At 50.9% G+C, this 119991-nt stretch overlaps 4 protein-coding genes across 7 annotated transcripts; 1 reads left to right on the top strand and 3 right to left on the bottom strand.

Annotated features, from left to right (window-relative positions):
* Positions 1–18739: 18739 nt before the first annotated feature.
* NHLH1 (nescient helix-loop-helix 1) lies at positions 18740–28435 on the bottom strand. 2 transcript variants are annotated; one of them, XM_073323212.1, is made up of 3 exons: positions 28205–28435; positions 25284–25413; positions 18740–23349 (listed from the first exon to the last, which is right to left on the bottom strand). In XM_073323212.1, the coding sequence occupies exon 3, from the start codon at positions 22832–22834 to the stop codon at positions 22424–22426; it is 411 nt and encodes a 136-aa protein (XP_073179313.1). In that variant the 5' UTR covers positions 22835–23349; positions 25284–25413; positions 28205–28435; the 3' UTR covers positions 18740–22423. The 2 variants fall into 2 exon arrangements, with proteins under 2 accessions (XP_073179313.1, XP_073179314.1); XM_073323213.1 differs by lacking the exon at positions 25284–25413.
* A 17444-nt stretch (positions 28436–45879) lies between these two features.
* On the bottom strand, positions 45880–69843 carry NCSTN (nicastrin). 3 transcript variants are annotated; one of them, XM_073322494.1, is made up of 18 exons: positions 69679–69843; positions 67696–67734; positions 67321–67425; positions 64757–64880; positions 63729–63847; positions 62450–62595; positions 61089–61239; positions 59872–59981; positions 58176–58328; positions 55971–56075; positions 55637–55714; positions 54530–54699; positions 52362–52464; positions 52021–52116; positions 50720–50807; positions 50429–50583; positions 49347–49559; positions 45880–46617 (listed from the first exon to the last, which is right to left on the bottom strand). In XM_073322494.1, the coding sequence occupies exons 1-18, from the start codon at positions 69776–69778 to the stop codon at positions 46495–46497; spliced, it is 2178 nt and encodes a 725-aa protein (XP_073178595.1). In that variant the 5' UTR covers positions 69779–69843; the 3' UTR covers positions 45880–46494. The 3 variants fall into 3 exon arrangements, with proteins under 3 accessions (XP_073178595.1, XP_073178594.1, XP_073178593.1); XM_073322493.1 differs by lacking the exon at positions 67696–67734 and having other exon boundaries at positions 59872–59978; XM_073322492.1 differs by lacking the exon at positions 67696–67734 and having other exon boundaries at positions 69679–69842.
* A 79-nt stretch (positions 69844–69922) lies between these two features.
* Positions 69923–102584, top strand: COPA (COPI coat complex subunit alpha). The gene is made up of 33 exons (XM_073323416.1): positions 69923–70077; positions 70976–71089; positions 71613–71686; positions 72065–72145; positions 72990–73066; positions 74251–74360; positions 79285–79394; positions 80209–80308; positions 80994–81129; positions 83125–83207; positions 84551–84701; positions 85245–85311; positions 85690–85765; positions 87849–87931; positions 89036–89175; positions 90340–90425; positions 90707–90845; positions 91752–91914; positions 92016–92162; positions 93038–93227; positions 93485–93580; positions 94467–94555; positions 94793–94916; positions 96448–96537; positions 96634–96743; positions 97443–97520; positions 97761–97829; positions 98377–98513; positions 99218–99404; positions 99510–99620; positions 100019–100180; positions 100535–100729; positions 101924–102584. The coding sequence occupies exons 1-33, from the start codon at positions 70038–70040 to the stop codon at positions 101981–101983; spliced, it is 3675 nt and encodes a 1224-aa protein (XP_073179517.1). The 5' UTR covers positions 69923–70037; the 3' UTR covers positions 101984–102584.
* A 2243-nt stretch (positions 102585–104827) lies between these two features.
* S100A11 (S100 calcium binding protein A11) lies at positions 104828–108882 on the bottom strand. Its single transcript, XM_073323417.1, has 3 exons — positions 108749–108882; positions 105670–105825; positions 104828–105149 (listed from the first exon to the last, which is right to left on the bottom strand). Exons 1-3 carry the CDS (start codon positions 108749–108751, stop codon positions 104976–104978), a joined length of 333 nt encoding a protein of 110 aa, XP_073179518.1. The 5' UTR covers positions 108752–108882; the 3' UTR covers positions 104828–104975.
* Positions 108883–119991: the final 11109 nt, after the last annotated feature.

Here is a 119991-nt window from a genome sequence, read left to right as displayed (position 1 = left end):
GGGGGATGAAATGGTTGCGCGCGACTTTTCTGTGATTTTCTCGCAAGCCGGGGGGGGAGCGAGATGGGGATTCCTAACCTGGCGCAGGCCCTGGGCGCTGGTGTATCTGGCCTGCTGCTTGGTTCAGTCCCTTGGGGGTTGGAGGCGAAGGGAGAAGATGGGGGTAAAGCCGCAGAGAGAGAGAGAGAGAGAGAGACCCCCCCCCACACACACAGGCTGAACATAAGGACCGGTCGCAGAAAATAAGGGCCCCGATCCTGCAAATATTTCGTCTGGCTGGGTGACTTGGGCGCACCACTCACGGCTTCGGTCCTGCAAACGGAGCCATGGTGACCGACCCCGTGGGGTGGTGCTGGGCTAGTTTGCAGATTCGGGGCTCGCTGGATTCATCAGGGGCTTCGGCTGGACCATTCATTTCCGTTTGGCAGGGTCAAGGCCAATGCTGCAAACCCTTCCCCCCCACAGGGAGCAGCCTTGGCCCAAGCAACTAGTTCCATTAGTCCGGGCTCGGGTGCACCCGTCCCCGAACTTTGGGTCATCCTTTGCAGCAGGGAGTGAGGGCCAAAGTGGGGGTAGACGCCCCCAGATCAGAGGGGTTGCATTCCACAGCCGCTGTGCGCTGGTGTAAATGAGTAGGCAAAAAACCAGGGCAGCTGTGAATCCCATGCTGACCTAAGAGCCAGATTTACACACGGTGCTTAGCACCCTGCAACTCCCCTAGTTCTCAATGCGGGTCAAATGGCCACTGGCATGGCACTGGGATGGCAAATGGGGGATTCTCTGTAGTTCTCAATGGGGGGGAAGTGGCCATTGTTTTCCATCAGGGGATTATCCATAGTTCTCAGTGGGGGCAATGGCCATTGATATCAATGGGGGGATTCTCCATAGTTCTCAGTGGGGGGCAATGGCCCTTGTTCTCAATGTGGGGATTCTCCATTGTTCTCAATGGGGGTTTTTTTAGGGGTTTTTTTTCATTTTCATTGGAACTGCCCACAGAAAGGTGTGGCTGGTTGGTTGGTTGTTTTTTGTTTTTTTTTTTGTTTTGTTTTTTTTGGGGGGGAGGGTATTGTAAACATGAAAGCTGAACATTTTACAGTTCTCTAAAACAAACCAATTTTTTAACCGAAAACCTGAATTTCTGACCGATGGCATCTGGCCAGACAGGCCCCCCGGTCTCAGTGGGGGTCTCTTGGTGCCACTGTGCTACTTACCGCAATAATAAACCAGTCAGTTATGTTACACCCATTTCCTCCCGACACCCTCCACTGGGTAACTGCCCAGGAAAGCTGGAGGGATTACGCTTGTTCTCTTTCTCACGCCTTCCTCATGGCTCCTCTTGTGCAGGCTGCACTGCCCGCAGCGAGTGCCAAGTGGGCACAAACACCCCCGCATCAGAGGGGTCGCCTTCCACAGCCACTTCACACCCATATAAATGACTGGGCAAAAGCTCCAGCAGTGTGGCCGTTGATAACATTTAGCGCATGTCATCGGTAGCTCTCACAGCACTGTACAAAGGAGGGCTGTAACGTTCTCTCCACTTTACAAGTGGGGAAACTGAGGCACGGAGGGAGGTGAAGTGACTTGCCCAAGGTCTCCAGTTAGCCAATGGCAGTGCTGGGAAGAAAACCCAGCTCTCCTGAGCCGCGCCCTAACCACTAGGCCCCATCACCTCTTTATGCTTTTGTTGTTGTTGTTACTGAGGCTCCCATGTTCACGCCCAGCCAAAAGGCGATGTGTGGGGTTGTTACATTCGGAAGATTCCCCCCCCCCTTCACACATGTTCCATTATTTTTATAGAGACAAAAATTATGCTTAGTCTGAGACCCCACCACCTCAAACCGCAGAGGCCGTCGGATGAAAACCGATTGTGATCCGTACTCGGCTGAATGTAAAGGCATTGCTAGAAGCTCCAAGTTCCTATTACTTATCCCCTGAACGATACATACGCTCTCCTCCCTCACCACTCCCCGCGGGCACCCGAACTGACAAACTGCAGCGAGTCCTAAGGAGATTAGCAGAAATGATGAAAGGTTGGAGAAATGAGCGCTCCAAGGAGGAGACACAGGAGATCTAGAACGGCGGGGGTGGGAGGGGGGGAAGACACATTTGCTGTCGATAAACTCGTAACAAAATCTTAGGTGGTGGCTGTCCCTTACAGTTATTTACTTGAGAGGACAGCTGGGGGGAATTAGGTTGCATCTCAAGGAAACTTTTATTTTAGTCATGAAAAAAAACACGGCAACAGTGCAAAGGAATTTCGGAATAAATTCTCTGGGCTGATGGTAGGCACCAGCCTCCACCCCAGTGGGATGCGGAAGGACATCAGCACATAGCTTGAGGGGAGCTGATAATTACGCCAGACCCAGACCCTACCCTCTCCCTGCAGGGGGTGCTGTGATGCGCAGGATGTGAGCATTGGCTGTGGAGGGGAGCGACACCAGTCCTGGTCTCTTCCAGCAGGGGCCGCTGTGGGAGCAAGGCAGGAGCCCAAGCTGTGGAGGGGGGGGAGCTCCCAGATACTCCAGTTCCAGCCTCTCCCAGCAGGGGGTGCTGTGGGAAGCAGGGTAGTAGTGCGGGCTGGGAGGGGAGCTCCCAGACACTCCAGGTCCAGTCTCTCCCGGCCGGGTGTTGCCCTCAGCTTTTCCATCCTTGCTCACCTGCTGCCGTTATGGGCCCTGCTAATGCACTTTAGACATGGAGTTAATAGATTGAGGCCAGCGTCGCAGGACTGAGACAGACAGATGTGTAGGTAACAAAGATGAACAGAGGGGAGTGTAAGATAGATAGATAGAGGGGGTGTATGGGGATAGATAGATTAGATAATGCATTAGAGCATCTGGATGGACAGAAGATATATGTAATATACATGTGTATATGTCTATAGGCATAGGGAGAAAGCTGGCAAAATTACAGGCCCTAGCTAGGCAGGGGACCGTCATAGGGAAGATGGGGGTATGGGTTAGAGGGCTAGATAGGGGTGTTTAGGTGACTGATAGGCCCACAGACGCAGCGGTGTGCTAGGCTCTGGATAGGTGGATACACACGGTGCCTGGGTGTTCTGGCATATACCCTACAGAGGTCCCCCTACTCCTCCCATCTCTCTCTCCCCAGCTGGATATTAAAGGAGGTGGGGGCGGGGAGATCACAGGAATCAGCCGTGGGAAAAGCCCATTAAATCATCCTGCTCTGGCCACATGTCCCTGCCCGATACCAGCCACCGCTCCAGCCCAGCCCGTGGGGCCAGCTTCCCCATCCCCGGCATACTGGTTGCCCACCATGCCACACTAGGACGCATTTGTCAGCCCGTCGAAAGACATTTGGGACCCTGGTACATCGCGTTCGTGGGGCCCCACCCCCTCACATTTCACTTTAGTTACACAGACGTTACCAACGTTTGGGGGGCCCTGGGCTCGGAGCCTGGGTACAATTGTCCCCCGCTTCCCCCCCCTCAGTCCTGCACACAGGGCCCGGAGGTGGCTGGCTTTGTTCCCTGCAGCTGCCCCCCCAGCAGCCAGGCGCTTCAGAGCAGGGGACCAGCAGCATTGGGTCCCAGGGAGGGGGCTGCCTAGAAGAACCCCCTGATCCCGCTTGGAGGATCAGTGGGGAGACTGGGCAGCACAAAGCCCCTGTCCAGCCCCTCACCCCATCCATCCATCAGCCTCAATCACAAGCTACAACCTCCACCTTCCAGGCCACTTTTATTCAATGGGACAGGCCCGAGGGGGGGCGGAGCTCGTCTTCCCCCACCCCCACCGACCAATCCCCAAGTGAGCCTGGCTCGGCCTCACGCCATTGGTGGGTTTTAAATGGATTGGTTTCTCTTAAAGGGGAGGAGGAGGAGATGTGGAGGGGAGGGATGGGGAAGGGGAAGGCGTGAGAAGGGGGAGAAAAGAAGGAGGGAGGGAGGGAGGAGGAAGCTCAGGAAGGGTGGGGGCAGGGGAGGGCGAGGCAGACAGAAGGGACGGACAGATGGGGAGTGGGTGGAAGGGGCAGATTGTGTCAGCAGCCCAGCCCCCCTTATAAATGGAGCACGGGGCGGGGGCTTCTCAGCCTGGGCACAGAGTCCGGGGCGGATGGGGCTGGGCTTGCAGAACAAATGAGGAGATGCCACAGGCTTCCCCCCTCCTCCCCAGGTGCCTCCTGTCCAACCCCATCCATATCCATTGCCCTGTGTCATTTGTTTCAGACAGTCCTTGATACAAAGAGTGCACAGTGTAACAGACAAGGCAGGATCACTATCCCCAGCTGGGGGAAACTGAGGCACAGAGAGACAGCGAGCTGGGAGCAGAGTCACAAGAAAGCTCAGTGTGTTGGGTGGGCATAGCGCCTTGGAGGATTGGGCCCTGGCTACCCAACGGCCCTTTGGAGATTGTCTGGGGAGCCGGACGTGGCTTCCCACAACCAGCTGCCCTGTCCCATCCGCTCACTCGGGAGGCAGAGGTGATTAATGGGCCTGTCAGGAGAACTTCCAGCCAGCTGGGATCCTCAGCAGCAGCTCCGCCATCTGGGAAGGGCTCGTTGTTCCGCCCCGTGATTTTAGACAGATCCCCCCCACATCTCCCAGCAGCATGGACCCCCCAGAGTCGGGGAGTGCTCCTGCAGGCAGCTGGGCCAAACTCTATCCCCAGGGCATGGGCTCAGCCCCTTCTCCTGAGCAGGGGCAAGGAGCAGGCCGCTGTGCAGGGACACGGGGAGACTTATATGTCCTGTTCCTCCATCTCCCAGGGACGGAGCGCCAAGGATGAGCTCCTGCCTTCGCTTGTTCCTGGGCCCTTGGGCTGGGTGCTGTCAGGGCCACCCTGCTAGTTTCCCCTCAAACTGGTGTGTTGACCCTGACGTCTCCAGCTTTTCTCCTTCCCCCTACTGCTTCATCTCCTCTATACATGCAGGGAAACGAGGCACAGAGCGGGGACGAGAGGTCACACAGGGAACTTGCTGCAGAGTAGGGAAAAGAACCCAGGATCCTGCTCACAGTCCCCTGACCGAACCCTTCCCTCAAACAGCCAAGGCTGGAGCCCATGAATCCTGCTCTAAACCACTAGACCTCACAACTTCCCAGAGCTGGGAGCAGAACCCAGGAATCCCCCCACTCCCTGTTCCAACCCCACGCCCCTCGCAGAGCTGCAAATCTTTCCTCCATTCACAGCTCCTCTCTCTTCTCCAATCAGTCATTAAAAAAACCCCACATTGATTTTCAAAAATGACTTGGGGCAGGGGGGAGGAAAACGTGAAACTTACAAAGGTCTCAGGGACACATGCTGAAAAACACTATGGAGAAACAACATCCAAAAATTGACAGTTTGGGGGGAGAAAATGTTTGATTTTGAGCAAAGGCCCTTTTTAAAAAGACAGCATACTACTAATGCTGCAGCAGAGCCTCGGAGTTACGGACACCTTAGAGCGGAGGCTGGTCCAAACTCTGAAATGGTCCAAACTCTGAACAAAACGGTCTGGTGGTTTTTTATTTTTTCCAAACATTTACAACCGAACAGTGACTGAATACAGCTTTGAAACTTTCCTGTGCAGAAGAAAAGTGCTCCTTTTAATCACCTTAATTTAAATGAAACAAGCACAGAAACCGTTTCCTCACCTTGTCAAATCTTTTTTTTTTTTTAACTCTCCCTTTTTAAAATAAGTAGTTTACCACAGCACTGTGCGGTATTTGCTTTCTTTTTGTCTCTGCTGTATTCAGTCACTGTTCGGTTGTAAATGTTTGGAAAAATGTTTGGTCAGTTCGTAGTTCTGAGGTTCTACGATACTTTCCGTCAATCAGTTTCTACCGGCTCCAGTGAGTGGTCATCTCACATCACCACCTTGAATTCAGCCCAAGTGGCTAACAAGCCCTGGCTCTTCGGTAGTTCTTTCCACCCATACAGCTCAACGCGCTTTGCCGAGGAGCTTGGGTGTCATTATCCCCATTTTACAGATGGGGAAACTGAGGCACAAAGCAGTGACGTGCCTTGTCCCAGGTGATTCAGCAGGCTGGGACTAGAACCTAGATCGCCTGAGCCCTCGGTCTACCCACTAGGCCATACTGCTTCCCAAAAGAGATGTGGTGGCCTTTGCCACATGAAACAGCTGGTGGCTCCCAGCCCGGCTCCTGTGTCTGAGCAGAGAGGGGGCAAGTCTTGGCTGAGGCCCAGATCCTCACAGGTATTTAGGCCCATGGAAATTAGGGGCCTAAGGAACTTTGAGGGTCCGAGTTACTAATGGGGGGGGCGTCTCTCCAGGGCCAGGTGGGAGCATGGTCAGAGGCCTGGGCTGCTGCCCTGGTTTTGCGGATGGAGACTGGATTCCAGCCGCCAGCCTGGCCCATCCTGCCCCGGCCCCATCAAACTCTCCCGCCGGCTCCCCCCAGGGCAGCAGAGATCAGTGGGGCCAGCGGGGTGGGAATCCCTCTCAGAAGAGCAAGCTCAGTCCCAGGGTTGCAGCTCAGGTTAGAAACAGCAGCAATGGCTGAGCCCTGCCCAGCTTTGCAGAGCCATAGTACTGGCGACTGGTTCCCCCTTGTGGCCGAGAAGGAGAATTGTTATTAGGGCAGATGCACCGGCGTGGGAGTTTATCCAGGCTGGCCAGAATCTGTCACTTCAGCCTGTCTCGGTGGGAGCAGCCCGTTAGCACGGCTGCCCGGTTTCCCAGAAAGCTCCTGATAGCGGAAGGATGCAGGAGATCTGGATTCAGTTCCTAGCTCTGTGACAGACTCCCCCTGGGAATCATTTAACGTCCCTTTGCTTCTCTTCCCAGCCATGGGATCGTGGAAGCCCCTTCGTCTATTTAGAGAGTAAGCTTGCTGGCGCAGGGACCGTGTCTTATATGTCTGTGCAGCACCCAGTGCAAAGGGGCCGTGATCTGTACTGAGGGCTCTGGGCTCTGCCATGCTAGAAATAATCATAATTTAAATTGGTGGATCCCTGAAGGAGCTTTCGGTGGCCAAAGGGCAGTCAGGCTCCGACTGGAATCGGAAACAGAGGGTCTGAGCCAGGAATTGAACTATGAACTCCCCCCACCCAGTACTGAAATTCAAAGGGATCGGGAATAGAATTTTTTGACAAACTGTTTTTTGCCCCCCCCCCCCCAAAAAAATGTCAATTCAGCCACACCAAACTCTTTGCAAAACAGGGTCTGTTTTGATGAATCTCCTGCCTGGAAGTTTTTGGGGGAAAAAAGTTTAGAAATTGTTGAAAGGTCCCGTTTTGTCGTTTGGGGAACGAAAAGCTTTGGCTTTTCGAGTCAAAATGACTTTTTGTTTTGAAATTTTAGTAAATTTAGACTTAAAAAAACCGTCAACACTGAAATGAGATGTTTTGAAATGATCCAAATGAGACGTTTCAATTGCCCAGACGGGAACAATTTTTGGTTGGCAGTTTGCGGAAATCTGAAGATTTGACTTTTTTTGTCCCAGTTTGGGATGGGGAAAAATTCTGAAATCTCAAACCTTTTTCATGGTCTGGGAAACTCTTTCCTGCCCAGCCCAGGGCATCGGGCACCTTCAGCAGAGAAGAGCTAAGTCCCATGTGCTTCGATCTCCAAGCTATGGATCCTCTAGTCTGACCCCGAGGGTTCCTGCCATGGAGGATTAATTCTTCCCTACTGTGCGCGTGACGCTATAGAGCCCCGTGGCTACAGACGTGGCTGAACTAACGTATTGCTATTTAGACCAGGGGTCTCCACTTGGGGCAGGGGGCAGGTTTCCTGGGGTCCTGATCACCCCGCTTAGCTGTGCGGCATTTGTAAAGAAAGAGGGATTGGGGGGTTATTTTGCAGACCATGCCCTCTGCCCCTGTGACCTCACATGCATGGTGGACAGAAGGGGTGCCATGAAAAGAGATGCTTGGACTAAGCTCCGGCTTACATGGGATGGGGTCACGACATTTAGGCTCAATGTAGAGTCTCTATCACATTCCTTGGGGAGCTGATCCAATGGTTAATTACCCTCCCTGAAGCGGTACGCCTTGGGGGTCCTTTTCACCTTGTGCTCCCCATGATGGCTCCTAACCATCTGTTGGTCGTAATCTTGTTGTAAGTTCCTTGAGGCAGAGCCCATCTCTATATTTGTACAGCACCTAGCACAGTGTATATAAGACATCAGTGGGGCAAGGCCAGGGGGCTCGGGACTCCTGGGTTCTTTCCCTGGCTCTGCCGCTGCCCTGCTGTGTGATCCTGGGCAAGTCTCTGTGCAGCTGTCAAAATGACGGTAGGCTGAGCGACCCTCGGAAAATGCTTTGGCCTCAAGGGCTGAGAGAGATGGTGAACGGTGTCCTATTTGTCCTATCTCGGGGACTCTCCTTCTGCCCCTCCACCCCCATGAACAGGATACAGTTCTGCGGGGACCTAAAATCCTATTTTCGACGTCTCTGACTCAAGGAATATTTCCAACACACCTCTGAACAATATACTAACCCACAGAGAGCTTCCTACCAAGACTACAAAAAGAAGGATTCTAGGTGGACTCCTCCTCAAGGTCAAAACAACAGACTGGTCTTCTACATAGAGTGCTTCCGCCGATGTGCACGGACTGAAATTGTGGAAAAGCAGCATCACTTGCCCCATAACCTCAGCCGTGCAGAACACAATGCCATCCACAGCCTCAGAAACAACTCCGACATCATAATCAAAAAGGCTGACAAAGGAGGTGCTGTTGTCATCATGAATAGGTCGGAATATGAACAAGAGGCTGCTCGGCAGCTCTCCAACACCACTTTCTACAAGCCATTACCCTCTGATCCCACTGAGGGTTACCAAAAGAAACTACAGCATTTGCTCAAGAAACTCCCTGAAAAAGCACAAGAACAAATCCGCACAGACACACCCCTGGAACCCCGACCTGGGGTATTCTATCTACTCCCCAAGATCCATAAACCTGGAAATCCTGGGCGTCCCATCATCTCAGGCATTGGCACCCTGACAGCAGGATTGTCTGGCTATGTAGACTCCCTCCTCAGGCCCTACGCTACCAGCACTCCCAGCTACCTTCGAGACACCACTGACTTCCTGAGGAAACTACAATCCATCGGTGATCTTCCTGAAAACACCATCCTGGCCACTATGGATGTAGAAGCCCTCCACACCAAAATTCCACACAAAGATGGAGTACAAGCCGTCAAGAACACTATCCCCGATAATGTCACGGCTGACCTGGTGGCTGAACTTTGTGACTTTGTGCTTACCCATAACTATTTCACATTTGGGGACAATGTATACCTTCAGATCAGCGGCACTGCTATGGGTACCCGCATGGCCCCACTGCATGCCAACATTTTTATGGCTGACTTAGAACAACGCTTCCTCAGCTCTCATCCCCTAACGCCCCTACTCTACTTGCGCTATATTGATGACATCTTCATCATCTGGACCCATGGAAAAGAAGCCCTTGAGGAATTCCACCATGATTTCAACAATTTCCATCCCACCATCAACCTCAGCCTGGACCAGTCCACACAAGAGATCCACTTCCTGGACACTACAGTGCTAATAAGCGATGGTCACATAAACACCACCCTATACCGGAAACCTACTGACCGCTATACTTACCTACATGCCTCCAGCTTTCACCCTGACCACACCACACGATCCATTGTCTACAGCCAAGCTCTACAATACAACTGCATTTGCTCCAACCCCTCAGACAGAGACGACACCTACAAGATCTCTATCAAGCATTCTTACAACTACAATACCCACCTGGGAAAGTGAAGAAACAGATTGACAGAGCCAGAAGAGTTCCCAGAAGTCACCTACTACAGGACAGGCCCAACAAAGAAAATAACAGAACGCCACTAGCCATCACCTTCAGCCCCCAACTAAAACCCCTCCAACGCATCATCAAGGATCTACAACCTACCCTGAGGGGCGACCCATCACTCTCACAGATCTTGGGAGACAGGCCAGTCCTTGCTTACAGACAGCCCCCCAACCTGAAGCAAATATTCACCAGCAACCACACACCACATCACAGAACCACTAACCCAGGAACCTATCCTTGCAACAAAGCCCGTTGCCAACTGTGCCCACATATCTATTCAGGGGACACCATCACAGGGCCTAATAACATCAGCCACACTATCAGAGGCTCGTTCACCTGCACATCCACCAATGTGATATATGCCATCATGTGCCAGCAATGCCCCTCTGCCATGTACATTGGTCAAACTGGACAGTCTCTACGTAAAAGAATAAATGGACACAAATCAGACATCAAGAATTATAACATTCGAAAACCAGTCGGAGAACACTTCAGTCTCTCTGGTCACTCGATTACAGACCTAAAAGTTGCAATTCTTCAACAAAAAAAACTTCAGAAACAGACTCCAACCAGAGACTGTTGCATTGGAATTAATTTGCAAACTGGATACAATTAACTTAGGCTTGACTAGAGACTGGGAGTGGATGGGTCATTACACAAAGTAAAACTATTTCCCCATGTTTATTCCCCCCACCCCCCCACTGTTCCTCAGACGTTCTTGTCAACTGCTGGAAATGGCCCACCTTGATTATCACTACAAACGGTTCCCCCCCACACCCTCCTGCTGGTAACAGCTCACCTTAAGTGCTCACTCTGGTTACAGTGTGTATGGTCACACCCATTGTTTCATGTTCTCTATGTATATACATCTCCCCACTGTATTTTCCACTGCATGCATCCGATGAAGTGAGCTGTAGCTCACGAAAGCTTATGCTCAAATAAATTGGTTAGTCTCTAAGGTGCCACAAGTCCTCCTGTTCTTTTTGGTGTTGTTAGAGTCCCCGAAAGGCCTGGCGCTGAACAGAGAACGAGAGAGACGGTGTCTGGTCTGCGAGCCCAGCAGAGGGCACTGCAGACTCAGAGCAGAGAGTCGGCCCCCCAGGGAGTACTAGCCACACCTGCTAACCAAGTCACAGCAGAGGTCCATAGGGATGCAGCAGGGGCTGCTGAGACTCAAGCCAGGGCTGTCAGAAACAGGGAAGATGGGGCGGGGGGGGGGGATGTGCTTTGGGCTAGACTGGAGGAGAGGTCCCCTTCCTCCCCCAAAAAACAAATAGATGAGGTAAGGTCAGATCCTGCTCAAATTGATGCCCCATTGGCCTCGATGGGGCATGCAGGGGCGTGTGTCAGCAGAGAATCAGTGTGTGTGTGTAATTCCAGCGTGTGTGTGTGAGTGTGAGTCAGTTGCCATCTCCAGCTAATCCTTCCCGCTCCCCCGCGGGACGGAGGCAGGGAGATGTGCAGACAATGCCGCTCGATGAAGGCATTTGATTTTCACCAGAATTTCCCCTGAAAGTGTATTGTCTTCAAAAAAGTCTTTTTTTTTCATATAAAGAAACCATCTGTTTTTAGTAAAAAACAAAACAAAAAACAACTGGCTTATAGCAAAACCCCGTTCTGTTTCTGAAAATAAAAAAATAAGGGACATAAATGTTCTTGTTTTTTGGGTTTTAGTATAAAAAAAATGCACCCCAAAACCCCTCTGCAAATTTGGTGGGCAAACTTGCATTTTTCTGCAGAACTCTTCTTTGGGGAGAAAAGTCATTTTGCATAAAACTCACTTTTCACTACAAAACTCTCAGCCAGCTCTCGGCAGGAGGGGCCCGGCTCAGCCCTCCCTCATTACCCAGCTGCATTAACCAACATGCACAATCCTTGCCACAAGGGAGCCCAATCTTGGACTAGCTCCTCCTGGGCTGGGGGCATGGGGGGACAGCGGAGCATGGCAGCGGGCGAGGGGACTATACCGAGGAAGACACTGATCATGCTCCCCTCCCACCACCAAGATGGGAAGAGGCACTTTTGCTGCCCACCCTGGCTCTCCTGATTCAGCACAAAGACAAATCTGCTCCGTGCTGGCCCCAGATCCTGGACAGAGTCCCTGGTTGCAGGGAAACTGAGGCAGAGCTTCAGGGTGAAGAGCATGGTCCTGGATGCTTAGTAAGACCCCCCCCCCCCCCGACTGTTGCCATGCAGCAGCCCACGGCCCATGTCAGGCGATAAGCGCTGGGGAGATCATAAAGTGGATGTCCTTGGAAGCGGCACACAAAATGCCAAACCTCCATCCCCAGGGCACAGCCCACTGCACCCAGAGCCCACTGTGGGAGGGTGGAGGAGACGGGGTTCCTCTCTGAGCTCCCATTCCCTCTCCCCGGTCCTGTCTGTGCTGGGTGGGAACCTGGTCGATTTGCACCTTTCATTCTCAGCTGGGGTGGGGGGGCCCAGATCCCGACGGCACTGCGACTGGCTGGGAGCAAACAATCCTGGGCATGCACCCGGCTTCTCCTGGGGAGGCTGCACATTCACATGCCTGGTGTTCTGAGCCCCCGCACGGGGGGCCAGAGCCTCCTCTAGGTGCGGCGGAGGGATACGGAGGGGGAGAAAGCACGAGGCTGTCCCCTCGTCTCAGGCTGTGATGTGCCGACCGGCAAGCCAACACACAGATGCGCACGCTGTTGCAAACACATATGTGTGGGGACACGTGCATGGATGCACGATAGACCTGCAAGCGCACAGACAGACAGACAGACAGACACACTTCAGAATGCTTATGGACGAGGGCTGGGCAGGAGTTTGTCCAGCAAATTGCCAGCCAGGAATGCTGCTTTGTCAAACCCAAGACTTTGCAAACACTGAAAAGTGTCCGTTTGGTCTCTCGTTTCCTTCGGTCCAGGATGGAATTTCTGGTCAAAATGAGAGGGAGAGAGCCCTCTCCCCTCCCCTGCTCCTGTTCAACGTCGACGAGTCAAGAGCCTAGTGATCAGGGCACGCTCCTGGGACATCATCAGGTTCCAGTCCCTGCTCTGGCTACTCGGACTCTCCTGTTGGAGGTTGTCCTACCACCACCTACCTGGTCTGCTGTTGCCTCGGTTTCCCTTTCTTGGGCTTGCCAGTAACTTCACCATAGGTTTTCACGGGTTGTGTTACGGCCCTTCTTGGATGCTGGGTTTATTAACCAAGCTCACTAGGAAACCCCAGAACTTCCTCCTAGCTGACAGCTGCACCCCCAGCCCTGCGCCTGGGGGAGTCTCTCTGTATAGGGCAGCTCTCGCATCCTTCCAGCTCCGTTGAGCCTCTGCCCACTCCCTGTCCAGCAGCAACTCCTAACACATCTTCCTGTGCTCTCCACAGGCCCCTGCTTTATCTTCACCCCAGAGGCCTGATTTTAGCCAGGTGTCCAGCCTGCTCTGGGACTTTGCTCATTGTCTCCACCTGGGGAGGTGAGCTAAGTGGGTCACAGGTGGGGCCGGGCCCATCGCTCCCTAAAAGGCTAGTCCCCCTGTGCCAGAGCTGTTCCCCTTCATGTAAATAATGAAATATTCAGTGGGTCAGCGAAAGAATGAGAGACTCCGTAGCCCCGCGGTTTTCAAGCACTCGCCTGGGGGAGACCCAGGTTTGAGTCCCGGCTTGGAACAGAGACTTGAGCCTGTGTTTCCACATCCTGGCTGATGGCACGACTCACAGCGCTGCCAGCTGCCCTGGGGTGCTCTTGCTTTCATGCTTTTCCCCAGAAAATGCCAAGAGGTCTCCGCTCTCCGCTCTGGTCTGGACCAACATGAAAACAAACATCAAACACTCAGTGGTTTTCATGAAGCGGAATTCTGGTTTTCCAGCCAGCCCTCAGCCAGACACAGAAATATGTGTATGTACACACCCTCCTGCAGACATCCACACACACAGAAGTACCCTCCCCTCCTGTATATATATGCAAGTCCAGCCATGCTCTCACGGATCCACAAGCCATAGGACAAGAGTGTGTGGACTGCAGGGAAAATCCTGTGTGTGATCTGAAAAGGCGGCAACATCTCCCCTCTCTCCAGCATTGTAGGATGCAGCCCAGAGGACCCCTGTTAAAGATTCTGCCCCGAGGATCCACACTGCGGTGTGCAAACGGTGTGAGCTAATGGGTACTGCAGGGGACTCGGTGTCAGGAGCTCTGGGTTTTGCCAGTGACCTACAGGGTGATTTTTGCATCAGTCATTTCCGCCTCCCAGCCCTGGTCCACCTTGTCTCTTTGGGGCAGGGACTGTTTCTCACTATGTGTATGTACAGCACCTAGTACAATGGGGATCTGATCTCAGCGGAGGCCTTGGGTGCTATTGTAATCTGGATAATAACAGCACAGGGCAATCCCGGTTTATGGACAGAATTACCAGCAGATTTTCATCCCATGTCTGAATAGTGGAGAGCCCAGAATTGACCTGCCTTTTGGATGGTGGAAAACCAAGAGGGGAGCTGACTTTTGGAAGGAGTTGAATTTGTCTGGTGTGCTTTATATACTGTGAAATGAGCTGGCATCAGGCAATTCTTAGGTACCACAGTGACGGGTGCTAGAGACAACCTTCGAGTACACACAAGAGACACTGTCGGTGGGAGGAGAGATGCTACCCAGTCAATGGTGGACTGTGCTTTTGAGTGGCTGGACCCCAAAATCTTTTTATTTACTTATTAATTATTACCATTATTATTATTTTCTCTGGAGTCTGGACCTTGACTATACTGTGACCAAGAAATTTTGACCTTGACAAAAAGTAATTGGCTACTCCTGTGCTAGACTGACATACTAGAGCGGGGAGGAAGGAGAGAGACTGTGGATGGACACATAGATAAAAACCAGACAGGTTATAACAGATAGGTAATAACCTTACAGGTCAGATAGATACATACGTAGATAACCATTTTAAAGATCAGACAGACAGACAGCCCCTTATGATATTAGATAGATAGATGGGGTGTATAGGTATAGATAGAGAGATAGAGAGATAGATAGGTAGATAGAGCGGGTGTCTGGGGTTAGATAGATAGATAGATAGATAGATAGATAGATAGATAGATAGAGCGGATGTCTGGGGATAGATAGATAGATAGATAGATAGATAGATAGATAGATAGATTAGATAGAGGGGGTGTATGTAGATAGATAGATAATCCCCGTCTGATATTAGACAGACAGACAGATAATCCTCTTGTGGTGACAGAGAGATGGACAGATTCCCCCCCTTATGATAGTCGAGCAAGAGAAATTGATTTGAGCCCAGTGCAAAACTTTCTAATACACTGAAAAGTGAACAAGAAGCAAAATTGTCTTTTTTTTCGCATTGGCAAACGAACACTTAAGTGAGGGCCATTGCCCCAGTCTGTGGGAGGAGACATCAAGGCCAGAGCCAGGGTCTAAATTAGCATGAAGTGTTTCCATTGTGCGCTGCACAATGCGGACCATATGTCAGGGACTTGGCTGGCAGGGCGGGTAACAAAGGGCACCACAGCCGGTTGGGAAATAGCGACAGAATGTTCACACTTTTGTAACGTGATTAATCTGTCGGTTCTCACGTCGGGCTGCCCCGGGAAAGGGCCTGTTCTCTCCTGCGCAGCCCGGGAGGAGACAGCATCCACCGCCCCTTGCCCCAGTTAATTGAGAGGCCTTGGGACGGAGAGACAGAGTTTACGTCCGGGGCAGGCTCCCAGGGAAAGGCTGGAGGCAGATCGGAGAACCTAGCTTGAGTCTGTGCCAGGATGAGGGAGGTCCGGAGTCGGAGCCAGCATTGGAACACAGGCCCAGAAAGGGGAAGTGACGCGCCCCAGGTCCCGTGGAGTCAGAGTAGGAATAAAACTCTCATTAGACCCCACTCCCCTCCTAGACCTGATGACAGAACCCAGGAGTCCTGATGCCAAGCCCCCAGCTCTAACTATTAGGCCTCACTCTCCTCCCCCCCAAACCAGGAACGGAACCCAGGAGTCCTGATGCCAAGCGCCCCAGCTCTAACTATTAGGCCTCACTCTCGTCCCCCCAAACCAGGAACGGAACCCAGGAGTCCTGATGCCAAGCGCCCCAACTCTAACGATTAGGCCTCACTCTCCTCCCCCCCCAAACCAGGAATGGAACCCAGGAGTCCTGATGCCAAGCCCCCAGCTCTAACTATTAGGCCTCACTCTCCTCCCCCCCAAACCAGGAACGGAACCCAGGAGTCCTGATGCCAAGCCTTATACTCTAACCATAGACCCCTGCGTGGGCTGGAGCTGATGCTGATGAGGGATATGGCCGCACTTGCCCCGAGGGTACATCTACCCTGCCGCGGGCAGTGAGCCTCTGAGCCCGGGCGGCGGCAGGGCTCGTGTGAGTGCACTGAGAAGAGCTCTGTGGACACTGCGGCACTGCCAGAAGCTTGGGCTAGTCACTGAGTTCAAGCCCACCTTACCCCCCGCCTCCCTGACCCTCCGCTGATGCTGCCATAGCCCCTTGGTTATTTTTCACATGCTAGCACAAGCCCCCCTAACCCAAAGCTGTGCCCCTGAGCTGGGAGACAGACGCTGAGAGGCTGCACACAACCCAGATCTGCTAGCTGCCTTTTTTTCCCTTTCCCTTCATTAATGCATGGCCAAGCTTGGCCTGTGTCCAATCTCTGCCCCGGGGACCTGGCTGTAACCCTTGGGCAATCGCAGGCTTATGGAGGTATAGGGGAGGTCTTGCCAGGACAGAGCCGTCACCGTCTCTCTGTGTTTCCCTCCCCCCACCAAGCTTTTTATTTCCCCTTTAATGTATCCCGCGGAGCCGAGGCCAATCGATTACGTAAAGAAATTTGGAGCAAGTCAACGAACAGCTGCAACTTGTCCCGCGGGGACCCGTCCGTCAGAGGACAGGGACGAAGGGCGAGGAGCAGCACGCTCTCTTCCCCGCTTTCACCAGAGGGGCCCAGAGGGACGGAGGTGGGCGTTTGTGACCCTGGAGCCCCTCGGTACTAGCTGGCAGAGGCCCACCCCATTGTAACGCCTCTCAGGCCTGACACACTCATCACCCCCAACACACTGCTGCCATAACAGGTACCTAAAAAGTGTCATGTAAGGTGTCATATGCAAACTGGTGATGCGCTGGTCCCAAAAACCACTGCATGACGTGTGTGCGGGTTGTGTACCAAGAGATATAGATGTCTGCTGCAGATGTGTTCTTAAGGGTGTATTTGAGGCAGTGCATAAGCCCAGCCTGCCCTAGACAAAGGAATGTGTATTTACCTGCTTGACTGCCTTGATTACAGGCAGAGAACAATGAAAGTACATTTATATATAAGGTAAACAAAGCCATCAAGCTAACAAGCGAAGACGATCACAACCGGGGGTGGAATCTGCACTGCAGGAAGATTTCCTGGCTCTTGAGGCAGAGACGATGGACTCTGGGTAATACAAGGGGAGCAAAAAGGCATTTTCATGATAATCACTTAGGGGACAGAGGGGACAGCACCCTCTGAGTCGGGGAAAGTTGTATCCCCGAGTCTGGAAGGTTTTATGGGGCAGTTGCATGTGATTTGGGGGATCACTTTGGCTCAGATTCCCCCTCCCCCGTTGCTTCCATTCCTGCAGCTGTCACGGTGCCCCAGACTGGGAGGGGATCTTTCTTTGCTGCTGAGCAGCTCTGGGGTACGGAAGGACTGATCCACAGGGCTCTCAGTCGCTTTGCTCAACATGCCCTTCCTCTTCCTCTTCTGCCTCCTGCTTCCCAAAGTAGCTGGTCCCTGCTCTGAGCGTGCAGTGTGGAGCCTCCAAGGGGAAGCACCGGGGCTGGGGGCGGTGTTGGCGATATAAGGGGTCGTGGAGGGGCCACTACATGCCTCATCTCACTCCCCTGGAGGGGCGGGTTCCCCCTTCCCTCTCCCACTGGTTGGACCTTTCCTTGTGTCTGTTCCAACGAATTCTTTTAAAGCCTTGAGCTCACTGGGGTTGTTCGGGTTCAAAGGCCCCCGGGAGATTCTAGAGCTGCTGCAGTGCCGGGCAGGGGTGGGAGTCAGACGTGGAGGGAGACGGGGGTGCCGGGTTTTTTGAGTGTGTCTGTCCCTGCCCTGCCCTCCCCACTCCCAGTTCAGGGTCTCCCTGACGCTCCTGAGCTGTCCCAGTTTCTGAACCGTGGGGAAGGAAGAGCATGTGGGGCAGAGGGTGAGAATGGGCTGGCCCCATGACCCGTCTAGCCCGCTCCCACCGGTGCTTCAGGGCCTGGTGCTGATACGCCCTCCCTTCCCCTTTGTCTCCCACTTTGGGGGAGGTGATTTTGTCGTATAGGAACATAGGTTTGCTGCACCCAATCAGACCATCGGTCCAGCAGCACACCCACCCATGGGACTCAACACAGGACAGAGGAAGGCTGGTCCAGTTGTTAGGATGCTAGCCTTGGTCTTCGGAGACCTGGCTCCAGTTCCCGGCTCTGCTGCGGACTCCCTGTGTAACCCTGGGCCAATCACTTAGCTTCTTTCTCGGTGCCTCGGTTTCCCCATCTGTACAATGCCCAGATGCTACAGTGATGGGGGGAGGGGCAGAGAAGTACCATAAACAGGTGATGCTTCAGAGGGAGACAAAATTCCCACAATTATGGTAGAAATAGGCCTGCAACAGAACCCCAGAAACCCTCTGTGAGCCCTCCAGTTCCGATCCAGGTTCAAGGTGTGGGCCCATCTCGACTCATGATGCACCTGGACCCTGTGTGAGCCGGCGTCTTGCCACGTTGGATCAGCGCCCTCTGCCAGTTGTGTGTAGCAGGAGGAAAATCCATGCCCCCTGCTGTGATCATTTCATGTGAATCTCGGAGCATGAGATTCGATTACCTGCCAGTCTTAACAGGCGTAGCTGCAACCGGCCATTACTGCTCGCAAAATGACCCAGCTGCAAAAGGAAAGAGAAGACGGCGATACTAAGAAAGAAAGAAAGAAAGAAAGAAAGAAAGAAAGAAAGAAAGAAAGAAAGAAAGAAAGAAAGAAAGAGGGAAGAGTCTTTTTTCCAAAGCCGAGATCTCTCTTTTTCTGTGGCACAGTTTAATTCCATTCCCCATCTCTCCGACTTTCTTAGGCAATAATAAATAATAAATCATCACACATTCTAAACAGCCAAGACACACACACACACACAAGGGCATGTTATTTACAAAGGATTATTTTCCCCTCCACAGTTGTTTTTCACTTCTTTTTTTTTTTTAAAAGTGCACAAACCCACAAATAAATAGCAACATTTATCAATAAATTAATTCAATAAATAGCCTTGTGGCACAGAGACGTGACTGATGAGTGAAGGAGGTGGCGGGTCAGCCCTGCTCTCCCCGTCCATCCGCTTCCCCTGCTGAACTGCGTGTGGATGGGAAATCCGTCCCTGTCTTCACTGTTCATAATGCCCTGCCATCCAGGGATCTCAAAGCACATGGCGGACGTTCGCTGACGAGTTTGCATGAGGCCGAGGTAGGTAGCATTCTCCCTGTTTATACAAAGCGGGAAACTGAGGCAGAGAGGAGGGAAGTGGCTCACCCCAGTGAATCAGCGGCAGAGCTGGGAACAGAGCCCAAAAGACCTGATTAGAACAGTGTGTTGGGAAAAAAACCCTCTTTTCATCAGTTTTGTCCACTGAATTTCATCTGAACCCTCAAATGGAACTGGAAAGGTTCAGCTATAGTGACTGTGGTGAAATGCCTAGAGAGACAGATAGACATAAGATCATAGACAGATAGACACAGAGCGGGAGGGTGGATATGTAGATAAAAAGATATGTATTGTGATAGATGGATAGAGATGGGTGTGTCTGAGGATAGACAGACAGATAGATTAGATGGAGGAGTATGGAGATAGATGATAGATAGACAGATCGATAGATAGATGGGTGTGTATGGAGACAGATAGATGTGTATGGCGATTGACGATAAATAGATGTTCTGTCCCTGTAGACCCGTAGCCACAGGAATGATCCCACTGAAGCCAATATATCGGTGGATTTTTGCAGGCTCAGACCCATAAAGTTCATGCTTGTTTACTCGTCAGCGCCAGCTCTTTTCGATTGGCGGCAGGCCCCGGGTTTTGTTTACAGTTCGCTCATGCAGCGATCGGATTGGTCAAACACCATTTCTCTTTGCTTCTAACGTCTACCAATCAGATTCTCTTTCTCCGACAATAACCGAGGCTTGGCTTTGCCATTGGAAAGGGGGGACGGATTTGCTCAGCTGGGCGGCTGGGGTTGGGTCCTAGGGAAGTGCAGGGCACCGCCTGACCCCCAGGGCTGGGGCCAGGACTCCCAGGAGGGGACTAGAGAGAGATCCTGCTCTGTGCAACAGCTTCAGTGGGGGGCTGGAATCCCCCACTGACTGCGGATGCCTTCACTTGGCCTGCTTCTCTGCTCCTGATTTACAACAGGGAGCATGAGAAGACAAGCAGCCCCATAGGTCAACGGCTTGGGTTGAGCTCGTCACAGCTGCCTGTGGGGTTTGGTCACCCAGTTCCCATTCATTTAGCCCCGTGGTTGTCATTTGCACCAGTGCAAACTGGGAGCACAGATCCCTCTAAGGTGGAGCTGCCCCAGCGCAAACCCATCGCAGATCATAGTTTACACTAGGGAGGCCCTGGATAAACTGCACTGGTGAAAACTGTGCTCTGTTGGGGTAAATTGTGTCTCACGAAGGGGTTAAAACTAGTGACTGGAATCCCAGTGGAGGCGAGGCCTGACACCTGCTTTGAAAGGGGGTTAATGACAACACAAGGTGCATGACAAACGAGAGTCAGAGTCGAGGCCTGAAGCCCTAAGAGAGGTGTGAATTAACTACTCCCATTCACTGCAACAGGATGTTCACTCTGGAGGCTAATGATGGCAATGTAGAGGTCAGCCTTACTTATTCACTGTGCACTGATCATTACAGCAGACAAATCCAGTTGTCTGAGATTGTTGGTGTAGTTTGGAATTGTATCTGGAGCTTGAGTAGAGAGTCACCACATTTTCCCCAGTTTGACCCCTCTTACTAGGGGCATCTATTTTGGGAAACATGAAACAGCCTTAGGGACCAGAGCCTGCTGCCATCAAACACTCACTGGGCTTGATTGCCTGTTGTCCACCTTGTCCAGTCACTTATACCCGTGCAAAGCAGGTGCAAAACACTCCTGAGTCAGGATGGGCACCATTCACACTCACTTTGCACCAGTATAAACAACAGCAGGACGATGGAGATTGGAGCCTATTAACTGCAATGGGAGCAAACTCTGACCTTTGGGATGCTGAAGTGGGAACTGTATTGGGAGATTGAGATCCGGTCTTTGTGGTAGTTGGAGAAGGGATGGGGTCATGACAGAGGACAAGGTTTATGCCTTCCATTTTTGCCGCATGTTTGGTATTTCTTTTCAGGGCAGGAAAAGCCGGGAGTCCTGCGGCTGTGCAAGGAATGCCAGAGCTCACAGGGGGTCAAGCTCCCTTCCTTGTCTGCCTAGATCTGGGGGGTGCCGGGGGCGTCAGCTCAGGTGGCGTGGCAGCCCCTCGAGACAGGGCCTTTTGGGAGCCCAGTATATGGTGCCAGCTGGGAGAAACGCAGCCAACAGAAAAAAGGCCTGAAATGTTCCTGCTGTTGGCACTTCACCAATCCAGGCCATGCCTCAGGTAGAAGAAAGAGCAGAGAGACACATGGGCTAGATCCCAGGGCTGTTGGTGCTGCTGTGGCTTGGATGTCCAGCTCGGGGTTCCAGTAAGAGATGGAGCAGACAGATGGATGGAGGGGTGGACAGACATGGGCTCGGAGCCTCAAGATGTCCCGGATGTGATTCAGGTAGCAGCTAGACAGATAGATGGATGTAGGCTTGGTGGCTCAGATGACCAATAGGAGATGTAGCAGAAACATTGACAGATACGTAGGCTCGGTGGCTCAGACTCCAGCAAGTAGTCAGGTAGGATATATGGTAAATGCATGGACAGACAGACAGAGATGGGCTTGGTGGCTCACACGTCTGACAGGATATGGAGAGAAATACGGACAGACAGATGGACAATCATTGGCTCAGACATCCAGCACGTGGTTCAGGTAGGAGATGCAGCAGACAGATGGACGTAGGCTCAGTGGCTCAGACGTCCAGCATGTGGTTCAGGTAGATGTAGCAGACAGATGGATGTGGGCTTGGTGGCTCAGACGTCCAGCAAGTGGTTCAGGTAGGAGATGTAGCAGAAAGATGGACAGATGAATGTGGGCTCTGTGGCTCAGACATCTAGCACGTGGGTCAGGTGGGAGATGTAGCAGAGAGACGGGGGCTCAGCGGCTCTGATGTCCAGCACGTGGGTCAGGTGGGAGATGTAGCAGACAGACGGACAGAGAGACGGGGGCTCAGTGGCTCTGATGTCCAGCACGTGGGTCAGGTCGGAGATGTAGCAGACAGACGGACAGAGGGACAGGGGCTCAGCGGCTCTGATGTCCAGCATGTGGGTCAGGTGGGAGATGTAGCAGACAGACAGACAGAGGGACGGGGGCTCGGCGGCTCAGACGTCCAGCACGCAGGTCAGGTCGGAGATGTAGCAGACAGACGGACAGAGGGACGGGGGCTCAGCGGCTCAGACGTCCAGCATGTGGGTCAGGTCGGAGATGTAGCAGACAGACGGACAGAGGGACGGGGGCTCGGCGGCTCAGACGTCCAGCACGCAGGTCAGGTCAGAGATGTAGCAGACAGACGGACAGACGGACGTGGGCTCGGTGGCTCAGACGTCCAGCACGTGGTTCAGGTAGGAAATGTAGCAGATGGCCAGCCTGAGGATCTCAATCTTGGAGAGCTTCTTGTCAGGGGGCAGGGTGGGCAGCAGCTTGCGCAGCTCAGCGAAGGCCATGTTGAAAGCCTCGACGCGGATGCGCTCCCGCGTGGCGTGGGCTGTCCGATACTTAGCCGTGGCACGCCGCCGCCGCCGCCGCTCCTCTCGGCTCAGGTGCTGCAGGTCCTTTTTCAGAGCCTCGCCCGGCTCAGCTAGCCGGGACTGGGCACACAAGCCGATGCCGCCGGCCTCCTCCACTCCGGCCCCACGGCCACCGCCCCCACCACAGTCGCTAAAGACTGACTCTGTCTCTGAGTGAGACGGGGGCACGTCGATTTCCGTCTGGTCTGAATTGAGCATCATCTTTTCAAAGGATGGATGGATAGATAGACAGATGGGTGTGTATCGGGATAGATAGATAGAGGGGGTGTCTGGAGATAGATAGATAGATAGATAGATAGATAGATAGATAGATAGATAGATAGATAGATAGATAGATAGAGGGGATGTCTGGAGATAGATAGATAGATAGATAGATAGATAGATAGATAGATAGATAGATAGATAGATAGATAGATTTCCAAAATAAAATTGCTCTGCTTCTAATATTTTGTTCTCTGGTTCACATGATCATCATCAAAAAAAAAAAAAACCTTCCAAGGAAATTTCAAAGCTGATTCCTCTCTCCAGGGAATTAGTCACACGACCAACAATCTTCCAAATAAATAATTTAAATAAATTTCCAATAAATATATAAATTAAATAAATAAATCTCTCCTCTATGTGCGCGAGTCGATTGCAGGGCCTGTCTTCGGCACGCTGTGCAACGTGGTTTTCCTTCTTCAGATGTTAGTCTCTACAAATGCTTCCAAAGTGCTCTGGAAAACAGAAACAAAAGAGTTCTCACTAACTTTCTGCTCCCACTTAACAAAGAGAAAGAAAGCAAGCAAGAAAGAAAGTAAGTTTAATTCTTCTGTCCCTTTAGGACCAGCAAACAGTTCCAGTCACAAGCCAGCAAAGCATTCTTTCCCAGTGCAGAAAACGGACACAGCTCAACCCAGCAATGGCTGCCAGCAATGTGGGTGGGGGGCAGGGACTCAGGGGCTGCAGCAGCCCGTGGCTGCAGGGAAAGGCCCAGAGGGGGAGCCTGTGGAGAGGCTGTGGGACTAGATGGAAGCCGTTTCTCCTGGCTCTCTGGAGAGATGACAGGTGGTGGATTGGAGCGAGCGGGGAAAAGACAGACTGCGGGGGTGGGGGGGGGCTTATTGTATATTAAATGAGCCCGTATGTCATGGATTCTGGCACCCCAGACATATGGAACCCAACACAGCTGCTTTGCTTGACGTGTCCAAATGGAAGTTGGCTCCCTGCTCCCCCCGGGACTCTGCATGCAGGCCAGGAACACTGGCTCTCTGTCTCCCCCCCCTCCGCTGCCTTCACAGCCGTGCTCTGCAGAGCCCCGGTCGCACACAGATGCTTCCAAAGCAGGGACTGTGGGTCTGGGGAAAGGGCAGGCCGGGCCTGACCCACCCCCTCCCAACCAGGCTGAGACAGAACCGGGCAAGGGGCAGAGCCGGAGGGGAAAGGGAAACAAAGTTTGGAGTGAGTGGAATGAAGAGGGGTTAGAAAGAAAGAGCTAGAGAGAGCTGTCACTGCTAGCGGAAACTGTACACTGGATAGACAGATAGATAGATAGAGGGGGTGTCTGGGGATAGATAGATAGATAGATAGATGTGTATAAAATATTATTCTTGTATAACATCTTTTGCACATGGCAAGATGCTTTCAAATTCTAACAAGCCATATGATTATAAGAAACTGAAACGAATGGGTGAATAAACAGAATGGATAAACAGAGGCAATGAAATGAAAGAAATATTCTGAGTCAGACTTTAAAAGACTGACATGTACAGACACAGCCTCATGAATGTGTAGAAATGCACCCGGAGAAAGACATTTGCAAACACACACAGGGAAACTCACAGGTATATACACAGAAATTTGTACACACAAAAATACACTCCGAAAATCACACACAGAGAAATTAACCCACACAAAACCCACAACATATGTACACAGTAATTCACCTACACGCTCACACACACACACACAGCATCACGCACATGAGAAACACAGACGCAATAATTCATCCAAACAGGCATGTGCACACAACACACACACAAATTCATATACACAAAACCACACACATATACACACACAGTAATTCGCCCACACACGTGTGCACACACAGAGAGAGAAATACATATACAGAGCCAAACTCACACAAATGTACACAGAGACGCACACAGAGACACACACACTTACACTGCAATCTGGGGAACACCTGTCAAATATGTTACCTAGAAATCTTGTACCAAATAAAATAAAAATCCAGAAAGCAAATTATTTCATTCATCCTGCACATTTTAATTAAAAACAAATTAAAAGTTATTCTAGCGAAGGTCGAGGGTTCGGGGAGCAAAGATGGAACCATTTTCGGGTGGAACTGCTTTCGGGCACTGCTTGTAGCTGGATCCAATGCCCCCTTCTCCCTCAAAGCTCTGAGCTTTGCACCCTGAAGTGTGTGTGATGGGGGAGGAGCTGGGGGACCCTGATCTGGGAGGAAGGGGAAACAGGGAGCACACAGAACCCCTGCAATGGTGGGAGATTGGGGAGCGTTGCTGGGACTCTCTAGAATAGAGGGGGCCAGGAGAAGGACACCCAGAGAGCTTGTGGGGTCGGGCTGGAGAGAAGCAGGGATCCCCTGGGTTGTGCAATGAGCTACAAACTGTGCAATCCACTCGTAACTTACCCTCCTTATGGCAAGGCCCAGAAGCTTCCGTTCAGGTGTCAATCAAGAAGGCCCCAATCCAGCTGAGCGCGTCGGCATGTGTTTAAATTCTGTGTGTGTCTGTCCCATCACCAGTGTGCGCTGTGCCTGTCTAATTCAACACCCAAAAAACCCCTCTCAATTTGACTTCTCCAAAGTTAAGTGAGTATCCATTCTGTTTTCTCTTCCATTTCCCTACCTCCCCTTCTCTCTCTCTCCGCTGCTCTCCCATTCCTGTTTTCTCAAGGATGTTCCCACAGAACTAGCATCCCCGATCTCCCACTTCTAAGCCCGAGAGGGGAGACCAGAACCCCTCCCTCCCCACTTGGCCTTGGAAGCAGTGTGTTGGGAGAGTGAGTAATAGCTAGGGAAGGGCTGTGTGCAGCAGGGGCAGCCGGGAGCTGCTTTTCCTTCCCGAGCGCTTGGGCACACATGGAGCGAGACATGGTCCCTGCCCCAAAGAGTTCACATTCCTGGCTCACAATTGCTGTCCATGGAGAGCTGCAGCATCACCAAGCCACGGGAGCAGGTAGGGTTCCCCGGATGGCTGTGCTTACATCCCTGGACAGCAGTACCGAGCTTAGAGGGAGCTGGTGCTTCACTCTTCTGCCTCGGGCAAGGGCTGTGTTCCTTGCAGCCAGGTCTCTGCAGCCCCTGAGAGCAGCTGCCTGGCTTTGGTGGACTCATGCTGGATTGGCGCCCGTAACACTTGTCTGTCAAACCTACGTCCCTTTCTAACCATGCCCCGCGCTCCCCGGGACCGTGGACTTTGATGCCCTGGGACTGCCCCACCGCTCGCTTAGGCCAGTTGGACACCAGCATCAGTGTGCTGAAGACAGCGGGCGGGATTGTCTGTCGCCCTGTGCCTCGCACCCTGTGCAAAGCAGGGGGGCCCAGCGCTTGCTCTGAGCTGGTGTGAGTGACTGCACAAGGTGCACGGTGATGGTGAAGTGAGGCTGCAGTGAAGCCTGGCTCTGTTGCTCCTGCACAGGGGTGAATGGGTGAGGACACAAATATGGGGGGTTCATTTGCTGTGGGGCAAGTGGGGCTTTTGCCCCCTCCCCAGACTGTCCATAGGTCTAGATGCTCCACTGTTCTACCCCCCCGATGTTGCAGGATATAATATAACCACATACAACGTTCCATACGCTGACACACCTCCCTCCCCTTCCACAATTTAATGGTTTGACGACGTCCCTGACGCAGGCCTTGCTTTAAACACCCAGCCCCAGCCCCAAACCCAGGGGAGGCGATTAATGAAAAAGGAGTGGCCAATAGGATCTGGGGTGGGGGCAGGGTACGCCACCTCCACCTCCCTGACCCCACCCCAGAATAATCACCAGCCACATTTCCAGGAGCGCTGGCCCTGTCCTCACTTGCCAACCCTCTGCATGGAACCCGCGAGATGGGAATCAAGTTGACCGGGCCAGGTTCTGAGTGAGTGTAAATTGCCATAGCGCCATCCAAGTCAGTGGAATTACACCCAATTACACCAGCCAAGGGTCTGGCCCTTTGTTATTATAGTGAGATGACTAGCAAGACAGGCCTCTGGGTGTGAACGCCAGGCAGGGACAATGATTTATACCCCTGGGGCTCAACGCAGGAGCCTTAATCAAGTCCTGACTCACGGGACTCCCAGGATTGCTCGCATGAGTACAGGTTGCAGAATTGGGTCTAAACAGCTTCCTTTCCCTACTGCCTGCTTGTCTGAGCTACTCCATCCTGCAAGCCCCTGATGCTTTACGCCGGTGACTTTCCCTCTTGGGAGATTTTCACTTCTCTCTGCAATAAACGCAAACTGAGTGTTCCGGTCGATTTAGCTGCTGCAAAAGCCTGGGTTGAGAACCCCTCGCCCTGGGAAGTGGGGCAGGAGCCAGCTGTCACATTCAATGACCATTAAAATCTAAAACAAAATTCTGACCAAAGAACCTTTTTTCCCCTTTCCAGAATCTCCCTGCGTGGCCCTTTCCCTGCCTCCGAGTGCAGTGTCACCGAATGCAGCCCGTGACTGCTTGTGACAGGCACCACGACCCTGGACAGCCAAAGCTGTGTATCTGGACTCAGGACCCCCTCCCCCCGCCAGCCTAGGAGTATGGGGTGTTTGGATCTAAGGTTTCTTTTGTAGAGCCCTCACAACACCCAAAAAACCCCTCTCGACTTCTCCAAAGTTAAGTGAGTGTGTGTGTGCCAAAGGTTATATCAAAGGGCTAACAGAGGGTGGGTGGGGAAATTCTCTGTCTTGAATATTGTCCTTCTAAATTTATATGGAATGATCTATCTATCCCCCATACACCCATCTATCTATCTATCTATCTATCTATCTATCTATCTATCTATCTATCTATCTATCTATCTATCTATCTATCTATCTATCTATCCCCAGACACCCCTTCTATCTATCTATCTATCTATCTATCTATCTATCTATCTATCTATCTATCTATCTATCTATCTATCTATCCCCAGACACCCCTTCTATCTATCTATCTATCTATCTATCTATCTATCTATCTATCTATCTATCTATCTATCTATCTATCTATCTATCTATCTATCCCCAGACACCCCTTCTATCTATCTATCTATCTATCTATCTATCTATCTATCTATCTATCTATCTATCTATCTATCTATCTATCTATCTATCCCCAGACACCCCTTCTATCTATCTATCTATCTATCTATCTATCTATCTATCTATCTATCTATCTATCTATCTATCTATCCCCAGACACCCCTTCTATCTATCTATCTATCTATCTATCTATCTATCTATCTATCTATCTATCTATCTATCTATCACCATAGTATGTCACCACCTGGTACCTCAGCAATGAATCTGATCGCAATCTATCAGTGTATCTCTAATGCCCACCTCACCCCGTCTCAAGCAATTGCCTTACCCCTAACCGGACGACATCCTCAATCTCTGAAGTTCCTCTGGCTTTTCTCTGCTTGCAGGACGAAGCCCGAATAATCCCAGCCCTGAGGATCTGGTTGGCTCGTTCGTTCATTGACGGGGAAGAAAGTTTCCCCTCTGCGTGCTCAGACTCCTGCACTGATGGATGGGCCCGGGGAGGGGAGTGATCCTGTCATTGGGGCCCAGACATGCGGAGGTGCAAACGGGCTGCTACACATTTATATGGACATACCTTGAAGCATGCGGCCCATACACTATATATACACACACCCAAGCTAGCATGCTGCCTCCCACCCCAGGCTTCCTATTGGCCACTCCAGTGCTCCCCCTCATAAATATTAAAAGAAGCAGAGGGGATCCCATTGGCTGGGAGGGAAGTTAAAGCCCCCCTGGGAGGGGAGGTGGGGTTGGATGTGGTCCTGCAGGGAAGAAGGAGGTAGTGGGGTGGGGAGGGAGAAGGAGACATCTGTTCACCATGCATATTTCATAAAGGAGAAATAGAGAGACTGGGGTGGGGGGAGTGTGACAGGGGGAGAGGGAGAGAGAAACAAACAGAGACCTCTCCTCTGCATGGGGGTGGGCCAGAGGGGACAGTGCTTGGAACAGAAACTGAACGGATAATGCTGCGTTCACAGAGACTGGCCACCCGGCAGAACCTGGCCTGAGGATTCACTCCGACAGACAGTCGGTGTGAAGTACTGAGCGGGCCTTTGTGCATATGTGTGCGTGTACGTTTACGCGTGTGTGTTTGTGCATATGCTTGTGTGTGTGTGCCTGAGTTGGTGTGTGCGCATGTGAGTTTGTACGTTGTGTTTTTTTGTGCGAGGGTGTGCGGGTGTGTAAGGCAGGCAAGCACAGGATGTTGATGTGCCTCACACACAACTCAAGGCTCCCATTAGCATCAGTGGAGGATTGATTTTAAAGCACGTGTATAGATTTTGAAAGTTTGATGGGGTAAGAAAGCCAGCCAGCCAGCCAGCCAGCCGTTCCTAACATACAAATATCCATACGACATGTTCACAAGTGCTTTAACAACACACTAGAATCTTTTGGGTGGTTAGATTAAGCCGCGTCCTCCCTGCCAGGCGGCCTGTCCTCTCCTCTTTCAGATCCCCCCTTTAAAATCTCATTTTAAATCCTTCCTACTTTGCTCTCAATACCAATAGTCTCTCCACAAACTCCCTTCCCTGGACTATCTACCTAACTAGCCCTGTATCATCTATCTAATCTATCTATCTATCTAGCCCCATACACACCCATCATCCATCTATCTATCTTGCAGCTCCCCAGTTTGCTGACTGGGAACATCCCTCCTTTCCCAGTCCCATCTCTTATTCCCCCTTCTTCCCCATTAGTGTCTGGGGTTTCCTTTCTACCCCCGCCCTCCTTTCCAGTCCCCACTCAGTGCACCCCAGGGGCTGGTTTCTCCTTGCTGCGGTGTCAGGAGGTGCCCAGGTGATGGGCACACACACCTGGGCAAGCTCCAGTCCGGGGCCCCGTCTTAGCAGATGGTCTCGGGGTTTGCAGGGAGAGGAGGGGAGGGCAGGGGAGGGATCAGGTGGTGGCGAGGAGCTTGCATCACCATTGCTATGGCACTGATTAAAAAACAATATCTGCCTAATGAGCTCGTGGCAACAGCACCTTGAAATTAACCCTCACATAGATACATGTGTGCACATCACCCCCCACCCATGCCCAGCTCTCTCTCTTTCACACACTCATGCGCTTACACAAACACATCGCCCCCTGTAACCATCACATACACACAAACATCACACCCATAAACATCACAGAGCTGTAGCTCACGAAAGCTCATGCTCAAATAAATTGGTTAGTTTCTAAGGTGCCACAAGTCCTCCTGTTCTTTTTGTAAATATCACAGACGCTCAACACCACCACACACTACACGCATGACACACCCAGTGCTTAAGTTGTGCCAGGGCTTGCCAGGGCTGAGCCCGGCACCTCTAGGCTCGGCAGTTCATAGCCCTGGCACCTCTGGGATTGCTGCATCTGTTATGAATGTAAAAAAATTGTTTGAGCCCGGCACCTCTTTTCTTACAAATTAAGCCCTGTCATCACCCCCGCAGGTCCATCACACACACACACAAACACTCTTCTCATGACCCACACCCACACCACATGCCCATCACACCCACACACACTCTCTGCCTGCTGCTGCCCGCACTCCCCTCTCCCCATGACTGATGGGCCACATACATATTTATTTATTTCTCTCTCTGCACTCCCTGCCCCTCCTGTTTGTGTCTCTCTTCCACCCCCAGGGGCCAGCGCCTCTCTCCCTGCCAGGATGCCAGCCGGGCCCTACCTATCTCTGCAGCTGATGGTGGGATGGTCTCTGGGCATCTTGCCCAGGCCCTGGGAGGAGGGGACGCAGGCAGCTAGCCTGGGATCTCACGCCTGCTCTGTTCTCGGCTTCCTGATAGCCCCAGGTCAGTGTCAGGGTCTCTCTACTTTGTGTTCTCTTTGGTGACTGCTTCCTCCAGGCCTTAGACAAACGTCCTGTGTAGCCGAGACCCAGTGGCCCGCCCCGAATTCTCACCGCCCAGAGCAAGGCACCCTGGGCTACCTAGCCACCCTGGGCTACCTACCCACACTGCACTGCGTTGCCACCCATGCAACGTCGCATCTCACCGTCGCACCTCAAAAGATACAAAGCCAGCTGCCTCAGAGGAGACCCTCCTAAGTTCTCAGGCAGCCTTTTGCTTACTTTGCCTCACTGTAAATCTCAACCATTATTGATGGAAATATTTTTCCGCCGGTTCGGGCGCGCGGGGCGAAATTGACGTTCACTGACAATTCCCCGATCAAAATCGGAGCCTTCCACGCCTGTTTCTACACCACTCTGCCCCAGGGCAGTGCAGATCACCGCTCCCATGGGCCGCCGGCTTGTTCAGTGCCATGGTTCTGGTACCAGTGAGCTGGGTGAGTTTGGTGCTGGGGTTTGTCACGGGGCAGTAGGCCCCTGTGAGTAGAACCGGGCCCATCCCGTCTGGAGCAGAACCGGTGAATCCAATTCCGCCACTTAAAGGGGCTGGGCTACACTTTGGCCTGTAGGCTGCTAGTGGCCAGGGAGGGGGAATTGATTGGGACAGGCTGTTCCTGCGGGGTGTGAGGTGGGAAGCCCCAGTGGTGGGTCCCCCTGGAGCAAGCGGCCAGCTGCCCAGGGCCATAGCCTAGAGAACTGGTCAGAACTGGGAAGCGGCCAGACGCCCTTCAGGGCCCGGAGATGAAACCAGAACGTTAGGACTGGGTTAAAAGATTGTGTTGCTGTTTGTTGACTTGCTTCTTTATGAAAATAAAGCTGCTTGCGAGAGATGGGGTGTGGCCGTGTGTATTTTGGAGCTGGGGAGAAGCTCCATGACGGGGTTTAAGCAGTGGCCTGGGACTCCGGAGAGCTGTGTTCAGGCCTTAGCTCTGCCCCAGACTGACTCCCTGTGTGACCATGAGCAAGCCACTTGCTCTTTCTGTGGCTAAGTTTCCCCGTTGGTCGATAAGATCCCTTCCTACGTTTGCCCTGCCTTTAGATTGTAAGCGCTTCAGGGTACAGACTGTTTCTCCAGCTGCGCCATGTCTGTCACAAGGGGGGCAGGGCCGGTAGGCGCTACTCTACTACAATGAGCAATCGTTTTCCAAGCTTAGGAGACCCTCTAGATAAAGTCCGTGGTTCAAGAGGAACTTGGCTTAGAGTGTCAGGGCTGAGTGCTACAAACCCACCAGCCTGCGAGGAAGGGGTTTCCACAGGATCAGGCCCTAGCTCTGACAGGGGGAATGAGACGGGGTCACTAAGGGGCACAGGGAAGGCGTTAGGTGTCTGAAGTAGAAGCTTGGGGCTTGTTTCTAGGATGGGTAAGGACTGGAGTCAGCTCCCAAGGGAGGCCGTGGGTCTCCCCGGCACTGGAGGTTTTTAAGAACAGGTAGGACAGACTCTGGACCAGGGCCTGCCTTTAGGCGGATGACCTCTCGAGGGCCCTTTCTGCCCGACATTGCTGGGATTGCACGGAACAGCTGCGCTGGGTCCAGCTCGTGAGGAACAGTTTAGGCTCCCCCGTGCAACGTGTGCTCATGCCAGATTCGAAATGAAGAACAACCGGGAAAGGGAAGAGAAGGTGCCCAACCCTCTATCGAATCTCAGACGAGGCCGGGCTTGGGCTCCGGGTGGCTGAAGATCTACAGGGCCCCCTGCTCCTAACGCTGAGTTTGCTTCCCTGGTAACGTTTCCAAGAGGGCGAAACCCTCCGGACCCTCGGAGAACTGCCCACCTCAACTGGCGGACATGGGGGCCGGGGATCAGCTGCAAAGATGGAGCCGCTGAGGTCAACTCTGGTACCACAAGCGGAGAGTGCTACCCTGGCCACCCCTGGGGCTGTGTGTGTGAGGGGGGCTCAGGGAGGTAGGAAAGAGGCAGCATTTGGCAGGAGATGAGGTGACATATTGTAGAAACCCACTGGGGACCCAAACTGGCTCGTGCTTGTCAGGGAGAGCAGACGGCTTTAACCCTTCAGGTGCTGGAGCGGATGCAAGCCTGACTTGCGGAGCTTTTTACGCTGCGACGCTGGAAACCTAAATCATTGCCTAGAGGCCTCAACAGAGATCAGGGCCCCTGTTGGGCTGGGTGCTGCGCAGAGACAGAGTAAGAGACAGTCCCTGCCACAAAAGGGCTCACACTCTATACAGGCAAGAAAGATAGACAGGCAGTGGGGGATAGGCAGAATTACTATCCCCATTTTACACAAGGGGAAACTGAGGCGTAGAGGAATGCAGGGACTTGCCCAAGGTCCCCCAGTGTCAGAGCTGCTAAGTCCTGCTCTGGTGCTTTAAACAGTAGCTCACCCTTCCTCTCTGGGGGCCCTCGCTTTTGTTTGCAAGTGTTTATGGTGCAGGCAAGTTAGCTCCTGCCCACGTAGGGGTGAGGGCTCCCTTAAGGCCCCTTGCCTTGTAGCACCGTGGGCACTGGATGACGAGGGGGCAATGGTACCTGGTTAGCCCAGTGAGGACCGCATGGCAGGGATGCGGCACTTGGCTCTCACATTTCCTTACAGCAGGCAAGTCGTCTCCTGCCTGGTGACTGACACCCCCCCTTCTCAGGTGCCTGCCAGGCGCCGGTGCATGGTGGTAGTCCTGGAGCACCTATCCCAGAGTGCTTAGTGCAACCGGGATGGCGGTTATGGCTGGAGCAAGGGGTGGCACAGACCTTGCTAGCAATGCTGCGGTGATCAGCCTGCGCCTTGGAGCACGAGGGCTGCTGGCCCCAACCGTAGCTCCTAGGGGGAGAGAGAATCAGGCCCTGAAGCTACCAACCTCCCAGGCCACAGGCAGTGGGGACAGCAACAGGCCTGCCTGTGAATTCACACCCAAGTTGGGGCTGGATTCACGTCCACGACACTGCTCCGAGATCCATGCAGTTACAGCAGGGGTGGGTTTGCTCTGCCCCTTCCGAGCAGCTCTCCCCCATCACCTTCTTCATCCTACCATCTGCCTCTCCCTGATTCTGCTCTCGGAGTGACCTGACCTCAGTGGGCTTACACCGGCACTGCTGATCAGAATCCAGCCCGGCCTCTCGCTCACTAGTGCCCAGAGTCTAACAGCTGCTGTCTCCTTCTCCCTTTCACCCTCAAATCTAGTCTGCGGGGTGTCTCTGGGTGGTAAAAGCCCAAGGGCCTAGGTGTGAGAGCCTCTTTCTCTTTGCCTGGCCCTAAATCCTGCGTGTGTGTGTGTGTGTGTTAACCTCCGTGTGTGCTTCTGAGAGTGTGTGTGTTAATGTCTCCAGATGTGTTGGTCTCTGTGTTTGCAGATGCATGTGTTTGTGCACCAGCGGTTTTGGGGGGTTGTGCAATCGCATGCGTGTGTGTGTATGACACACTAATATTTGTGGGGGGGAGTTGTGTGCAGGGGGTCTGTGCGTGCACACAGGTTCAGGGGGTGCGTGTGTGCAGGTTCAGGGGTGTTTACATGCGTGCGCGCCCAGCTCCTGACAGAAGGTCCCTGCTCTGCACAGCTCTCTCCATGCCCTGGGCACGCTCGTCTGGCTGGTGACAGAAGGTCTCGGCTCCCGTCACCCCTCTCCCCTCCTCGCCTTTGTCTCCCTGGCTTTTATGGAGTGCAGGTTTTGTTAGCGGCCGGTGACAGACGGCCCCGGTACTCGATAACCAGACAATCTGTCACTGCCACCGCTGACAGCTTTCCCAAGGAGAAGTTTCCTTTCATCCGCCCCGGCTCCCCTTGTCCCCACTTGTCCCCTTCCCTACGTGCTCCCTGGCTTTGTTTCCCCCCCCAAAAAAAGCCAAATAGCGACAGAAGCTCCTGATCATAATATCGCTCTAATCGAGTCTGTCATAATCGGATCCAATCTAATTACGTTCAGATCCCTCTCTTCTCTTGACTCTCGCTATTGCCTGTCCATCTGTCCCTCTCTCCCATTCCAGTCTTTGTGTCCATGCATCTGTTATCTGCAGGCCTTTTTCCCTCCCCACCATGTCCTCGCGCCCCAGCCCCCATCGCAGCGTGGCTGCCCCGGCCCCTTCCTCCAGCGGGTCCCTCTCCAATCAGTCTCTCTTAGAGGCCTCTCCATCAATCCATTTAGCAGCAGCTCCCTGCCTCGCTTTGCCCATCTGCTTCTCCCTTTCTGCTGTTCTGGATGTGGCTCTGCTATTTAGTTTGCAAGTCTATCTTGATTAGCCCCAGCAACCTCACTGTTTAAAGCTCTGCTGGCAGGGATGGGGAGAGATCACCTGCGTGGCACAGAGCCCTGTGCCATACGCAGCATCCTTCCTCGGGGCTACACAGCCTAGGCCTCCCCGTTGCCCTGCACCTCACCTCCTCATTAACATCAGTGCGCAGTGAGTGTGAAATGCTACCGTTGGGACCGGGCAGCGCCTTGTACCCACTTCGTGCAGGCGTGAACGATAACACGAGGCAGAGGGCAATGGAGAATCGGGCTGCAGGCGGTACGCCCATGGAGGTGGGGTGGGAGGGATCCAATTTGAAATAGTAAATGTCAGGAAGTATCAATGTCTCCCTTCTTCCTAAACCTGGTTCGGGAAAATATTCCATCATTAACAGAGTCCTGAGGAATAGAGAGTCTACATACATGAGGGACCAGACCAAACCTGACCTGCCTGCTCCTTTACAGTGAATGAAAACACTACGGGAGAAATAGATAGAAGGGTGAGTATTGGAATAGACAGAAAGAAGTGTATGGGGATAGACTGGTGTGTATCAGGAGAAATAGACAGAAAGGGGTGTAGGGCAACAGATAAAAGGGAGTGTATGAGGACAGATAGACAGACAGCTGTGTATGGGGACAGAGAGAGTGCGCAAAGCGACACACACCACAATGATTTGGATTTTGTCACATTTTGCACCCACTTTGCATGGCTGTGGCCGATGACACAAGGAATGAGGGTGCTGGAAAACTGGTCTCTTCATTTTCATACACTCCAGGATTCGGCGGGGAAGAGGCAGGTCAGAGGTAGGGTTTGGTTTGGATGTGGGGGCCGTTTGTGGGGTTCTGACATCTTCCTGCGAAGCAGCTGGTTCTGGCCACGGACAGAGATAGGATGCAGGGGTAGATGGAGCAGGGACCTTGGTTCCTATTTGTAATCTTCAGAGCCGGATTGCAAACACATGGTGGGAGTTAGATGCAGGCTGGGTGCCAGCCAACGTACTTTGAATCCTGTGATATTCACCCTTTAGCTCCACTGCTTCACCTCGCTCAGTTCGATCTCACTTGCTACTTGATAGATACCACAGAGGATCAGAGCATGGGAGTAGGGCTCAGATTTCTAAAGGTATTTAGGTGACGCTGTGCTCAGTGTCGCAAAGCCTAACCGATTTAGGAGCCTAAATGTCATTTTCAAAAGGGATGTAGGCACTTTGCACTTCAAATCCTATTGATGGTTGTTGGGATTAGACTCCTCAATGGCTAGATCTGTTCTGAAAATGAGATCAGCTAGGTGTCGTGACACTGAGCACAGCGAACAGAAATATCTTTAAAATTTGGGCCAAGAGTGCCAGGAATGAATGGGGTCTAGTGGTTGGAACAGGGGACCTGGGAGTCCTGGGTTCTGCGTCCAGCTCTATTAGGGACTCATTGAATGACTTGGACTGGCCAGTTAGGCTCTCCGTGCCTCAGTTTCCCTCAGCTGTAAAAAGGGGATGACAACACTTACCTATCTCTATCAGTCTAGTTTCCTTGTCACCACAGTATCTGAGCATCACATGGGGGTGGGGCAAGGCAGGTGGCTGTGAAATTCAGTCAGTCCATGTCTGTGAAGTTCTTGAAGCGCCTCATATGAAAGGCACAAGGGAAGTGCAAACTTCTGATCAACACAGTAAAAGTAAAGAGCAAACCGGGTCAGGTTTGTATTTTTTCTAGCTGTTTCTTTTCTCTTGATTTCTGCGCATCTCCCTGTTCCAGGTTTATTTACTGTATCTGAGCAGTTCTCTACCCATCACTAGCACTTATTATCCATAGCATGGCTGCAGCTAAGGGCTCCGTTGTGCAGGGTGCTGCATGTACACAGTTAGGGACAGTCCCTGCACCATCTACATAGACAAAGGCAGGATTATTATCCCCACAGAACAGAGAGGGAATCAAGACTTAGGGAGACTAAGGCCCAGATTCTCAAAGGTATTTAGGTTCCTAAATGACTTGCCCAGGGTCACACAGGACATCAGTAGCAGAGCTCAGAGTTGCACGCCGATCCCCAGGCCAGTGCTTTAACCATCAGACCAGCCTTCCTCATCAGAAGGAAGCCTGGGGATGCGTGACAGTCCCAAGCCCATCTGTGGGGGATCCAACGCAGGCTACCTGCAAACGCTGTTTGCCAAATGCAGACATTGGATTCCAGCATTAAAATTAAAGGCAGCAGCATCCCTGCAGATCCATATGACAGGGAGGAAGCTTGGGCGCAATGCATGCCGTTGGCAGAGTGCATATGGGACACTGAGCAGGAGAAATGTGAACACCTGGGGGGAATATTGCCAAGTCCTGTCACTAGGCAATGATCTAGCATGCACCAGGCTCCAGCCCTGGCTTAAATAATACCCTGGTAGCTGGTAAAATATGTCACCTGTTTCTCATGCTAGCAAATTTTTCAGTCCTCTGTCAAAGGGCTGAGAATAAATTAGTGGGACAGCCAGCCCGTGAAGTCATTTCATGCCTGTGAAGTGCTGGTAAATGGGTGATGTTCTTGTCGTCACTTGCTAAGCTCATGGCCTGGGCTGGGGGAATCAAATAAGTACACATAGGCAGCATGGGCTGTGTTCAGCCCTGCTGCTATGGTACAACTGCTCCATAATAAAGCCATTGAGCTGAACAGCTGCAGTGTTCCACCCCAGAGGAGGCTGTGTTAACCAGGGAAGATGCTCTGAACAAAGCTGAGGACTTGGAAAGATTTCTGCTGTTTTTACGTCTCTGTTTTTACAAAATCAGAGGACCCAGATCCTCAGCTGGTTTCAGTGAAGCTCACACCAACTGTGTGTCTCTCCCAGAGATGGGAAAAGACCTAGGGGCATTCAGAGATGGCCGTGGGTTAGTTCTTGTCCGGTCCACTACCAGAGGATGGATGGCTTGGTGGTTAGAGCCCCTGACTAGAGCTAGGTTTAATTCCTTGCTCTGCCACAGACTTCCTGTGGGACTCTGGGCAAATCATATACACCCACCTCCTGAAAGGCATCGAACTAGTTTCTGCGCCTCAGTTTCCCCACCTGTAAAGCAGGACTGGTAGCAATGCCCTGCCTTGCTGGGATGCTAACTCCATTAAAGAGATGGGTGCTATGGGTAATAGGGGCTAGGGACGTTCTTTAGAGAGATGCAGGCAACAGCCTTGCACTAATATATCCTTGAGCCTTTCACATAATTATGAGTAGCTCTAACCACTGCCCCAGGCCCCGGCATTGCTCATCTTTGCTGCCCACTTTCCCCGCTCCTGCCCTTAGAGCGGGGCGCCTTGGAAATCCAGCTCCAAATTCCACAGCTCAGCCTTGTCTTCATTTTAGCTGCTTTTAAAATTTAATAAGCTAATAACTTAGAGGCACCAATTTTGATTCTCCCCCTGCCCCCATCTTCCTAAAGTGCTTCCTTATCAGAGCAGCCAAAACAGGCCTGGCTTTGTTCTGGGCATTCATTAACTTCCCCGCCTCTTTATATTCCCGGAGCCAGAAGTTCTAGGGGCTGGGAGGCCCGGGCAGCTAGGAAGATGCACATTTCCTATTTGATTCCTCTCTTCTCTTGATTGTCTCTCTCTCCCCTGCCCCCGGGCACCAGGGCAGCTGCAAACCCTCCTCTCCGGGCTCAGCCCCACTCCTCTGCCTCCAGGGATGTAGCTGAGGTCAGAGGTCGAGACAGTCAGTAGCATCTTTTTGTGCAGAAGCCCCTCGCAGAGTCAGAAGGGAAAAGGAAATAAACACGTGGGGGGGAGGGGGGAGAGTAGGCGGGTGGGGGTGGAAAGGGTAGGGGAGCCTGGCAGAGCCGGGGTTTCCTCCTGGGGCGTCGGACGCGGCTAGAGGCCGACAATGCTCCACGGAAGGGCCTGCAATGGCCAGCTGTCCCCTTAGCTGCCTTTCTCCCGGGCCCCCCAGCCCAAGGATCGGAAACCGGGACTGCTTGTGTGACCCCAAAACAGTGGCTATGGAGGGCGGGGGAGGAGGAGTGGCCTCTGGAGAGTCACCCCTTCTTTGCAGCAAGCAGCTGGGGTCACCCAAGCAGAGGGCACCCTCGAAGTAGGGAGGGCATGCAGAGGAGTTGGGGCTCCTGGGAGGTCCTAGGGCAGCCTTTGGGTGGGATGTCTGTCAAATTGTCCTTTTATCCCAGCTCTTGCCAAAGGTGATGCAACCTGAACTCCCCCTTGTTCCTGTGGAGGAGGGTTCAGGAGAAGGCAGGGGTAAAGGGGCACAATAGAAGTGGGGGGAAACTTGCCCTGGGGCAGCACAGCAGAAGGATATGTGGGCAAGTAGCAAAGCACAGAGGATGGGGATTCAGGACGCCTGGGTTCTATCCCCAGCACCGCCAGTGGTGAACTTGGCCAAGCGATGGTGCTTTATAGCCGGTGAGAGGGGAATACGGTAGCTGGAGGGGGCAACCACTGAGTTACTGCCCTTTCTGGGCACGAGGAGAGCTCGGTCTACAGTCTATGCTAGTCCCAGAAGGGATAGCCCATACCATACGGGGTATCATCAAACAACCACAACCCATACTCAATGGGGAGCCCCATCCTGAAATCAGCCCCTCTTCTGGCCTTCAAACCCGCCAAGCTCATCATCAGAAGCAAGCTCCCCCAGACCAAGAAACACCAACCCAAAGCAGCACCGGACCCTGCTAGAACAACAGAGGCAAAACCTGCAGGCATATCCCCACTGCTGCAGTGATCCACACACCTTTCAAGATCCACGGTCTGACACATGCCTATCAGAACACGTGGGGTACCTCAGCCGGTGCTCTAAATGCCCCGATAACCACTATGTGGCTGACACCAGACATACAAATCACCCCGCTCGCGAATGAACTCTCACAGGAAAACGATACAAGACAAAAACACGCTTCACACGCGATCACTCTGTGTCTGACCTCTCGGTCCTCATCCTCAAAGGAAACCTGGGAGCTTAAATTCATAACTCTGGTAGACACTGAAAATCATGGACTGGACAGAGACACTGGATTTATGGCTTATTACAACAATCTGTAACCCACTAACCCCCTCTTCTTGTCCAATGATTGCAGGGGTGTCCACGGGCCACTCTGCGCTGACAGTCCCTTACAATACGTGCTAACTATTTATGCTAAACAAATAAATTGGTTAGTCTCTAAGGTGCCACAAATACTCCTTTTCTTTTTGCGAATACAGACTAACACGCCTGTTACTCTGAAACCTGGAAGTACCTTTGCCAGCCTGCAGAAGAGCCATGTGGGGCTCAAAGGCTTGTCTCTCTCCCCACGAGAAGTTGGTCCAGTAAAAGACGTGACCTCCCCGAACTCCACTCTCTAATGTCCTGGGACTAACATGGCTACAACTACACTGTAGGCTCAGCCCTGAGCCCCACCCACTCATCATATGGTGGGGGTACTGGACACGGGGGGGGGGCATGCATGGAAGGAACAATCGAGCTACTAGTAGATGGCAAGGAGGGGAATGCACCTCACACCCCACCCCTTCAACCAAGTTCTCAGCAGGAGCAATGTAGCTTGACCTGCCCACCCTTTCCTCCAGGGCAGGGCAGAGGCTGGGAGCCTGCCCTCCCCCAGCTCTGCCTATCCCCTCTCCTGGGCCCTCAGGCCAGCATCTAAAGAACTGGGCATGAAGTAGCAGGGCCGCCCTCCCCCTCCCGCTCCCCCGAAGAGGCACATTGCTCAGCAAACAGCAGCACTGTGCACAGACAACCCCCCCACCCCAGGGAGCAGCTGCCCCAATGCTCTCCGGCGTCAGGAACCTGTTTATTTTAAACAGCATCTCAGCAACACTTGCCGTAAGTTGCATCATTTCTATTGCCCCAGCGAAGGGCGGAAAGGGTGGCTCAAAATCAAATCCAGAGCCTGGCATTCCCCTCTCTCCCTTCCTTTTGCCACCTTTGCATATCATATAGACGTATTTGCACTGGAGCGTGATGTAAAATCCAAAGGTTTTTATGTTACCCACTCTGAAAGCTGTAAGTTTTAAAATGATCAAAGGAAATACTTTTGCACCCAGCGGAAAGTTAACGTGTGGCACTCAGTGCCTCAGGACACCAAGCAAACCAAGAGCTTCGGGAGACTTAAAAAGAGGACCGAACCCTAGTATTGACTGCAAGAACACACAGAGTTAAAACAGGCTTTAATTTTGCTATTTGTGGGAAGGAGAGAAACCCTCAAGCTTCTGGGTGTGAACCAACTCTCTAACTACTGGGCAGTAACAGGGTCAGGACGGATCACTGCCTAGGGGCAGGTTATCTCATCACTGTGGGGTTCTTGCACCTTCTTCTGAAGCAGCTGGCGCTGGCCACTATCAGAAACAGGATCCTGGACTAAGTGGCTCAGACCAGTGGGTCCAGTCTGGCACTTCCTCTGCTCCTGTTCTCGAGAGGAAGCATGGGCCAGTGGTTAGGGTGAAAGCTTGGGGTTCAGGAGACCTCAATTCAATTCCATCCTCTGCCACAGACTCTGTGCAACCTTGGGCAAGTCACTTGATCTCTCTCTCTCTCTGTGCTTCAATTTCCCCAGCTGTACAATGGGGGTAAAAGTCCTGCCCTGCCTCCCAGGAGGTTGTGAGGATAAATACATTAAAAATTGTGAAATGCACAGACACTCCAGTGATGGGATCTGTATAAGTACCAGACAGGGAGATGCTCTTAGGGACAGCTGAGCATTCCTGGCCCAACCCTAGATGGACTGAGCCCCCACGCAAACAACATAGTCAAAGCTCCACTTTGTGCCTCACTCAGCTACGCAAGTCACAGCTGGGGACTAAACTGTGACCAGACAGAACACTCAGCCGCTTCAGAGGAGGCGAGACATTGCCACAGAGCCTGCTGCAGAGAAGTTATTTACTTTCCATGTGCTTTGCATAATTTCCCTTGCCACCTTTCCTAATTATCAAAGCAAACTGGCTTGGAACAAGGGAATTCTCCAGCACGCTTCATCTTCCTGAAGAGAAGGCAAGGCTGGATCTGTGGTGCCAGCTAAAGTGAACGCAGCCGGCTGTAGCATAAGATCAAGCAGAAACAGAAGCTGGACCATGTCCTGAAAAGACTGACACAAATCAGAGGCAGGGAACAGTAGGAAGTGGTGTGGTCCCACAGTTAAAGCAGAGGACTGGGATTCAGGACTCCTGGGTTCTAGTCCCAGCTCTGCCACTGGTGGACCTAGGCAAGTCATGTCATTGCTCAGTGCCTCAGTTTCCCCAACTGAAAATTTGGGAGAATGCTGCACACACCTGATGCCTTTCACCATGTATTTTGATCGTAAACTCCTTTTATTGGGGGCGGGGGGGGAGACAGGGGGGACTGCCTTTGCAGTATGCATACACCCACAACATCCGGCACATCAAGGCCTGTGCTACTACACGACGCATATTAAACAATCCATAGTCATTCATATTTCTAGCCACTCATATGGCCCTCATTACTGTAGAATCCAATCATCTCATTCATTAATGGACTTTATCCTGCCAACACCTTTCCCCAGAGTCAGACACAAAGTCAGTAGCAGAGCCGCCAACTGAAACTGGGTCTCCAGCATCCCAATCCACTAAACCATCCTTTGCACCCCTGATGCTCATCTCCTTTGTAAAGAGCTTTGAAGTCTACTGCTGATAAGAAGTAGGTGGTAGTGTCCTCCAGGCTCTGGGACACCCCTAAATGAAAGACTCTATAGAAGTGCATGAGAAACAGAAGTGCTGACTAGTTTTTCTTCTGGATTTCTACATTATTTTCTCCAGCATGAGGCACTGGAAGATTTTTACCTCTCACCACAAATGAATCACCTCTAACTTCAATGCTTTTATGTTTATTGCAAAGGCTAAGAGGGAATCAAAGTCAATGGCAAAAAACTCAAATTATTTTCTACATCCATGTACAGAATAAGCATGGCAGTCAGGTACCAGGAAGGCATTTATTCACCACTGCTTATTAGCATTAGGAATGCTCTAATTAATGTGTATAATCGCCAGAATGATAGAGAAAGTGTATCAGGGGAGTTATAAACTTTTCCATCCCTGCAGCTGAGGACTGCTACAGCTAAAGCAGGATGGGCAGTAGAAGCTGGCAACAGAAGCCAGAGCCCCGACCAAGATGCAGCCCTGACAACAGAGCAGCTACTGTGATTTATAAAAGCAGCTAGCAGATCAGCCAGGGGAACGAAACGGGACTGAGCTGGGTAGTTTCAAAGTGAGGACTCGGCCTCCTCTGGAGACATGTGAAATCTAAATGAATGCAGGGAAGGAACGGCTTGGGAATAGGAGAATGAGCTGTTCCAGTGCTAGGTCACGGCCATGAAGCCGCACTGAGCGCGTAACAGCTGACAGCCATTGGGTAGCCAATCTGCTCCCAGTAAGATGAGTCTTTGTTTCCACGGCTTATCCAGTCCTTTGGCTTCACCTCTGACCTGAAAACCCAGGGCTCCATGCTAGTTGTGGGTTTTGGGATACAATTTCACCCCCCTTCCACACCAGGACTGTGAGTGACGAGGGTTTGCCCCGTGTTGATCATGGGTAAATATAGGATTGCATTGGTCACAGCTAGCAAGCTAACACCTTTCACCAGTGCTAGCTACGTGTTAAATCACAAATACTTTGCCTTCTTTAGTACAGTCCCTGCCAGGATCTCAAAGCAGTTTATAAATGGAAATGAATCAAGTCTCACCATGCTCCTATGCACCAGGACAATATCCTCTCCCGGCTTGCAGATCATGAAACTCAGGCCCAGGGGAAGTGATTCACTCAGGGAACAGAAACCAGGGGCTGCTGCCTCATGTCCTGGGAGGGGAGTGAGATCTAATGGGTGACAGAAGTCCTGACTTCTCAATCCTGTTTCTCTTAAAAAAAGAGAGGCACAGGGGTTAACTGAGTCACTCGCTGATTACAGAAGGACAGGGAAACATTCAGAGGGCTATTTCCTTGCTTTCACCCTTTTGATTAGGCGAGGCTGCTGGCAACCAGGATTTCTGAGAGACTAAAACATCCCAAACCCAGAACAAATTTTGGGCTGTCAGTCAAGTGACTTTTGGTGTTTTCCAGCATTGGCAGCAGCGTGGAAAATTTGTCTTTGCTGCTCTGCTTTCCAGCCTGGCCCCTTGCTTCTCCTTTCCCTTTGTCAGTCCGTGATAGGAGGGTTGCTTATTGCACTGTCCACAGGGAGACCTATTGGCCATCTATGGAGTGGCGTAGGCACAGACAACAGAGGCAGCTGTTTGTTAGCCTCGCCAGCGATCGGCTTCAGAACAAAAAGCTTGGAGAGGAGAACGGGGAGAAGGTTTATTTCTCTCTTCATAGAGGAATAAATACTGAGTGGGGGAGGGAGAAAAAAAATCAGTGAAGCAACCTTCTGAAAACAGCATGAGCATTAAATCTGCATGTAGAAGAAGAAGAAAAAAAACTTAAAAATATGTCTGAAGCCCTGATAGCAGCAACATGATTTTTGATTAAACAGAACAATCATTCCATTCTGGCCTTAAGTAGAACAATTCATCCATAAATCTTACAGCATTTTATAGAGGAGAGCAAGTACTGAACAACCCAACTCCCCCCTTTATGGAACTCTTTGTGAGCTCATATCTTTGAGTTCCCCATTACCTAAACAGCTTGATTTGCAGACACATTCTATTGAGGGCAATTCCAGGCAGATTGGTTTAGTTTTGACAGAGTTGGGGTGGGTTAGAAGTTTGGTAGGTGAAGGGTGTCAAAATCGGTTACAATGCAAGGGTAGTTTTTCAGCCTAAGTCGAGACGCGAAGCTTTTCTCCAGCATTACTAGGAACAAGAAGAAAGGGAGCAAAGGAACAGTCCGTCTTGGAGTCTCAGGAATGATGTCCTGACAGCAAAACGTATTAGTGAGTGGAACAGTTTCCCTAAGGGAAGCAGTGGAAATCCACAGCATGCATCACTTCAAGACTCCACTGGAGAACAGATGGAATAACTAACCCTTAAGAAGGGTTTCAGAGTAACAGCCGTGTTAGTCTGTATTCGCAAAAAGAAAAGGAGTACTTGTGGCACCTTAGAGACTAACCAATTTATTTGAGCATAAGCTTTCGTGAGCTACAGCTCACTTCATCGGATGCATACTGTGGAAAGTATAGAAGATCTTTTTATACACACAAAGCATGAAAAAATGGGTGTTTACCACCACAAAAGGTTCTCTCTCCCCCCACCCCACTCTCCCCGGCAGGAGAGTGGGGTGGGGGGAGAGAAAACCTTTTGTGGTGGTAAACACCCATTTTTTCATGCTTTGTGTGTATAAAAAGATCTTCTATACTTTCCACAGTATGCATCCGATGAAGTGAGCTGTAGCTCACGAAAGCTTATGCTCAAATAAATTGGTTAGTCTCTAAGGTGCCACAAGTACTCCTTTCCTTAAGAAGGGTGAAGATGATGTTTGGGTTGGAGCTGACTAGCTCCATTTTCTTTCATTTGTTCCTTTCCACAAATCTGAGCTGTTCGTTTGGGATATCAACATCATTGTCTTGTTCTTAAATCAAGGATGTTGAAGGATGGGAGGGATTTTTGATACAAAAAGTTAATCTAGGGCCATTGGAATGGCTGTTCTCCTACCCCAATCAGCCTTAGTTGCTATCAAATGCTCAATCCTGCAAGCTGCTGAGGTCAGTGCTCATTATGTTTATTTTGTGATAGTGCCTAGGGGCTAATCAAGATTGGGGATCCATTGTGCTAGGCGCCATATAAACAGAGTAGCAGACAATCCCAGCCCCCGAAAGCCTGACATTCTAAAGAGACAAGGGTAACAACTCCCAGCCCAATCTCCGGACATAGCTCTCTCGTCCTTCGGCCTATTATAAAAGGAGAGAAAAGCTTTGTTGTGAGGAAAGTAAATATCCGACAAGTTCCACTTCTCCCACGAGCAACAGACATGGCAACATCCAATGGACTACATTCCCCAGAGTTCCTTGGTCCTATAAGAAGCAGCAGTGGAGAAAGGCAGTGGGAGCAAAGGATTAGTTTGTAAGTAGTGATTTTTTTTTTAATTAAGCCAAGCTATTTATATATGTACAACCCTACCGCCTCCCAAATATTGCACTATTAAAAAGGGAGATCTGACATCTAATCATTTTTTCAACACACCTTCCCTTGTCCGCACTGTAATTTACATAGATTCACAGCAGCTGTCAGACAATTCTTCAGCTAATCCAGATAAAAGAGGTACAACCAAGGCTCCGAGAGAGCAAAGAAATCTGCCATCCATGTATGTCCCAGAGAGGCCTTCCCTTCATGCGCTCCACACCCACCCGCATTCTGGAAACACATCCATGGTAGTTGGATGCTGGTAGCATCCAGTACTGACCCTCTTCAGAGTTGCCCAAAAGGGAGGTCAAAGATTCAAGGCCCTTGGAAACTTTAAAGCAACATGATCTCTTTAGGACTTGGTCAACACAGTTTTTTGGGGGAGTTTCTTCTGCTTCTGGGCTCCGTTTCTTGGGCTCACCCTTGGAAATCATGGAGCGATCCACCTGTGTCCCTATCAAGGCAGAGACATTCCAGTGTCAGCCAACCAGTTTTAGTCAGAACAGTTGTAATCCAAGTGCTGGGGTTTCTGAACCCACGGGAAGCACTCAATAAGCCACGGCCCCAGCATCCCCAGGGCTACTGAAAAGCACGTGCGCTTTGGCATTGATGAAGTAGGTTGCGAGGAGAGAGAGGATCAGAATGGCGATGCCCACGACCAGTGTGATTATCTAGGTGGGGACAAGAAAGGAAACATGTAATGGTGTGGTTACAAATACAGAATGACGGACTCACTTTGTAAAGGCTCCTGGATGCCGAAGCATCTCAGCAGAGACTCAGTATTGTATTGTGGTGACTCCTAGGGGTCTCAAATCAAGGATCCAGACTCCACTGTTCTAGGTGCTAAAGAGTGGGTCTCTGCCCAAGGAGTTTAGAATCTAAAACCAGAGGAACAAAGGAATTGCCAGACTGGACCAGATCCCATGTTCCACCCAGCTTTTTGTACCCTGAGTCTGACAGTGGCCAGCATTATGCTTCAGAGAAAGAGAGAACAGACCTTGCATTAGGTAGACGTGGGATAAACTGCTCCCCACATTAGCTTTTCTTCTAATTCCTAATTGTTAGAGATTGGTTTAAGCTCCGAGCATGAGGTTTAATAGCTCTTCCAAAATGTGTATTTGATTCACTATTTTATCCTCAGACACGTCCAATCCCGCTTTGAACCTTGGCCTCAACTACATCCAGTGGCAGAGAGTTACACAGGCTAAGTGTTGTGTGGGGAAAAAAATTCCTTTTATTGATTCTGAATCTGGTGTATTTTCATTTCATTGAATGTCCCCTTATTCTTGTACCATCAGACAGGAAAAGCAGAAGCTCCCTGTCCACCTTATCTTTACTATTCGTTATTTATACACTTATCTCCTTTCTTATTTGATGCCTTTTTAAGAAAGCAGAGAAATTAACTGGTCAGTTTATTAGTTCTTTATTTCAGCAGATAAATACATATAACTGGGCATCAATCCTTTGCCCTTGCAGAGCTTATTATCCATTCCTAAGGTCCTATAATGGGCTGCTCTTCCTGTATAAACACCTACCAGTGGCAAAGCCAGAGTCACTGCGCCTGGTTCTCATTTAAACCAAGGCACCTTTATACTGTCACAGGGTCATAAAGGAACCTTCGTGTAACTGAGCACCCAGCTCGTTAGCTCCTATGTCGCTAGCTAGCTCCCTCGCTAGCTTTGCATTTCTTGTGCTGGATATTTAAGGGTTGAGACATGGCAGGCAGGGAGTTACACTTGCCTGGGGTGGAGTTAAGAGGCACAACACAGACTGACAGGTTTCAGAGTAACAGCCGTGTTAGTCTGTGTTCGCAAAAAGAAAAGGAGGACTTGTGGCACCTTAGAGACTAACCAATTTATTTGAGCATAAGCTTTCGTGAGCTACAGCTCACTTCATCGCATATGAAGTGAGCTGTAGCTCACGAAAGCTTATGCTCAAATAAATTGGTTAGTCTCTAAGGTGCCACAAGTCCTCCTTTTCTTTTTGCGAACACAGACTGAGTAACCACCCGCTGAGTAACAACCCAAGAAGCGCAGCAACTGCCCCGACATGCATGCCCAGCCCCTGGGTGACTTATTGCTGTAACACACATGACGATGAGAGTCAGGTCTGTACATTCACAGGGTTTAGAGACAGGGGTATGACATCACTAACAGCCTACCAGAGAGCTCCAAAGTAGGCCCACAGTTCAAAAGCCATCTCAAAATTAACCCTTATTTGGCTGGTAGCTAAACATCAATGTAGCCACTGGAAGGTTGCTGAAAGAATTTTGTTGACTGATTCTCTGCTTTTAATTGAAACATCGGATAATGTATTGATTTGTATTTGATCCCTGGATTTTCTTATAAAGGCACCTGAGCCATGGCTGGCTTTCGTACTGGGCAAAATCAAAATAAATTCCATTTCAGAAATACACCAAACACATTAGGATTGCAAAATCAAGCACTCGAAAGACAGGTTGAATTCTGGCTTTTCCTTCTTTTTGCACACACATGATACAGCCTTTATTTATATGATTACATTTAATTAAGGTGGAGTTAATGGTGACATTTAAATTGTAACTATCAGGATTCAAAGTTAACATCCCACTAGGATGTTTCAGCTCCCCCCTCCCCCGGCTATCTACAGATCCAAGAGACGGCACTTCATTCACACTTGCATCATGTCTGGAAGGCTTTCCTTCATCATAAGGGCTAGAATTTTTGTTTTTAAAAGGAAGAAGAGCTCATGCAGCACAATTCCACACAGGCAAAATCACTGAGCAATCAGAGCTCTGATTATACATGTTTTAGCAAGACAAATGGTTAATGTACAGAATATTCTTAAATTTATACAGGGCCCTGTCAGCTCAGAGCATCCCAAAGCATTTTACATGCATAATCCAACACACAATATACAGGATGCACCTTCATTTTAAGTTGGGAGGGAGCTCAGAGCAGTTTAAGAGCATGAAGCATCATTATGCAGCTGTTTAGGGGAGAACTGAAGACTAACATGGCCTCTAGTTAAACTACGTTGGGGAACTGAATGGAATTATCCTTGTTGGAATTTCACCAGAAGACTACAGTTAAAGCCTTCAGTCTTGCAAAGTGTCCCAAGTTCTTTAGTCACCAAAAATGGTCAGAACCCCTCTCACCATATTAGGCTGTTGGTTCAGAAATTACTTTGGGGAAAAGCATCCATTTCATCACTGCTGCCACTTTTTGCCACACCCTGGATTTCTGTAGAGGGTCTCCTAAGGGTTGACCAAGCCCAACCCTGCTTAGCTGTTGAGATCTGATAGGAGGATAGCACAAGGTGTCATAAAACCTGGTCACAGCATGTGTTTCAAAGCTTGCCAGGAGACATTAAAATCTATACTCAACATCATCTTCGAGTGTTTGGAGAGACACCAACTCACCTCTAGCTCCTTGCTGGCTACGAGAAATATGCGGGCGCGGATATCCTTCCAGCGGCTCTCTGTCCATGTGGAGTATTCTGTGGATCCCCACTGCTTCAGCTCGAAGGCAGGAGAGGCGGCCTTGGTTAGACGGACAGTTGACTGGACACAGAAGGGAACTCGCGACGTTGAGTTTGCGTCCCTGGAACCCTGCACCCACGTATAAACGTACATCTGCAAAGAGAACGCTGGGGAGTGAGACCCAACAGGGCACTAGCAAAAAACCATCAGGACCCGTTTTCCTGGAACCTCACTTGCTCTCTGGGATCATAACAGGCTTTACTGATTGTACTGACTGTATGAGGTTCGCTTCACCCACTGCTGAAAAGTGGCTCTCTCTGAGGTGGAGTGTGGGTTCTGTTTAACTACACACAACAGTGTACAACAGCTGAGGACTGGGAGTGACAGTCCTGTGTCCAGCTGAAACTGCAGGGGAATTTATGTTGGCAGAACGTAATTCACAAGCTAGAGTTTATCCAGGACCTCAGGGCTAACGCCCCATCTCTTGTCGAAGGCATCATGAGATCTTTGATGCCCGGGAGTAGCCAAGGTCTCAGTTTTATGAGTCTCTGTAGAAGTTAGAGAGACTGACTGGCCAAAGAACGAAAGACCCTGACACCAGGACTGGGTAGAGGCCCACTGGTGGTGGATGCTTGCACTGCCAATGCCTGTGTTGACATGAGACTCAATTCCATGGCATAATGGCATAATTCACAGGCAGTATATTGGACATTCAAAGCACCCTCAGACTTATGCATCTGTGACCCATGCTGCCATCCCAGCTGTACTCACTTTAAAGGAGCACTCCCTCTGAAGCTTCTCCTGCCTCGGGCACTAGGATGCAGCTGGGACGTCTCTATGAAGGAGGAGGACTTTCCTCATCTCTCCCATGTCTTGTTCAGGACAGAAGGAAATTTTTCCATCCAACTTTCTTCAGAGAGGCGAAAGTGAGACCAATTCATCGCAGGGACGTCAGTGGAGTTCACTAGCCCAGTGTTTCTGTTCCTATCCCCCACCCTCATTCTACTCAGATGGCAACTTACTTCCTTCTCGGGGTTGGGTGTTTTTTCAGGGTTCAGGCACTCCTCCTTGGTGAAATTGACAACCGTGCCCGTGAGATTGGCCAGAACATACTGCACTAGCTGGGTGGTGTTCACCAGTGTGGTAACTGCAATGTAGTGCTGGGGAAGTTCATCACCTGGGAGAGTCAGAGAAAACAGGATTGGCAGGGAGAAAGCCAGATGCCAAAGAGGTTACCACAGAACTTTAGAAAGTTCCCAGGTGACATATCAAGGTTTAAGCTGGCTCTGAATTCTTCCCCAGACCATGCTTACCCAAGAGTCCTTTCAGGTCCTGTTTAATGATGGACTGGAACCAGGAGTTGTTAGTTTTAATCAGAAACCCATAGAGCATTCTGGAGACCTGAAAGTGAGATGGAAATGGGTTCATCCACATTCAACTTTACAAGACAAATCAGGAAGTACACCAGCATAAGGCTTCAGCTGGAGTACTTTGTCCCATTCTGGGCACCACAATTGGAAAAGATGTGGACAAATTAGAGAAAGTCCAGAGGAAAATAACAAAAATGATAAAAGGGCTAGAAAACATCACCTATGAGGAAAGGCTGAAAACACTGGGTCTGTTTAGTTGGGAGAAGAGAAGACTGAGGGGGGACATAACAGTGTTCAAGTACATAAAAGGTTGTTATAAAAAGGAGAGCAACAAATTGTTCTCCTTAACCACTGAGGACAGGACAAGAAGCAATGAGCTTAAATTGCAGCAAGGTAGATTTAGCTTCGACTTTAGGAAAACTTCTTACTGTCAGGGTAGTTAAGCATTGGAACAAAATTACCTAGGGAGGTTGTGGAATCTCTGTCGCTGGGGTATTTTAAGAACAGGTTAGACAAACACTTGTCAGGGATGGTCTAAAGCAGTGCTTCTCGAGCTATCTGATGTGGGGGACCGGCAATTTTTTTTCCCCAATGTGTGCGCAGACCGGCAGCTGATGGCTCGCAGACCGGACCACCACTTTGAGTAGCACTGGTCTAGATAATACTTAGTCCTGCCTCAGCACAGGGGACTGGACAAGATGACCTGTCAAGGTCCCTTCCAGTCCTTCATTTCTACGATCTAGCGGCTAAAAGCACAGGGCTGGGAGCCAGGACTTCTGTGTTCCATTCTCAGTTGTGGGAATGTGATCTAATGGCAGAAGCACAAGGCTGGGGGCCAGGATACCCGGGTTCCATTTGCAGTTCTGGGAGGGCGGATGATCTAGTACCTAAAGTGAAGGGCTGGGAGTTGAGAGTTCTGGGTTTCATCCCCAGCTTTGCCACCAACTGCTTGCATGACCCATCTGTGCATCAGTTCCCCCCATTCCACCCCCAACTCTGCATAACAAGGATAAATATTGTTCTGTTTTGCTGGGGGCTTGTGTAAGACACTGGGATCTGATGGGAGGCACTAGAGAAGGGTAAAGTGCTAGTCATTCAGCTATGGTGGAGAAAGGGAGAGGGAGGCAGGCACATAGGGAGACAGACAGGCCAGCATGCCGTGTAAACACACATAAACAGAGACAGAAGGGAAATACGTGAGAGATCAGCATGGATGCCAGGGACTGGCTCCCATCTGCTCGTACCGTTCTTGGATCTGCCTGAATAGCAGAGGTGTTGCCGGTTCCCCCCGCAAGCTGGTAGAGAGCACGGGCGACTACTGTGGCTACTTCTGCCAGGGACTGCAAGGAAAGAGGGCTCTGTGTTAATCAAGACAGGCAGGCCCAGTAAAACAGGGAAGGAGAGCCAGCCAGTCCCCACACATCCATCAAAGCATTTATAGCACATTCATATCTAAGTGCCTAATGCCACCAGCCCAGTAGAAAGCACCCCAGCAATGGGCAGAGAACCCATCACCCAGATCCCAGCCACCTCCAAGTCTCCACCCCCCTGCAAGCAATGGGCAGAGATAGCGTTTTACAGAAACCTTAGCTGTGTCAGTGACATAGTCCAGGGTCTCCTCAGGGCTAAGCCCCTCAGGATATTTCATCAGGATGTTCTCTGCTGTGTCATACATGCTCTGGTAATATCTGAAAGAGGAAGGGAAACAGGATTGGGGAAGGGGGCGGAAAGAAATCACAGGACACGGAATTCAATTCGGTCCATGCCTGAAGCAGACATTGGGAGGGGTCCCCAGGGAGTGGAGTCGCAGCTTTGCCAGAGCGCTGGCCTCCCACGCACTCCTTAAACCATTTAATGAGGCTTTATAATTATCTTTGGGCCTTGCACCACTTCTCCCATCTGAGGATCTCAACGCAACTGACGAGCAGTGATTAAACCTCAGTTGGGTAGGCGTTACCGCACCCGTTACGTGGATGGAGAAACTGAGGCACAGAGCAGGGAAACTATACACGAGGCCACAAGTTAGCGGTGAAAGTGGGAACAGAACCCAGAAGTGCCGATTCCTAGTTCCTTTCTCCAACCGGACCTATTGACTTCCCTGCACTGAAAGGTCCGAGAGATTCCAAGTTAACTTTGTGACAGTCTAGCATCAAGACATCTGCAGCAGCAGTGCACAGCTGAATCGAGGACTGGGCGAAAAGCCCAGCACAATGGTCTGTGCTTCCAGGTTGGATGGGAACACTGAAAGCAATTTCCCAAGAGTGAAGAAGAATTGGAAGGACGAGATGCACTACCCTTCTCTCCAAAATTCTTCAGCGCTCCCAGAGCTGTGCTGCTCCGGAGTTTGGAAGGTGGCTGCTTCCCCTGGCTGTCTGCAGAGACGGCGTGACAGATCAGAGGAAGGGGTAGGCATGAGGGGAGAGGCGCAACCTGGAATGATGGGCTGGGTACGAGTCACAAGCAATTCCCTCCCCACTTCCATCCCTCCACTCTCCAATGCCCCTCGGGAGAGGATGCTCATGGAACATGCCACGAGGGGGTCAGGTGGGGTAAATGGAAGAGCCTCTTCCACTGCCTGGGGCCCCTGCCACCACAAATAGAAAGATATATTAAAAAAAAACAGCAGCTTCTGGAAGAGCAGATGAGGCTCAGACACGCTCAGCTGCCATTTGCTCACCTCTGGCTCCCAGCCAGCTGCGGGGAACGTTTTCTGTACAAAACTGGATTTTTTTCGCTTGTCAGGATAATTATGTTGCGCCTGTTCAATTACATGGCACATGGTTGCTCCCCCCACTCCCCTCTGTCCTCCATCCACCACACTGCTTGTATGGTAGGCAGCGTACCCCCAAGGTGGGATGTTCTGGGAGGCTGAGCTGCCCTCTGCTGGCTACCACTGGAAATGGAGTCTATGTAGCCTTCCGAGCTGGGCACCTCCCTGGAAACGGTTTTGCATCCGTGTTTGCTAAGCTTTGATAGTGCCCCCAACCCCACACAGTGTTGGAGACAGGAGGCTCCAGCCTCATGGGGGCAGATGCTGGCTGCGGTCAGAGTGGACACACCTGAGTTTCTTTACCATGGACTGCAGAGGGAGTCAGGTGTTTGGGTTTCTACTAGAAAATGCAATGCATCCCGGGAATCCTTACGCTACAAAGCGGCATGCCAGGCTGCAGCCACTGGACTGGAGCTAGGAATCCTGGCTCTGCCATTCTCGGTAAGTCACTTTGGCTACCATCATGAGACCTGGTGCTCCAAGTCAAACCACGTCATCTACAATTCTCTGGGTTTCTAGACCCTGGAGAATTTCTGCCCTAATCTGTGTCTCAAACTGCCCCTCCTCTAGTTCACCATGTCAAATTCAGCACGGTCTTGGGATCCGAAGTCTCAGCTGTTTGGGGCCACTTTGACATGAGTTGTGAGGAAGGGAGAGGAAGACACTGAGTCCAGCTCCTAGCAAACAGGTGTCCTCATCACAACGACCCCCTTCTTATCAGTTTCAGCACAGAGGCTAAAGAGCAAAGGAGCCTGAACTTCCCCCTTGTACCTGGTCCAGGTTTTGGCACATGGGTGGTGTGATGTGGGGGAAGCTTTCGTGACTAGCAGCCTTCAGTCTGCAGGGCTGTTAAGCAACACTAAGATTTTATTTTGCTATTAGAGTTTCAACACCAGACAGGAAGACAGTCACATCCCATGTGAAACCACCTGCTCTCCACACACCCCTCATAGACACAACGGAGATAGCATTGCTCCCCATACCTGTTCTGGAAGGAAGTGCGATGATCAGCCAGGACCACCCCAGGGATGCCCCTGGCCTTCAGAAAGCGCTGGAAGGAAGAAGGCGGGAGAGGCTGAGACTGCCTAACCTCCTGTAGAGTCACATTGGCACTCATGCTGCTGTTGATCAGAGCTTCCAGCAGGGTTTTAACCTGAAAAAGGTGAGAGAGGAGTTAGGAATGCTCTATGCTCAGTGTTTGGTCACAGCTAACGCAAATGGCCTGGAGCTGAACCGCTTTGGGCTGGGATCATGTCAGATCTCATCCTAAGCAGGGTCAGGGCAGGGTAGTACTTGGAGGGGAGACTGTCACGAACCCAAGTGCTGCAGAAGCAGCAGTAATTCAGCAGAGGATTCTTTTTGCTGAGTCAATGATGCTAGGGAGCGCAGCAGTACATGAGGTGCAGTCTAAGTAGAAAGATGGAGCAAGGTCCTGACCTCTCGTGATTGTTCAAGGTCTCACGGCACTTTCTGCTAGTCAAGGCAGTGGCCCTATGATTTTACCACATTGTGAAATTTCATTCTGTTTCCTTAAATTCCCTCATGGTATCAGCTGAATATAGAATTTTTCACTATGCCATGAGCTATGTTGTGCTGCTCATTTCATTCCATTCCAGAGATGGTTGCATATCAGGGGTCAGAGAAGTTAAAAAGGCCCAGTGGGCTCCTCTGGGATGAAAGCGGCTGTTAAATATCTAGGAAACTAAAGAGGCTATGGAGAGCGACTCAGAACTAAGAGACCTCCCGCCTCCCTCCCACCACCTCTGACGCTATCAACAGGTCATCGGGGGGGTCAGCAAAATCAATGGAAGGAGTCAGACATGCCTATGCCAATGCCATGCCCTCTTCAAAAAACAGTGGGGCGAGGATCTGGCCCTTTGCCCAGCAATGGGGCCCGGTGTCAGTGGAGAGATGCAACTGCAGAGAAGCCTCTCTGTTCTGATGAAGCTGTGCTCTGGGGATTTTTCCCCTGCAGTGTATAAGTGGCTTTTCCTTTCCATTGCGTGTCTAGGCATCTCCGTGCAGCTGGAAACACAGAGCAAGCACAGGGACTCAGATTGTCCTCTGTGCAGAAGGGAGAGTTTCATTACCTGTGTTTGAATAGATTCATTCCTCTGAGAGACAGGGTCTGTGTGCACCCAAAGAACAGAAGAGTTCCGTAAAGCCACCTGCAAGAGAACAAGCCGCTTGTCAACACACACTGCTGACCCATCTGGATTTTACAATGCTTGCCTTTTTTAGAGCTTGGTGCAGAGGGAAATCACCAAAAACTCCCCCGGAGAGACAAAACAGACTATGGGAGCTAGAGCGACCACCACATGGGTAATCACAAAGAGACCAAAGGGGAGGAACAAGGGCAAGGGCTGGCTGGGAAAAGCCCAACTGAACTGTCACCAAGAGACAGGCAGAAAACTTGTCTCGCACCTGACTCAGCTCCAGGAAGGAATGAATGTTGTCCAGCCGGACGGGAAACTTGTCATTTTCCATGTCATATACCATTCGCGAGCTGCCAATGTAATCAAAGGTCTCCTGTGATGGAACAAGTTCATGCATGAACCATAGGCATTTGGATGGTTAATGAGCTCAATCCTAACCAGCGTTGGAGAGGAGGACGTGGAGAAGAAGAGAGAATCTGGAATTAACTCCTCCCCTTGTGTGTTTCTGAAAATTCTGCCATTTGGTGAAGACTGGGGCATTCCAACCCCTCTTCCTCCAAATTAAAAGGCTCTTTGTTGTCTCCTTATGAGTCAGGGATACAGGCCCTGATGGCAGGAATGGGCCTATAACAACATCCAGAGTGGTTAATGAATTCCACCAAATCCAAGGAAATCTCCACCCCGCATCTCTGTTTCTATGTGAGGACTGAAGGACACTGATCCAGCAGCGGCAGAAAGCAGCATAAACTCTGCCTCTCTGTAACATGCGTGAACAGGCTCTATGGGCCAGACTGACAAGGGTATTTAGGCACCTCAAGATGCAGATAGGTGCCTTGAGCCCACAGAGAGCCATGGGAGCTGGGTGCCTAATCAGCTTAGCCACTTATGCAAATCCCACCAGTCTCCTTTCTGCACCTTTTGGTGCCTAAAAGCCTTTGAAAAGGCTTCTCTACCCATGGAGTTACTGCTGATGATCTAGCCTGGATTCACTCCACACGCAGGTGCTCTTATTCCAAAACCAGGGAGAACGCTATGTGTCGAGAAGCCCTAACTCTGGCCCCACGTGCCTCATGCTCCATTACAGTTAATGGGAGATGCATGGGCGCAAAGCCCCAACAGCCTCTGCACATCATTGTGGTATCTAAATGCCACCTCCCGTATGGATCCGACAGGCCTGCAATGGCTCGCGACAAACCAATGAGTTAGATGTCCTTATTTTCCACTGTTTTGCTCCTCTGAATCACAATGTTAACACTAGTTATTAACCCCAACTACTAGATCATACCATCTCCCGTGAGACTCTGAATACTAGAGCGTGGGCACAAATCAGGGTAGGGCATTCCAACTTCTTTCCACCCCTCTGGGATGGCGGGGGGGGGGGAGGGGGGCCTGCAACAGGAAATCAGGGGATCCTGCCATCTCATAAGGGGAGTGTGCAAGACAGAGATGAACACCCATTTTGAGAGGCAGAAGGTATCCTGGGGGTGTCTATAGGTAAGGGCATTCCTACCATCTCCCCAGGGAACGGCAGGCAGAAATCAGGCTGCCATTAGACAACCCTTTCCCAAAGCTCCTGTACAGTGGAACCTGACAACTCTCCCTACCTCCTCTACATGGTACACAGAGACTGTCCAATCCACCGCTCCAAGCACAACTCTTAGGGAAGGACTGACTATAGATTCCCAAGCTGGGGGTGTCACATGGTCACTCCACAGGACCGTGGGCGCTAGCTTCACAGAGCTACCCAAAGGAGGCCATCCATCGCTGCACATGCCTGGAGGGGAACATCAGCTGCTAACCATTACTCTCCTTCCTGCTCCCAAGAGTTAACCCTGGCTTAACACAGCTGCCAGAGCCACTGCTCCGTGCTCGCACTGCACTGCAGACAGCACATATATTTTTAATCTGGTCTCACCTGATTTCATTTGAAGATTTACACTGGCAAAGTTGTAACTTATCCTGATGGCAGGGTACAGGTCTAAAGAAGCCTGGAAGGTGCGGGTGAGAAATTAGAGATACAAGAGACCCGTTCATTCATTGGGTCCATCACCACGTCAGGATAGGCTACAAATGCCTCGGGGAGAGGTTGCATCGGCTTAAGGGAATATGAATATGAAGAACCAAGGCACCCAGGCTCTAGGTTTGCAAAGAAACTATTTTGCACCAGGATGAAGAGAGAGACTCTCTTTTGCTCCCTCAGCTGCAACAGTTTAGCGGGGACGCCCCTAGAAAGTGCAGGCCCCATTCGTTAGTAGCTTTTGTGCAGTTCCCTCAGAAGGAACTCCATATTCTCTGAACCTCTCCCCTTTGCGGGATAGGGCTTGGGTTGGAGGAGGGATCTCTTGGCTTGGCACAAGGCAGGTGCAGACGCATAGAGGTCTACCAGCATCTGTGGAGCTGCTACTGAAAGGGCAGAGTGGATGGGGAGCAGATTGCTTGCCCAAGACAAGTGAGGAGGAGATGAAGATCTTACCCCTTGGAAGAAGGTGAACATGATGTTCCTTGGTAGCGTCTGAACACCTGGCACTTTATGGAGGGCTTCAGCAGCCGCCAAGTGGGTCACGAAGGAGGCAACAGCACTCTCTGCCCCTGGGGCTACATTCCAGAAGAACGAGTGGCTGTCAATCTGTGAGCACAAGTGGGAGGAATGAGGAACACATGTACACAGACAGAAACTAATACAGGGTGACTGGTAGACGGAAGAACTCGATAAGACACAGCCAGAACCTTCACCCGCAAACTGAATCCACCCTTGAAGCACAAAAGCAACTTGCTCTGCCAGAGAATCTTAACATGCTCCCATAGCTCTACCAGTCCTGGAGCCTCATGTGCAGCTGTGCCAATGCATCTCACTCCTAGCCCGCAGCACATACTCGTATTCCAGGCCTGGATCTCTTGTAAGAGGCACATGCCCACTGTGATGTGCTATTAATGGTTCAACTGATGTTCACTATAGGCTAGACTGTGGCCATTAAACCTGATGACCCAGCGAGTTCTACTCTCTCATCTGCAGGGGTGGAAAAACAGGGTATTCACCAACTGCAGGGCGGTCCAGCGGATAAGGCAGCAGACTGGGAACAAGGAGACCTAGGTTCTATTCCCAGCTCTGTCACTGACTCACTGCAAAACCCTGGACCTATCACCTATATGACTCAGCCCCCCTCCCCACAACACCTGTCAAAATGGGCTAATCGTACTCATCCTATCTTAGTAAAGTGCTTTGAGATCAATGGAAGAAAACCATCATAAGAGTGCCAGGTATTCACTAATCTGGCCTCCCCCATCATTCAGTTATGAAGATCCATAGAACAATATCCATTCTTTAAAGAATAGAGAGTTGATTGGTTTTTTGGACATTACAGTATAACTTGATGATGATTAGATTCGAGTGTATAAATAAATGCCTTCATGGGGAGAAAATCCTGGGTACTAAAGGGCTCTTTAATCTAGCAGCAAAAGGCAGAACAAGAACCAACAGCTGGATGCTAAAGCCAGACAAATTACAATTAGAAATAAGGCTCAGATTTTTAACAGCAAGGGTGATTAACCACTGTAACAAACTACCAAGGGAAGTGGTGGGTTCTTCATCTTCAAATCCAGACTGGATGCCTTTTTGGAAGATATTCTTTAGCCAAGCAAGGTATTGGCCTCAAGCCAGGAGAAATGGGTGAAATTTAATGGCCTGTCTTATACAGGAGGCCAGAGTAGATGATCTGGTGGTTCCTTCTGGCCTTAGACTCTATGAATCAATGAGTAAGAAGGCCTGGAGTACACTAGACCCTTGCATCACAAAGCATTTTGGAAACAATTCAACCTTTGCAATATCTTTGTGAGGTAGGTACATTTATCATCATTTTACGAGAGGAAAACAGAGTGAGTAGCTTGCCCAGAATCATGCAGCAAGTCAGAGGCAGATCCAGAAATAAAACCCAGGAGTTCCAACGTTCTCAGCCCCTACATTAACCAGTAGACACCGCTGGCACCTGAATAATGGCTCCTACCTGCAGAATGATACCAACCACAGCTAGTCAGCAAGATTTAAGGTAGGAGATCTGGATTACAGGAAGGAAGACTTGATGCATATAAGATGGGCAGTCCATAAAGGCACAACTCCCCTAGAAAACCTTCCCTTGCACTGCAGCCCAGAAAAATTAGGCATCACCACCTACTCGAGTAGCAACGATGATGACTTCATCCATAAGGTCTATTTTGCTGGAGGTATTGATGGGTTTCAGCGTGCTCCACACATTATAATCAGACAGAGCGTCGCAGACTTCTTCTAGGAAGCAGAAACAATACGGTTTAAGAGCAGGAACTCTGACAGCAGAAAGAACAAGGAACTGAAGCTGTTCTTTGGCCAGTTTGGGAGGTTCATAGCTTACCAACTGATCCAACACTACCAGGCCCCTTTCTAGTGATCGGGGTGAAATCCTGACCCCACTGAAATCAATGACAAAATTCCCATGGATTTCGTTTTGACCCCAATGTCACCCTGTGTGTTCACTGCTCCTCTACCATTTTGTCTATTCACCCCACCATCCCCAAACAAGTCAATCCCAGTAATATACTTAGCAGGCATTAGGTCCCTTCTCATCCCTTATCTCCCTTTCTCATGGATGTCCTGTGCTGTAGACTATGGACTTCGGGACCCCAGGGTGTCTCATTGCTTTAACTGAAAACTATTTACATTACAGGGAGGAAACTGTAAAAATATGTAATGAAATGCCTTTTGGGTACCACTGCTATTATTAATTGTGCTATAGCGGTGTTATAATAAAAAATAGTTCACAAGAACATAAGAAATATTGCTTCCATATTAGCTCAGCAAAATGAACAATATATACCCTACATCAGTGGTTCTCAAAGCTGGTCCGCTGCTTTGAGGTCACAAAAGCATTTGATTAAGGAAATTAACTGCACATTGTTCTTGTGTTTTGCATATTTAAGTCTCAATAGCCTGGCAGGTTCTTGGGCTATGCACTGGGATGGAGGCTAGTGCCATCACTCCAAACCCATAGCTAAGAAGGAATTCGAGAGACCTTAATTCAACAGAACCACTTTCCTCAACCAAGGGCCAAACGGGCTATTTGCTAGGACCACATGTCCTCTAAATAAATACTCAGACTGCAGCAACAGTCCCCTTTAGCACAGAGGCATGGTCTGTGGTGACTACAGGTCCCAGCAGGCAGTAGTTTGGCTTGGATGCTGCCTTCCTTACAGAACGTGTTGTGACCACAGACCACTCCTCGGACGTTAAAGATCAGAGTGGTTCTGGGCTGTATTGTATAAAGCTATGGGTTGAGTTTCCTCTTTCTAATGCACACACCACGTCCCACTCGAATTCCCACCACCAGTCCCCACCCCATCCTGCTAGGAGTGCACTCACCTGGGTTGAGACTGAAGGCGGTCTGGAGGGAGCTCCGTCTCATGCAGGTAACCGTGTTGGTGACAGCATGCATGTGGGCGAAAAGCTGCATCGCGCACAAAGGGTACTCCGGGACAGAGCCATTCTGCGGGAGGTTATGGTCTTGGTAGCACTGAGACAGAAATATAAATAAATACCTCACTCTTATACGGCAGAGTGGTCTAGCGGATAGGACGCAGCACTGGGACTCAGGAGGCCTGGGTTTTAGTCCCCGTTCTGTAACTGACTAGCTGTGAGACCTTGGGCAAATCATTTCACTTCCCCTCCCTGTGCCTGCTTCCCCTCCCACCCTTTGTCTATCTTGTCTATTTAGATTGTAAGCTCCTTGGGGCAGGGACTGCCACTTACCGTATGTACAATGCCTAGCACAGGTAGGGCGCACTACCACAATATAAATAATAAAATCAGAGAAATAAGTCTTTCCACGTAATACTTTCCCCTTACACAGCATCTTTTACTTGAAGATCTCAAAGCACTTTACACAGTTGGGTAAGTATCAGACCCCTACTCTCCTTTTTACAGATGGGTACACAAGCACAGAATAGATTTTAAACCAAGATTCCCCTATCAAATGAAGACTCTTAACTGGTTCCAAATTTTAACCTTACATACAAATGGCCTGTTTCCCCGAACCCACCTGCAAAATTTTACTAATTTGGGAAGTTGGCAGCTCAGATGAGCATAAGTTAGTGTGGAAGAAACTATTTCCCTACCGAAGTGGCACAGCTAGACTCCCCTCTGCAGGTGTTAAGGCAGGGGTGGGCAAACTACGGCCCGGGGGCCACATCCGGCCCTTCAGACGTATTAATCCGGCCCTTAGGTCCCACCAAGGAGTGGGGTCCAGGGCTTGCCCCACTCCGCACGTGCCGTGGCTCCCGTGGCTCTGCGCGACTCCCGGAAGCAGTAGCATGTCCCCCCTCTGGCTCCTACGCAGCCCCTACCCCATACACTGCCCCTACAGCCCAGCCAATGGGCTGCAGGGGCGGCGCCTGTGGACAGAGCAGTGCACAGAGCTGCCTGGCCACACAGGAGCCAGAGCGGGGACATGCCGTTGCTTCCAGGAGCTGCTTGAGGTAATCACTGCCCAGAGTCTGCACCCCTAGCCCTGATCCCCCTCCTGCCCTCTGAGCCCCTTGGTCCCAGTCCAGAGCACCCTCCTGCACCCCCAATCCCTCATCCCCAGACCCACCTCAGAGCCCTCACCCCCTCCCGCACCCCAACCCCCAATTTGGAGAGCATTCAGGGCCCGCCATACAATTTTCATACCCAGATGTGGCCCTCGGGCCAAAAATTTTGCCCACCCCTGTGTTAAGATATAGTACCTGCTTAATAACTTGAGTCTCGTTGGCATCGTCAAGTAGAAAGATGGGGAAATTGAAATCCTCATAAGCAAGCCCATTCCCGAGAGGATTCCACATAGTCCAGTTGCAATGAGCATACTGAGGGCCGTAATCATTGGAATAGACACCTGCGGGCATGGAGAAACAGGCGGGTCAAATCATTGAGGGAACGGCGCAAAGCGTTGGAAAGGCAGGGACCGCTGAGCAAACTGCAGCAGGAACAGAGAGACCACCACCACAGGCTAAGAAACCAGCCGGAAAAAAAAAAGAGAGAGATGGATTCAGTTGCCACATGCGGGGAAAACAGAAGAGACAGAGCACTGCCATGTGAAGAGAACGATAGATAGGCACATGCAAAGCCATCACATGCCAAGAGGTTGGCAGAAGCACATAATGAGCATTTATCACATGCTGAGAGAGTGGGAGATGCACACAGAGAAATACTGTACTTTGAAAGAGAGACACTCACACCATTTTCCGCGCTCCATCATGTGCTGGAAGCGCCTCGAAGCGTTTATAAAGCGCCAGTCATCGTAACACCTACGTGCTGTGCGAACAGCATGAAGGTGATGGTATGAGAAATGCCAACAGACCAAACTCACCTTGTGTGTTTCTACAGCACCTTTCATTGCAAGGCATCGCAAAGTGCTGTACAATCTATACATAGTATAGCATCACTTCACCCACCACCAACCTGCAGCCACCTCTGAGGTGGAGCACAGCAGTGGGTTAGCAGCACACAGTGGTGTGTTAGGGCAGACAGTGAATACCCAAATGAGCCTGCAGGGGGAACATAGGGAGGTAGAATGGAATTAAGAGGGCTGGAATTTGGCCAGGACACTGGGATTAAAAGTGCAATACTATAAAGAGAGCCACAAGACCTTTTAATGACCACAGGTGGTCAGAATGAGTTTTATCCCTCATCTGAAAGAGGAACTTGCAGAGAGACCAGGTCAGTCTGCATGATGCAAGGAAGAAAACCCTTAGTGAATCACTAACATCACTTTCTAGAGCACCTCAGGTGTTCCTTTGAAGGTCTCCCATTTGCATACTGACCCCAACCCAACCCTTGTGAAATCTGACAAGATTCCAGCACAAACTGGTTACACCTGCAGAATGTTAATGAGCCTAAATTGTAAAGCAATAATTCACACACAATCCCAGAGCAAGCGTAAAGCTCCAGGTTGTCAGTCTTTTGCAAAACACTTCCTACTCTGATCACCCCCTCCTGAGCCAAACTAAGGGCTTAATGTTTCCTTACCAAACCCATCATTTGGGCATTTTAAGCCAGGGGAGAATCCTTGTGCAGGGATGGGTTTGGAGATGGCCACAGCCAACCCAGAAACTCGTGAAGATCCCTTCAGCTGCAGCATCAGCTCCCTGGAACAAAGAGAGAATATGGATGAAACAGCCCCCCAGATTCCCTGGCAATCTTACCACAGGGAAAGATTTAGGCCAGGGGTTCTCAAACTTTATTGCACTGAGACCCCCTTCTGATGAAAAAAAAAATTACTACATGACCCCAGGAGGGGGGACCGAAACCTGAGCCCCACCACCCCAAGGGCTTCAGCCCCAGGAGGGGGGCCTGTAACCTGAGCTTCGCTACCCAGGGCTGATGCCCTCAGGCTTCAGCTTTGGCCCTGGGCAGTGGGGCCTGGGTTTTGACTTCAACCCTGGACTCCAGCAAGTCTAATGACAGCCCTGGTGACCCCATTAAAAAGGGGTCACGACCCACTTTGGGGTCCCAACTCACAGTTTGAGAACCACTGGTTTAGGCCAAGCACCAGTAAAAGTATCACAAACCAAAAACCATTCCATAAGCTGTACCAAACCGCTGTGAGATAGTTATTTGCATTTTATAGATGGGGAAACAGACACAGTCATTAGCAGAGCCAGGAGAGAACCCAGGAATCGTGCTCCAACTACTAAGCTGTCTGTTGAGGCACTGACAGGTACAGGTACCAGTATACATGAAGAACACTCAATCTAGTTTTCCAATTTACTTTTCTAAAAGTAGGCACAAGGGTCTGGTTTTCAGTGGTGTTCTGCAGCCTACAAAGGGTGCTTCAGAGGTACAGCACTGCCAAAAAACCAGGCCTTTCAGAACCAATTCCCAAGCACCCATCTCAAGTGAATTCAGAATTCCAGATTTGGCTGCTCAAACACACACAGGAGCTTGTTCCGAGTGCCCAAATGGCAAATGTGGCCACTGAATTTAGGGCCCCTGTGTTTGCAATTTGGGCTCACGTTGCCTCGGCAGAGAAGAGGCGATTAACCGTAGCTCCTTACCTGGTGAAAAGCCCTCCCTCTAGCAGTACCATGTACGGGGGATGAGGTCCATCAGTAAGCACCCATTTCAGGTCCTGGTCCTTCTCCACCACATGGATTACTCCTGTGTCTCCATTCATGGAAGCTGCAGAGAGAAAGACAGAATGGTCCATGGTTCACCAAAATCCATTTCCCTCACAGCTGTACACTTTCTGTGCACTTCAGAGAAAGAAAGACCAACATATGGGATTAGAGGGAAGGAGCGACTGACTTGTACAGTTCAGCTAAGAGATGACCAACAACTAAAAAACACAGTTGTCTTTTAGATGAATCAGGCTGAAAGAGTTGTTTAAGAGATAATCATAATAATCATTTGCCTTTTTAAAGCAGATTTTATCTAAAGATTTTGAAGTACTTTAGGTATATCAATGAATTAAACATCACCTGCCTCTTGGGGGATGAAGGAGGATGTTGAGTATGAACCTCACTGTATACAGGGGAAATGAGGCACTGAGATGGAAGTACGAGGAGGAAACAGGAGATGCCAGCCACCAGCAAGTGGGGAAGGTCCAGAAGAGAAGGAAAGAAGGGAACATATCAGCTGAGAGTACATCTGGAGAAGCACAGGGAGAAGGGAAGCATGTGCAGTGAGACAGGAGGGGTCCAGCAGCAGAGAAGCCATATGCAGGGGGAGAGCGGAGCAGGACAGATCGGGGCAGGAATCAAATGAGAAGCAAAAGAAAACAGCGTGCTTAACATTTTCCAAAGCACTTATTGCATCAGAGACAGCTAAAAATACACAGAGGTGATCACATTTCCTGGTCAGCAATTGCAGTAGTTGTCACAGGAGTATTATGGGATTGGGAAGGGAGGTGCCCGTAAAACAATCTGTATTAAGAGGTGGCTCACATTGTTATATGAGAAAGTTGGAGCACCTGCTACACTAGAGTAGAAGGCCATGTGCAGTTGTTCTGGCCTTTAACTGCTGCTGACAGGGTCCATGTTGGAACGTGGTTCACTCTGAGGACACACAATGAGACCCAACTACAAATTAACAAAATGCTGACTCACAGGAAACCCTTTCTGCACAGTATCTATAGCAGCGAAGGAATTTTATTAGATCAGTGCTCCTTCTCTGTCATCCCAACAACCCGCAAACCTCAGTAGTACAACAAACCAACAAAATTAAAAACAAACTAAAACCACAGCCCATGGAGAGTTTTAAAACAATACTCTAGACAGAGGAAAGCACGTGAAAGGGAGGATGCTTAATTGATTACACGCACCCTGGAACCAAAGACACGTGACTGGCCAGCCGCATGTTAGGCATGTCGCCTTACCGAAGTAACTAAACATGCTGTGGTTTATTAGTAACTGTATAAAAGTCAAGAAAACTGACACAAAAACGACATTACAGAAAACAATATAAAGAAATTTCACAATGAGAGGCCTACATTATAGAGGGACAGGTCAGTGCACATGGCTCCTTGGTTTTGGGAGGATATTAAGGAAACTTTTGAGCCCTGGTGAAATCTAACTATTTAAATAACAGGAAATCTCCTACTATCCTCTCATGGATATTAAGCTAATTACATATGAATGCGATAGGACTTGGCACCAAGAAAGATCAAAGCAATTTTGGGCAGTGTTGCCAACTCTCACCATTTTATTGCAAGCCTTAATTTCATGATTTTAAAGCAACCTCAGGATTTCTGAAGTGCGTGGGGTTGGGAATACCAGGGAGCAGTGAAGTGATAGCGCATCTCATATGGCTCTGGTGCAGGGGTGGGCAAACTTTTTGGCCCAAGGGCCATATCGCGGCTGCAAAACTGGATGGAGGGCCAGGTAGGGAAGTCTGTGTCTCCCCAAACAGCCTGGCCCCAGCCCCAATCCGCCCCTTCCCCCTCAGAACCTCCAAGCCCCCCTGCTCCTTGTCCCCTGACCACCCTCTCCCGGGGTATCCTCGCCCCTAAATGCCCCCTGGGACCCCACTCTCTATCCAACACCCCCTAGTCCCTGTCCCCTATCCAAACACCCTGACAGCCCCCCACCCCCGGGACTCCCACACCTATCCAACGCCCCCATTCCCCGTCCCCTGATCGCCCCCCCATAACCTCCACCCCATCCAACCGCCCCCCCCGAGAGCCTCTTATCCAATCCCCCCACTCCCTGCCCTCTTATCATGACGCTCAGAGCGGCAGGAGCTTGCAGCCCCGCAGCCATGCTGCCAGGCAGAAGTGGCGGGCCAGAGCACTAGCAGCGTGGCGAGGTGAGGCTTCGGGGTGGGGGGGACAGCAGGGGAGGGGCCGCAGACTAGCCTCCCTGGCCGTGAGCTCAAGGGCTGGGCAGGATGGTCCCACGGGCCAGATGTGGCTCGCGCGCCATAGTTTGCCCACCTCTGCTCTAGTGCGATCACACCTGGAATATACAGCTTTCATTTTTTGGCACTACATTATCAGAAAGACATTGACAAACTAAAAGTAGTTCAGGAAGAAGCCACAAAAATGATGCATGTTCTCTCAGTTAGTGAAAGAGAGGGGATTGTCTCTTCAACTTAAAGTAAAATAAGCGTTCACAACACTTACACTGACAGCCTATTTGATGAGTGGCATTCAAAAGACGAACACACGGGGCAGTCTTGTTTAAGGGGATATAGATTTTCCTCTCTATAGAATTGCCCCAACAGAAACCTGAAGAAAAAGAAACAAAATTCAGGATAAATAAGAGGTCACATTGGGTTCTGTAACAGGAACAAATTCAATTTCATCTAGGTCTCGTTGCCTTCTGGGTGAAAATTAAAGGCACCTGACTAAAGTAATTCCTAGACTCTCTGCTAAATACCAACTGAATAATTCACTTCCCTGTAAATTCCCTTGCAGTTTTAACTGAAGTATTCTTCATTTCCTATCACCCACCGAGGCATACTGTTGATACGCGCTGTTTAAAAAGCTATCACATACCTAACGTGAAGATGCTGCTTTTCAGCTGTGGGTGGAGCTCTGTAAAGTTTGGATGAAAGATGCTATATGCAACATGAACCAATTTAGAAACGCAGCAGAATAAAGAAGTCAATTCTCAGTTCTGTGGTCCGACAATCATCTCTGACCCAACAGTTAAAATGAGGGTAGATTGATCTTCGTGGTCCATACACAGGATCAGGAACGTGTGGGTTCTAATCCCAGCTCTGACACACACTCAATAAGAGACCTCATGCAAGGCCACATCACTTCTGTGTGCCTCGGTCTCCCTGTCTGAAAAACATGTGTAATAGTAACTTTTCTGACAGGGGGGCTGTGAGGAACAATGTTTGCATAATATTTTCGAAGATACTAAGCGCTAAGTATGGACTGTGATTTTTATTATAGCAACAACAATCCTTAGCGTTTACATAGCACTTTCCAAAGGTCAGTATCATTATCCCCATTTTCCTGATGGGGAAACTGAGGTGAGAGGGGCAAAGTGACCTGCTCCAGGCCACCTGCAGGCAAGGGCAGACCCGGGAATAGAATCCCAGTCCAGTAGTCTATCCAGTAAGCATCTCAACACATCTCTGTGGCTTTGCTATTTACTCAATCTTTTATCTGGGTATTCCTAATTCTGAGTAAGTGACAGAACTGATGATCAGCATCACTTTTAGCGGATACATAAATGGTGTATTGTCTTTGCAAATTGCACAAATATTAGAGATTTGGTAATAATGCCACACATAAGCATAGGATACCCTATTTCATTATTTTCTATATACTGCCATATTTCAGAGTGAAATTTAATACGAAACACGCTATTAAAAAAAAACCCCAACATCTCCCCAATTAAATGATATGCAAATTAGGATTATTTCCACAACACTGGAATCTAGCATCTCAAAATAAAATTGATTGACTTTAACGTGCACACTAAGCGAATGCAGCACGTGGAAGGAAGGATGATATGGGATAGAAGCTCCCACAGTCGCTGTTCGTTTTACCCAAACAAAAAGCCAGCCACAAAACACTAGTGCGGGTTCAGCATCGTCGTAGCAGCAAACCGGCAGACAGCTCAGTAATGCCCGTCACCGCACACAGGGTGCCCACCCCGCACCTTTTAGCACCAGGCCTGGGGGAGCTCTCGGCCAGTGGGAAGAAATGCCAGCGCAACTAAGCTGTGCAGCAACACATTCCCAGCCTGCCAGGACAGGAGCATCACCAGCCTGCTGCTGACTTTACCTTCCCCCATCAAGAGAGAAACTTGTTTAGCCGCAGTCCTTCTACAGACGCTATCTGCACCCCCCCCCCCGGCCCCCCAACAGGCCAGCCCTGGGCAGACCCGACTCCGGGCTTGAGCGTCCCACGCCTCGACAGAGACGCCACCATCCCCTGCAAGGGCTGTATCAACCCTCCGCTCCTCTGCCCGCCTGCCGCCGCCCCCCACCTAGCCCATGGGGGAGGGGCCCCGCCGCCCCCCACCTAGCCCATGGGGGAGGGGCCCCGCCCCCCAGGGGGAGGGGCCCCGCCCCCCAGAGCTCCCGGGGAGGGACCCCACCGCCCCGCCTGCCACCCCCCAGGGTGCCCCACCATCCAGCCGCCCCCCCGAGAAGGGGTCCCGCCCCCCCAGCTTCCAGGGAGGGACCCCGCTGTCCAGCCGCCCCCCCAGGAGAAGGGGGTCCAGCCGCCCCCCCAGCTCCCGGGGGAGGGGCCCCACCACCCCGCCTACCATCCCAGGGGGAGGGGGCCCGCCGTCCAGCCACCCCCCCCAGGAGAAGGGGCCCCAGCGCCGCCCCCCCACAGTCCCCCAGGGGGAGGGGCCCCAGCGCCGCCCCCCCACAGTCCCCCAGGAGAAGGGGCCCCAGCGCCGCCCCCCCACAGTCCCCCAGGGGGAGGGGCCCCAGCGCCGCCCCCCCACAGCCCCCCAGGGGGAGGGGCCCCGCCGCCCCCCCACAGCCCCCCAGGGGGAGCGAGTCTCACCGCAGCCCAGCACGCAGAAGAGGAGCCCACGGAACAGGGTCTCCGCCCCCCGGCCCCCTCGCTCCGCGGCTCCCATTCTCCAGCCGGCCCCGGCCGCCATCTTCCCCGCGGCTTCCGCTTCCCGCTCGGGGTGGGCCGGGCCGGGCCGGGCCGGGGCCCTCTGCGCGTGCGCGCGCACACGCCGGGAGCGCCTCTCTGGCCTGCGGAGGCCTCCCGCTCTATGGTTCCCGGGCGGAAGCGGAAGCGGAAGCGGCCGGCGGCAGCGGGGCGGTTCCGGGGCCGACGTGGAGGCTCGCGGCTGAGGGGCGAGTCCGGGCGGCGGGTCGGGGCCGGAGCCGGAGCCGGAGCCGGGGGGCGCGATGCTGACTAAGTTCGAGACCAAGTCGGCCCGGGTGAAAGGTACCGAGGCCCTCCAGCCCCTCCCCCCCCCGATCCGCGTTCACCGCCCCTCCCCCACCTGCCCCCCCCCCGCGGCCCCCACTTCCTGTCCTGCCCCGTGCTCTGCCCCCCCAAACCCTTCACCTGCCCTCCCGCCCTGTGCCCCAGTCTCCCCCTTGGCACCTCCCCTCCCCCCCCCGACCCAGTGTCTAACCCGGGGTTATGGGGCTGTCGACACTGGGACCCCCCCCCAAGTAAATAATCCCCCCCCCCCGTTTTGGGTTGGGAAGAGCCCTCCTCTGAATGCTGGCCTGGGTTATTCTTCTGGCTTGCTGGAGACGCTCCTATTGTCGTCTCTGGCTTTGCGGCTGTTGTCAAAAAGTGCTAATTGCAACCCCCCCCCCACCCCACCCCCCGCAGCTGATGGTCAAATACAAAAGATGCCATGCCGCTGTCAGTTTATTAATACAGGTTTAGACACTTACCGCACCGTTTTTAAAAAAAAAAAAAAAAAAGCCGTGAATTGCGTATGAGTGGAAAGCCGCGTGCTCTGCGCTGGGGGACTGGGGCTAAGGTTTCTGAAAGTGGCCGGTAGTTTTGTGCCTTGCCTGGTGCCAAGTATCAGAGGGGCAGCCGTGTTAGTCTGTATCCACAAAAACAACGAGGAGTCCGGTGGCGCCTTAAAAGACTTCAGGCGCAACTGAAGAAGCGGGTTTGTTTTTTGTTTTCCCGCGAAAGCATATGCCCAAATAAATCTGTTAGTCTTTAAGGTGCTAGTAGTTTTGGGTATCCAACTTCTGGCACCTTAAAAAGCCCTTCTTTTTGGAAAATGCTGACCTCTTTCACTTCCTCGGTGTCTTCAGAGATTGAATTTAACTGAAAACTTGACCACTGTGCTTCTCTGCGTCTCTCTCTTTAGGGCTCAGCTTTCACCCGAAGCGGCCCTGGATCCTAACGAGTTTGCACAATGGAGTGATCCAGCTGTGGGATTACCGGATGTGCACCCTTATTGACAAATTTGATGAGCATGATGGTGAGTAAGTTTGGAGTCTGAAAGAGTCGAAAGCAGAGGGCTCGTTGCAGAAAATGGAGTGTCCTTGAGAGGAGGAAGGATGGATTTTTGGTTGAAGCACTAGATTGAGCCGCAAGAGGTCTGGCTTCAGGTCCTAACAGTGCCACAGACTCCATGTGTGATCATGGGCAAACCGCTTACTTCTTGAACATGCTTTTCCAGCTGTAAAATAGGGGAAATACTTCACAGAGCTGTTACGATAATAACTTCATTATTGTAAAAGAGGTGTCAGATGTTATGGTGCCATAGCTGTCAAGCCTCACAGAAGAGAACTTTTTGTACATTGGCCTGGGGGAAATTTTGTCTCAGAAAGTTGTATTTAACCTCTAAGTGTCACGTTGAGACAATTTATCCGATTAAAATGGAGTATGACGTGATAGAATTGTTCTGCTGTGAATGGAACGGTCTGTTCTGGCTGTCAGTTTGGCTTCATATACAGCTATTAGCTGTCTCCCTGTGTTTCACTTGCCTCTTCCCCCTGCAGGACCAGTCCGAGGTATTGATTTCCACAAACAGCAGCCACTCTTTGTCTCTGGAGGTGATGACTACAAAATAAAGGTAGATCAACTCTTCCTTCCACCTTGCATCCCCCCAAAAAGCGTTGGTGGGCAAAGGAAGATGGGGAATTTGACACAGATGTGTAAGGAATCTGTGTTAATTTAGTTTTTTGTGGTGGGTGCAGAAACAGTGAGTGGATAGAGATGAAAAAGGGAAATGTAGAATTCAGGATTTTGCTCTTTCTGAGGGCGGTAGGAGTAATTAAATGCGGCCTGACAATTTCTGATGAGATCTATGGCTGGCCTCACCCAGAACTGTAATGTACATGGGAGAGACCAGCTTGGGGATGAGTAAAAACCTCATGTGCTAAATGAGATGGCAGAAGAGAGCTGGGCAGAGTTTGGCAGCTCCCTCTCACTGGCCTTCTGTCTCATTCAGGTCTGGAATTACAAGCTGCGCCGCTGTCTCTTCACGCTGCTCGGGCACCTGGATTACATTCGCACCACCTTCTTCCACCATGTGAGTCTCCCTGCTGTGAAACTTCACTGATATGCACCTCATCGCATTGCTTTATAGGAATCTCTGTGGCTTCCCTAAGTAGGACTCTTTCCTGCAGACATACAGTGCACAAAATGGGCTGGGTGCTATACAAACCTAGGAACCCCTGATTTCTTCCCCAAAGATCTTATAATATGAAATCATTCATGGAGACAGTTGGTACCTCCAGTTGCAGAGCTCACTGGAAGCTTTTTTTTCTCCCTCCATTGGCATTTGGAGCACAGATGGGGCTATGCGTCTCCTTCTTTGTGCTGGCTAACTTCTCGCTCTTGCTGTCTGAAATAGTAGAAGTGATACTTTCCCAGAACAATTAGAATAAGTTTTTCAGTGGAAGAGCAGCAGCAACATGCACAAGCACACATCAGTCCTCTGGTGAGGAAGATGCTAGTACACATCTTGACACCCTCAGGAAAACAGCCTTTGAAGGCGGTTTAGTCCATCAACTTTCTTCTCTGTGAGTGATGGGTTACAGTCTTTTCCCTGGTAATCCCCTCTGTTGCCCATCTATGCTGCAGCTCTGTATGTGTGCAAAGCAAGGTGTGGCGGAGCCCTGCAGGACACTTGCAGAAATAATCAGTGCTGTATCGAGTGCACTACATAGGACCAAACATACCATCACTTTCTGTACCCTCTTTTTTCTTATGTGGGAAATGATTCTACAGTAGAGCTGTAATTCTAGCTTGGGACATCTGACCCAATGAACTAGAAATCCTATGGTTATCTCTGGCTGCGTGCAAACCATTTGGAGGGAAACATGAGGGTTGAGACACTTGTTTCAGATATTAATTATTAAATGTTTTTTTAGGAATACCCCTGGATCCTGAGTGCTTCTGATGATCAGACAATCCGGGTTTGGAACTGGCAGTCCAGAACCTGTGTTTGGTAAAAACTACTGGTGCTATAGAAATAATAACTAGGGAAACATGAGTTTTCTTGAACCTTAGACATGAACAGAGGGTTAAAATAGTCTGAACTCTGTGTCTTTCAATAAAACGTTGTTAAAATGTCAAAGAAAAATTTAAAAATTCTTTTTCCAACAATTTTAGAAAAAAATTATTCTTTTTTATTAAACCGACTCTAGAAATGAGGTAGAAATAACTTCTGAAGTCCCATCTAGTTCATTCTTCTTGCCAGTGCAGGGTTATGTCCTCCTCTGTAGTTTCCAATTATGAAATAACCCTAGCAATAGTTTTTCTCCATTCCTTCCTTAGAGAGAGCTCTAGGTAATCTCCAGCAAATGGTGGTTAAAGTGCTGTTTTTAAAAAGCTTAAGTTTCTCTCTTCCCTCTTTATCGGCTTCATTTCAGGAGCTGGGCTATTTTTAAGTAGCATTCCCAAGTAAACAAAAGTTATTTTAGGGTTAAATGTGCTAGAGTGTGGAGCCATGCATGCAAAATCTGAGATAAACAGTTAAGTCCTTCAGTATCCCATGAAAACTCCACTCAAGAGTTTCTCTTAACAGACTCCTCCTCCATATTGAAGGAGGACTTCGAACTTTGGTTGTGTTTACTGCTTGTGTGTTCCAAGAATTAATGTAGGGTTGGTGTGGCTTTCATAAATTGCATTGTACCTGGTTTTGTGTCAGAGGTATGTGGACTGTGTGCAGTGGAAGGGATGAGTTTGACAAGAAGAATTTTAGGAGGGTTTTGGAGGGTTTTTGAAATGGCTTCTCTGCTCGTTTTCTTCCTTTTGTTGGTTCACTTTGGTGGGCTATGCAATCTGGCAAACTAAGCTATCTTCAAAAGATTTAGTGCGGGAATTTCCCTGGTTTTTTTAGTAACTGTGTATCGATGTTGATAGTTATTCATGTGGATAGCTATAGATATCAATATATATTATCCCTTGTATGCTCCCCTACAAAGTGATGTTTCCTATTTATTCCTCCCTCTCTGCCCTGCTGAGTTGCCTTCCTTCTCCATACTCCCCAATATTCTCCTCTCATGGCTTTGCTCCTTACCAACCTCCCCAACTTCCCTACGAGATTCAGCTTTGAAATGTTGGTACAGATCAGATTGTGCATTGCTGCCTCCTTGATTGAAATGGTGTCTTCTGTCCTCTTTCTTGCAGCGTGCTGACAGGACACAACCACTATGTGATGTGCTCCCAGTTCCATCCCTCTGAGGACCTGGTGGTGTCCGCCAGCTTGGATCAGACTGTGCGCGTTTGGGATATTTCTGGTGAGCTGCCCAAGTCGAGGGGGTATCCAGCAACAAGGCCCAGTTCAAAACTGCAATTGTTGAAAGCCAAGTGGGGAAAGAACTAGCCAGTTCAGCTCGGGGGAGGAAAAAAGGCAGCTGTTGGGTCTGAGCCACCCACAAAGAAAAGCCATCCGAGCATAACAGCTGTGTCCACTGATGGTGATTTACACCCCGCAGTCTCACTTGGACGTCCTGTTTGGATTCTCTAGGCTGTGGGAGAGAGGAGTACTGCTTCTGAGGAAGGAACACACTACTGTCACCAGGTCGGCTTTGCCTTTGTCATCAGGAAAGAGAAGCGGCAGGCTCAGTTTTGGGTTCTATGGGACACCTTCATCCCTTGGGAAACATTGTTCCCAGAGTCAGCAATGTTCCGGAGATGAATTGTTCTCTCTCGGACAGCCCTGAAATGGCTTCTGTGTTGACTAAGGAGCAGAGCTGATTTTTTGCTGGCCCAGCTGTTCTTAAGCAGCAAATGGAAGAAGAGATCATTAAGTACAGTGGCTGCTACTCCATCGATATCCCTTTCACAAAGATGGAGTGTGGCCTAGAGGCAAGAGTAGGGAACTGGAAGTCAAGACTCCTGGTTACTATCCTTGGCTCCACTGCTGACTCACCGTGGTCTGCACATACAGTTATATCTGTTCTGCAGGGTGTATTGGGAGGGTTAATTAAGGGCTGTTGGTAAAACACTTGAAGGCCCCCTAGGAAAGGCTACGCTACGTACAGAAGTTGAAGCGAGTGCTAGAGATACAGATAAGTGGCGAACGAAGGGAAGGGAGGGTAGCAGTGTTACTGCATTGTAAGGTGTTCTAGAACTTGAGCTGTGGCCCTTTACCCCATCTGTCACTTCCACCATTGCAGTTTTGACTGGGTGGGTTGCTCTGTTTGTAGTACACGCTCAGACTTGACCAGCTGTGTCAGCAATAGGAGCTGGGGACAGGCTCTCTGAATATTTAAAACCTGTCCCTCCTCTCTATTGCCAGCATGGGGAGCTTAACATCCATTCTCCCTGTAACCTCACTGCTGCATTCAACCCACACACGCTCTCAGCAGAGTTCCTATAGCCAAATGGATTTGGAGAGGGTACAGTTTTTTCCAGCTGATCTGTGATGAGGGGGTTTTAGAGACTCTGCTATGGATGCTGAATTATTGATTTAGTTGCAACTACATTAAATCATCACCTGGCTAAAATGCTAGTGGGAGAACAAACTCAGGGTGGGTGGGATTTTTGCAAGGTCACCCCAAATCTGAGTTCTGACCTTGGTAGCTTGGCTCTAGCACAAAAGGTCTGTTGGGAACAGCCTTGGTTGCATTCAGGCTGCTGTCAGTTGTGGAGATGCACGTTCACCTTGCAAATTAAGGGTCCAGCCTGGATTGAAAGTGACCTAAAAACCAATCCTGAGTGGTGCTGAGTACCTGCAACCCCAATTGACTTTGGTGGGAGTTATGGATTCTCAGCATCTCTAGGGATTAGGGATGTTAGTAGTTTGATTTAAGTGAAATGAATTGGTGGGTCTTGTTCCCTCTCCTAGTGGCAAATTGTCCAGAGACCTAATCATCGCACAGTTTTCACCCTTCTTAGCAGTCTCAGCAAAGAGGCCAAGGAATGTGTGGGCCAAGGAGACTGAACTCTCTCACTCCAGGGCAGTGTGGGGGATGCATTGCTTCTTGTTACCCATGATGTATTTATTCTGTAGATAGAGGCCTTCTGTCTCCATGGCTGTCAATTTAGCATCTTTCTCCAACACAGATTCACAAGTTAAAAATTGAGGGGTCCTTGTTCTGCTGGTCTCCTGAGAGCGAGTGTCAGTGTAACCAGCGTGAGCTGGCTTCTAGTTGCTGTATCAAAATGCATGAAAAGCTGTGACATGACATAATGCCATTGCCATGTACTGTGGAGTGAAGTCTCTTGCTTGTGACACTAACGTTATTACAAAATAACCTCCTGTCTGTTCTGCCTCCCTGTTACCATTAATCCTGATGGAAGATTCTTCTCATTAACCTGCATGGGAAGATGCTTTTTTTTTTTTTTTTTTTTTTGTCCTGTAAAATAAAACAGCTTCCCTTTAACTCTCTTTCCCATCTCAAGAGCTAATGTCTGTTGCTTTCCTGGAATCTTCTTGTGCTTTCAGGGCTTTGTTCAGTAGAGCTGGGTGATTAGTTTCCAAACAGGGAGAGTCAGCCTGAGGGGTTTGGCTGGTAATCCAGCATCCTGCTATTGAGGAGATCTGGAACACAGGTTGTTGGGGGCTGGGAACATCAGAGGTGATGCTAAGAGTCCCAGAAGGGGGCACTGTGGGGCAGACTACATTACTGCAAGGCCCCCTAGTGAGTGTGTAGTGACAGCTGACAGACACTGTCCCATCACCTCCAGTACTGCACTATTTCAACCACAGAGCTAATGCTGTGAGTGCTGATGGATTATAAGGGGAGGAAGGCTCATGAGACCAGAATGAAGAGGTTGGTCAAAACCCAAGAACCTTTTCTTGGTTTCTCCCTTGGGTAGGTGGCAGCCCCTTGATGTGCAGCCTTGATTGGAAGAGTGGAGGAGATCGCAGCCTAGATGCCCTGGGCCCTTGCAGCTAACACGGTCCATTGTTTGAGCTTCCAGTTGGCTACAATGCCTCTGTGTGGCTCTGGCCATTGCATTCTGGAAAAGTGATCCTAGAAACCTCCTGATGCTGCAGGAACTTCCTCTTCCTTCCCCCTTCTCCCACAAGCTGTCAGGTTGTAGTCAGGATCCGGTCCTTTTCACTAGATCTCTTTCCTGAACTGTCAGTGACCCCTCTTAATATCTGCTCTTTTATTTGAATGCTCTTGGGCATGCTGAGTGCAGGCTCCTTTCCCACGCTCTTTCGTAACAGCTATCCTCAGAACGTCTAATATCTATCACGCTGCTCCCAGCCCCTCTTCTCTCCTTCGCCCCCTCCCCAGAGCCGCATAGGAAGCTGGTACATTCTGCAAGTGTCCTGCCTTCCCTCTGGATTTGTGCAGTCAACCCAGAAATTTTTCACCTGTCGTTTCAGTCCATTCCACTGGCCTGTCGAAGGCTCAAGTATCTGTTCTTCGAAATTTCCTCTGTTTCCACTTTCCATAGTTTCTCTGAATTATGCGTCTATCACCCCCCTTCTCTGGGTCTGGCTCCCCGTTGTCATTTGGACCCTCTGTGTGTGCATCTGAGATTCAATATGTGTAATGTTCGCACCTACTCGTGATTCACTGTTTAACAGGCCACTCTCGTTAGACAAATCTTACAGATCTTGTCAAAGGGGCACTGTTAAGATCCCCTTGTCTTAAATCTCCCCTGTGTTACTAACACCTGAGAAGGTCAAAAGTGAGAATTTAAAAAAAAAAAAAAAAGACTTGTCAAACCCAATGTTGTCTGATCCTCTCTTGCTCTTCACCCACCTTGGCCAATGACCCTGCCAACTCAGTCAGTTTCACTTTGTTCCTAGTCAGTTTCAAGTCTGGGTCCCACATTCAAGTATTTTTTGTTTAAAAGTCTGGTATAAAGTTTTGTTTGTAACTCCTTTGTTTAAAAGTCTCAAGCCTTTTTTCTCCTAAGCTTAGGCTTTCATCTGGCAATGCACAATCCAATTTCTCCCTGGTGCAGGTATTTTAGTTTCTGGTGAGGGAGCAGTTAATGTTCCATTTTGTTTGGCATACTGTATAAATGGAAAGTGGTAATGTTCCCTGTGATGGTCACTGTGCCCCTGGAAGGAAAGGTTATACCACTGCACAACACAAAGTACTGTGAGTTTTATATATACTGGTGGTTGTTTCTAAGGTGCCAGTCCCTATAATTGTCACCGCAGAGATTTAGAAATACACTGGTTCTCTTAAGGAACTGGAAAAAGTTATACACCCCATTCACAACCTGCAGGAATCAGTTTAAATTCCACTCTGTTTCCTAGAGTACACTGCTGGGGCCATGTCTGTTTGGTTCTTCAACAAAAACTTACCAGAAGAGTTCCACTTTGAGTCATAACCTTAAAGTGTCTCAGCCTGGTCTCTGGCAGAAACAAATTCCACAGCATAGCCCCTTCCCGGACAGTATCCTACCTGCAACCCCCAACAAGTTGAAAGTTCTGTCAGCCTGGGTTTAGCATGTCGTGGTGGACTATTTTAAAGCTATCTAGAATCTAGGGGCTATTCCCTCATCACATTGTAACCATTTTAAGGTGGGGTTGATCGAATGTTGGGACTGAATTTACTGGAGTGAGTTCAGTAACAACAATCGGAGAAGTTGCCAAAGAATTCTGGCCTGACATTTGGAGATACCACTGAAGACTTGTTAGAGTTGTGGGTTGTCACCACTTCCTAAAAAATTCAAGCGATTCCTCTTTACCTGTGTCCTCCAGATGAGCTGTATTTCTCCCCAATTCCTGGTGCCTTGGAGAATTTGCAGATCCCTGGTCACCTTAAAGACTACTCAAGAGGCCGTATATCAGTTGCAACTGACTCAGATGTCCACACAAATGGCCCAAGTCAACAAGCAAAAGCTGACAGCGAGAGCACCTATCAAACTGGCATAGATGAAAGCCCCCTAAAGGTGCAAGCTGAAACTGGGAATTAAATATTGAGAGAAAGGAATCTGCGTGACAGTGTCCCTCCAATGCAGCAGCTTTGCTTATCAATCCCAGGGAGCTGAGAAATGGCTGCTTGTTGGGAGCATTTTATTGCCAAGTTTGATCTTTGTGCATCTTGTCTGAGCTTGTGCTTTTGGGGAAAGAGGAAGGGAATCCTTGATATTTCTTTCACTTCTCTTCTTTTTCAAAATTCCTTCTTCTCTCCACTTGTGAACAGCACAGGAGGGCACTGACTTACATGTCTCTGAGTTAGTACACTGTCTGGTAACCTTGTGTTTGCTTCCTCCACTCCTGCTTCTCCTTCCCTCTTGAAGGCCTAAGGAAGAAGAATCTGTCTCCTGGAGCTGTGGAGTCGGATGTCAGGGGAATTACTGGAGTGGATTTGTTCGGGACGACAGATGCGGTGGTGAAACATGTTCTTGAGGTACTGTGTGTGTGGCATAGCTCATTCAGCTCTATTTAAGATAGCCCCTGTTGTACAAATTATCCTAAAACAGGTTTGAGAAACAAAGGGAGAAGGAAGCTAGGAGACTTGATATGGCTCTATGAATTCATATGTTCCTTTGGGGATAAGGAATGCCTTATTCTAAAGAGCTTAAAACCTAAAAGGTAGAGTCAATGGTGATCCGTGACTGGGGACCCAGACTCTTCTGCGGTACAAATGGCAATGTTATCAGATCCATTGTGGGTTTTTACCAAGGAGAGCAATTCGGAACAGAATGGAAAGCCAGTCAAGTTGTGTGAAGATGGGATAATGAGATTCCATTGTTGCTACTGGGCCACATTTGTCCTAGCAGATGTTGCCGTAATTGATCACAGTTGCAGCCCCACTGGGGGAAGCGATAAGAGGAGGGGTGGTGTGCTTGGAGCTTGTGCGTCACTTCCTCTTTGTCATCTCACTACCCCTCAAGGGTAGGTAACACACTTGTAAAGCCACCTGAGTCCTATCTTCCGCTTCCACCATTACCGGCATGAGTGGGGAAGTCTATCTGCAGAGTTTACTAGTACAGGGGCAGCCTTGGTCTGTGAGCATCTAGTATGAGCATCATGGCACATCCATGAAGTTCAGTCCACCAGAATGAAAACAACAGGAGCTAGCTGCAGACCCTCATGAGTCATTCTGAAGTCTGCAGGTTGTATCTTATTTGCTGGAGCAATTTTTCTGGCTGCTCCATCTCTGTGTGCTGACCCCATGGAGCCCCAGGCTTGGTGTGAGACCCCTTTCTCCCATCCCACAGGGACACGATCGTGGGGTGAACTGGGCTGCCTTCCACCCCACAATGCCTCTCATCGTGTCTGGTGCTGATGATCGGCAGGTGAAGATCTGGAGGATGAATGGTAAGAAGCAGCCCCCAAAGGAACCTCTTTGGGAGAGAAGAGAGGGAACAGGCTGGGGAGAGTGTGGTGGGAGCCAAGTTTATTTATAAACGTGCCTGTGACGTGAACCTGTGTGTGAATGTGTACACTTGGAAAGTGCTTGAAACAGGCAACATGGAAGTATAAATCCTCTGCCCCCAGGCCCAAAGATTGCACTGGAGGAACAACCTGGGGAAAGCCCAACTCTCCAGCCAACCCTTATAAGGCTTCCCTTGTAGCTCATCTACCCTCAAGCAAAGGCTAGAGTAAAGAGATGAGCCTAGCTTTGTGCCCTGAGGTCTGTCAAACTCAGGCTGAGCGACCAACGAAGGAATTTCATTCCGTAGCCAAAGGTCCTTCTTCAAGAACGAAGCGCCTGCATGCTCAAATCTGGGGACTGTCATCAGAGTTGCCTCAGCTGATCTTTCTTATCCGAGAGATTCAGATGTAACTAAAGTTTAGCAACTTTTGGGTGTTCTAGTCTATGTATCAGTTAGTTGTGCTGCTTCAGTTGCAGTACAGGTCAGAAGCTACAGTAGAGAGATTGGGCTGGAGAAAAGGCGTAAGTCAGAGAAGGATATGGAACATTTGATATCACTACTCATAGCTCAGGAACAGCAAGAGCTTTTAAATGTGACCCTGTCTCATTTTCTTCCACTCTGGTTAGAATCAAAGGCCTGGGAGGTTGACACCTGCCGTGGACACTACAACAATGTCTCCTGTGCTGTCTTTCACCCACGGCAGGAGCTGATCCTCAGCAATTCAGAAGATAAGAGCATCCGTGTCTGGGATATGTCTAAACGGTGAGTGCTCTGCCACTGGCTAGGCTTCTCACGGGCCTGTTATTCCTGTTAAATGTCCTCATTTTATAGGAAAACCCAAAAAAAACCCCAAACCAAATGCAGTCTTTAAACGTCAGTTGCTGTGTTTGCAAAAATAGTCTCAAACACGCATGAACCCACCTTTTCCCTGTGAGACAGCTATTAAGTATAAGGAGGAAAACTAGGTCTGTAAATGATTGGAAACAGTCGTGAGAGGAGCCAGCTTGTTTAGTGACCTCTCTGATGGAAATGATTTGAATGTATGCAATGTATTTATTGGTTTTATATTTGGATGAGTGTCGCTCTCTTGAGAGAGCTACTGAGTAGGCCAAAGCAGTGGTTTATATGTACAATGGGCACACTTAAAAAGTTAATTCTGGTTTTAGAGCTGTTACCAATGAAGCAATATTCCCTGTGTTTAAAATAGGGAATGTTGTTGGAAGCAGAAATACCTCTAAAACTGGAGTGGACTTATTGGGGTGCTACATCTGTAGTCAGTGAATCTTGATGATCACTTGGACAAAAGTCAGTCCTTGACTCTGCTCGTTTACCCTGAAACCTTGACTCCGCTCTGACAGTCTAAAGAGGCTTTAGTGTAAATGAGAATCAGGCCCCATGTCTGCTGTGTCTGAGTCAGTGGTAGAGGTGAGAATGGTACCTGTGCGTCCTGATTCCTCACTCCCCAGAGTAATTCCTAGAACGTCCTTCCTTCCTGAGCAAGGCGGAGAACTCAGAAGTCCCAGCACTCAGTCCCCTGTTCTAACTACTGGACACTACTGCCTCCCTGTAACACTGCTGGGGGCACCCAGAGCTGAGCGCCATTGTTCCCTCTTGCTGAGGCAGACAGGGAGCTTTGCTAGAGATTAGACTGTGTCAGGTCCCTGCCACACTAGTCTGTCTTCCTCACCAGCAAACTCAAGGCTCTCCCAGCCCAAACCTTGCCTAGCAGGTAACAATCAGTGAATTCCAGCCTCCGAGCTCTTCAGAGATGTTTCTCTGCAATTCACTGCGCCTATCACTAATAATTACAGAAGATTTTAAGTTTGCTGATCTGTTAAAGAGTGAGTACGTTACAGCTTATTACTTGAACTGGATGAAATACACCTTTCCCTTCAAACACTGCACTGAGTTGGCTTATAGTGAAAATAAAACAAGTTCATTAACAGAAGAACACTGATTAAGTGATGCCAAGTGAAAGGGATAAAGGCAGAGATACTTACAAGCAAGTAAAAGTGAAAACATTAATCAAAAAGACTAAAACTTTAGCATAGCAAGATACAGTCTTTGTACAAGATGGTTTCTCTCACCTCCAGTTGTCTTTTCAGCTTTTTACTGGCCGACCTGACCAGGACCCATCACAGAGATCCAATCGCTTAGTTTGTTTGTCTCTTAGGGTGGAGGCTAAAGATGGAGTTTTTTTTTCTGTTACTTTACCCCCAAGAGATGTCTTTGTCTTGCAAGTCAGGAAGGCATCCTGGGGATTGTCCCCTGTGTCTGTCTGGGATTCAGGAGCAATGTTAATTCTTTGTCTCTCAAGTTCAGGATCAGGATAAGCACAGCTGGTTTAGCTCCATGGTTTTGTTTAATGCTAATATGTAAAGTGAGGTAAACCCATATTCCTTTGTCCAGGACAGACTGGTTTACCACTTTTCCCTAGGCTAGCCTCTTGGTCTTAAACATATTCTAGTAATATCATCCAGAGGGAATTCATAACTTCACATGTACTGTTAACACATGCATTTTGCAATGATACTAATGACCAGCATGTTATTAGGGTTCAGATACCACCTCACCAGGCATAGTCTGTACAGATATTCCTGCTGTAGTGTGTAGGGTGTGAATACAGGGCTGCCTAGGGTCACGCTCCCCCAGGGAGTGCCACGTACATTCTGGACCTTTAGGCTCCAAGTCTTCTTTTGCAAACTGGTATTTACTGCAAGGCTTCTGCTTCATTTTGCTTCTTGTTCCCCTACCCAGCACGGGCGTCCAGACCTTCCGCCGAGATCACGATCGCTTTTGGGTGTTGGCTGCTCACCCCAACCTCAATCTCTTTGCTGCAGGTAAAAGTAATCCTTCCAGGTTCTGGCAGGTTGTGATGAGGGGAAGGGGTTATGGGGTCCGTTGGCCCATATCAGAGCCCTGTTCGTGGGTTAGATGCTCTTTTATATGGTCTGGTTTACCCTAGAGAAAAAGTACAGGAGGAGCTAAAATGCTTCTGATTGATATTCCCATAGTGCAGTGGTTCTCAACCTGTGGCCCAATCAGCACACAGCTGCAGCCCATGTGACATTCTCAGGGCCATATAGGTAGTATAAATAGTGTGTGGATCCAGCTCACACAACACGGAGAGAGCTGCCTATGCGGCCCACAATGGTAAATAGGTTGAGAACCACGGCCATAGTGTCTAGGTGTCCCAGTCATGGAGCAGGACCCCAGGGTGCTAGGTGGTGTGCACAGAGCAAAGATAGTCCCTGCCCCAGAGAGCTTACAGTGTAAGAGAGACGACAGGAGACGACAAGTGGGTACAGACAGATGGTGGAGTACATGGAAATAATATTGGTTGGCTTGCCAGGCAGTGGTCTCAAAAACCAGCGGACTAACCAACGTTTTTTATAGGTGTCAGGTAAAGGAGAGTTTTAAGGAGGGATGTGAAGGTGTGTCATGAGGGAGTTTTGCATGTGTTTACAGCAAGCTCCTCTCAAGGACAAGGGCAGGCACGTGAGGGAGCACAAAGGTTCTTGTTTGAAAACTTAACAAGTGGGTGATGGAGGTGGGCAGCATGAGCTGATCGGAGGCAGGAGTCAACATTTCAATAGCATATGAGGGATGATAGTCGGATTGGGGATAAGCCATGAAGGGCCTCAAAAGCAAAGTCATGTAGCTTATGTTCCCAGTAGAGAAGGGGGAGCCAGCAGAGGGCTGTGGAGAGAGGGGTGATGTGGTCAAAGCAAGGGGATGGGGAAATGAGCTTTGCACTGACATTCTGAATGGATGTAACTGGGGATATGATTCTAGGCAGAACCGAAGGTTATAAGCTCCTTGGTGTGGAGCTTGTCTCGTACTCTGTGAATGTGATTAGCCCTTAGAACAATGGGGCCCTGATCCCTTACTGAGCCCTCTGGGGACTACTGTAATACAAATAAAATCCACCAGTCTTACCATGCCCCGACCCTTATAGCCACAGGAGATGGAGTCACCTAAACCCCTGTGTCTGGGATCCTATTATGGAGACGTGCCCTGTGCTGAATAGTCCCCAGGGAGGAGGCCAGGGGCCTGGCTTGACTGGTTAATGTAAAGGAAGGAAGATGGGGCCAACCATCTCTTCAAATAGGCACAGCTAGTCCCTGCCCCATCTGGATTGAATTGTGGTGGCCAGCAGTGATTCCTGTCTTTCCTTTCCCAGGCCACGATGGCGGCATGATCGTGTTCAAGCTGGAGCGTGAGCGGCCTGCCTATGCGGTGCATGGGAACATGCTGTATTACGTGAAGGACCGTTTCCTGCGCCAACTCGACTTCAACAGCTCCAAAGACGTTGCTGTCATGCAGCTGAGAAGGTGAGGGGGCCTGGGTGCCGGGGCAGTTCTGGCGCTCAGATAAACGCCGCTGCCCTGAGCTCCCGGTTAATCCATTGCAGATACGCAAGCTGCGCTGTCTTCCTCCTTCCTCTCAGGTTGATTTCAAATTGATTGTTCAGTCAAATGCAAACGTAACCTTTGATACTGGGCTTGGGGAGTAGATAACAGACTATAGAGCCTCGAACTTCTAGGCTGTTCCGAAATTGGTAATGGCCGTTCGGTGACCTCTGTGACGAGAGTGATGGATCTCAGTCCAGTTCCTTGTGGGGTGAGGTGTCCTTCATGTAAATCACTGTCACCATTAATGCTAATTGTCTCTGTCAGCAGAGGCCAATGACTGAGAACTGTGCCATGAGTGTTGTGGGGCTGGGAAACAGGCAGGAATTGACTTGTCTTGGGCCCTTCAGGCATCTGTGCTATCCCAGGAAGATGCAGTCTGGGACATCAGCAACAAACCAAGCACCATCCCACAGGGGCGTGAACCATTGTTCGCTTTCTCTTATCTTTGTGTCTCTTCTTCAGTGGTTCCAAGTTCCCAGTGTTCAACATGTCGTACAACCCAGCTGAGAATGCTGTCCTGCTCTGCACGGTAAGCCAGCCCCGAAAGGGAAGCTGGACCGGCAGGGGTGTGAATGATGTCTTCAGGGTTTGTTAGAACTAACACTAGTTAGCCTCCATCTTACAGAACAGTCCCATCACTGGGAACCTGGGCAGGAGACTGGAGACTGGTTTGTGTGGAGTTTTCCAGCTAAGGATCTCACTGTCTCCCATAAACACAAAAGGGTGCCCATCACCTTGGTATCCTGGACAACATTCAAGGGAGATGACTTCTTCCCACTATTCTTTGCAACTAAATTCTCTCTGTAGAGGGAAGAATGAGTAGACAGTGCATGCGCGCCGTGTGTGTGTGTGTGTATATATATATATATGTGTGTGTGTGTATATATATATCTTTTTCCCTCTATAGAGAGCCAGTAACCTGGAGAACAGCACCTATGACCTGTACAGCATCCCAAAGGACGCAGACTCCCAGAACCCTGATGGTAGGCGTTTAATGTGTTGCATTTTTTTGTTAGTCTCCCTTTCTTCAGTCCTGCTCCCACCTTCTCTATCCCATTGTAAAAAAGCTTCTGTTCTCCAAGTCTTTGTTGCACTCTCTCCCTACGTTTCCTGTAGCTCGTGTAGTGTGCGTCATTTGGCAGGCCTTCCTGCTTACTATATCACGTGGTACATTGACTTGAAAAATTCATGTTCATCCCAAACTTTACAGCTGCAAATATATATTTTATAATTCAATTATTAGGACATTTCCATTTTCTCTTTCGACACAGCAGGCAGCTTCCCTGCCTTGTCAGTGGAGATGGATTTCACCCAGATACGTTGTATTCAAAGTGGGTTTATAGTCTGAAAAGCGGCTGTAAAAGTGACACTGCTGGGGCCCAGTATTCATATTCTCGCTCTGCAAATTCCAGATCAGATTTGCTCAGTTTACAAGTCAAAACATAATTCATTTTTTTTCTTCCACTTGGGATCTGAAACTCCAGCTGGATTCTTCCTGCCTCTGTCGTCATGGCAGTAAAGATTCTAGGATGAGTACTTAGCTGGCAATGTTGGGGGTGATGTATGAGGCAGACTAGAATCCAGCTCACTCATTAGTAACTTTACTGGTTTATGCAGGTCTAATGGAGAGAACTGTCTCTGGCACGAAAGTCAGCTGGTATATCTCAGAGATGGGAAGCAAAGAGGGGTCTTTTTTAGTCCCTTAATATATGTTAACTATATTGAACAGTACAGATTGTACTTCACATATTTCGGTTGAAAGTTTCAAAATTGACTAGTGGGTTTGGGCATGTGACGTTGAGACCCCTTTAAAGAGCTTAATTTTTCAGAGGGCAAATACTCAGTGCTTTCTGAAAACGAAGCCCTTTTAAAGGTGTCTCTAATTGGGCACCCAAAATCCAGAGAAAAGCCAAGTCAATAAATCTGGACTTTTGGGCCAAGGAAGAAAATGAACAGCCACAGAGGAGATCATTACACAACCTTCTATCGTAAAGAAAATATGTAGGGTAATAGGAATGTTTCAAGCACCTTCTATCTGAGCATCTCTATATGATGAACATTAATGAGGGAAGTTCCTCGGACATGAACCAATTAGAGAGGCCAGTAATAATCTGGCTTTAAAGATGTGTAAACTCAGGGAAAGCCATATGACCATCGTTCACACAGAAAAGACCCTGTCTGAGCTGGACATAGTATCCGGGTCTCCAGCCTTGTGTTTTTAACTACAAGAACTTACAGTGTGGAGTACAAGAGACTTGATCCCCTTTTCCCCTCATTGGGGCACTGATCTGTCACAAGCATGATTGGTAAGGTCTCATTGACTCTTGTGACTGTCTGGATCTCCGATATCCTTAGCGCATCTCCCTTAACGCGCAACTGTCATGAGTAGTGGGGTGGTGACGAGGAAAGAGTCTGGGAGCCCAAGAGTAGGACAATCACTTTGTTTTACTGTAACTGCAGCAGGTCTCTCCCGGGCTTATCTATTCCCCCACCCCTTAGCACACATCCACCCGTATTACTGCTGCGGAAGCCTTCGCTACATCTGCAACGGGTCCTGTGGTACAGTTCTCTCCATTCCCGTGTGATACGTGCAGCACTGTGTTCATATTAGCATTTTAAAACCGAGGGAGCAGCTGCACGCTAGGGAAAGTGCATTCATTCTCCTCCAGCTTGTTATGCCGGGTAGCCCCGGCAGGGGGGCTTACGTTGAAGCCGGGACCCTCGCTGCTCTCAGTTTGTTTGGCCAGTGAGGCTCTGCTCGTTAGTTTGATCGAATGTGCTGTCACCCAGGATGGCCCGCTTCTCCGCCAGGCAGTGGTGTTGGCTGTGAAGGCACCCACTTATCTTGGCCCTTGGCTAGAGAGAAGGGCTGGCGCTGGCCATGCTGAGATCTGAAAGGGTGGTGGGGGAGGAAATGAATCTTGTGAATAGCCTCAGGTTAAATTTGAGTTAGTAGGAAGCAGCTGATCCAACTCAGCCAAGATGGAATCAAACAAGACTGACTAATGTGTTGCCGTACGAGCCTGCCAGAGGTTTTATTCGCTGCCTGTGTTTTGCTCTTCCCAGCCCCGGAAGGGAAGCGTTCCTCTGGGCTGACAGCTGTGTGGGTAGCTCGCAACCGCTTTGCAGTCCTGGATCGCATGCATTCGGTAAGGGCCACGCTCATCAGGGTCTGTTTAACTGTGTTTTGTCATTTGAAAGTGTGTGTGCATGGAGTGGGAGAGACAGAAACGGCTAATCAAATTGTTGTCAGTTCAAATGTATTGGGGGGGTGCTGTCAGGAAGATCTGGCTCTGCAGTTTGGTAAAAAAGGAAGCTTAATATAGAAATGAAATTTAAATTAATGAAAATAGTTTTTGTCCTTTCTTTTTTTTTTATGTTCACCAACACCAGCTAGCCACGGTGAAAAATACTTACACTGTCATGCACACCTCTTGCAATTTAAATAAAATAGTTGTATACTATTTAGTTTCTGTTGTGTTTAGTTGTATTATCAAGCTACTTTTGGTGAGTAGACATTGAAAGCTTGCTACATCTCTTAGTTTTGTTCTTCCTTCCTTCCTGGCTTCATTCTCTGATTTCTTTCCTTGGATTGACCTCTTCACTGTCTACTACTTCCTCTCTTCCTCCAACCCTTTATTTCTGTTTCTTTCCCTACACTGAGCTCTCTACTTTTTCTCCACTGTATCTTCTGTACCCATACACCCTCTCACGGACAGTGCTTGGAAATCTTACCAGAAGGTTGAACTTCACTTGCCAAAGAGATATGGAGGGTGTGATGTTTTCTCCCTTCCCCTGGTACGGCACCATGAGAACAGAAAAAACAGCTCCTCTCCACCCTGTCAAAGTGGAGGTTGGGTAGGATCCCTACCAGCATATGGACCATTGTTCATGGTTTGTAGGCTCCGTTTTTCATTGGGCCTCTAGATACTAAGTGTCGATACATTTGAACACTTCCTTTCCCCATTCAACAAACAAACCACTTTGCTGTTGTAACGAAGAAGGATCTCCATTTTTTCCCCCCTGCTCCCACTCCAGACCCTCCTGGCTTCTACTAGGGGAAGAGAAATCTCCTCTGGCCCTCTTCCAGACTTCTTCTGCAAGTGCTAGACAACTCTTCCCCAAATATTCTCTTTTAATATAGTGAAGAGAGAAATTTGGTGTTTAGACTTGATTTTCATTCTGGCAGGGAAATCTTTTGGTTCTTCCTATCTAACTCTCTCTCTTGATTTTTCCCCCTCCCTGCACGACAGATCCTAATCAAGAACCTGAAGAATGAGATTACCAAGAAAGTGCAGGTCCCGAACTGTGATGAGATTTTCTACGCTGGCACTGGGAACCTGTTACTGAGGGATGCAGACTCGATCACCCTCTTTGATGTGCAACAGAAACGGTAAGGTCCCAGCTGCTGGGAGAGATGTCATGTTGTTCCTGCCAGTGTGTGCCTTTTGGGGACAGGCCATGGCTATTAATACGCTCCAAAACCTAGTGTCAGCTGCCAGCTGTGTCAGATTGATCCAAATCACAGCTAACAGCTGTTATAAGGAGCGAAATATAAACGTAGCAATGGTGCAATTTGTTCTGCAGGCATTGTCACCTTTCACAGGAGAAAATGGGCATGTCTCCCCGTCCATCGCTACAACTACAAAATCATAGAGACTGGCAAAGGGAAAGACTCATTGGTGTAGGTCAGGGCCCTGACTCTCTGTTGCCTTGCACCTTGTGACATCATTTACACTAGTTCACCGTGAGCGTGAAATGTTGCCACCTCAGAATGTGGTAGCACTTTGCACTGATCATGCGAGGTAGAGGATAATAGAGACCGAGGCCCTGCATCTGGCCAAATCCCTAATCCAGTGCAGGATTGATCACTACAGTATATTTGTCAGTGCTGCTGCGTCTGGTTCAGTTTTTAAAGGACCCTGCTGATATACAAACTATGCCTTTTAAACATCCTTGCATGCTACCAGTGACTTTAGAATCCCAGATTAATAATACTGAAGCATTTACAAATAGATTTACTTTGCATTTCACTCAGTGTTGTGCTTTAAAACTAGCTTGGTTCGTTTCACTTCCTCGTTCTCGTACACTGTCCCAGGACTGGTGCTTCTGGGTTTGTAGCACCACGAGATGGCTTGTGTCAAGTTGTACTGAAACAAAAGTTGCATGGGAAACTCTTTCCTTGTTCTGTAAAATCTGCCTCTGAAAATAAAACCTGAATTTTGGACTTAAAGTAAGTTGTCACTTTACATATCTCAGCCTGTGTTGCTTTCGGAGGCCTTCTCCTGGCTAGGATAAACTCCAGAGGACCCAATTCTCCGATACGCTATGGCTCCTTCACACTAGTCTGGCAGTGTAAATTTCATTTAGGCTCACTTTAATGCCACTTTACAGTGCCAGAATGGTGTAAAGGGGCCTTCGGGTATCTGACAATCAAGCCCCAGAGTTCTTGGGAGTGGGAGTCAATAGAGATAACATAGCTCTTTTAGTTGGTGAGGAATATGGTGACAGTCTCCCTGCAAGAGGCCCTTACGGTAATCCCGTCTCCCCCCTACAGAACCCAGGCTTCCGTGAAGATCTCCAAGGTGAAGTATGTCATCTGGTCAGCTGACATGTCCCATGTGGCTCTGCTGGCTAAGCATGGTAAGGTACCTTTTTCCTACTTACGCCCATGTAGGGTTCTCAGCAGCTCTGCCTGTCTCCGCTGTGTGCTCTTTAGTACACCAAGCTGCACTCCGGGGCCTAGTGTGCTGTAGCAGTGTCCATGCGGGAGGTTATGGCATCGCCAGCTGGTGCGCGGTAGATTCACACCCTGCTTTGCTGTGCAGTGATTTGCTGTCTAGACAGGCCCTCTGAGGCAGACACAATGAGCAGGAATTTTGTAACCCTTACGGTTTTCTGGACTTCCTCCTCCTCCTCTCCAGCCATCATGATCTGCAACCGGAAGCTAGAGTCCCTGTGTAACATCCATGAGAATATCCGTGTCAAGAGCGGTGCCTGGGATGAGAGTGGTGTCTTCATCTACACCACCAGCAACCACATCAAATACGCTGTCACCACAGGGTGAGTCTACTGCCTGCAGGGCTCAGGAGTCCAGGGGGAGTGTCTTGAATCCGCTCTCTGAAGGACCTGTCCTTGGCGCTACCCCCTCGCCAAATGTGGCTGGGCTTGATTCGAGATTGGGCTGCACCTCAGCTGCTGAACTTCTGAGCCTTGGCAATTTCTGCTCACTCTGGGTATGCGAGCCTTCTCCTCTGCACCTCCTGCTGTCAGGAACAACCACCGGGGGACTCTCCCTCTGTTCTTCCATGCAGCTCCGCAGGGTGGATGCAAGAGCCTGCTCTGCAACCCCCACCATCGAGAACAAGCTACTGGAACCTGGCTCTGCTCACTTTGGGCACCAACAGCTTTCTGTTGGGAACAGCCTCTCCCTCCCACTGCATCAGCTCTCCCTCTCAAAACTGCTGCTAAAAATCTCTCCTCAGTCTCCCCTCTTGTGCTTTTATGGAGGTGGAGTTTATTGAAGCCACCGTGCAAAAGTCAGTTGCCTCGATCATATCCGCTCACGCCCTAGCAGTCGGAACTATCAAATAAGGGCTAGCTCACTACTTCGTTAGCTTGCAGGAGCCCAAATAGCTTTTCAGGCAGAACAGGAATTTGCTCGGTATTTCCTCTCCCCAACACCGGATTCAAAGTCAGTTCTGCGATCTGTAGAGTGAGGCAGTCCTGCAGCGAGGCCTGTGGGTGCTCAGCTGCACCTTTTGATTCTTTCTTGTTGACGCCGGCCTTGTGGTGGCCTGTTCCCTAGACTGGGGCTTGCTGTTATATAACCCACACTAGTGGCAAGGCCATATACAGAGGTATGTGAGTCTGTAGCTTCTCCCAATCTAATGGACCTGGTCAGAGAGGCGCATGATGTTAGAATGAGTCACACTGGGTAACGTACAAATATGTTGTCTCCTGGTGTAGGGATCACGGAATCATCCGCACTCTGGACCTGCCTATCTATGTCACCCGCGTGAAGGGGAACAACGTGTACTGTCTAGACAGGGAATGCCGACCCAGGGTCCTCACCATCGACCCCACGGAGTTCAAGTTCAAGCTGGCGCTGATCAATAGGAAGTATGATGAGGTGAGGGGCCAGGGCATGGCATCTTTCCACGACCTGGTGCCATAGGATAATGCCTTCCATGTGCTATTCTCAATTCCTCTGCCTGGCTGCCTCCCTTCCAGGTGTTGCACATGGTGAGGAACGCCAAGCTGGTGGGCCAGTCCATCATCGCCTACCTGCAGAAGAAAGGCTACCCCGAGGTGGCGCTGCATTTCGTAAAGGATGAGAAGACCCGCTTCAGCCTGGCACTGGAGTGTGGCAATATCGAGGTAAGAGGCCAGTGTGCACTGGGGCAGGGAAGGAGGATATCTGCATGGGTACCTCTCTCTCAAATGCTGCCGGTGCAGATGGCAGGTTGTGTGGTGTGGTCTTGGGGAAAGGCTCATCTGCATTCTGGATAACTTGTGGTGGTGCAGTAAAGGTCCTGCGGTCCAGGCACAGCCTCTGAAATTGTACCCTGAGGCCTCTGCTGGCCCTCATCATTAACACTTAGATGCCAGCCCCAGGGTCTAAAGCTCCCTGCGGGCGATGGCGCATCTTAATCTGAATAGAAGGTTGCTTGGAGCAGTGCGTGATGGGCCCTGTCATTTCCCCAAGCTGCACCTCTATACTAAAGAAGAGTGTTAGAAATCCATTTAATGTGACATAACTGGAGGGCCCCACTCTTGGGCACAAGGTTTGGTGGGCCTGTGGATCCGCAGTGGACTTAGCTAGACGAGGATGTGATTGGAGGCACAGACCATATGGAGTTCCTGAAGAGGAACCAAGATCAGATTGCAACTCAGTTTGGAGCTGTGGTTGAGAGTGATGGTAAAGTCCACGTGTGGGGAGTGGGCCAGGACAGAGATGTGTCTGCTTTATTTCCTTATAATGCAGCTGGATCAGAGCTGTAGGGAAAAGCTGTCACAGGTATCTGAGAGTCTCAGAGTTTGTCCTTAATGTATCCTCATAACACCTTTTGTGAGGTATGGCAGTGCTGTTATTCCTATTGTACAGATGGGAACTGAGGCACAGAGAGACTTGCCCAAGGTCACACACAACATCTTAGGTGGAGCTGGGAGCTGAGCCCAGGTCTCCAGAGTCCCAGGCCAGCATCTGCTGGACCCTCCTTCCATCTGTGCCCATGTCTGCTGCGTTCTCTTAGATCGCTCTGGAGGCAGCCAAGGCTCTGGATGACAAGAATTGTTGGGAGAAGCTGGGGGAGGTGGCCTTGCTGCAGGGAAACCATCAGATCGTGGAGATGTGCTACCAGCGCACCAAGAACTTTGACAGGCTCTCCTTCCTGTACCTCATCACGGGCAACCTGGAGAAGCTCCGCAAGATGATGAAGATAGGTGAGTCCCGGGAGGGGTGTTAGAACGTTAGCCCCTCGAGGCAGTGGCGGTCTTTTTGTTGTGTTCGTACAGCGCCTAGCACAGTGGGATCCTGGTTCATGAGGGGGGGTTCCTAGATGTTGTTGCAATACAAATAAAGAATAATAATTAATAATGGAGCCAAGTTACACCTGAGAGAGGGGAGCAGGGACAGCTTGTAGAGGAGGCTGAGAACTACAGAGGAGTGGTGACTGTTTCTGTCTTGTCCTCTGGTTTAGCTGAGATCCGTAAAGACATGAGTGGCCACTATCAGAATGCCCTGTACCTCGGAGATGTAGCAGAGAGGGTGAGGATCCTGAAGAACTGCGGGCAGAGTGAGTATCGCAGCACCAGCATCTTATGCTGCTGCCCTGTGGGTTGCGGGACAGCAGGAAAGATCCAATAAATGTCAACTCCTGCATCTCTGCTTTGCCTCCCACTTAATTGTCCAGAACCACAGCTAAAGGGAGGCCAGGAAGAGGTTTAGCTGCTGCATCGTGGCTGGGTGTGACCCCACTGTATGGATGCACTTCACCTGTTCGTTTGGGATTGTTGGATCACACTTTCCCCATCTGCTTTTCAGCCAAGTTTCTCAAAGTGTTTTCCAAATGTTAACCCTCGCAGTGCCCCCTGGAGGCAGCTCAGCATTATCACCCTCACTTTTCAGACAGAGAAACTAAGGCACAGAGCCAGGAAGTGCATTATCTAAAGTCTCACAACAATTAGTGACAGAGCTACCAATAGTCCTGGGACTCCTGATCGCCTGCTTTGACCACTAGAAAACAGTCCATCCTTTTTCCTTGATCCCACAACCCCCTCCTGTGCTGCCTATGGGGGCTGAAGGGCCCCTGTATATGCTGCCAGTCTTTCTTTCATCTCAGCAAGGCCTAGAGACCTGGTACAGGAAGTCCCCTGTCCTTCCAAGCAGTGCATGTGTATGGTATATGGAGTGTCTGCCACATTTTGAGTGTCTTGTGTGAATCATGATTTCACAGAGGGCACAGAATCTGTGACCATGCCCCCAAACCGTGGTCTTCTAAAGATGTTTTTCTTGAAATTGACTAAACTTGCTTGTAATATTCATTCTATGCAAACTCTGTGAAATTCAATACTTTACGTTTACACTGTCATGACATTTCTAAAAAAAAGGAAGAAAGACGATTTACGCAGGGCCCTACAGATGATGGATCCATCTGCCATATGTGTTATGTGCCTTTTCAGAGTCCCTGGCCTATCTCACCGCTGCAACCCATGGCTTGGATGAAGAAGCCGAGAGTCTGAAGGAGACGTTTGACCCAGAAAAGGAAACGGTTAGTTGATCATCTATTGCTTCCTGCTTGGTCACAGGCTCCACCCGGAAGAGGAGAGGATAGCAGTGGGAGTTAGCACTGGGGCTGATGGGGTCGAGGCATTAGTTGACACCCTCCCTGAAGGAAGAGCCCCCTCTCCAGCCAGGGCTGAGACCAGCACCTTGCATTACATGGAGGGGAGGCTAAGCCGAGGGTTTTCTTTCCATGGTCTGTAGTTATGGATTTCTCTCTTTTCAGATTCCAGACATTGACCCCAATGCAAAGCTGCTCCAGCCCCCTGCTGCCATCATGCCTCTGGACACTAACTGGCCATTGCTCACTGTCTCCAAGGGATTCTTTGAAGGAACAATTGCTAGCAAAGGTAGCATTGCGTACTTGGGAACTGTTGTATTAATGTAGATGGAATGGGCCCAAATAGTCAAAGGTGTGAACAGGACACAGTCACTGTCCAATAGTAAACAGGGTTAAACAAGGTCTGGGGTTTGCTATACAGTGCCGTGGCAGGCACGTTATTAAAAATTCTTTTAACTTTGTATTAAAGATTCAGAAAAGAAGCAAATGAGTTAAAGCCTTGGAAATGAACAGGCTTGTTCTCTTTCCCCTTAGCTGGAGAGGGGTTTTAGAGAGAAACTCCGTTTGACAGTCTCTGAGATGGTGTTAAAGATGGTAATAAACTGTCCTTTTGGGGAAAAGAGAAGTTGTCCTTGTTGCTGCTGTTAAAGTCTGATCCTGGTTCCTAAAAGACAAGACAAAAACACACACCCGAGGGGGGAGAGTAGAACAGCAAAGATAGAAAATGCAGCATTTATCGCTCGTATTGACATTGACTTGCAGCCTTGCTGCTGGAAGGACATAGGAATTGCACATGGTCTTATTAGTCCCTCTGAGATCCAGCAAACTTGTATCAGCATGGGGCTGTTTAGGCATTGCTTTTAGCGGCTTCTCTGGTCACAAGCTTACAGCAGTGCTGCAAAATATGCAGTCTTGGCCAGCTAAGCCAGATTCTTATCAGACCGAAAGAGAAAGGAGAGAGATGGAAAAGAGAGGAAATAAGGTAGGGAAAGGATGTATTCGTGGAGGGGAAGAGAAAGTTTCCCATCCCAGGTGGTCTTTGGGATTTAGAGGGTGGCAGTGTCATCGGGCTCACTCTCTGGCCTGGTCTGGTCAAGACGTCTCTCAGGATTAGCACAGAGAGGATCCGGGTCCCTCCTTCACCTTCTCTCAGCTTTCAGCCAGCCAGCACTGTGGTAGTAGCTTTCCTCCCAAAGTCGTCTTTTGTCAGGACCCCAGAAGGGAGCAATGGTGGAATAGCCCGTTCCTTCATTATTTTGTCCACCCTTTAGGCCTCGTTTCCGACGCACCAATTTTGATTAATTTCAGGTCTCGCTCTGTTCTTGTTTATCAGGCGTGATCTTAACGCAGCCCAGGAAATCTATCAGGATGCCTTTTTTGTTTGGCCTTCTTCAGTCTGTCTGTCTGGCTATTGCACCATTTCCCATCAACATTTGCTGTGATAGGTTATTGTGACGTCTTACTAACTTTCATCATCAGGGTAAATTTGTAGGCCCAATTAATCACAACAGAACCGACTCTGTGCTGGGCTAGACATGCTTTAATTCCCTCTCGTGACTCCAGCAGCCCAGCTGTTAAACATCCAGCTTCTCACGGGTTTCTGGTGCAGGCTGTTACCCCGTTAAAGATGACATTTAAACCATTCCCAGGAAATCCCCTGGATGCAATTCACCTATGCTTCAAATGACTTTGGCCTTTAACGTGGCACAGATCTGTGACAATAGGAGCTGGGCTGTGATGGGCCACCCTAATGCCTGTTCTTCCCAATATCTGACCCTGTTGAAGGGGGGTGAATGAGTGAATCCTGTCCCTTTCCCTAGGCAAAGGAGGGGCATTGGCTGCTGATATTGATATTGACACGGTTGGCACTGAAGGCTGGGGAGAGGATGCTGAGCTGCAGCTGGATGAAGGTGAGAACACATGAGCAGCCCTTAATGCAGGGGAGTGTGTAGATAGTGTCTCTCCTCTCCAGCACGTTCTGACTCTAGTTCTGTTGCAACGTGCAGATGGCTTTGTGGATGCCGGGGAAGGCTTTGGAGATGAAGCCCTTGGTAAAGGACAGGAGGAAGGAGGCGGATGGGAAGTTGAAGAGGATTTGGACCTTCCCCCTGAACTGGTAGGGAGCTGTGGGATCAGGAGGTGATCTTGGAAGGAGTCAGGAGCCTTACGTAGCCAAGTTGCAGCAGCCCTTAAGAAAGAGGGATGGGCGCTGGGAAAGCAAGGAGAATAATTAGAGGCCGTGCTAACATGATCCGGGTGGGATGTTTCTGCTGAAGTGATCAGCAGGGAAAGGGTTAATGTCAGTGGTTCAATTGTTGTCGTCATTAGCTCTGAAACCCAATGCCCCATTGTGATGTATGGGGCAGCTCACACTCTTGAGCTACTGTGTCAGGCTGCCTATAGCATCACCCCATGGCTTCATGCTTTATTCAGGCTGAGGTCCCCTCCCACCCCTCTCTTCCCCGCCCTAGAAATCCATCTGTTTTAGGTGAAATCCAAGATTCGGTGGCACTGGGCTCTGGTGATTGAGTCCTGATGGCTGTTTGGCCTATGAAATGCGTGGAGGGGTGTCAGACTAGCCCATGCCCCAGCTGTCCCCTTCTTGGCAGTTGCAGCTGAGGCCAAAGATAGAATGGGCCATGGAGGTGACTCTCTCCTCCCCTCTCTCCTGTTAGAAGTCATTCTTGAGGTTAAGGCTGAAGCACATTGGCAGGGCAGCCCAGGGGTGAGCTTTCACCGTGCGGTGCCAGGCTGCAGAGCTGTCAGTCACCAGCACAGCATTGACTAGCTAATAAGTGCCCCGTTTGCTCCCTAGGATGTCCCTGCTGGCCTGGCAGGAGGAGCTGAGGATGGATTCTTTGTGCCACCCACCAAGGGCACCAGCCCAGCTCAGGTAACAGGACCTGCCTCTGAAACCTTCTCTCTCGGGCACCTGCCTTTCCTGGTCTGGTCCCTCCTGCTCACTGTCCTGTGCTGGTTAATTATCAGCGTCAGGAACTGGTGGTGCCTTGTTGGGAGAAGTGGCTGGAGCCCTGCTGCTGGTGTTGAATGGGATGTGAGTGTGCTGGGTAGCATTGGGCAGGCATGACCCCCCAGCAGCTCCTCTTGAAATGCGTTTCCTCCTCTCCCTTAGGTCTGGTGTAACAATTCCCAGCTGCCTGTTGATCACATCCTGGGTGGTTCCTTTGAGACAGCCATGCGGGTAAGTTACTCTGGAGAGTCCTGGAGATCCCCTCTCCCCCTCCTGTTTGTGACCCCTTCCAGCGAGGGGTAGTCGGGCAGAGGGGTGTCAGCTGATAAGGGGTGATCAAGGCAGATTATGCAGTAGTCTCATGCTCCATGCTGTTCAGTCTGAAGGACAGCGTTAGAGGTCCCTTCTCGGGGTGAGATGTTAATCGGGAGATGGGGCCAAATCCCTCCGCAGTGCTCTGGAGCTTCACCCCACTGCCTTCCTGTGGCTGCCTGGCAATACTGAATTAACCTCACTAAGGAAGAGGAGAGTTTCTCAGCTAAAGCTCAGGGCACCTGGGTTCTCTTTCAGTCTCTGTCGCAGACTCACTGTGTCTGCTTGGATAAGTCACTTCTCTTCCCTGTGCTTCAAGTTCCCCAGGTACAAAGGAGAAGTTCTAATAGGCTGGGGGCTAATGTCTGGGCAGGATGAGATCCCAGTCTAGGCTGTGGGCGGGGTTGGAGCTGCACTTATGCCGCGACCAGCCAATGAGTGTGGTGCTTCCCTTCTTTCTCTTCAGCTCCTCCACGACCAGGTGGGAGTGACTAATTTTGGCCCCTACAAGCAGCTCTTCCTGCAGACCTATGCCCGGGGCCGCACCACTTACCAAGCACTGCCCTGCCTCCCCGCCATGTATGGATACCCACATCGCAACTGGTGAGCAGTAGGGCGGAATCCGGCCTCTCCCTTCAGGTCTCTTTACCATTTCCCCTGACTCTTGCCTGGATGCTGCTTGTTGGAGGGGTGGTGCAGGTTAGTGCCCCCAGTGGGTGAGTCATGTTCAGTCACAAAACAGGCCCCGCCCACTCCCTGCCTGGTGTCGCCTTCCCGTTCCCCTGACGTAAACAAGCAAATTTTGAATCGTGTTTTAAACGGCTCAGTGTTAATCAATGGATCTTGAGTGGATGTGGGACCGGCCCCTCTGTTGATAGCCCAAGTTCTAGGGAGAATTCCATCCCGGGGCAGTTTTCTGATGACGGGAAGCACCCAGCTCCTCGTTAGAGCTTAAACAAGGTGAGGCAGGTGGGGTTAGTGCTCCCCTGCCACCTGCTCCTGGTTTCTTCCAGCCGAGCTAGATCTGGAAGTACGTCCTCTGCAGGGGTAGCTGAGGCATTGTGGGCTAGCGACCCAGATTTTCCCAGCATGCACCAGTCAGGCAGCAGGGGAGGCTTGGAGACCCCTCTGTGGTTGCCAGACAGCTGTGATGGTCGAGGAGCTGCAGTGTGGACCTAGTTCAGCCAGGCCAATGTGTCACTGACTGCTTGTAGTGCAGGTGGCCCATCAGGGTAACCTTGTCCTCCCACGTGGTCTGGCTGGTTCTCAGTTTCTCACTGAGGCTCCCACCCTTCCCACACCGCCAGGAAGGATGCCGGGTTGAAGAATGCCCTCCCTGTCGTCGGCCTGAAGCTCAACGACCTGATCCAGCGCCTGCAAGTCTGCTACCAGCTCACCACCGCTGGCAAGTTCGAGGAGGCGGTGGAGAAGTTCCGGTCCATCCTGCTGAGCGTGCCGCTGCTGGTAGTGGATAACAAGCAGGAGATCGCTGAGGTGAGGGGCGCCTCTCTTCCCGGCCCCCATTCCCCTCCTCAGGAGCCACGGGCAAATGGTGCCTGACTCTCTCGCTCTCTCTCTCGCTCTCTCTCCTCCTCACAGGCCCAGCAGCTGATTGCCATCTGCCGAGAGTACATCGTGGGGCTGTCGATGGAGATCGAGAGGAAGAAGCTCCCCAAAGAGACCCTGGAGCAGCAGAAACGCACCTGCGAGGTACAGACGCTGCACTGCACTCCAGTTATCATGGCCAAGACTCCTAGGCTCTGTTCCGGGCTCTGGGAGGGAATGGGCTAGTGGTGATAGGAGACTGGGAATCCTGAATTCAGTGCCCAGACCCTCTCGCAGATTCCCCGGGTGGCCTTGGGCAAGTCACTGGGCCTCAGTTTCCCCATCTGTGAAGCAGGCCTTATACTAACCCACCTCCCATACCATCAACAGCACTGATGGTCAGCCTGTCCCTCTGCAGCTCCACCCCGCCGGGTTTGTCCTGCTCCCTCTAGCAGCCAGAGTGCATTGTGCTAGGGCGGGGTCGCCTCCCACGATGCAACTCCATCTTTGCCTCAAAGCCCCCTCATGACGGTGTTCTCTCCCCTCGGCTTCCCCCAATGCAGATGGCAGCCTACTTCACCCACTCCAACCTGCAGCCCGTCCACATGATCCTTGTGCTGCGCACCGCCCTCAATCTCTTCTTTAAGCTCAAAAACTTCAAGACAGCTGCCACCTTCGCTCGCCGGCTCCTGGAGCTGGGCCCCAAGCCCGAAGTGTCGCAGCAGGTAAGCGTGCAGGGCACAGCGAGGGGGGACTGGGTCTTGGTGTGCTGAGGTTCCTTCACTCCCCATGGGACCAGGCTGGGCGGGGGAGGCCATGGAGTGGGAAGCGATGAGCTTGGGGTTGGGGCAGGTGTCTCCGCTGGGGTGGGGGGAATGTGTGTCTCAGGTAGGGAGGCTGTGCTGGGAGGGAAGGATGTTTCCCAGCCCCAAAGGCTGTGTGGGGTTTCCTGGTGTGTAAAGCAGAGAGATGTGGTCAGGTTGGAGCCGTTCCATCTACGGTGTGCTCCACAGCTCCTGCCCTGCATGCTCTGCAGCTGGCTCTCCATTCCCCGCTAATGCGTCCCCTTCCCTCCCTAGACGCGCAAGATCCTGTCCGCCTGCGAGAAGAACCCCACCGACACCTACCAGCTCAACTACGACATGCACAACCCCTTCGACATCTGCGCCGCCTCCTACCGGCCCATCTACCGCGGCAAGCCGGTGGAGAAGTGCCCGCTCAGCGGTGCCTGCTACTGCCCTGAGTTCCGGGGACAGATCTGCCGAGTCACCACGGTAAGGGCACCGCCTGTGGTGGCAGCCCCTCCTCCCCCGCCTCTGGTCCTTGGCTCCTGGCAAATTCTCCCTGCCTATTGCTCTCTGTAAATGTTTCCCTTGAGTCCAGGCAGGAGGGAACATCTGAGTGGTTCAGGCCTCAGGGTTGAAATATCGAGAGTCCCTGGAACCCCAGGTTCTAATCCTAGCAGGTTCAACTCAGCCCTTCATCCTTCCCAGGGCGGGTGGATCTGAGTTGAGTTGGGGGCTTGGTGAGACCTTTATCACCCAGCTCCCGTTTGCTCTGCAAGGGTTGTAATGGCTGCCTGGCACTTTAAGAGACAGTGTTTTCCCTGGTGTCTGTCCCAAACACGCCATCCCCCCATTCCTCTGCCACTTATACTCCATGCTGCCGGCCCCCTCCACATTGGAGTGGTGCGGTGTGTATAAAGTTGGGGAAGCACTGACAGCTCCTTGGGGATGAGACTGCAGGGTGGCTGGTGCTGCAGTGAAATCCCCTCGCTAAGCGTGAGCCTCCCCTGATTAGGAGGCAAAGACCTGCAGTGTATCCCTGCCACTCGCAGTCTCTGGCTCCTTCAGATCAGGGACAGACACTGAGGATGGGCTGAGCTTGGTCTAGGGGCACCACAGGAGTGTGTGAACACAAGCGCCTGGAGCCGCTGGTGGGAGAGCGCCCGTTTGTCTCTGGGGAGTGACTTGAGCAGCCCAGGGTGTTCATGCCTCTGCCTCAACTCCCAGCTGGGCAGTTCATCTTTCTTTTCATCGAGACACCTTTCTGAATAGCAGCGGCAGCAGCATGTCCTACAAATCAAAGCACAACTGGGTCTGGCCTTCCTCGAGCCCTGCGGGTCGCTCTAGACTGAGCCTCCTGCTCAAGACTTCATTTTAAAACGCTGCTGCTTACTCTAACGCAGCCATCGTGTGGGGTCAGGCCAGGAGAACTGTGCCAGCAGTTCTTTGTAATGCACATAGGGCTGGGTCCTGGTCCCGTTGATGCCATTTGGACTAGGATTCTGGGCTATAGGAGGAGGCTTGGTGTCACAAAGCTGTATGTGGTTGAGATGAGGTTCTCAAGCTGTCTCTGTCCATCCCAGCAGTCGATCCCTGCAGTGTGTACTGGTAGAAGCTATCTGTGTCAGGAACCCCAAGCTTGTGTTGCTCTTAACCATTAACCGCCTCCCTTTTATTCTCCAGGTGACAGAGATCGGCAAAGATGTCATTGGGCTGCGAATCAGCCCACTCCAGTTCCGCTAAGGTCCTGCCCCAGGCTGGAGAGACAGGAACTTCCGGCTTCCCTCTGGCTAGATCTTCAGTCCTGTGACCCTGAAATCTTCATCTTGCTTCTGCTTCTCCCTTCCTCCATTCCAGCTCCTAATCGAACCGCTGGATCCTTTGCACTAGTGCTGTGAACTGGGCTGTTTGTGAGATCTGCTCTTCCCTCCCATGCCACAGTTGGCAAGCCCTGGTGAAAGTCCTGCCCCCTCCCCTGAGCGTGACAAGTAATAACATGGGATCCTGGCACAAGGTGCAGTTCATGTGGCATGCACCCCCTGTTACCTGGAGGCAGCATCGCCCTCATCAGAAGAGAACATGCCCTCTGCCCAAGAGCAGGAAAAGCAGCCTGGTTCAAGTTCAGCATGGCCCTGTGTAGAATCAGGGTCACTGGAGGTGAGTTTGTCCTACGGGCAGTCGAGTCCTGATCCAAGGCGGCTCATGGGCTTTGTGTGCCTTCCCTGGTGGGAGCGGGAAAGTGGCTCGGAATCCCAGCGCTTTGGTTGATTTTTTTTTTTGTCCTTAGCAGCTTTTCTCAACATTGTCTCCTTTTCACGTTAATAAAGTGAATTAACCAACCAGACTCCCCCTTGCACTGGTTCAGCTGTTCGATAGAGACTACAATGAGCTGCTTGTTCCAGCTCACTTTGTGGAGTGCTGCTCTTGAGGCTTTAAAGGGACAGTCACGCTCATAAAGCATTGAGGTTTTGCTTTAGAGAGAGCCGGACTCCTGATTCACTGGGAAATATGAAAGATTTTTCCCACAAGAAATGGCCCCTTGCCTAGTTGCTTCTGGTGTTTGTCCTGGACAGGGTCTAATGACCTGGAGGGATGGGGTAGAGGATACGGCTCAGTGGTGGCCTGGCAGCTTGAAGGCCAAGAGGGGAAAGCATCTGTTAAGTGCCGAGTAGGGTTTATTTAATATGTGTGGAATGAGGCATGGAAAACTTGAGGTTCTAGGTCAGACAAGTTCTGGGCTTGACCCACTGGGTGAGGTTCTCTGTGCTGTGCCGGAGCTCCCATGGTCAGAATGGTGCCTTTCCCATTTAGTGTTTAATATAGATTTTAGGTGTGTCTATACAGGAAAATTAATCCAGAATAAGGGAGGGTGAATTCAAAGCTGATTATTCCTGATGAACTCCAGGGGTGGGTGCTCTTGTTCCAGAATGTATCAGGAATAGCTATTTTGGAATAACTCCCTTTAAGGCCAGAAAGGGAGTGTTATGATAATCTAATGTGACCTCTTCCCAACTGGCCCTGAGAGGCTGCTAACCATGGCCTGGTGCTAAATACTTACATCTCTTCAGAGACAGCAGCTGCTCCCTATCCCAGCCACTGGTGCCCTTGAGAAAGGATGGGCAAAGCACTGTATGGCATGTCCTAGTTACAGTGATAGACTCAAGGAGCTCAATCTACTTAGTTTAACAAAGAGGCGGCGAAGGAGTGCCATGATCACAATCTAGAGGTACCCTCGGGGGGAGCAAATATTTAATAATGGGCTCTTCAGTCTAGAGAGAAAAGGTCTAACATGATCCAATGGCTGGAAGTGGAAGCAAGACAAATTCAGACTGGAAAAAAAGCGTAAATTATTAAGTGTGAGTAACCAGTGGAACAGTTTACCAAGGGTCATGGCAGAGTCGCTATTACTGACCATTTTTAAATCAGGGTTGGATGTTTTTCTAAAAGATCTGCCCTACGGATTATTTGGGGGGGAAGTTCTCTGGCCCGTGGTCACACACTCGGCGATCACAGTGATCGCATCTGGCCTCAGAACATAGGACGTCAGCATGGCCTTGTTCCCAAAACCAAGCTGTGAAATGGGCCAGCACACGCGTGTGGAGTGGGTCGAGTTTCCAGCTTCTGAGCTGTTGTAAGCTCTCTTCAGGACTGTTTGAACAGGAAGTGTAAAGTTTCTAGTGTCACTCCAGAGTCAAGCCTGGAGCATTTCTACCAGTGGGGGGGCGGGTCTCACCCAGGACAATCCCAGCTGATGCCCTAACCCATTTCCATGTGCTTGAGGACACATGACCCTAGTACCATTCACTTCACTCCTGTAGGGGAAGGTGCCCCGAGTTTGTGACTTTACAGCTATGGGGGGATCTCCATGCTGTTGTGGGACTTTCTCTCTCCCCTCTTTCTCTAATCACAGGCATTTCCCGCACCTGAGAAGGGCCTGTATTGTTCAGACCCTCACCCTCGCTTTTCAGCTTTTCTCCCCTTTTAGGGTCCCTGCTCTGTTAACAGCTGTTCTCCCAGCTCAGGGCTGGAGAGAGCCCAAGTCTCAGCATTGCTGATCTGATTTACAGCACCACCAGGGGGCGCTTCACTGGTCCAATCTCAAGAGTTTGTGGACTGTCTCTTATGAGTAGGCAAGTTATGTCCCCAAACTCTTTGCAACCCTAAATGTTAGTTTCCTGACCCTGTAGCTGCTGCATTTTGCACTGATCTATCTCACTCTTTTAAAATTACACAGTTGCCCTCCCCCCAGACCTGCGTATTCCTTTGTTTAAAGAAGTCAGATGCAATGATCATAAAATCCCTAAAAATTCTCATAATTTGGATTTTTATGGTGCTCATTCATCTATAGAGCTCACAGCACTTGACAAAAAGTGGATAATTAGCATTATCCCCCTGCTTTACATGTGGGGAAACTGAGGCAGGGGGGAGACATCACACCCCAAAGAGCAGTGGCACAGCAAGGATAAGACCCAGGAGTCCTGGCGCCCAGTTTGGTGCTCAAACTACTGGAGCTATGCTGGTCCCCTATCATGCCCCCTTCCCCCACCTCCCCCCAACTTTTTGAGATTAAAAAGAATTACTGAGTAGGAATTTTTATACCATTCTTTTACTGATACAAAAGCAATGAGAGCCCCCCACAGACACGCAGGCTGGGGGCAGGTCTGCAGCTGACGGTTGGTCTTGCACAGGGTGCATCGGGAATGTTTGCGGGGCTGTAGGTGTGGGTTGGGCGGGGTCACAGTTTCTTGGTCTGGTGGTGGCCAGGGGGGGCCTGCACACAGAGTGCAATGTGGCAAGCCTGCGCGATGCCCCCAATAAGGTTCAGGAACTCCTGGAAGTCCAGCTGCCCGTCGCAATTCAAGTCAAGCTTCTTCATCATCCGGTCCAGGACTCCTGGGTCCTTCTGGCTCTGCGAAAGGCCAAGGAGGGTTTTTACCAGTATCTCTACTTGCAGTTACGAGACCCATATGGTCATATCTGAGCACCCTTCATGGAATTGTGGATCGAGATTGTACAACAAAATAGAGGGGGCAAACTCCACAACCCCCTGCAGCCAGCGATGCTGGTTCCCTCCACAGGTCAGTGAGGCTGAGCCTAGACAGAGATGCATTTTGCATCCTCATCTGGTGGCAGAGAGTTCCAAAGGCCACAGCTCTTTCCTCCGCCCCCCTGTGCGTTCTGCCTGGGCGAGTGACAGCTGGAGACATGTACTGTAATAGGGGAAAGGAAGCTGCACTTGGGGAAGGCACCAAAGGACAGCCGGTTTCCAAGCCACATCTGCAGGCAAGAACCCCTTTGGAAGCACTTTTCCCGCCAACCCGTGTCCCCGCCAGCGACTCAGCAGAGCTGCTGGGTTCTAACAGTGGCAGTAGCTGGAATCCCCCCGCCCCGCCTGGGCTGGGTGTCCCGAAGGAGGGTGCAAAGTTCACCTTTGTGAAGGAAGCCAGCTCGACGTTCATGAAACTGAGGAACTCCTTCTTGGAGAGCGTGCAGTTGTCGCCTTCGCGCCCGGCGTAGCGCTGGAAGACGGCCAGCAGGGACTCAATGCAACGCTCCGTTTCCGTCGGGCACACGGGGCTCTTCGACTGCAGGGACAAAACCACGTCACTGATGACACCCCCCCCCCACACACACACACACTCTCCCAGCAGCAAACTCCTGGCGCTACCGGTTAGTTGCCCCACACCACACAAACCCCTCCTGGCGCTTGCTGTGAATGCCTTTAAAGGGAGGGGAGAGGAGTCCAGGGGTTAGTCAAGGACAGAGCCAGGATACCGGAGTTCTGATCCCGCTTCTGGTAGCATGGTCTAGTGGTTAGAGCCTGGGAGCTTCTTTCCCAAGCTCTGGGCAGGGACTATGGTCTAGGGGTTAGGCAATCTGGACTCCTGGCTTCTATTCCCTGGGCCCAGAGGGAGGGTGGGGTCTGAGGTTAGAACTAAGTGTTGCTGCTCAGGCTGTATTGGCTACAGCTGCATCATTTCCCCAGGCCGTCTGGTGCAGCCCCTTCCCCGGCTCTCGTTCCTAGGCACAGATGTGGCAAGACAGACCACAGAGGAGATGCAGCTGCCAGCACAGTCCAGGGCCTAACCCCTGCAAGTGCCTCCCTGCCGGGGCCAGGAACCTCCCGGCCGTGGCGGAAAGAGCCCAGCGCAGGGATGGGGGTGAATCATGGGTGGGGTCTGGGTACAGGCCCAGCGAGTCAGGCTCCTCCAAGCCCCAGTACAGCTGCTTCCTGGGAACGGCCGTGTTGCCTTGCAGGGCAGGAGGAGCTGGGTGTGTCTGCGCGGAGGTTGTGCAAGAGAGATTCTTCAGGGTAGACAGTGTCTGGTTTTTTCCACCACCCTCGTTAATATTAATTGGCTTCGGCTACCAAGCCCAGGGAGGGTGGGGGAGAGAAAAATGCATCCCCCCTCCCCAATCCTTGTTTGTCATGGGAGAAATTCTGAGGAGAGAGAAATGGGAATAGGGTGGGATCCTGCAGGGATCTCCTCCCTGCTCCAAACACCGCGGACAGAGGATACATGTGAGACAGGACAGGAAGAGGGTGAAATGCAGGCCTGGCTGGCTTGGGAGGGGGGGAGATGGTGAGTGGGTGATGGGGCCTCTCCCCTCAAGCGGGCCCTGCTCCCTACCTCCTCCCAGGGCAGCGGGCAGGACGGCTGGCTCAGGGGACCAGCAAATGGTATGTGCTACCTTTCCTCTGTAAGAGATGCTGATTCTAGCCTGGCCCCAGAGCAGGGGCCTGGGCTGGGGAATGGGATATGGGGCCTTTCCCAGGGAGGAGACGCTGGTTCTATTCCAGCCCTAGCTCAGGGAGGAATAGCTGGCTCAGGAGGGCAAGGGGAATGGGAAATGGGGGTTCACGTCCAGGGGGCCTCACTTCCAATCCAGCCCCGGGCAAGGGGCCGGCTGGCTGGCTCAGGGGCATCAGAGAATAGCAGCTGGGGCCTCTTTCCTCTGAGGCACCAGTTCCAGTCGGACTTTGGTTACGGTGGCAGCGATGGGCAAACGGGACTGGGGCTCCGAGGAGACGACGCCTCCTGCCTCTAGGGAATGACCGGGCCGTGCAGCCTGCCCTCCCCTCGTGAGCCTGGCTGGGGTCCCTCCAAGGAGGCTGCAGCCGCGGGAAGGGGCCACGCTTCGGGCAGAGGAGGGAGCCGCGCCGCCTGCCCCCTTCTGGCCTCGCCTGGGACTCAGTCACTGCCAGCCCCTCTCCGCTGGGGAGCAGGAGCCGGTTCTGCCTCCAGCCTTTCTGGCGCAGGGTTTGTGCTCTTCCCCAGAGGCCAGGGTGCTGAGGGGAGAGCCGGGACAATCAAAGGCAGCTGGGTGACTCAGGGACAGGAAAGCGCTAAGCAGTGTCTGAGCTATGCGGGAGGAGCCTGGGCGGGGTGGGGTTGGGGGAAGGAAGATCTGCCCCCCTTGGGGAATCACTAGCCCTATCCTCCCTGCTGCTGCATTTACCCTTCTTTGGTTGTGTGGGATAGGAAACGAGTCCCGCCCCTGCAGGCCTCAGCTTCCTTAACCCAAAACCCGGCTGCGTAATATCCTCCTGTGTGGGCCCAGCTCTGCCCGCGGGCCGCAGGGAGCTGGGGCAGGGGGGCAGGGGCTGGCCCCCGGGGCTGTGGGGGCGGGAGCAGCCCAGAAACAGGCTGGAGAGATGAGGAGGGGAAGAGAAAGTCTGGGGATGGGGAGGGAGGCAGCAGGCAGGAGGGGAAGAGAGTGAGATCATAGCGTGGGCGCGGATCAGCTCCAGCTCCTCCTTCTTGCAAGGGACCTGCCAGGAGAAGTCTGGAGCCCTGACCCATCCTGTTAGCTGGGGCCCCACCCAGAGGTGCTGGGCTAGGGGTGCTGCACCCTCTGGCTTGAAGTGGTTTCCATTCAATCCAGATTTTACAGTTTGGTTCAATGGCTCTCAGCCCCCCTGCCCCCACCCTCTCCCCTTTCACCCCATACAGGCCTTTGGTGGGCGGGGGATGAGCTCAGCCCCCCTGCCCCCACCCTCTCCCCTTTTACCCCGTACAGGCCTTGGGGGGGGGGAGGGATGAGCTCAGCCCCCCTGCCCCCACCCTCTCCCCTTTCACCCCGTACAGGCCTTTGGAGGGGGGGGGTGAGCTCAGCCCCCCTGCCCCCACCCTCTCCCCTTTTACCCCGTACAGGCCTTTGGGGGGGGAGGGGTGAGCTCAGCACCCCCCATCTCCCTCCATTGCCAGTCCTGTGTGCAACTCACATGCTAAAAACTCCAGGGGCGCTTCTGTCCCTGGCTCCCCTGGGGCCCAGCCCTGCCCCCCGCCCTCTCCCGAGTCGCCCCCCCCCGGCCCTTCCCAGGGAGAGTTTATATCTCCGCCGGGGGCTGCTCCCCCCGTGCCAAAGGTGGGGGGGGGGGTTCCCCTGCCCGGTCGGAAAACGCCGCCCTGGTTTTCCCCAGCAGTCCCTGTTCTGGGTCGGAGCCGAGCCCCCAAGCCCGGGGGGGCCCGAACCCCCAAACCCGGGGGGACCCCCCCCACTCACCATGGCTGCAGCAGAGGGAGCGGACCGCGGAGCGCTGCGAGGAGCAGACTCTGGGCCAGCCTCTGAGCCGCGCCCAGCCCCGGCCACCGCCCTCGGCAGCCCCGCTGGCCCGGCCCCTCTCGCCTGGTTGGGCGGAGGCTGCGCCCGGCTACCGGCGGGTCCGGACTCGCCCTCGGGCTGCGGGGCGCCCAGGCATGTGCTTTGGGCTGGGGCTCTCCTCTCCTCTCCTTCCTTCGGGCTCCCCCCGCCGCCCCGGCATCTGGCCCCCCGCACCCCCTTTCCCTTCGCTTCCTTTCTCTCCTTCAACTTCTTTTCCTCTCTCTTCCCCTCCTGCCTTTCTCCCTCCTCCGAGTTTCCCCTTCGCCGCCGCCGAGACGCGGTGGGGGGCCCTTTGCTAAGCTGCTGAACGGGTGGGTGCCTCTGTGGCAATAGGGTAAACAAGCCCATAGCCCCTGGGGCCCAGATCCTCAAAGGGGTTTAGGCGTCAAACTGCCATGAATTTCAATCCATAACAATAGTTAGGCTCCTATCTCCCCTGAATTTCAACCCACAAAAGTATGTAAGCTCCTAACTCCCATGCATTTCAATCCACAATGGTATTCAGGCTCCTAACTCCCATTAATTTCAATCCACAAAAGTATGTAAGCTCCCAACTCCCATGCATTTCAATCCACAATGGTATTTAGGCTCCTAACTCCTATGAATTTCAATCCACAAAAGTATGTAAGCTCCCAACTCCCATGCATTTCAATCCACAATGGTATTTAGGCTCCTAACTCCCATGAATTTCAATCCTTGAAAGCATATTGGCTCCCAACTCCCATGCATTTCAATCCATAAAGGGTATTTAGGCTCCTAACTCCCGTTAATTGCAATGGGAGTTGGGAGCCTAAATACCTCTGTGAATCTGGGCCTTAGTCTCCATGCTGCACATTGAGGGCACTTGGAAATTCAGGGCATCAGCAGGGCTAGAATCCAGACCCTCCCGCTCCAAAAGCCCAGGCCTCTGCTATGTTACCTGCAGGTGACTCCCCGTCAGCTGTAGGCAGTGTAAGGTTGCTGACACACAGATGAGCAATAGTGCTTCTAAGCAGCAGAAGGGGGTGGTGCACATGGCCCAGTTCATTACACTACTTACCTGCTGCACCTGAGTCTCGGAAGAGTGAATGACTCAGTGCAGTATAATATTTGCTAAGGCCTACCTAGGCCTGCCGGGGGAGCGGTAAGAAAGTCCTCTAGTGCAGACGGAGCTGTTCCCTGTAGTTGAGCTGTATCTGCCCGAAAACACCCTGGGACCCTGGCACAACCAAGTGCAGCACCTGTGACTTCAGTGGGGTGGCCTGGGTGTAACTGCTGACAGGATGTGGGTCTCGTGTAGGATTTATTATCACTGTAGCACCCACAAGCCACGGCTGAAAGCAGGCCCCCGTTGGGCTGGGCACTGCACAGACAGCCCAAGCCATAAAGAGCTTCCGGCCTAAAGAGATATAGGGTTGGAGGGGAAACTGAGGCACACAGCTGGAAGTGACTTGGCCCAAGGTCACACGGCAGGTCAGTGGAAGAACGGGGATTACAGCCCAGCTCTCCTGAATTCTAATCCACTACCTGAGCTGCTACACCATGGTATGAGCCCTGCTGACCCCATTTCTAGCCGGGGTGGAGGGCAGAGCTGAGCATGAGAACCATACTGCGTCAGACCAATGGGCCATACATTCCAGATTCAGATAGTGACAGTGGCCAGTGCCAGGTGATTCAAAGGGAATGAACAGAACAGGGCAATTACCAAGTGATCCATCCCCTGGCAGTCAGAGGCTTAGGGACACTCAGAGCACGGGGTTGCATCCCTGACCATCTTGGCTAATAGCCATTGATGGACCTGTCCATCAGGAACTTATCTAGTTCTTTTTTTGAACTCAGTTATACTTTTAGCCGTCTCGACATCCCCTGGCAAGGAGTTCTGCAGGTCAACTGCGCGTTGTGTGAAGAAGCATTTCCTGCTGTTTATTTTAAATCTGCGTGGTCAGAGTTGTCACCAGTGTTGGGGCTGTGGTGCTCAGTCGTCTCCCTTGCTGGCTTCCAGAAACGGCCTCGCTGCTCTGTCTTGGATTAGAGGATTTATACCTGCTCCGCAAGCTGCGTCTGCCCGTGCCAGCTCTCCAGCCGCTCCCTGTCCTTGGCACGGAGCTGCTGGCTCGTCTTGCTGACTCCACGCGGCAGCGTCTCACCTTCCAACTTCTCTTTTCCCTCTTTATCTCACTCGGGGGGAAATTAATTCAGCCCTGTGTAGAGGAGCCAGCACGAGGCCCATACACCATTTATCGCCCTCACAGCAGGGCGTAGGAGAGGCCTGGTCTCTCTGCACAAGGGTGAATTTCTGCCCAAACGAGTTCCACTTCTAGCCCTGCAGAAGCTTTAAACAGGTTTCCTGTATCATTTGCTCAAGGGTTCTTGCAAGAATGTACCCCGGCCGTGCCACCGGAACAGCTCCAGCCGCTGCTTTCCAGGGATTGCCCAAACTACGGCCACCCACAGCTGCGTCCATCTCTGTAGCTTCCAAGCAATCAGTCAATCTGCCCCACCTGGTGTTTCTCAGCTGGTATCAAACCAAGCTGGGAGAGGGCAGATCAGGGAATTTCTGCTCATGATACACACACTGGGCCTGATTCTCCACTCTCTTATCCCCGTATCAATCAGCTGTAATTTCCCTGAAGTCAGCGGGGCTACAAGCTTCTCTGCTGGTGTCAGTTGGCTCAATGGAACCATGCTGGGTTACGTCAGCAGAGGATCTGGCCCAGTGGAGTGTCCATTCGTGTAAATGAGAGGCGAATCTGGCCCACTGACTTGGCTGCAGTGCGAACTACCCCAGCCTGTTTGGGTTTAGTTTCCTGGTTCACTGAGCAAACCCAAGAGAAACTCAGATCACTGCGGACAGCTAAGTAATTCTAGCCCGAGTGGAATTCTGTCTGAAAATGGTAAGCGCTGTTATCCAAGTCACTGGGTAAAATGTTACAATGCTAGATCTGATTTCCCGGCCTGTGATCGGTAAATGTCAGAGCAAGAAATTCAGACACTTTATAAGAAACACATTTTATTTGCATCCGGGCAGCTTCTGCACGGTGTGGCAGCTTGTACGTCTGCATTCCTCCACGATGCAAGTCAACGTGGAGGTTTTGATTTCTTTAAACGCAGCGTCTAGGTATTCAGAGCCAGGTTTTCCAGATCCCAGTTAGGCAGCAGAACAAAGGAGCCAGCTTTTGAAAAGCATTTGGCACTCATTGAGAACAAGGTGGGCGTGTGGGTGGAAGGGAGGGTCTGCCATTGTTCTCAATGAGAGCTGTTAGCTGCATGTTTCTCTGGAAAATCTGGCCCTAAAACTCGGCCCAAAGCAGAGCGGGATGAAAATTTTGCATAATTTTTTTGTGTGATGCAAAATGGCTTTTTAACTAAATGGAAATTTCCATGGGTGGGGTGGGGGAGGGGGTGTTTCCATCAAATATTGGGGAATTTTTTCCCCTTCCTGAAGTGTCTGGTTTCATCGATTTTGGAGAGAAAATCCCCCTCATCTTCATTTTCATCAAATTTTGCAGGGAAATTTCTCCCCCAAAATCTTTTTTTTGTCCATCAAATTTTGCCAAAAAAAACTGGAACCTGAAAAATTCTCTGAAAAATGTCAGTGTGTATGAAAACTGAGTGGAAAGCCATGTTCTTTGCGGGAGGTTTTCAAAACCACTCGTCCCTGGGCTCCCAACTCACTTAGGCAGTTTTGAAAATTCAATTTTTTGTGTCCCAACTAAAGGCAAAACCAGAGCTAGCTGCGTTTGGACATTTCTTTTTTCTTTGCTACAAGACCAAATCCCAAGGCAGGAGAGATTCAGGTCTTGTCTTATCTGAAAAAACAGATTTTCAAGGGGATGCTTTACAAATGATTCTGTGTTTGGTCAGCATACTGTGTATGAGGATGTTTCCAGATAGGCCAGCTGTGCGGACATATGTTTACCATCAAGATACACAAGAGTCATATATATGTAACATCATCATCACTTAGTGCATCCCACAGCACGTCAGTATCAGGCAGGAACCTGATAACCCAAGGTTTGTCCTGCTGAATCAGAACACTGCTTCACCAAGTCCCGTATCTTGCCTCTGGGAGGACCAGATACTTTAGAGGAATCATAGAACTGGAAGGGACCCCGAGCGGTCATCCAGTCCAGTCCCCTGCACTCAAGGCAGGACTAAGTATTATCTAGACCATCCCTGACAGGGGTTTGTCCATCCTTCTCTCAAAACTCTCCAATGTTGAGATTCCACAACCTCCCTAGGCAATTTATTCCAGTGCTTCACCACCCTGACAGTTAGGAACTTTTTCCTAATGTCCAACCTAAACTATCCTTACTGCAATTTAAGCCCATTGCTTCTTGTCCTATCCTCAGAGGTTAAGAAGAACAATTTTTCTCCCTCCTTCTTGTAACAACCTTTTATTTACTTGAAAACTATTACTACGTCCCCTCTCAGTCTTCTCTTCTCCAGACTAAACAAACCCAATTTTTTCAATCTTCCCTCACAGGTCATGTTTTCTAGAACTTTAATCATTTTTGTTGTTCTTTTCTGGACTTTCTCCAATTTGTCCACATCTTTCCTGAAATGTGGGGCCCAGAAATGGACAATACTCCAGCTGAGGCCTAATCAGCGCGGAGTAGAGCGGAAGAATTACTTCTTGTGTCTCGCTTACAACACTCCTGCTAATACAGCCCAGAAGGATGTTTGCTTTTTTTTGCAGCAGTGTTACACCGTTGACTCATATTTAGCTTGTGATCCACAATGACCCCCAGATCCCTTTCCGCACTACTCCTTCCTGGGCCATCATTTCCCATTTTGTATGTGTGCAACTGATTGTTCCTTCCTAAGTGGAGTACTTTGCATTTGTCCTTATTGAATTTCATCCTATTTACTTCAGACCATTTCTCCAGTTTGTCCAGATCATTTTGAATTTTAATCCTATCCTCCAGAGCACTTGCAAACCCTCCCAGCTTGGTGGGTGGGTGCCTGTGAGATACATGGGTGGGTGAGCGAGGAGTCCTACATGCCTGGTATGGTAGCCAAGTCACACCCTGAAGTGTGAGATTTGATCATTCCAGATCCGTTGTTCCTACCATGATTTTTCCTGAATGCAGGGGGGGGGCAGGTTCTGACTTGAAAACCTAGATCAAGTTTCAGACAAACTCACAAAGGCAGGGCATGGTGATCCGTCCTTTCCGCTTCCATCATGTTGTTAAGTCACAGCCCCATCTGCTGGCTGAACGGATCATTTCCATCGTAAGTTCACACACACACAAGTATCGGGGGGCAGCCGTGTTAGTCTGTATCCACAAGGAGTCTGGTGGCACCTTAGAGACTAACAGATTTATTTGGGCATAAGCTTTCGTGAGCTAGAACCCACTTCATCGGGGTTCCCACACACACAAACAAACACAAGAAATTTATTGTAGTGGCACCAAAGGAGTCCTAGGGACTGCACCTTGATGGGGTGGGGAGGTTTGTGTGTTCCAATGACCCTGCAAGCTATGCTGGTGGGAGCTTTAACTCCTCATAGGACCACCCAAGGCGGACAGGTCAAAGGGTAGGGACCAAAGGACAAGCAGTCCAGTGGCTCTCCAGGCTGGGGATTGAGTGACAGGCCAGTAACCTATCCTCATACAAAAGTGAAGTTACAGAAACACGAAGTAGCCTCTCTGGGGAGTAGCACTTAGAGAGGGAAAACTTACGGGACTTAACAACTTAGAGGACACGAAAAGAGCAGCCCAGGATAGACAATGCCTGGCTTGTGCCCTAAATGATGCCACCCAGGAGGATTCAGATTCCAGCCGATGCTGGGGGCTGCAGGCTCCTAGCCATTTATATGGCAGTCATCCGAGACTGTAGCAAGGTGGTACCCTGCTCTTCGTTTATAACCCGAGGTGTCAATACCAGGCCATGTGTGGGCTCAAGGAGGTGTCAGGGTGGGAGGAGAAGGGGCTCAAGGAGGGGCAGGCTGGGGAATGGGGGCACCCCCTTGATAACCTGAACCACTCAGCCTTTCTTTTCCTTGACCCTTTGTCCTCCCAGCCAGTCCTTCCTTGAGCCCTGCACCCCCCCCAGACCATCCCCCTCATCTCGTTTTCCCCTTGAGTCTTGTTCTCCCAGCCTGTCCCACTCCCTTTGAGCCCCCATCACCCCAACCCTTTCCCTTTTCTCCCTTGAGCCCCTGTTCATGGGGGGCGGAGGGGGTCAAGGGGGACTCACAGGTTGGTCCCACTTTCCATTTGGCTTAGCTTTGTTCACAGCAGTCGGCTCCCTCGTTTCCTGCAAGGTGTGGCTGGTATAACCGTACCCCATCTCACACTCGAATGTATCACAAACAGCTGATCCCTATGAATGTCAGCTCAAGCACAGGGGAGGAGGGGCAGGGCTGAGCTCTTTTGCTTTGTTAAAAGTGGGGGCATGATGGCAAAGGGCTTGAGAACCCCGCCACGGGGTACCTGGCTGGCCCATCACCCTGCTGCTCTGTTCTCCTGCCCCCCTGAACCTGGGGGAGGGGGGATTAGCTGCCTGCTTCCCCCTACAGGGCCCCTGCATCACATGCTCTAATTGCAATGCCCTCTTTCCGCTCCTGCTGCAGTATCATTGTGCTGACAAATGTGGCCCAGTTTGTCTCATTGGTCTTAGGTTCCTAAGTCACTTAGGGCCAGGTTTTCCAAGGAACATAGCTGCCTGAAGATACAGATAGGCACCTACTGGGATTTTCAAAAGTACGTAGGTGCCTAACTCCCATTGATTTCAATGGGAGTTAGGAGCTTTTGAAACTTACCCTAGGCACCTGTCTGTATCGTTCATCTTCCGGTACCTGCACACCTTAGCCCTTAGGTGCCTTTGAAAGTTTTACCCCAAGTCTTAATAAAAGAGTAGACTCCATCGGGGCGGTCCATGGACCATGTCATTGGCTGTTCTCTGGGGGAGCTAATTAAAAATTAAAGGAGGGCTGGTCTTAAATGATACTTGTGAGCTTCGATGTGGTGACAAAACCTTCCACTGTGTGTTGTCCTTTGGGGCAACAAGAAACAAGGTTGACAGACAAAGCCAGTGAACTCAGTTGTCATTTATTGTGACTTTTCATGCAATACAACAGTGTGAACAAGAGACCCCTCTAGATACCCCAATGCTACTCATCTGCGTCAAGGCTTGTGGGAGAGCAAAGCTGGGATTTTGCTCAGCCAGTGCTTGTGCAGGGCTGTCACTAAATGCTTCCAGAATGGTGGTCTTCCGAGACTTGCATTTCAACCTGCATTTTCCCAACCAAAACGGTCTCCAATCTCCTACAGGACCCAGCAAGTTAGATGGAAAGATACATACAGGTTTTTGTGTTGCATGACAGCAGTTAACAAACAGGATAGTCAGACACAGGACCACAGCGATGAGAGCAGCATAAGCACACTGACAGATAGACAAAAAGACCCAATAGATCCAATAAACACTTAGACCACAGAGGGAGGTAGATATGATTTAGACGCAACTGATGGATGGATGGATGGATGGATGGATGGACAGATGACGGGTGTGTTTGTTGAGAGAGAGATACATATAATGGACACCTAGAGACGGTGGTTAGGTAGATATGCTAGAGTAGATACATTAGAAAGGTGGCTAGATAGAGCCTGGAATACCCTTTATTCTAGTCATGGAGGCATCAAGCTCACTCACTTTTGTTCCTTAGCCTGTGAAGCCCAAGACCTTTGTGAAACCAAGCGAGGACTTCACCCAAGGGCAAAGCACCCGCTAGCCCCTTGTGTTGGACACATCTGTGCCAGTACTTGCTAACATGCTCACATGCACCCAAGCCTATAAGGAACCCTGAAAAGATGAGAAGAAAGAGGTTAGGGACGAGGTGTTGGAAGCTTCACAGGAAAGGCGGATGGACAGAAGCCCACACGTTCCCCCGGAGAAAGTGGGCACCACCACTTATTCCACACTATGGCCGTTTCTGGCACGGCGGTGCTAGGTAAAGCTGCTTCTCCACCGTCTGCTCCAGCAGATAGACACAGAGCGGATTGCAAGGCAGTGAGGCCTTGGCTTCATCTGGATCTGTCTCACCTGGCTCCTTCTCTGCGATTGCAGGCTCAGGATGGCTCTGGCTCCATTCACCTTCTTGGGGCTCCTCTCCCAGCTGTGGCAGAGGCTCCCTGGCCTGATGGCTGCTCCTCTCACTCTCTTCTCGAGGCTCCCTTGGCTGGTGGCGGCTCCCATTGCCCTGGTGAGGTTCAGTGTCTCGTTGGACATGGCTCGCTTCTCCCCCTTGTGGCAGCTGATGGCGGTTCCCTTCCGTTCGTGGTTCCAGGTCATGTGGCTGTTCCTGGCTCCCCGCCTCTTCAAGCGGCTGAGACTCTGGTGTGTGCCTGAGGACCCCATCACCCTCCCTGTGTTCTGGTTCACAGAGCTGAGGCTGGCTGCCGTCATCGTCCCTAGGTTCAGATTCACTTCTCTTCTGGGGGCTGCCCTCATCCCCTGGCAGTGCACTCTCCCTGGGCTGAAGCTGGCTTCCCTCATCTCCAGTGGGTGGAGGCTCATGTGTTGCATGGCATTTCCTGTAATCATCGGTTGATTCAGGATCATTTGGCTCATGCAGGGTCCCCAGATCCTCCCGGGCTTCAGGCTCACTAGATGGAGGCAAATACCCCTCCTCATGTGGTGGCTCAGGTGTCTGTGGCTGAATACTGCACCTCTCACCTTCTCTACGTTCAGGCTCACGCTGCTGACGGCGGCTCCTCTCATCCTCTCTAGGTTCAGGCTCATGTGGCTGATGGCGGCTCCCCTCATCCTCTCTAGATTCAGGCTCACGTGGCTGATGGAGGCTCCTCTCTTCCTCTCTAGATTCAGGCTCACGTGGCTGATGGAGGCTCCTCTCATCCTCTCGTGATTCAGGCTCACGTGGCTGAAGGTGGCTTCCCTCATTCTCTCTAGGTTCAGGCTTACGTGGGTGACAACAGCTTCCCTCATCTTCTCTGGATTCAGGCTCTTGTGGCTGATGGCAGCTCCTCTCTTCCACTCTTGGTTCAGGCTCATGTGGCTGACGGCGCCTCCTCTCTTCCTCTCTAGGTTCAGGCTCATATTGCTGACAGTGGCTCCACTCCTCCCTTGGTTCAGGCTCACGTGGCTGTCGGCGGCTGCTCTCATCCTCTCTTGGTTCAGGCTCACAGGTCTGATGGCAGCTCCTCACATCTTCTCTTGGTTCAGGCTCATGTGGTTGACGGCGGCTCCTCTCCTCTTCTCTCAGTTGAGGTTCACGTGGCTGACGGCGGCTCCCCTCATCCTCTCTAGGTTCTGGCTCATATTGCTGATGGCGGCTCCTCTCCTCCCTTGGTTCGGGCTCACGTGGCTGTCGGCGGCTCCTCTCATCCTCTCTTGGTTCAGGCTCACGTGGTTGACGGCGTCTCCTCTCATCCTCTCTTGGTTCAGGCTCATGTGGTTGACGGCGGCTCCTCTCCTCCTCTCTCAGTTGAGGTTCACGTGGCTGATGGCGGCTCCCCTCATCCTCTCTAGGTTCTGGCTCATATTGCTGATGGCGGTTCCTCTCCACCCTTGGTTCAGGCTCACGTGGTTGACGGCGGCTCCTCTCATCCTCTCTTGGTTCAGGCTCATGTGGTTGACGGCGGCTCCTCTCCTCCTCTCTCAGTTGAGGTTCACGTGGCTGATGGCGGCTCCCCTCATCCTCTCTAGGTTCTGGCTCATATTCCTGACGGCGGCTCCTCTCCTCCCTTGGTTCGGGCTCACGTGGCTGTCGGCGGTTCCTCTCATCCTCTCTTGGTTCAGGCTCACGTGGTTGACGGCGGCTCCTCTCCTCCTCTCTCAGTTGAGGTTCACGTGGCTGACGGTGGCTTCCCTCATCCTCTCTAGGTTCTGGTTCACATGGCTGATGGCGGCTCCTCTCCTCCCTTGGTTCAGGCTCACGTGGCTGTCGGCGGCTCCTCTCATCCTCTCTTGGTTCAGGCTCACGTGGCTGTCGGCGTCTCCTCTCATCCTCTCTTGGTTCAGGCTCATGTGGTTGACGGCGGCTCCTCTCCTCCTCTCTCAGTTGAGGTTCACGTGGCTGACGGTGGCTTCCCTCATCCTCTCTAGGTTCTGGCTCATATTGCTGATGGCGGCTCCTCTCCTCCCTTGGTTCGGGTTCACGTGATTGTCGGCGGCTCCTCTCATCCTTTCTTGGTTCAGGCTCACGTGGCTGACGGCAGCTCCACTGTTCCTCTCTTGGTTCAGGCTCACGTGGCCAATGGCGGCTCCTCTTTTCCTCTCTAGGTTCTGGTTCACATGGCTGATGGCGGCTCCTCTCCTCCCTTGGTTTGGGCTCACGTGGCTGATGGCGGCTCCTCTCCTCTTCTCTCGGTTGAGGTTCACATGGCTGTCGACGGTTCCTCTCATCCTTTCTTGGTTCAGGCTCACGGGGCTGATGGCGGCTCCCCTCATCCTCTCTAGGTTCTGGCTCATATTGCTGATGGCGGTTACTCTCCTCCCTTGGTTCGGGCTCACTTGGCTGTTGGCGGCTTCTCCCATCCTCTCTAAGCTCAGGCTCACGTAGCTGATTGCGGCTCCTCTCCTCCTCTCTCAGTTGAGGTTCACGTGGCTGATGGCGGCTCCCCTCATCCTCTCTAGATTCTGGCTCATATTGCTGACGGCGGCTCCTCTCCTCCCTTGGTTCGGGCTCACGTAGCTGATGGCGGCTCCTCTCCTCTTCTCTCGGTTGAGGTTCACATGGCTGTCGACGGTTCCTCTCATCCTCTCTTGGTTCAGGCTCACGGGGCTGACGGCGGCTCCCCTCATCCTCTCTAGGTTCTGGCTCATATTGCTGACGGCTGTTCCTCTCCTCCCTTGGTTCGGGCTCACTTGGCTGTTGGCGGCTTCTCCCATCCTCTCTAAGCTCAGGCTCACGTAGCTGATTGCGGCTACTCTCCTCCTCTCTCAGTTGAGGTTCACGTGGCTGATGGCGGCTCCCCTCATCCTCTCTAGGTTCTTGCTCATATTGCTGACAGCGGCTCCTCTCCTCCCTTGGTTTGGGCTCACGTGGCTGTCGGCGGTTCCTCTCATCCTCTCTTGGTTCAGGCTCATGTGGTTGACAGTGGCTCCTCTCCTCCTCTCTCATCTGAGGTTCACGTGGCTGTCGGCGGTTCCTCTCATCCTCTCTTGGTTCAGGCTCACGTGGCTGTCGGCGGCTCCTCTCA

This window comes from Lepidochelys kempii, chromosome 24, assembly GCF_965140265.1.
Source record: "Lepidochelys kempii isolate rLepKem1 chromosome 24, rLepKem1.hap2, whole genome shotgun sequence".
Taxonomy (NCBI): domain Eukaryota; kingdom Metazoa; phylum Chordata; order Testudines; family Cheloniidae; genus Lepidochelys; species Lepidochelys kempii.
This window is presented reverse-complemented; position numbering and strand designations above follow the sequence as displayed.

Coding starts and splice junctions, on each gene's coding strand:
- COPA (XM_073323416.1), top strand. CDS start 70,038: ATGCTGACTAAGTTCGAGACCAAGTCGGCCCGGGTGAAAG. Junction 73,067..74,250: donor CAGTCCAGAACCTGTGTTTG/GTAAAAACTACT, acceptor TCTTTCTTGCAG/CGTGCTGACAGGACACAACC. Junction 97,521..97,760: donor AGGGCACCAGCCCAGCTCAG/GTAACAGGACCT, acceptor CCTCTCCCTTAG/GTCTGGTGTAACAATTCCCA.
- NCSTN (XM_073322494.1), bottom strand. CDS start 69,778: ATGGCGGCCGGGGCCGGCTGGAGAATGGGAGCCGCGGAGCGAGGGGGC. Junction 58,329..59,871: donor TCATCATCGTTGCTACTCGA/GTAGGTGGTGAT, acceptor TTGTGCTCACAG/ATTGACAGCCACTCGTTCTT. Junction 50,584..50,719: donor GGACCTGAAAGGACTCTTGG/GTAAGCATGGTC, acceptor TGACTCTCCCAG/GTGATGAACTTCCCCAGCAC.
- S100A11 (XM_073323417.1), bottom strand. Junction 105,150..105,669: donor AGCTGGCTTCCTTCACAAAG/GTGAACTTTGCA, acceptor GGCCTTTCGCAG/AGCCAGAAGGACCCAGGAGT.
- NHLH1 (XM_073323212.1), bottom strand. CDS start 22,834: ATGATGCTCAATTCAGACCAGACGGAAATCGACGTGCCCCCGTCTCAC.